This window comes from Patella vulgata, chromosome 8 (genome assembly GCF_932274485.2).
Source record: "Patella vulgata chromosome 8, xgPatVulg1.2, whole genome shotgun sequence".
Taxonomy (NCBI): domain Eukaryota; kingdom Metazoa; phylum Mollusca; class Gastropoda; family Patellidae; genus Patella; species Patella vulgata.
Window position 1 is genome coordinate 12100013 of NC_065886.2, and position 144179 is coordinate 12244191.

Consider the following 144179-nt stretch of genomic DNA (forward strand, 5'->3'; position numbering starts at 1 on the left):
AGTTTACCAGATTCAGGAATGCTCCGTTCAGATTTTCTGACACAATTATGGATTTGTTTTTAACGTTTTAATGATGTCGTAAAATATTTGAATTTTATTGAGGTATATTTAAATGTTGTTTATGAAAATATAAGATATTTAGCACGTGTTTTTATTAAAATCTCATTGTGAATTTTGGCGCACCATGGGACTTAGAGGAATGATGTTTATTCTTTCTAGAAATGAAATGGGGTTTAGCGTCGTACTTTATTGCACTGACTGAATTAATAAAGACGGGCATACGCCCAGTGTGTTATGAGGGTAATTTTTCCCGGACAGCGGCGTTACAGTCTACTCTTATTTTGAATCGCAACTGTTAAGGGATCTTTTACGTGAACGCCTGCGTGTACACGGGACCTCGTTTTTACGCCCCATGCCGCAAGAAAAGCGTAGTCGTTGGTGTCTGCAGTGAAGAACCACGGTGCTCAGTCGGGAGGACTTTTGCTCGCTAACCTGGTGGTCCCGTGTTCGATCCCAGCGTTGGCCGAGAAAGTTCATCTGAATTTTCCGGCTTGGTTCCTCCTTGTCAGTGATGCAAGAAGGAGGGTCTGGCAAGGGACAACGTATAGCCGTCCGAATGTTACGACAAACCTAGGTAACATGTACACGTTAAAGACCCCTTGGCAGCTGGAATTCGATATAAGAGTAGGTCGTAGCGCCGATGTCCGGGTAAAATTTCCCTCATGCCCGTCTTCATTAACCCAGTCGGAGCAGAGCAGTAGGACGTTAAACCCCATTTTTTTTCGTCTGCAGTGCCCCGTGCATAAATTGCAATTTGAATTCGCGACGAGAATAGTTGCAATATGACCCTCTCAGGTTAACAGTTCGTGATTCACTTTGTTGTGTTGATGGCGGGGTTGATGCAACTTATGTACCAAAAAACTTATGTTGATTCTACTAACTGCAACAGAACGTGATGGCGAAATCCACAACTCGTGTTGAAATAATTATATTGTTACAGACGCTTAACAAAATTACACAATCATCAACTTTTACTTTCCTTTCTTCTGAAAACAATTCTGATGTCTAAAACATCACCTATAACGCTTCTAAATATATCTATAGCGTATGAACGACAAGAGAAACGGCGTCGGGGTAATGACTTGCAGGGCTATACGTTTGTTTTCGGTGCACACCATAGAACTGTAAACCCCATTTCCGACTTTGTGAATAAAAGTACTACCCTGCGATTAGTTAGGTGGTGGTTGGAAGAGGGTGCGTTGGCTCAGTGAATAAGAGTTGGCTCTCTAGTCTGGAGGTCCCGTATTCGATCCCGGTGTTGGCCGTTGTGCAGGACGGAGGGTCTGGCAAGGAACAATGTATAATCGTTCGGATGGAACGGAAAACCGAGATCCCGTGTATACATGGGCACGCATGTAAAAGAACCCTTGACAGTGTCCGGGCAAAATTTCCCTCAGGGCACTTTGTATGACGTATGTCCGTCTTCATTAGCCCAGTCGTAGCAGAACAAGAGAGCGTTAAATCCCATTTCATTTCATTATTTGTGAAGTCACGGTGTCTAAGTAGGTAAGACGCGGGCTCGCTACCTGGAGGTCGCGTGTTCGATCCCTGCATTGGCCGAAAAAGTTCATCGGGATTTTCCGACGTGGTTTCCCCTTGTCAGTGGTGCAATAGGAGGGCCTGACAAAGACAGCTGTCTAGTCATTCGGATGAGACCTGTATACATTGGCGTGCACGTAAAAGATCCCTTAACAGTTGGAATTCGATATAAGAGTAGACCATAGTGCCGCTGCCCGAGAAAAATTTCACTCGGGGCACATTGCATGGCGTATGTACGTCTTCATTATCCCAGTTTAGGAGCAGAGCAGTAGGACGTTAAACCTCATTTCATTTCATTATTTGCGTTTATTTAGTCGTTGATCATAAGAGATGTGCGGCTGTTGAGGGCGATACAGAAGACCGATGAAAAGAATATGGTTACGTGTGGATATCCTTTCAATAATCGCTCTTTTTTTAACAACACAAACGATTTAACCAACATCTTTATTTTTCCCCGTCTTTTAAAGTTAAACCCACAGAGACGTCTGTGATATATCTATCATGCTCTGTTGTTATCTTTAAAAGCCTAAGTTACAATTACAAAACAAACTTCTCTCCTTAAATTCCTAAGTGATTTTCAAGCCCAACGTCATGAGTTCCATTGTGGTCTCTTAAATTTGCAGTAGAACTGAAGTAAAATGAAACAGAGTGTAATAGCGGATGTTTATGCCAAAAGAGAGATATATTAATGAATGAAATGGGGTTTAACGTTCTACTGTTCTGCTCCGACTGGGCTAAGGAAGACGGGCATACGTCATACAGTGTGCTATGATGAAAATGTTACCCGGACAGCAGTGCTACGTGATAAACTATTATATCGAATTCCAACGGCCAAGGGATCTTTTACGCACACGCCAATGTGTACGCCGGGCCTCAGTTTTTTGCACCATCCGAAGAACTATACGTTGTCCCTTGCCAGGCCCTCTGTAATGCACCACTGACAAAGGCAAACCACGCCGGAAAACCCCGATGATCGAACACGAGACCCACCGCGGCGCCCCGAAAAAGAGATAAGGGTTCAATGTCTATCCAACATAAAGACGGTTATTTCTGGACTAACATCCATGGCATGTTCAATAATTCACTTCCGCGCACGGTAGTGGAAGTCGACGGGAGTCGGCGGAATTCGTCGGAAATACACGACATTAGACAGATGACATATATCCACACCTCTTAATGTATCTAGGCATGTGGTCGAATCCAGGACACTTGCATAGATTACAGAGCAAACCCAATAAAACCTAGAAGAATTTTATTGCACAAGAAGATTTTTTAGTAGTTTGATTGGTGTACATTACAAATACTTAACGTTTAGAGAATGGGAGTGTGTTTTATATCGTCAATGTTTTGTTTTGATTAACAAGTGACTATCATAAAATTATTATTTTCAAGCCTGAATTGTTTATTCTATGTTACTATAAATAGTATTTATTGTTTTAAATTCGTCCCAAGACTGCCATTCAACGTCAAAATTAATGACGTAATCTCTCAAGATGGCACAAAGTCCTCTATAATATAAGACTTTGAGATGGCACTATAAGTGACGTAAATACGCAAATAATTTAAGTAAATACTTGTAGCTATTCACAATATTCTTAACATGTTTACAATATTTGAGTCCCATCACTCGGTGGTCCGAGGTACTATTTTTTGTGTCGAGTATACTATTGTCACCGTGTCACCAGATTAGCGACTTGTTATTGTTTACTGTATCTTTTAAATAATAATCTAAATAAACAACATTTTTGCAACCTTAAATACGGCTTTCTGTTTGTTTACAAGTTCTAATCCTTGACCTACAAGTCTACAAACTTTATTCTCAACGCTAAAACGAACACGAAGACGTGACTAAAGCCTTATTAAATAATGGCGGACGTTAGCCGCCATTTTTGTTGACAGGTCCGCAGAAACGCTATACACACAATAATAAGCAGCCAGTTTCACTTGAAACAGCGAAACTGAAGACTTATTAGCCCCAAATTAAATTTAAACATCTCGGAAATCTCTTCATTGGCGACAACGACAAGTGTCGAGAAGCAACCTTCGCATCTCCCAAAAAACAAAGAGAGCTTTGACAATATCTATTATTTACTCGCCAAACAACACGGCAATGCATACTCGGTTTACGGTGATATTTTGTTTGTGAGAACGAGTAACGAATTCTTCCCGCCAAATAAAGTTCAGACTGACTCGGTTAAACATATGTTTAGTTGAAAGGCATCTTAAAACTGTTTTTTCAGATCCATCGAAACTTGTCTTCGTTATTTAATAAACTTTTCTAGAAACAAAGAACGTCTTTAAAACCTTTCTTTGGACCAACATTTCTGAGTAGTTTTTGCACCTGGCAGAATTTCGACAGGTATGTCGTATTAATTGGTGACGTTGATTGGACTCGGTAAAGAACAAAGACTATAAGAAGATGCTATGTGTTTAAAGGTCGATATAAGGAGGTTCTGTTTCACTTTTTAACAGTTTGGTATATTGTTAGTTCGGATTATTGTTCACTTTGCCCATATATAGCATGTTTAAAAGTATTTTAACTGTTTTCATAAATTTACAAATTTACTGTTGAGTAAAATATACACATGAGTTATGTGGAAAGCAATTATTGTATTTAATCGGGACTACTTGCAGAAACGTAGCCCCGATTAAATACAGTAAGTACTATCCATAGAATTGTTGTGTTTATTTTGATTTACAAATACTTGACAATAAGATGTTTTCAATATTTCCATTGTCGCTGTTTTCTTTGGCGAACCATGTACAACGGAGGACAGTTGCTATTATTGTTTTATTCTTGAATATTTATAAACGCTTTACAAATGAGTTTTCATTTATTCATCTGTTGTAGCTGTTTTCAGTGATTCTCTACTTTACATCGAATCCACAACCAAGAGGTATTTTAAAAAGCACTATGCTTAACAATTGAACATGTTTATTTAGTCTGTGTGGGTATGAAAGATGTAAAACGGACTGGAACCACATTAATAATATATCATACTAATATTTGAATATGGCGGCCATTCGGGACAGAGGTCTATTCTCGAAGTGGATAGGTCTTGGTTTGTAAAATGACAGATCTATATATCGTGTCCAACTATCTACCTTGTTACAATAACTTCAGTACAGAAGCTAAATGGTTCTGGCATTCACACCTCGATATGTTTATCACAAAACCTTTTGAATTCCCAAATCTCTTATCTGTTTTTGTAAGCCATTCATTGAAATAAAGAAATATCATTTATTTGCTAGTCCTGAGATGATCTCTCTCTCTCTCTCTCTCTCTCTCTCTCTCCCCGTCTTCATTGGCCCAGTTCGGGGCAGAACAGCAGGACGTTCAACCCCATTTCATTTAATTTCTCTCTCTCTCCCCTATCTACCAATCTCTCTGTCTCCCTTTCCACCCTTCTCTCTCTCTCTCTCTCTCTCTCCCACAATGATTTCACCTAAATGAAATAAGTGAAATTTACTCCACACCGACCACACGCCATAAGTTGTAAATAAATACAATTACGAAACTCTTGTCATTTTCTCTCTTTCTATGAAGAGGATCACAAAAAACAAACTTGAAAGACAGTTGAAAGGCCATCGTCAATTTTTATCACGCGCGAGCTTTTAAATTGTTCAAATAGAACGTAACAAGATAGTCAACAAAAAAATCCTTGCACAGTGTGAAGAGGTGGAAGCCAATTTATTTCTCGTCAGTAAAAAAACGATCCATGAGCGAAACCCGATCTGAAGTTCATGCATCTGTTGTGCTTATCAAGTGCCGTGGTTGATTTAAGTCGTAAGGAAATACAAAAACAGAAATCCACATTAGTAAAATTATCTCTTTATGCCCTTTTCGCGTCGATTCAGTTGAAAGCATTATCGCCTGCCAAAATCTGACTCTGATTAACCTACGCTTTTAGCAACAAGTAATTAATAAAACCAACGTTTTTTATAACCGGGAAATGCTACAACGGGATGTACATGAGAATTAACCCAAGTTTTGGTGAGTTAAAAAGAACCCTTCTAGATTCTATGTTGGCCATTATAACGTTTTTGTGAATGGCACGAGTTTTGGTGAGTTAAAAAGAACCCTTCTAGATTCTATGTTGGCCGTTATAACGTTTTTGTGAATGGCACGTGTTTTGGTGAGTTAAAAAGAATCCTTCTAGATTCTATGTTGTCGGTTATAACGTTTTTGCGAATGGCACAAAAAGTGTTGATTTAATTGTTGCAAAAATTAACCTGTTCGTATTGGTCCGGGTGAAATATCCCTCATGGCACACTTGTTGCGGACATTAAATCCCATTTCATTTCATGGTTTTTCGGCCATATTGTTTATGTATAGAAAGCCAAGCCCCTTTGCATTTTAGCTCTTTTGATGCTGGGGCCGAATAGTTTGATCCAATCGCTTTGCATCTCAAGGTCTGTCATTAGGTCAATTATCGTGGTTCAAATCTCAAGGTTATACGTGGTAAAGAGTTGGTTCGCTTTCCAAACCGCGTGGGCTTTCCAGCGTCCCCGGTTTCATCGTACTGCTAAAGACCCCTATGCATATTGAATAATGATTGATTTATCATATACTAGCAGGATACCCGGCTTCGCTCAGGGTCATAACTCCGAAACCGGAAGTGGTAGACTAACGCCACCTGGCCTATGTTACTCCCCGGTCGGAGCTACCCCTCTACCCTAAATTTCAGACTCGGGGCAGACCTAGCGTAGCCGCCAACCCCGCTTCGCTCGGGGGTCATAACTCCGAAACCGGAAGTGGTAGACTTACGCCACCTGGCCTATGTTACTCCCCGGTCCGAGCTACCCCAAAACCCAAAATTTCAGACTCGGGGCAGACCTAGTGTAGCCGCCAACCCCGAACAGACAGACAGACAAACGACAGTCACAAATATTAGTATAGATTTGGCCCGAAATGACTTTTTTGGCAAGAATGCCCCCCCCCCCCCTCTTTCTCGCATGTTACTATAAGTGGAAGAGACTGACTATGGTCATGTTTACCATCAAGAGCTGGCGAAGTTGGTGCCACAGATTTCAAGATAATTTGATGAAATCATGCAATTTGGAACTGCAGATAAATAGAATGATTGCGGGCGTTTAAAGTCGGATTAAGTTAGTAAGACTAGCCGGGTAATTATTATCCCCTAATTAGCCTGTAATCACGTTTATTTTTATTTTTATAACCTCGTGTGGTTGTTTAAAAATAACTAGAGATAATATAAACAGATAAGACATGTTTTGGTGCTAGAAATCTACAACATTAATTTAAGGTTAATAATCCTCTCTTTAGAACATCGTCTATTTCAATCGAATGTAATCAGTGTTATTGTAATCAAAAGTTAATTAATTGTTTCAATTTCAAGAAAATATTTTTACTTGAATATTATTAGATACTTAACTCCTTAGATTCAGAAAATCGAATCAAAAGAAAGTTAATTAATTGTTTTAATTTCAAGAGAATATTTTTATACGAGTACATAAAAAACAAAAACAAGTGATTACACGGGACCTCGGTTTTTGGTCGTAGCCGAACGACTAGACATAACATGAGTAGTAACAGAGAGAAAGATTAAGCATATCCTTCCATGGGAATGACACTCGTCACGTGTTGCAGTTTAATGGGTAGAAAGATGGACCACAGAAAGTTTATAGTGGAATATAAAGTGGACAAAGAAAATTGTCCAAACTGACGAGGCAACACAGAATGTGTGGGCTTCTCTCCTTGGGCAACTCACATCTCGTGGGCTTGTCTTCTTGGATACAGACAGTGACAGATGTGAAGAAGTGCCAATGTATTATAAAATACAACGCATACTTATCCTCACGTCCGATACCCATCACCCCGATATATTTAGACTTCTCAATTCTCGGTCCATTTAATTGTAAGACGTGTGGTACACGCGATAGAACATGCTGTCCATTTTTTGGCAGATCTAATACCACTCCTATTTTAGATGCCATTTTTGTATACATGTATTTAGTTCGATAAATGTGCACACGGTAGAGCATGATGTCTCATTTTGGAAGATCTAATACCACTCCTATTTTAGATGCAAGCTGTGTATATTTAGTTCGATGAATGATGAAAGATTAAAGTTGATGATGAAAGTTTGAAGTTGCAAAAATATTCCTACAATGTTAATAATTTCCTTTTGAATCTAACAAAAAAACCCTTAAAATCCCCCCCATCTTATTAATGAGTCAACGTGCTATCAATAATGCATCGCTTACATCTAAGAACAAGGGCAATAAAAGTTAATTGCCCGCACAGCATGTCCAATTTTTTCTGTTGCAGTGAGCAAGAAACAGGAAATTGTAATTTATAAACTTATATCTAAATTGCAATCGTCTCATTTCGACAGATTCAAGCGCAGCATTCTTCTAGTTTTTCTCTCCAAATCTCCAAAATAAGATGATGTAAGATATAAAAGCCATCTTTGTTCCTGTTGCCAAACATTTTTTAAATGTCTATAAATTAAAGTTTGTAGTATGAATGAATTGAATATCAGGATATTGCCACCCACGCGCCTCCAGTTGGGATGATAACTGAAATGGTATGGATTGGGGTTTAACGTCCCGCTGTTCTGCTCCGACAGGGCTAATGAAGACGGGCGTACGCCATACAGTCTGCTATGGGGGAAATTTTGTCCTGACAGTGGCACTACGGTCTACTCTTACATCGAATTCCAACAGTCAAGGGATCTTTAACACGGGACCTCGGTCTTTCGTACCATCAGAACGACTATACGATGTCCCTTATCAGACCCTCTGTCCTGCACAACTGCCAAGGGGGAACCACGTCGGAAAATCCCAATGAACTTTCTCGGCCATTGCAGGGGGAATCGAACACGTGACCTCCAGGCTAGCGAGCCAAAGTCTTATCCACTCAGCGACCGTGGCTCCCAGTTAAGTTGAGAATAAAAGAACAAATGTAATCTATATTAACGTATATACACTTTCTTCATTCTAACCCCATAATTTGTCTCATGTTTCTACGTGTGTGACCATGTGGGGGTAGGTGTATTACCAACTTCATTATAGATAGATGAGGATCCAAACGTAGAAATTTCAAAACCGTAGTTGATTCAAATCGAAAGATTCGACCACTCTTAGTGCACTAAAACTCATAGACAGCCTCACAGGCATCTAAAATACTATCGACATTACGACCTAAAGAAGAGCGAAACTTCGGTTTCAACAAGAAAAAAATAATTTTATATAAGAGACTAGAATATTAAAAGCCTATAGAATCAGTCAAAAATCGAAAATCCAAGAACTAGCCAGCTTAGATTAACTCAAGGTTCGCCGATGTCCACTGAACTTAAAAAAAAACAATAGCGGCTATGATAACGTGTACGACTACAGAATCGGTGGATTAAAAAATAATGCAGTTCATCAGTGGATTTAAAGCCCAGTCTCACATCTTGCTTGTAATAACCACCGATATTATAACTCTATAGTTAAAGGACAATATTGGTGTCAGTCATTATCACATATGTGATAGAACTGATTAAACACGTTCCAAATATAATTTTAACATAATAGCACACTGTATGGCGTATGCCCGTCTTCATTAGCCCAGTATAGGGGCAGAACAGTAGGACGTTAAACCTCATTTCATTCATTCCATTCATTCCAAACTTATAAAGCCTCTTTATTTCCGACCTCGTGGGTTTTCCCCGGGTCCCCCGGTTTCCCCCCACTGTTATGAAAGCCACTGTCATGATATAGCCCAATAAAAAAAATAACCCGTTGGTACTAATGGGATAGATTTACAACACAACTGTGGTCAACACAAAATATCGGCTAATACCACTTTCAATACTTGACAGCGATTTGAAATATTGACTTCGTGATAGTTTCATATTGGGAATTAATTCACGTGGTTTACAAACCACAAACGACGAAATCGTCTGTCTGGAGTTATTACAGTCGTCTGCTATCAATTGTCGAAGAAGCAATTGGCGCAGCATGTTCGTAAATTAAATCACCGGTGCAGGGATTTTATCGCCATAAAAATAGCGAGCGTCCTGTAGCTAAAACATTCCTATCTCCATTGGATAAAATGAAAAGCATATTTCAGCCATCTAGACCGTGTGCCAGTTGTCGTAACCCGTCCACGTGGGTATGTAACAACAGCCGTAAATCGGACATCTAAAAGAGATGTGTTGATTTGATCTAGGATTCTATTAAAATATTTTCCAGACGAATATAGTCTGGTGTCTTAATCTATCTCTGGTTGAAGTTAAAAATCTTTGTGTGTTGAAAGGAAATTTTCGGATGAATATCGCACGGGTTGTTTCAGTTTCTTCACTTCATACATCAGAATGAAGGGAAGGAAAATGTTGCATATCTGAAGCCCGCGGTATCTATATTGATACTGATCGTTTGAAGTTAGATTTATAATTATAATTATCTATTTAACCGAAGAAGTGCTGCTGTATGGTTAGCGCGTGCGCGTTGCATCATGCGGCCTGTCATTGAGTCAACTGATGGGCAAATTATTGAAATAAAATGTTAGTTCCGAAATGACCTAGTTTGTGTCTGGTGGACGTTACTCTCTCTCTCTCTCTCTCTCTCTCTCTCTCTCTTAAACTAAATTTTTGATTGAGCGATAACGGTATAATAGTCTCCTGTTCGTAGCGGAAATAAAGTCGACAATCATAATCAACAAAGCATATTAAGATAGAACTAAAGATTAATGAAAGTATTGCCTAATATATATAAATATACAATATAGATAAAGTTTACTTTTATACATTTTATTACCTAGTAAATGTAGGATATATCTTAAAGGCATAACTTCATCTCTTTAATGTTGAAAACAATATATTTAAAAATATACACCCCCGAGAGAGGTTTTCTTAAATTTAAGCAATATTCTTATATTATTAGGCATGAATATATATAAACATCGAAACAATCTGATTAAAACACAGATCTATATTTCGTTTCGTTTTTTTTTATACTTGCGATGGCCTACATTGTAGTAAAGACAAGTAAAACGAAAGTTTGAACTATAAAAAAACGAAATGAAATGAAATGGAATGTGGTTTAACGTCCTACATTTCTGCTCCATCTGGGTTTATGAAGACTTGCTTACGTCATACAGTGTGTAATAAGGGAAATCTTGCCAAGACAGCGGCGCTACGACCTACTCTTATATTGAATTCCAACTGCCAAGGGTTCTTTTACGTACACGCCAATGTGTACACGGGACCTCGGAAAGACTATACATTGTCCCTTGCCAGGCCCACCGTCCTACACCACTTACAAAAGGGGAAGCAGGTCGGAAAATCCCAGAAAGAGAAATTAGATATATATCCTAAAAGCATGACGTGTCGACAATTATCGTCTTATCGTTATTGTGCATGATAACGATAAGAGGATACTTGTCGAAACGTCGTGCTTTTAGAATAAAACCAGTGATTGTTGCCCATAAAAATTGTGTTCTCTTAATGTGTTTCCCAATCGCTAAATGACACTTAAAAATTACATATATATCCACCAACACATGCATTGCGACTCACAGAAATTGAAACAAAATGTTAGTGAACAAAGAATTTTAATGAGTCTATATTTTATCTGTTAAATTCCAGATAAATAAAACCCTGACAATAAACTGAAAACAAAAATTCAATTTGGCACAAGCTGTTCTTTTTCTTTTATTTTATCAAGAAAACTCCATTTAAAATGATGAATGGGGGTGGGAAAAAAACCTTGCCGCCATTTCCTTCAGCGATATCTACAGCAGAAAATACGTACAGTATCTGATTAACTGTGCAAACAATTGTCAGGCGTGAGGTTTATTTGATAAATTCAGGTTTTAATTTGACACTTTTAAATAAGTTACGTCAGAAACTAAGCGGCAATTCACATTAAATAGGGGAGAGTGTTACTTAATTTGACACGAGACTGAAGGCAGCAGGTGCGTCTTGATAATCAAACAGGATGTATGTATTACCCTGTAATATTATCTCGAATAACCAGACTACCGTAACGAACTTCTCGCGTATGTCAACGCCGTTATTAATTAACGTTTCTTTGCTAAAACGCCCTCATATAAATCAGATTTAAGTCTTGGATTGTGTATTTTAATGTGGGGATTGTTTTAGCATCCCAGCTTCCTCAGAATGAACCACTGTTCATATACCGCAACAATTAAAGTAGCAAAATTGTTCTTAATTAAAATTAGAAATGAAATGAAGTGGAATGGGTTTAACATCCTACTGTTCTGCTCCGAACTGGGCTAATGAAGACGGGCATACGTCATACAGTGTGCTTTGAGGGAAATTTTGCCTGGGCAGCGACACTATGGCCTACTCTTATATCGAATTGCAACTACCAAGGGATGTATTACGTGCTCGCTAATGTATACACGAGACCTCGGGTTTTCGTCCCATCCAAACGACTAGACAGCTGTCCTTGTCAGGCCCTCCATCCTGCACCACTGATAAGGGGAAAACACGCCGGAAAATCTCGATGAATTTTCTCGCCCAATGCATGGGTCGAGCCAGCGTCTTCATTAAAAGTAGAGCGTCCGGCATGCATGGAGTCAATTGCCACTTTAAGCCAACACATTTTAAAAATAGATCATATTTATTCACTTTGCACGGATTTGTACTCTAAGCCTTGTTCGTTCTGTTTTATGTTTTTTTCTTTCTTTATTTAGATCTATCATTTTTCTTTTAGATCTAACAATAGGTTTGCTACATTTTCCAAAATTACAATTGTTTCTTTTAATAGACCAATGCACTCGGGACTGGTTAGATACCAGACAGAATTGCACGTAAGGTGCAACACTTTAAATAAATACGATGCCATGATGACCTCTACAGTAAAATATTTTCTCAGGCTGTTTGGTGAAACCCTGCCAGTAATTCTAGACCTGTAGAATCTACCGGTGTTGAGACAACTTAAAAGGCTAATAAACAATTTAAGACCAACCACAAAACTTAATTAAGTGACTTGTTCGATAAACCCCGGATAATTTTCGTTTCTGTTGTTTCATCTGTACTACTTAAACCCCGCGAAATGCCAGGTGCCATCAGACGGCTACCCGGACGCCATGTTGAAATAAATAAGACACTTTAACTCAAAATATTACAAATCCCTGCAAATAAATCTGGCACACATTGCCTACTTTTTTCTCTCGTTTTCTCGTTTATATTTATATTTTTATTCAGCAAATTAAGAAAATCTAACTGAAAGTTTATTTTATAATGATCAATTGTTTGTTTTAATGATTTCCAGGGCCATGTTTGTCGACATTTATTTGATTATGCTTGTTTTCGTCACTTGGGTTTGACAGAATCAATTTAACCGACTGAACTTGTCTGCGATATCACCATCGATAGAAGTGGAAGTTAAGGCTGTACGAACGAAGGAACGAACAGGATGAAGACGTTAGAAGTTGTAAGTATAAATGTTAGAGTCCGATCGTCAGTTAAATTTTACACCCAGTATTAAAACACAGATCCTATTTCGTTTCGTTTTTTATAGTTCAAAATTACTGGAAGAGTTGTTATATAACCCGCGTTCTGGATGATGTGAGGGATTAGCCAATGAAACGGATTGTTACGGCGGGTTTTTTGGGGTGAGGTGCACGTAATTTTCGGTAAACCCCTAGAAACGTCAACGTTGAGTGATTAATCAATGTCTGACGCCATAAGGTCAAAAGCCGCTTGTATGACACCTGACGCGACCTTCCACATCAAACTGTAAGTTTCCACCACGGTATTTTAAACGCTAAAAGACAAAGAGCAGGTCGTTCTTGATATTATAATTATAGTTTTAAGAAATGCTATGTTCCCACTGTCGTGCGATGCGTTACGATAGGATGGCCCCGATTGAATCCACGATTTCGAAACGGTCAACACGATTGCTGCGACTGACCTCAATATAGGATAAAACCTGAGAGGATCACCACGATTACTCCAGGATTAAAACCACGATTTCAATCATAGCACGAATCGTGGTAGTGGGAATCTAGCATAAGCGAAGTTAGGCTTGTTTCAAGTTTTGACAAGATCTAGCTATGATAGCCTCGATTGTCAAATTCCATTGCCTCCGTAATAAACAACGTCTCAATTATCCACATTAATGTTCTGATCAATCCAATATCTGGGCCATCCGTTGGTCTCGTGAGTTTATTATGGATTCTTCTTCTATTAGTGCGTTTAACGTCCGCTTCCTCGCGCCATGAATCGAAACCCAAACCGCAGGCCAGGGGTGACCGGCCAGCTAGACCACTAGGTCATCCCAACACCCCGTTTATAAAGGGTTTGGATTCAGCCAGGTTCTACCCAACACATAGACGATGGCTTGGTTATATCGTGTGCGGAGTATGCAGCATGTTGCCAAATTGTTAAATCACCAGAAAGGAATGAGAACTATCTTTGGGCTGATATTCCTTTTAGAGATTCAACTTTCACAATCAAGGGATTCACAATCTCCTCAAATCGCGATCGTTGAAGTCAAACAATTTACAAGTCTTGAAGATTTGAAGAAAGGGAACTGGGGCCTGTTCACGAAATTTAACTAAAGATAAAATCCAAATTTTAGTAGATACTTCAATTTTGATTGACTAAGCACTAAAATCAACCTAATATTATCCAATCAAATTACTAAAATTTGGATTTTATCTTAGCTAAAATTTGGTGAAACAGGCACCTTCTGTCAGTCGAGGCATTAAACAGAATATCTATACAGAAAGTACATTAGTGCCGTAGTCGCTTCTACTCAGACAACATGAGCACCGGTGGCAGTGGATGTTTGAAACAGATGAATGTACAAGGTGTTAATTGGTAACAAGAGCTATACAATCAGAGTTCTAACTAATAAATCTTTTATAATTAAAGTAGTTAGAATACAATTGACAGACATCAGATTGTTGGAGTTTATGTTACTGTCTGTTAATTTGATAAATTTACCATTTAAACACACGGAATCAACACTTAACATGCTGATAAATTATCGCCAAGAATTTTCACACTCGTGTAAGTCAATTAATTTGGATTCTTGTAATCCGGTAGATTCTTTGGCATTCGAATTCCAGATCATTTGTTTTTAATTGTTTATAAAACTATCAAATACCAAAGTGCAACAGCATTAATTTTCTTTTAACTGTGTGGAATCTCCAGAAAAATGGGGAATGGTATAAGGTGATCTGGATGTACCCATACTCCCGGCCAGCGGTGGGGTGGGCGTGCGGCCCCTCATAATGTTCCTTCGACCGAAAATGCGGCAAAGGTGGTCTCAGACATTCGGACAATGATTGCACTGAAAGAGTTAATATTCCAGTTCATGTAAAAAAAAAGAGGAGGAACGGAATAAATTTGCATATATTAGTTTGACCTGAGATGGTTTTATTCCCCCCCTCTCCACCAATTCAAAGGTAAATTAAGTCAGATTGTTCACAAAATATCTCACAAGTAAAATCGCTTGTCTGCGATATCACCTTAGGTGGAAGTGGACGTGAAACACTAGGTACGAACGAACGAATGGGTGGGCTTGAACAAAGAAGATAGAACTGTTATTACTGACGATGGGAAACACATGTTATAATTCCTCGATTTCAATGCTTCTTGGAACAGTAGGATATTATACCCCATTTCATTTATTGGAGAAATTTGTTTTATTTAAAATTAAAGAATATGTTTGAATGTACATGATTTTAAACCCTATAGAAGAAGCTTTATTGCATGAAAAACCTTACAAGGTTATGTGCATATACAAATAAAATGAATAGAGATATACATGAAACAAACAAAGGATACATACATGGACATAATTATACAAAGATACATAACTTTACAAAGACATAATTGTATACAAAAGCTCCTAAACATTTTAAAATTTCTACATTTTTATTCATTATCAGTGTTTTAAATTCTTGTAAGTCATTCACGAAATAAAATTAATCTGAACAGTTTTTTTTTCGTTATGTCTTTTGCAATTTGTGTTGAAATGAAATGAAAACGGGTCCCTATTATTTCTAATTCCATGGGTTCTTCTATGTGAACCCCGATGTGTACACGGGATTTCGGGTTTGCATCCCACCCTATATGTTCCATGCCAAGCCCCCCATTCTGGACCACTGACAAAGTGAAACCACGCCGCAAAATCCCGAGGAAATGCCTCAGCCAACGCCATGATCAAAGACCGGACCTTCAGGTTAGCGAAGCATCGTCTTACTGACTGAATATCCACCCCTGCATTGGCCGGGAAAGTTCAGCAGGATTTTCCGGCGTGGTTCCCCCTTTTCCGAGGCGTAGGACGCAGGACAGAGGGTCTGGCAAGGGACAACGTATAGTTGTATAGACCTTCGGATGGGCACGAAAAATCAAGGTCTCGTGTACACGCTGGTTTGTACGTAAAAGATTCCATGGCAGTTGGAATTCTATGTAAGAGTAGGCCATACTGCCGCTGCTCGGGCACAATTTCCACTGTATGGCGTATGCCCGTCTTCATTAGCCTAGTCGGAGCAGAACAGTAGGATGTTAAACCCCATTTCATTTCATTTCATTTTCACACGTATATTAATGTAAACTACCCAACATTTATACATACTAAATTCGTGTAGTTGCTGACAAAAGCCCAGGAACTGTGCATGCCTCGTTTATTGCCTGAAGGATTATCTAGATTATATTCTGAAATCAGTGAACAGGACCATTGACCATTTATCAACCACTGTTGGTCATCCAAACAATATCAATAAACTATACAATGATATCAGGAAGTCATTTCCACATGTCGCCATGTTAAAATAATATTAAACGCTTCACTGAACTCATCCGATTGTGATTAAAGGGAGACAATACAGAAATAAAATCGATTCTAACCAGAGGTAAAAAAATGTATATAAAAATCGACAAAATCGAGTAGTCGTAACGCTGACCTTCGACAGACCTGTAAAAATAAGACTTTCTAAACAAATGCCATTTGAATAAAATTCCTGACCCGCCACATTTTAACGTTTTTATTGGATGTTTGAAATATACAGTGGTTCGTTTAAAGCAGTTATCCTATAATCTATCTGCTACTTGATAGACCGTCTTCATTAGCCCAGTCGTAGCAGAACATTTAAGGGGAGAGAGAGAGAAATGAGGTTTAACGTCCACTCGACACAAACTAGGCCATTTCAGGGCTAACATATGGTTCAATTTTATTTCAATAATTCGCTTTAGCAGTGGGGCGAAACCGGGGATCCCGGAGAAAACCCACGAGATTGGAAGGCGACCCTACTCCTTGTCACGTACAAACGGGGAATCGAAACCACGTCAGTTGACTAAATGACAGACCTTATGATACAGCGCGCACATGCTAACCATTCGGCCATCCAACCCCCCCATCCACCAGAACATTAGAACGTTAAACCCCATTTCATTTCATTTCATTTCACTTCAATGCTACTTGATAGAACACTGGTCATTTTGAAAAAAAAACAACCCGAATCTGAATATAGATTTTAACTTCGTTTCCCGTCATCACACTTTCATTACCTCCAATTAAAAATGAACTAAATACGAAACGAAATTTAGGGGTTGTGTATTAAAGAGATTGTTCGAATACGATAACATTTGAGTTGTTATTGACGTATTCAAAATAATACAACATAACATATACATTGTAAATAAAATAAAGCTACAGAGCTCGATGAGAATGGTGCTGGATTATGATGTCCTGGTTCGAGCCCGGTGTTTTTCCGAAAAATGAAATGAAGTGGGGTTTAACGTCCTACTTTCTGTACCGATTAGGCGAATGGAGAGGTGAAATTTTGCTCGGACAGCGGTGCTACGTCCTATTTTTATTTCCAATTCCAACTGTCAAGGGTCCTTTTATGTGCATACCAATGTGTACACGTGACCCCAGTTTTTTTTTTCGTACAATCCGCACGGCTATACACTGTTCTTGTCAGGCACCACTGACAAGATTAAACCATGCAAAAAAATATCGAGGAACCTTCTCAGCCAACACCGGGAGCTAGCAAACCAAGGACGCCCAGTTTAGCGAGAGCTGAACCACCGCGGTCCGTTTTCCGAAAATGGGACGAAAAACAGAGGTCCACACGTGTACACCTAGGCGTGCACGTAAAAAACCACATGCAGCTGAAAATCGACGAAGAGTAGTATTCTGTCATGCGTTTGGTGAAGAAAGTAGGACGTTAAACCCCATTTCATTTCATTGCAAATAAATTATGTGTCGTGCGCCACACAGTATCTTTCTTGTCGTTGGTCGGCAGCTGTACAAATAAATCAGAAGCCGTTTTTCCTTTTTATTTGAAAAACAATCTTTTGAAGATACTGACGGAGAATATATATTATAAAACCGTACTTATTGATTGTACATGTATAGTTAACAGCTTGAAACATCATACAATAATAATATTTATAAGAGGCCTAGTCATATTGTCCTAGTCATATATCTAATTACATTGTCCTAGTAATTGTCCTAGTCACACTGTCCTAGTCATATACCTAATCATTAATCACCTTCTTGTTTCCCGCCAACTCGATTTCTTAATTATTCTGGGGGGTTGGATTCCCGCTCCTAGGTGACAAGGAATAGGGTCGCGTTTCCAACCTCGTGGGTTTTCCGCTGGTCCTCTGATTCCCTCTCACAGCTAAAGACCACTACACGCCAAAGAATTATTGAAATAAAATAGAACCATGTGTTAGTCCCGAAATGACCTAGTTTGTGTCGAGTGGACGTTAAACCCCATTTCTCTCTTGTCTTTTCAACCGCTGATGGCGGGTAGTGTCTAAAGGGGAACAACTCTTTGTAACAGTAGCAAAATGGATTTAGACCAGTAAGTATAACCTTCTTAAATTTATGATAATACACCGCCATGCTTCTCGGAAACGCCACTGTCAGGACAAACATCGTCTCCTTAGCATCATCAATTTTAATGACTAGACGATAAACCATAAACATCATTCTTTTATTTTTTCTTGGTAAAAGGGGAGAATACTCGTATAATCGAATTGGAGGCAGAGCACCATTAATTTTTCCATTGACTATATGGCCACAGATCACTAATTATTCCCCCATTGACTTTAATGTTAATTCTCGTCTCTTAGACCGGTTCTAACTTTTACCAAATTTTCGTTGGGTAGAACGCTTTCTGCCACAGATGGAGCAACATGTGGCAAACTCTTGCCCAAAAGCATGTATGAGGTTCACCATGAAAAACTTGAGATACACAAGCTGGAAGTAGAGACAAGTAAACATGCAATTTCCGGCCCTACATTTCAATGTAACCAACCTCACAACTCTTGTATCCTTCCGCCTCAAAATCATGAATATTCACCAAAACCTGGCAAAAAATGTATTTCCAAACCTTTTTTTTCGATTCTACACCAAAAAGTCAACCAAAATCGCCATGCAAAAGGGGAAAAAGGGAAAGGGAGAGAAAGACTAAAAATAACTTTGGCCCTTTCCAGGAATATTTGGTGATCAGTTAGAGGGCGGAAACCGGAATATTCCCTATTTTCACTGTTTAAGCCAGGGTCACAGTTACATTTGTTCCGCCAGGGGAACCATTGGACGTTAAACCTCATTTCTCTCTGCCTTTTCAATTGCTGATGGCGGGTATTGTATTAAGGGGAACAGCTCTTTGTAACAGTCAGTAAAAAGGAGGCAGACCACCATTAATTTCCCCATTGACTTCAATGTTAATTCTGGCCTCTTTGCCCACCTCCAACTTTTCCCCAAATTTTGGTTGGGCTGAATGCTTTTCACTACAGACAGAGGAACAAATGGTAATGTCTTTGCACTAAAACTTGTATGAGGTTGACCGCCAAAAGTGTGAGATACACAAACTTGAAGAAGCATACTACAAACATGAAACTAGTTGCCGTGCATATCACCGTAGCCAACCTGATAACCCCGTTATCTTTTCGCCTCAAAATCATGAATATTTACCAAAACCTGCCAGAAAATGTTAATTCAAACCCTCTTCGTCCATTCTAGACCAAAACATCAACAAAAATTGGCATGCAAAAGGGGAGAAAAGAGACAGAGAGAGAATTGCTATAAATAGACGAACTACAGTTTTAATGGTGGTCTGCCTCCTATATGGATTTCCATAGATAGCATACTGAGACTTTGTGGCCTTGGGCCTAGCCAATGGTTACAGTCTTCGATACAAGGACCATTGCTATTCCCCCCAACCCCAATTCGAAAAGGCTGGTTCGCTAATGCTATGAAATATTGGAGGTCAAATGAACCCAAAACTGTCGACTATGAACACACATTTGCCGTAAAACTTTGAAGTAAGAAGCATTATGACTTTTCTCCACTTAACAAAATGAAATCAATTCTACAATACAATTTTCGACCAAAATCATGATTGCGGCCAACTTTAACAAAGACAGCATTGACTATAAGGAAATACTATACTTCTATAATATTTACAAACCAGCAAGAGATGGAAATAGTTAAGAAAATTCCAATTCTTTGAAGTATGACTGCGACAATGAGCTGCGGTGGGTACTTGAATAAGACGTTGGCTCGCTAAAATGTGGATCCCTTGTTCTGTCTCGGTATTGGAGGAGAAAGTTCATCAGGATTTTTCTGGCAAGGGACAACGTATTGTCGTTCCGATGGGGCAAAAAACCGAAGTCACTTGTACTGCAAGTAAAAAAACCCATGGCAGTTGGAATTCGATGTAAGGATACTGTATGGCGTATGCCCGTCTTCATTAGCCCAGTCGGAGCAGGGGCCTGTTTCACGAAATTTTAACTAAGATAAAATCCAAATTTTAGTAATTTGATTGGATAATATTACATTGATTGTAGTGCTTGGCCAATCACAATTGAAGTATCTACTAAAATTTGGATTTTATCTTTAGTTAAAATTTCGTGAAACAGGGCCCAGAACAGCAGGACGTTAAACCCCATTTCATTTCATTTCATACAGATAAAATTGAGCCAGATAAAATTGAGCCATAATGATTAAATGATAAAGTCATACGAATATTATTACTACGGTCCTTTAGCCGCCGAATAAAGGTGAGAAGGGTTTTTATTCCAAACTGTCTGACCTTTTTGACAGCAGGACGTTAAACCCCATTTCATATCATTTTATTGAAACTTACAAAAGTCCACATTACCCAAATTCAACGTTTTTAAAAAAATCAAATTGGCAACCAAATTAACGATTCTGTACCGTAAGTGACGTTATTGAGAGATAAAGAGAAATAATTGGGTTTGCCGTCAACTCGACACAAACTAGTAGGTCATTTATGGACTAACATATGGTTCAATTTTATTTCAAAAATTCGCTTGCTCGTAAGGTCTTTAGAAGTGGGAGGAAGCCGGATAGCCCAGAGAAAACCGACGTGTTTGGACAGGCGACCTTAGTCACGTACAAGCGGCGAAACGAAACCACGCCAGTTGACTTAATGACAGTTCATATAAATAAGCAATAATTCAATTTGATCACATTTTGACTCGCTACACTGTACAAAAATAATTCTGTAAAAAAAAAAAACCAAAAAAAAAACCAGAAAAGGTTCTGGCAGAAGATTTACCAGATTTTTAAATATGCTGAAAAGTATGTAAAAATACTGATGTTTCTGTGCAAATACAGAAATGCAACTAAACTAACAGATTTTATGGTAAAAATACGAGTTATTTTTCTGAAATGAAATGAAAATGAAATGGGGTTTAACGTCCTACTGTTCTGCTCCTAACCTGGGCTAAAGACGGGCATACGCCATACAGTGTGCTATGAGGGAAATTTTGCCCGGGCAGCGGCACTATCGCCTACTCTTATATCGAATTCCAACTGCCAGGGGATCTTTTACGTGCATTCCAATATATACACGGGACCTCGGTTTTTCGACTCATCCGAAGGACTAAGTTATTTTTCTCAAATCACAGATATTTCTGCGATAATAGGAATAATTTTCTTCAAATAACAACAAGTCGAGATTTATAAAACAGACATTTTGTTTACAGTTTATGCTAACAACATCCTTTGTGCCAATACAATAAACCTCTTTCGATGAGCTAGTTCCCCATTTAGTATGGTAAAAGGCTTGTAAAATAATGACAACCATATATTGCAACTTATAATAAGTTCATCTCGACTTTAACAATAGTCCGAGTGGTACAAAGGTTATTTTTGGTGTTTTTAAATAATATATTTCTCCTGTAGTACTGACGTAAATAATCCATTAAACTGTCATGTGTCTATCAAGGCTACACCATATTTATATTTCTAATTTCCCAGTTGAAAACAAAATATGCGAAAGGAATTAGGGTAGGACACATAGGTTTAAATATGATGGTTATTTTCAACCCGGAAATGCCATAAAAATCAGAACTTTGTTTTAAGGATGGATAAGGGGTGTACATGTGGAATCTTTGCAATGTCAGCATGTTTTTGTTGCTTTATTTTCCTTAAAAACAATTCCACTCGTACGTGTAACTTCACACGTCTATAATTGGGAATTTGTAAAACAAACCGATAAAAAGCATCTTTAATGTTTTCCAAAACATTCATTGTTTGATAGTCTCGGACAAAAGTAGGACCTTTAAACCCCATTTCATTTTATTTTATTTCATACTGCCAACTTGTGAAGTGATAACAATGGGTGAAATGCTAAAAATAACATCCATTATAACGTCGTTCGGTAATAAACAAACAACTGTATTAGGTTGTGATATGATAAATAGTCATGGACACTTGACATGCTTTGAGAGTATGTTCACAGATGAAGAACGTATCGCCCCAACAGAACCACTGAGCGCCATACACGTGGGGAGGGGTTCATTGTCAAATTTGACACTTCAAGGAAAGGTTGATGAAAACTGCCGCTTGCTGGTTTATCCGATCCATGTTTGCTTTCCTATCGGTTCTTGCATAAGATTTACTGTTTGGCGTATCTTTGCTTTAGTGTGTTACGTTTAATTTGATCGGGAGACGTGTTCGTCGACGTCATCGTCAACCGACAAGACTGCAAGAATTGGCCGTGGCACTGCCTGGGGAGTGGGTCAGATTGCTCCAAATCGTGATTGGACGGTTGATTAGGAGCATGCCACTACGAATTGCTGAATGTCTGAGGATTGGTGGAGCCATTACTCATTATTAAGACAAAAATCAAAAACGTCCATTTTCACTTTTGACGGTGTATCTCTTTGCGAGTGAAATGGGGCCGTCAGATAAGACGCCCATATGAACTGTTTATGTTCATGTGTAGGCAATTGGCCTGTTATTAACATACACTGGTTACCTCTAATAAAAACAGCCGTGCATTTCCGCAGTTTTGTATTGTTTCTGAATATCCCCTACTTTTTTGGAAGAGTATATAAACACAGGATTATGTTGTTTTTACCCGGAGGTCCCGTGTTCGACCCCCGGTTTTGACAGAGAAATTTCATTGCGATTTACCAGCGTGGTTCCCCCTTGTCAGTGGTGTAGGACTGGGAACCGTGGTGGCTCTGTGAGTAAGACGTTGGTACACTAATCCCGGAAGTCCCGTGTTTGAGCCCGGTGTTAGGCGAGAAAGCTCCCCTTTGTCAGTGGTCTATGACAGCGGCCCTGGCAAGCGACAACGCGCAGTCGCTCAGATTGGACGGAGACATTTGTGTTTTCGTAAAAGATTCCTTGGCAGTTGGAATTCGATATAAGAGTATGTTGATGCTCCGCTGTCTGGACCAATATCCCTCATAGCACAAAGTATGGCGTTTGCCCGTTTTCATCAGCCCAGTCGGAGAAGAACTTTAGGATGTTTAACTCCGTTTCATATGAGTCGCGTTAAAGATACATTATGGGAGATTAGATAAAGAGCTGGCAGTTCTCACTATAATAGTGAAAAACTAGATAATGCAAAGAGTATTTGCTGAAAATTTCAGTCAAATTGATCCACACTGAACCGAGAATTTAGCGATTGAATTTTCGGCCTAGCCTCGATCTTCATTACTAAAGTCGGTACGATAAAAAAACAAACAAACATAATCTCGATTATCCATTTCATGATTTAATCATGAATGAAAGATGAGCAGCAAATAGGATCCTAATCCAGTAAATATCACAGGCTAGCGATAAGATAAATTAATTAATGTCTAATTAATAATTTAGATAACATTTCAGGCCTAAAGAAAGATCTGCAATAGACAGATTTAGCTCTTGCATAATGTATGTTTAATTCACTCATGCTGAACTATGTATACGCTGTGACCCAATTCACACCACATGGCATTTTGTGAAATAAAGAGAATAATCAAATCTCAAAGTCATGTTATTTTTCATACAAAAATATATTTACGTCTCTAAGTTAGTAACTGGGTCACCTTTGGAACACCACTTAGTCACGTGATATTTACATCCGTCTGATTCAACTAATCAGATTGTATGTTTTATTTAATGAATCAGTTCCCCATTCAGAACATCAATGATATGACGTCAGAGTAGTTAATAAAGTTGACAAGTAAACGGATACAACCTTCTATAAAAGATGTCTATAGTATATGAAATAATTCACAGTTAAAAGTAGAAGATAAGAAGTCAACATGCAGTCAGCTGTGCTGTGTATATGTTTAACTCTACTCATAGTAGTTGGTGTTTCAGATGGTTAGTACTATTCTATACTATTCTATAAATATCAAGACCGTCGGAAGGGTATGGGGTTGAGGAAGGGGGGAGGCTTCAACTGCTTAAAAATTTGCAAATATGAATTCATTGGCTTAAACATGGTTTCGGGGACAAGTCTCCGGAACCCCCTTTTTTACTTGAATTTATTTACGGAATGGTGGGAGGCGTGCTTATGAGTATATTTATAGAGCTTGTATTTTGTATTTTATAAAGAAGTTGATATTTGTTTTCTCTTGGACAATATTAAGTTTTAATCAAGGGGAATGAGAGACCTTAAGCTTGAACAAACTGATATAAAATATCCGATTGGTCACTACTAGGGATGACATCAGGACGAGTTAATTAGCAATCAATATTAACTATTTTTCTTCTTCAAATTAATTTCTGAAACATTTTTTAAATTATTAACAAAGCAAACAGTAAAGGCGCTTGTAGCATATCTGGACAAAAATTATTTCTTATGAAATAGTATTCCGTGAAGTAAAATGAGTCAGATGTACCAATTCTACCAGAACACCTGGTATTACTACGTCCGATGTAAACAACGCACGTGTTATCGACGCCATATGCTTTGACGTCACACGTAGAACTGTAGTGGACGTGTACTTAGTCATCTTGTACAAAGTTAAAAGAGGGCTCTCGCAATGTCTATGTGGAACAGAATGAACCTTGACGTAACTACATGTAGTTCAGTAATTATATTTTTTTTTCTCGTCGTACAGCCCTACGAATGATCCGTCCATTACCAACTTACTGTAGACGCCCCGTTTGTGACACTGTGTGCCTTAAAGGCCAGGAACGTGATTCACGAGGATGCCTGACTTGTAGATGTAAACGTAAGTTTTATATTTTAATATCTATCTATATATATATTTGTGACTGTCGTTTGTTTGTCGGTCTGTCTGTCTGTCTGTCTGTTCGGGGTTGGCGGCTACACTAGGTCTGCCCCGAGTCTGAAATTTGGGGTATAGGGGTAGCTCGAACCGGGGAGTAACATAGGCCAGGTGGCGTTAGTCTACCACTTCCGGTTTCGGAGTTATGACCCCCGAGCGAAGCCGGGTATCCTGCTAGTGATTAATAAAATACACAAAGACGCCATTCATGCTTGGACAAAACCCCATAAAAACCTTTCGTTTGACAGCATCAACTTTATGAAGTTCTATTTCTGAGCATTTTGGACTTTCTCCATTCTGATTTGTTTTCAAGTGTCGCGGAGGGATGGATGGCCGAATGGTTAGTGCGTGCGCACTGTGTCATAAGGTCTTTCAATGAGTCAGCTGGCGTGGTTTCGATTTCCCGGTTGCACTTGACAAGGAATAGGGTCGCCTGTCCAATGTCGTGGGTATTCACCGGGCCCTCCGGTTTCCCCCCACTACTAAAGACCCCTACGCGCAAGCGAATTATTGAAATAAATTGAACCATATGCTAGTCCCGAAATGACCTAGTTTGTTTTGAGTGGACGTTAAACCCTCTTTCTCTCTCCCTTCAAGTGTCGCTATAGAAACTGGTTGTTATATGCTACAAGTTGAGAGCAATATAAATGCGCGTCGAACAGATGGTTCAGAAAACGTGAAGGATGCGACATACATATCTTTAATATTATTATTATGGTTTTCTCTATATATATAGTTGATAAAAAAGTGTGTATTGATAATCTAGTGTGTTCATGTTTTACTATTATTTTCCACAGCCACCATAGATTTTCCTCCTACACCTTTATGTGGACCAGTTTGTCAAATCTACTGTCCATATGGTAATGTTAAGGACTCGAGAGGCTGTCCAACCTGTAGATGCAATAGTAAGTATTACTTAACAATGTTATTAGTACACCCCGTGTCAGGACACAGAGTCTGTCAAGGGAATACGTATAGTCGTTCGGATAGAACGAAAACCCGAGGTAAGGGGTACACATTGGCCTGGACATAATCCAATCCGTGGCAGTTAGAATTCGACCTAAGAATAGGCCGTAGTACCGCTTTACGAACACAGTTTCCCCTCAAGGCATAATATGCCCGTCTTCATTAATCCAGTCGGAGACGAACCATAGGACTTTAAACCTCGTTTCACTTTCATTTCAGATCATTTGATCATTTCCGAACGATTTAGATAACATAAATAAGCTGTCGTTCATATTGTTTAGGATTGTAATAAAAATGAGAAGCATTAGATAAAATCTATTGATGAACAGAATCTGAATTGTCCTTGTAGATCTTCACCGTCAATATTTCTTGTATTTCATTTCTTCTAGAATCACCAAAACCAGTCTGTGGACCAGTTTGTAAAATAGGATGTCCCTTCGGAAATGTTTTAAATTCCAATGGATGTCCTATCTGTAAATGTAAACGTAAGCATTTTAATTTATAAATCTCTATAGCATGTCAGGGAAGGGCTGGGGTTGGATGGCTGAATGATAAGCACCGCGTTGTATCATAAGGTCTGTCATTGAGTCAACTGCGTGGTTTCAATTCCCCGGTTGTACGTGACAATGAGTAAGATCGCCTGTCCAACCTCGTGTCTTTTCTCCGGGTCCTCCGGTTTCCTCCCACTGCTAGGACCCTTACGCGCAGGCGAATTATTTTCTCTCTCTCTCTCTCTCTCGCATGTCATATGAGGGTTGAATGGCTCAATTGTCTAATCTCTGCAGTGTAGATCATACGAACCTTTGCTTTCTGATTGTTTACATGATTTCATTTCATCTTCTAGCACGACCAAAGCCAATCTGTGGACCAGTTTGTATGATAGCATGTCCTTTCGGAAATGTTTTAGATTCTAGAGGATGTCCAACCTGTAAATGTAAACGTAAGTATTTCCGTTTTCTGTAATACTGAACAATTTGTATATGAACCAAAACGGTTCCAAATGCAGGCGACTTTACATCCCATCTCTCTCTCTCTCTCTCTCTCTCTCTCTCTCTCTCTCTCTCATGTTGAGTGACTCAATTGTCTAATCTCTGCAGTGTAGATCACATGAACCGCCATCCTAAACTTGTACGTTTAACCTTGTTTCCTTTCTGATTCTTCACATGATTTCATTTCGTCTTCTAGCACCACCAAAAAAGCCAGTCTGTGGACCAGTTTGTATGATAGCATGTCCTTTCGGAAATGTTTTAGATTCTAGAGGGTGTCCAACCTGTAAATGTAAACGTAAGTATTTCCGTATTTTGTAATACTGTCAATTTGTATATGAACCAAACTGTTCCAAATGCAGTCTACTTTAAAGACTAATTTTAATGTGAAAATTGTAAATTTTTAGCGACACAATGTCCACATATTAATACATGTAATTTCAATATATAGGAATTTTGTAAATTTCAGAGATACTATGTCCACAGATTAATACATTTAATTTCAATATATAGGAATTTTGTAAATTTCAGAGATACTATGTCCACAGATTAAGTGTTCTAGACGATGTTTGTTTGGAAGATATGTCAAGGATTCTAAAGGCTGCCAAACCTGTAGATGTAGAAGACCTTTTGTAAGTATTTTTGGATATTTAAATTCAGTTTAAAAATATATAGCAATTTCAGTTGATACAGCCCCCCCCCCCCCGCAAAAAGTTTCGCCCCCCCCCCCCCTGTAAAAAAATTTTCGACCATAAAAAAATAGATATACATTGTCCGTCAATATTACAGCACCCTGAGAACACTTCCCGCCCCACTCGTTGCTCTGAGCCAGTTACGGCCCTGCGGGAGAGTCTCACAAGGGAAAACAACAAATTGTACTGATGGGCCGCAAAACCCACCGGTGTACTCGTTCGCGTACACGTAACATAACCCCGAGGAGTAGATGGAATCAGCGCTCTCCGGGAAAATCGTTTCTTATAGGACACTGTATTGCGCATGTCCGATTTCATTTCTCGGGTGGGGCAGAAAGATAATGATTTGAAAAATGATTAAAATTTATATGGTCAAATTTTATGACTATCTAACATTCATATTATGCCTAAGTTTGTATAGCTTGTTTGATATGAGAGGAAGCATCCTATTGAATTTAAATGATTTCCAAATTTAAAGGATTAGTTATGCCCCATTACATCGATAATTTCACGGATCCTTCGTTTATCATACAGTCACAGTTTTTCTTCAATCAGGATGATCAACGTCATGTGAATTGAACAATAATAATATTATTTTATTTAAAGACTAGCTGCGTCAAGTGCATTTTGGCTTAATCCACGGGTAAAACCTGAGAATTAGCTGCAGATTTAGCTATTGCATAATGTATGTTTAGCACCAACGGTAGATAATCCTCCGGTGTGGATTTAGTCGGATATAAACTAGGCTCATTAGTTTTCTCCGCTACCAATAAATATAATGAAGTTGAAAATTCAAATTATCATAACTGTGTGAATACTGAACGGATTTTTGGACTGAAATTGCTATTAGAGATTAAATCTTTACAATAGTGTATTGTGGAAGGGATTTCCATAGCACTAACTGGCGCATCGAACCTTTAAGGTTTTACTTTCGATATTGAATTATTATATTCTTCTATTCTACTTTCAGTTTCAAAGAAGAATATAAAGAAAAGAAAATGAATAAATTAGAACTGGAGAAATAAACCAACTGGTACAATCGCTTTAAAACCCCAAAGTTTTTATATAATCAATATACTCTGTTGACTGAAACCACATTCGACATAAACCTACTGGTACCATCGCTTTAAGAACCCAAGGCCATTTTATAACCATGTTTTGAGGTTTACAAAGATTTGATTTGTTAGCTGTGTCAATTCATCTCATAAGAAGTGGTATCGGGTGGTATTTGACTAGAATTTTAGAATAAAATATCCATCCCTATTATCCCTGATGAAGCATAAGTGTGGGACGTTAAACCCCATTTCATTTCATATAGAATAAAATTAATTGAAATATCACATTCTGGTAAACGTTTTTGACATTACATATTAATTATCCCAGTCGTTGAAGATCAGTAGAACAGGCCCCCCCCCTCCTTCTCATTTCCTGATATATTAACAATAATAATGTCTTGTTTTCAATATATGTGTGTTGTGTAAATCACGTTTTGAAGATGTATTGTATGCTGTTGTTGAAGATATTTTATATCTATGTTTAAAGTCGATGTAATGTACCATGCAGATGTTTTATATTTATTTTTAAATTCAATTTATTGTATGCTGAAGATATTTTATGTTTAAAGTCGATGTATTGCACGCTGAAGATATCATATATATATGTTTTTAAAGTCAATTTATTGTATGTTGAAGATATTTTATGTTTAAAGTCAATTTATTGTACACTGAAGATATTTTATATTTATATTTAAAGTCAGTTTATTGTATGCAGATTTTGAAGATATTTTATATTTATGTTTAAATTCGATGTATTGTCTGTTGGTTTTGAAAATATTCTATCTTTATGTTTAAATTCAATTTACTGTATGCTGGCTTTGAAGATATTTTATATTTATATTTAAAGTCGACGTATTGTATAATTGTTTTATTAAAATTTTACAAAAGTTTAATTATTTGTTTTTTATTGTTGCCAAACTTTTTACTGGATTCCAACCTACTGATGTACCCTAACTGCATAATGAAGACGGGAATACGCCATTGATTGTGCTACGGTGGAGGGTTTGCTCAGGCAGCGGAGGTGCCACCTACTCATCATCAAATTCCACTGACATGAAATAAATGAAATGAAATGAAATGGGGTTTAACGTCTTGTTCCGACTGGGTTAATCAAGACGGGCATACGTCATACAGTGTGCTATGAAGGAAATTGGGCTCGGACAGCTGCGCTACGGTCTACTCGTATATCGAATTCCAACTGCCAAGGGATATTTTACATGCACGCCAAAGTGTACACGGGACCTCAGTTTTTGTTCCCATCCAAACGACTATACGTTGTCCCCTGCCAAGCCCTCTGTCCTGCACCAGAATTCCAACTGTCAAGGCTTCTGTTACGTGCATGTAGATTTGAACGACTAGAAGCCGTATTTCAACTCCGGACACTTTGAAGGTCGACGATCTCCTAACGGTTATTGCCCGTGTATTGGTTTTGGCGGTGAGAAGACAGAAACAAAAGTGACCAAAGAATTGCTTCTTGTAGTACAGTGATGTAAACCTTTCGGTCGCGAGAAACTTTCGCGGAATGAATCTCATGAATTTCATTATTTTCTGCGAATCATAAGACGAACATTTCGAAAAGATAACACCTACCACACGGAACAAACAGCACAAATACGCGACACAAACTAGGTTATTTCAGGACTAACACACGGTTCAATTTTATTTCAATATTTCGCTTGTGCATAGCAGTGGGAGGAAACCGGGGGACCATGAGAAAACCAACGAGGTTGGACAGGCGACCCTACTCCTTGTTACGTACAACCGGGGAATCGAAACCATGACCGTTGACTCAAAAAAAGACCTTATGCTACAGCGCGCACGTGCTAACCATTCGGCCATCCAATCCCTCTCTATTTAATAGACAATATATCGTACAAAATAAAATATTGACGATATAGATTATCGACACTATAAAATATTGACGATATAGAATATCGACACTACTATTAGATAGTGATGTTATACAATATAACAAATTGATATTATGAAATATTGGCATTAAAAAATATTGGCATTATAAAATAAAGATACTATAAAATAAAGATATTATAAAATATTAACATTGACACTATAAAATATATTAAGGTTATAAAATATTGACAGCTTAAAATATTGACACATTAAACTATATTAGGTCATAAAATATTGACAGCTTAAAATATATTAGGTTTTAAAATATTGACAGCTTAAAATATTGACATTATGATTATGAAATCCTGACAGACAGCATAAATAAGTAAAATATAGACGGGATACAATACTGACATTATTAAATACTGAATCATAAACTATATAAAATATTAATGCTATTTACAAATTTATTGGGTACTATAAGACAGCACATTTCTCCAATGAAACATTGACAAATTCGGGTTGACGCCTACATTAACGTTTCTGTACAATAAGTGGCGTTATTGAGAGACTAACAACTACCAGAAACCCATAGAAATATGTAAATAATCTATTCATATATTTTTATGCCGGAAACCGAGCTTGACGTCATTACGGCCATCTTGGAATCGTGACGTCATATCAAAAAGTCCATCAATTGATGCGCCATCCCTCACAGAAAAAGCATGTTAGTCTGGTGGCTGAAGGGTGGGGGGAATCGCCACCAGAGCTGTGAATTTATGAGACCAAGTTTTTCTAGACCAGTTTTTTTGCGTAGATTCCGAATCTGGGTGGTGGTGACCACGCGTTTGAGGGGCGTTTCGAGATACGGACGGCGTGTCTGTGTGTGTGGGTGTGAGGGTGTGTGTGTGTGCGTGTGTGTGTGTGTGGGGGGGGGGGTCCAATATCTACAATTGGGGGAAAATGTGATTATGTTGACATAAATGATGATCATGTTATATATTAATAAAACCTAAATTTCTAGGACTGTCCATTAAACTGTCACGTGTCTTTCAAGGACACAACATAAATATATTACTGAGTATATTGTTAAATTCCTTTCTCTTTCAGTTTTCAACTTGAAAACAAAAATTGTGAAAGGAATTTGGGCAGGACACATTGGTTTAAAGCCGCATTAGGTAAGATTAGATAAAGAACTGATGACAGTTCTCATTATAAGAGTTAAAAGAGATAGCTAATGGAAACAAGATGTTGAACATTTCAGTCACATTGCTTCACTCTGAATCGCGAGATTTGCGATTCAATTTGCTACCGTTTGTACGATAATAAACAAAGTCTCGATTATCCAGTACATCCATCATAAAACATTCAAATCCACTAAATATTACAGGCTAACAATATTATCGAGAGCTGATTATGGTCTTGGTAAGTTAATTAATATCAATGTAATAACTTAGATCATGTTTAAGGCCTAAAGAAAGACCTGCAATAGGCAGATTTAGCTCTTGCATAATGCATGTTTGTGAAGCATATTTACCACCGGGAAATGCCACGAAAGTCAAAACTGATTGATAGGATTCACTTCGAGATGTGGTTAGTCATCTCGACGTCAAAATTTTTTGTAGTGTGTGGTTTTTTTTTCTTAAAAGCATTTTCACTCGTACCAGTAAATTACCATAAAATAAAACAGCCTGAAACACGATCACGGTTGATAATGATTTGAGCTGTATCAAATGAACAATAACAATCCACAATTTTTTTCATTAAAGACCCTCAATCACAAACAAAAGGCGTGTAAAATGAACCATAAAAGTTCTCTAAATTCTAAACAGGAGCGAACCACTTTGTTTTTTTAAAAAATAAGAGGACTGTTATTGATACGGTTTAGGCTCCAAGGGGGATCACGTGGCTAAGTGTGTAGGGCGCTGGCTCGCTAGTCTGGAGGTCGGTTGTTCGATCCCTGCATTGGCCGAGAAAGTTCACCCCGATTTTCCGGCGTGGTTTCCCCTTGTCAGTGATGCAGGACGTAGGGCCTGACAAGGACAGCTGTCTAGTCGTTCGGATGGGACTTAAAACCGAGGTCCCGTGTACACATTGGCGTGCACGTAAAAGATCCCTTGGCAGTTGGAATTCGATATAAGAGTAGGCCGTAGCGCCGCTGCCCGGGCAAAATTTCCCTCATAGCACACTGTATGGCGTATGCCCGTCTTCATTAGCCCAGGTTAGGAGCAGAACAGTAGGACGTTAAACCCCATTTCATTTCATTTCATTTCTTAGGCTCCAATAATAAAATGGAAATGAAATGAAATAAAATTGGGGTTTTCTCCCTACTGGTATACGCCATACACTGTATATGAGGACAAATTTGTCTGGGCTGCCGAGCTATAATGGCCTCATCTTATAACGAATTTTTTTTAACGTGCACGCAAGTGTATACATGGGGCCTCGGTTTTTCGTACCATCCGAACGACTATACATTGTCCTTGGCTAGTTTATATGTCCTGCATCACTGACAAGGGGGGGGGGGGAACCACGCAGGAAAACCCTGGTGATTTTTCTCCGACAACACCGGGAGAGAACACATAATCCCCAGGCTATCGAGGCACCACGGCTTCCTTAATAAAATGAATACAAATCTGATAAAAACTTATGATAAAAAAGTCTCTATGTCGTACAGGTGATGTTTCCATATACAAATATCTAAGTTTTTAAGTTCAAGCTTTTTGACAGATGATACTGTCAGGAAAACATCCGCTTTTGAATACATTTAGTCACGTGATACATCGATCCAGTTATTTTAACCAATCAAACTCGGTGTTTTTTTTAAAGGAAACTCTATCTGTTAATTGTGTGACGTTATTGTGTAAAATAGTTGACAAGTAAACGGATACAACCTACTATAAAAGATGTCTACAGTATATGAAATAATTCACAGTTAAAAGAAGAAGATAAGAAGTCAACATGCAGTCAGCTGTACTGTGTATATGTTTAACTCTACTCATAGTAGTTATAAGTTCAGATGGTTAGTAATTTACTATTCTATCTATATTGATGGCAATATGTTTTGGGATATCAGAAAACTGGGATATATAAATGGTAGAAATGGTTAGTAATTTACTTAATGACCCAACAGAGGTAATCAAGGCAAGTATATGTCATGCGGTGTGCATGCTCGGACAGCAATTGAATTCTAACTGTCAAAGTTTTTTTATGCGGATATGAATGAGGATATTATTTACAGGAAGGTTACATGAAAAGAGTATGTTTATCTAGGAAATACAACGTATAGTCGTTCGCAAGGTACGAAAAACCGAGGTACGATGTAAACGTTGGCAGGCACACAAAGATCCATTGCAGTTATAATTCGATAGTACCGCTGACAGGGCAAAACTGCCCTCATAACAAATTGAATGGCGTATGAAATGAAATGAAATGGGGTTTAACGTCCTACTGTTCTGCTCCTATGCTGGGCTAATGAAGACGGGCATACGCCATACAGTGTGCTATGAGGGAAATCGCCTACTCTTATATCGAATTCCAACTGCCAAGGGATCTTTTACGCTCATTCCAATGTGTACACGGGACCTTGGTTTTTCGTCTCATCCGAAGGACTAGACATCTGTCCTTGTCAGGCCCTCCGTCCTGCATCTCTGACAAGGGGGAACCACGCCGGAAAATCTGGATGAACTTTCTCGGCCAATGCAGGGATCGAACACCCGACCTCCGGGCTAGCGAGCCAGCGTCTTACCTACCTAGCCACGTGATCCCCTGAATGGCGTATGTCCGTTTGCATTAGCTAGATCAGAATAGAACAGTAGGACGTTAAACCTCATTACATTTCATTTCATTTGTCGCTGAAATCGCTCTAAAAATTGCTGTTTTGAGGTGTAGACTTGTACATCAATAAGCATAATCCTCGTAGTGTTTCGTTTGATTATGCCTAATCCCACGTAACACTGCTATAAAGGAAGCAAATTTCTTTTCCAAATTATGACTGGCTAATAATCCGATTAACAACCAATAACTAACTGCGTAACAATGTCATTACGTTTTAAACAGAGCATAGCAGAATATTGCAAAAAAACTAATTGCGTGACAAACGAGGCTATCAAAACAAATGCAATGTAAACAATACAGTTTGGAGACAAACAATAATTTCACCGTTTTTAATACCTTAAATCACTGTCCAAAGTTATAGGCAAGACCCCAGATTAAACGAAGTGTGTACTTGGGATAGATTTGATTGAACGGGAAGAATTGGCACACCCTAGCGATGACCAGAGAGGAATTTCTCAGGCCATTGCTTCAGGAATATGATCAATAAGTAAAGTTACCTTTCTCTTTCTCTTACAGCCCTACGAATTAGGCCTACATCACCAACTTACTGTAGACGTCCGGTCTGTAAAACAGAGTGTCCTAAAGGTCGGGAACGTAATTCACGTGGATGCTTGACTTGTAGATGTAAACGTAAGTTTTAATAATCAATAAAGTAAACCTTGAAGATGCATTATGTAAGATTTCGATAAAGAGCTGTCAGTTCTCGCTATAATAATTACAAAAAAAAAACCACAAAAAAACAATGAAAAGTGAATATGTTGAAACTTTCAGTCAAATTACTTCATTCTAGGCGGAGTTATGCCGTTTGTGATCTTTCTAAACAATGTCTCGATTATCCATTTTTTAAACTAAATTATTAATTGGGAATATTGTTTAAATCCGTTGAAAATCAAAACCATCCAATGCTCAGAGAGTTGATTATAGGCTTGTCATGTGAATAAATAATAATTAATATAACATTTGAAGCCAAAATAAAAACACACAATAGGCATATTTAGCACTTACATATAGGAATACATCTATAAATGTGTTCCTTCTTTACAACGTTTAATTCCATGCTTTTATTTCCACAGCCACCATAATTCGACCTCCTAAACCAGTGTGCGGACCACTGTGTCGCATGTACTGCCCAAATGGTAATGTTAAGGACTCAAGAGGCTGCCCTATCTGTAAATGCAAGCGTAAGTTTAGATTACTTCACACTATATTGTCACCTAAATACAAGTCAGAATAATTTTCAAATTCAGCGTTTAAAACAACCGCCAATATTGGCATGAATATAACCTGAGAGGGTGGGGGGGGGGGGTGATCTCTAAGTGACATTCTAACAGTAGCATCGTAGTAGTAGCTTTTTGGACGAATATGTTTGGTATCACTTTGATTTTAGCTTTGTGGACGACCATTTGACCCTTTGATATCTTTGATATGGACTTTGCGCCAGTCCCGCAGTTCTCCGACGGTTGTGCTGTATAATGTCATGTGGCCGTTTAATGTCACAGAAGAACTTATTCATAACCGCTAAGTTTTTTCCGAATTACGATTACCTCTTCAATACTGTATTTATCCGTTAGGCGTACCTTGTAAATACTATGCATTACGATTACCGAATAAATACTATGCATAACGATTACCGAATAAATACTATGCATTACGTAAATACTATGCATTACGATTACTTCGTTGATAGTATATTTATGAATTACGATTACTTCGTAAATAGTATATTTATGAATTACGATAAGCTCTTTAATATTATATTTATGAATTACGATAAGCTCGTTAATACATGGATGAAACATGGATAAGGCATTGTAAACTGAGCTAACTCTTGTGCTGTTTACTATACAGACCTAACTCTAAGTAATAAACTGATGACATTCTATCTGTTCTCTCAGCAGCAGCTGTTAGCAGCACGCTCCATTCGGACTAATTTCAACACAAATTTTTTTATAAATTTCAGCGGAACGATGTCCACGGATTAAGTGTTCAAGACCATGCTTGTTTGGGAGGTATGTCAAGAATTCTAAAGGCTGCCGAACCTGTAGATGTAGAAGACGTTATGTAAGTATTTATAAACAATTTCATTTAGCATTCACAAATATAGAACGTCGGGTGATAACCCCCTCCCCTCTCAAGAAATCTGATCTAAAGTGGAGCCGAGATGGCTAGGAGGGTATGATGTCGGTGCACGAATAAGAGACAGTTCCTAGGGATTTTTTCGGTCTGGATACAGCTTCTCAAGGAAAATCAGCTAATGGTCTGATGGGACGTAAAACATGGCCCACCGGTATATTTGTTTGCATGCATGCCTCAGAAAACTATAGAGGAAAGGGGGACACGTCCCTGTCCGGAGAAGTGTTTTTATCTGATAGTACACTATATCCAACTTCAATATCCCCTTTGGTGCAGTACACTGGGAAATTTCTGGTTCAGCTGTCTAGTGATATGAGGGGACAAATTCCATTGATTTTAAACGATTAACAATAGGACCTATGGCCTTTGGCGTCGATAATTTTGTAGGTACCTTTGATGGGTAAGTTCACATTAATCATTTGTATAGCTTATCTGGTAATATAAGAAGACGGATTCCATTGATTTTAAACAATTTCAAAAATTATTAATATTTATATATAGTCAAGATTATGTTGTCTAAAGTTCACATTAATCATTTGTATAGCTCGTCTAGTGATTCGAGAAGATGAATTCCATTGATTTTAAACGATTTCCCAAGTTAATTGTAGGGGTTATGGGCCTTTTCATCGTTTAGTTTATAGATATTTTTGATGGATAAGCCGCCTCGTATCCACAATTCTCTGCTACAATTATCGACTGACCGTTAAAGTCGGGACGACCAAGTTGTTAGTGAGTTCAACGGTAGTCGGGGTTATATTTAAGGTCTTGATTTCTATATTAATTTATTTTATTATGCTTTCAGACTCCAAGACATTAAAGAACATACAGAATACAGTGTAACCAATTGGATTTAAAACAGGTCCATCAATTTGGTTCACGGTAGTAAAGATAATGGACGTTACATAGGGAGAGGAATATATCCGATGTGATTTTCAATTCGTCATATCTTTGTAAATACTGAATGCAATTAAAGCGTTTGTCGACATTTTATTATGTCCCTTTAAAGAGATACAGCTTTCACCATATTGTAGTTTGCCATGGTTTCTACAGCGCTAAAATCACGCATAAACATTTAAAGATGGGTTCTATAAGATGTAGATAAAGCGGTGACGGTTCTTGTTGTAATAGATCCAAAATAAATCCAAAATAAATCAAAAATAGAACATGAAAAATGAATATATTGAAAATTAATTCAGATTTCACTATACCGTAGTTTGCAAGGATTTATATAGTGCTAAAATCACGCATAACTCTTTAAGGATGCATTATGTAAGATGTATAGATAAAGAACTGGCCGTACTCGCTATAATAGATCCAAAATAGATCCTGAAAGATGAATATAGTCAAATATTGAAATTTAAATTTCATTCAAATTATGACAGTTTGAAGCTGTAGCGTTGATTGTTTATTATGTAGTTTCGATTTTATAGTTAAATTTTGTAATTTCGCGGGTGTCCAAATTCATTTAAATCTCAGCCATCCAATGTTCTAGAGAGTTGATTATAGGCTTGTCATGTAAATAAATATCTAAATAAGAGTTTATATAACATTTGAAGCCAAAATAAAGATCGACAATAGTCAGATTTAACTCTTGCATAATGCATCTTTAAGTTATTTTCACTAATGTTTTGTGTGTTGTTTACCATGATTTTGATATTTGTTATATTTATGATGGTTGCGTTGAAAGTTTTCTATACTTTGTTCGATTTTAATTTTCTATATTAATTTTGGATTAAAAAGCTTTTGAATTATTTTCAATTTTCGTTTTTACTTGTTTGGGGGTGGGGGGGGGGAGGGAATGAGTATTGTCGGGTGGACGAGGCCGATCACCGAGGCCTTGTGTATTCATTGGAACCCCCTTGCAGTTGGATATCAAATAAGAGTTGCCCGTAGAGCCGCTTTAAGACTAAAATTTGCTTCATGGCACACTGCATGGAAAATACCCGTTCTAATCACCGAGGCCTCGTGTACACCTTTTGATCGATGAGCACGTTAAAGGTCCCCTGACGACTGGATGTCAAATATGAGTAGGCCGTTAAGACTAAAATTTCCTTCACGGCATACTGCATGAAAAATCCCGGGGCGAATGGTTAACGCATGCGCGTTGGTTCAAAATGTTAAGTTAATGAGTCAAGTGGCATGGTTTCGATTGTATGTGTCCAATCCCGTGAGTTTTCTCCGGGAACTCCGGTTTACTCCATCTGCTAAACACTTCAACGCACTAGCGAATTATTGAAATAAAATTGAACCATATGCAAGTTCTGCTGAAATGACCTAGTTTGTGTCGAGTGGACGTTACCACCGCACCCCCCCCCCCCCCGCACCCCCGTCTCTCTCTCTCGCTCTCTCTCTCTCTCCCTCTCTCCATTGATAGCACGTTAAAGAACATCTTGCAGTTTGAAATGAAAATAAAAGTTAGCCGTAGAGCCACTGTAGGACTGGGGTTTTCTTTACGGAATAATGAACCGTAAATGACCGTTCTCAGTTCCTTTTAAACAGTAGGACGTTAAACACCATTTCATTTCATTTCCTTTTATATTTGACTCTCACAAACATGTCGCTTGATTCAAGTGTAAACCGGTTTCTCACGGAATCTCACCCAACACGCCTTTGCTGAACACAGGGACGACATTCAACCAGGAGACATGGCGACGACATTCAACAGGAGATATAGCGGCAATCCTACATTATATTTATAATAGATCCTTGTTTATTTACATATATATCATATTCAGTAGAATTTACGCACTGACCCCATTCATTTACCCACCATAATTTACCAGTGAAAGCAAAAGTAGGACGTTATACGCCATTTCCTTATTTATTATATACCACTACAGCCGATATTATTCCATGGCAAGACGAATGTACGAATTGACTTTGTTTAATATACATGTATGATACCACCTACAGTCGATATTATTTCATGGCCAGAAGAGTGTACGAATTATTCCACGACCTTATTTATTATATACCATTACTGTCAATTTATCCACTAACCAGATGAATGTACGAATTGACTTTGTTTGATACATACTACTACAACCTAGATTATTCCCTGACCATATTTGTTCGAATTGACCTTATTTATTATATACCGCTACAGCCGATATTATTCCTAGACCGGAAGAGTGTACCAAATGTACGAATTGACCTTATTTATTCTATTGCATTACAACCGATATTATTCCCTGGCCAGAAGAATGTACAAACTGACCTTATATCTATTATATATCGCTCCAGCAGAGATTATTAGGAGTGTTTGTCAACCGGTATGTGATCAAGCCAAGTCGTAATATGTACGGAAACGAAACTTTGATAGTTGCAATTCGTCGACTCGACACAAACTAGGTCATTTCGGTACCAAAATATGGTTCAATTTTATTTCAATAACTCGCTTGCGCATAGGGTCTTTAGTAGTAGGAGGAATCGAGATGACCCGGAGAAAACCCACGACGTTGTACAGGCGACCCTACGCTTTGTCACGTTCATGTGGGAATCTAAACCATGCCACTTGACTCAATAGCAAACCTTATGATTTCACATGCACGCCTTAAACCACTAGACCTCCCAACCACCCTCCCAATGAATAAATAAAAGGGTGTTTAATGGCATGTCAGTAGCACCAACCGGAGTATATTGCGCCACGATAGGGTTTAACGTTTCGTCAATATAAAACTTTGAAATCCCGAGGAACGTTCCCGGCCAAAACCAGGAGCGAACCCTAGACCACCTTGTTACTCGATGAATCACGGCGGCACTCGTTCTAAATATAACTTATAAGTTAACGCTATCGATGTAGCCTAGTGCACACGGACCTTTGTTCTAAATATATTGATATTATGACGTATATGTAGTTGAGAATACTTCATCAAAAATGTGACATGCAGTCTATTAATGACATTATATGTAGCATGTTCCTTTTAATATAAGGATATGAATTATTTTTTTTCCACATAAATCATGTTCTTCAAAAGTCTAGAAAAGAAAAAATTATATCAAGCTGTAACTCACAAAAGGTTTATGTCTGTGTGTGTGGGGGTGGGGGGGGGGGCACAAAAATTAATAGTTATACCGTAAGGTCGGGAGGTCTCTATCCCCGGTGTCGAGAAATTTTGTACCCCGTGAAATATGTTAGAGTCTATTTTAAGCAGATCTGGACTACTGTACGGTATATATCTTTGACGACACTATATGAGCAATTTGGTTATGGCAGTGAATTAATTTTACATTTGTCAGCGCAAGTATTTAAGGAGCTTCGTGAAAGGGGATGCAGTTAAGAGCTTGGAGTTTTTGCGCCCGCTTCACTTAGCCCCCTGATATAGAAAACGGCACAAGAGGAAATGTTGATCTTCCTTATAAAATAAAACCTGAATAGAAAAAAAACTGAATAGAACTTTTATATTTCAGCCAGACGAAATCAGATATGAACAGTATTGTTACAGGATTTTCCGGTGTGGTTCCCTTGTCAGTGATGTAGGACGGGAGGACAGGGCATAGTCGTTCGGATGATATGAAAAACCGAGGTCCCGTGTGCAAATTGGCGTGTACGTAAAAGAACTCTTGACAGGTGGAAATCAAAATATGAGTAGGCCATTCTCTAGACATAATTGTCTCCATAGTACACTGCATGGCGATGCCCGTCTTCATTAGCCCAGCAGGAGCAGAACAGTATTGTCAAATCACATCAGATCGAAGTTTATTAATTTTGAATCAAAAACTAGTTCCATACTCTCTTGATAATCGACTTGTTTTTCTTGGAGCGACACGCTTCAAAAACCCAACGGTTCGGCCGATTGGACAAGGGTCAACCTGACACTGCCCCTCCCCATCTCTCACTCCCCCTCCCTCTCTCTCTCTCTCTCTCTCTCTCTCTCTCTCTCTCAAAACATGTTTTTACCCAACAAAGAATGTGAAATGAAATGTGGTTTAACGTTCTACTGTTCTGCTCCGACCAGGCCAAACAAGAACCTAAATAAAACGTAGACTGTCTTTATGAAATGAAATGAAATGTGGTTTAACGTCCTACTCTTCTGCTCCTACTGGGCTAAAAAAGAATGTAAATAAAGAGTAGACCCTCTTTATAAATTTCATATTTCGAAACCCATCCATTAAATTTTTATTGAGAATGAAAAAAGAAACCAATGTGTGTTAAAGAAATAAAGAAGCTGATACAGTAATCAATCTATTCTTGACAAACATTTTCATAGGTTCTAGAAAACAATATAATTTGACAGCTATATATGATAGATTGTACAAAACTAGGTTAGATGTGTTATAGTGCTCACTGGCTGATTTACTAACACTAACCCTAACCTAAGACCTAGCCCTAAGCATTACCCTAACGCTAACCCACAATCCTCGACCAGAATCATGTGCCCTAACCCCGTTTATATCTCGTGACCGTAGGGATATCTGTGTGTGCACGTGAAACGATCTAGCCATAAAACTACGTTACTGATAGTAACTGGGTCATCTTTGGAATACATTTTGCTACATGATACGTCAATCCGGTTGTTTTAACCAATGAAACACTCTGTTTTTTTTAACAGCGAACTTGTCTGTCAAATGTGTGACGTCAGAGTACTTCATAATATTGACAGGTTAACGGATACAACCTACTATAAAAGATGTGTATAGTATATGAAATAATTCACAGTTAAAAGTAGAAGATAAGAAGTCAACATGCAGTCAGCAGTATTATGTATATGTTTAACTCTACTCATAGTAGTTGGTGTTTCAGATGGTTAGTAATTTACTATTCTATCAATATTGATGGCAATATACCCCGTACTGTCATTTGCTTGTCCGAAACATCTATTTTCTTCTTCGAATATATAAAATATTTTTTCTGAAATATTGTAAATTTGGAATATACTTTTGAACAATTTATGTTTCCTGAGATGTCATCAAGTTTGTTTTTTTTCTAAAATGTTCTCAAGTTGGGATGTTTCTAAGATGCCATTTTGCGCGGATTTTCTGAGATTTCACGAAGTTGTGTTTTTCTAGTGTGGATTTTCTGAGATGTCGCTAAGTTTGGATTTTTCTGAGACGTCATCTAATTTTGATTTTTCTGCGGTTCCATCTAGTTAGAATTTTTCTGCGGTACCATCTAGCTATAATTTGTCTGCGGTGCCATCTAGTTATAATTTTTCTACGGTGCCATCTAGTTAGAATAATTTTTATGAGGTGCTATCTAGTTAGATTTTTGTTTGAGGTGTCATCTAGTTAGAATTTTTTTTAGAATTTTTTCTGAGGTGCCATCTGGAGATAACTATAATCGATAAACATTCTGTTATTGTTTTATAATTGATGCACACGCAAGGCGTTTTGTCGACCATTACCCTGGAAACACTATATAGTACGCATTTCAATAACCAAAATAATTGTTCAATTTGATTTACAGCCTTGTCATGGAGGGCCCCAGCCCCCTCAAGAATATCACCATATATGTGTAGAACAAGGGGACCACCTTGTGACATCGACTGTCCTGAAGGCCGAGAACTTGATTCACGAGGATGCCCGACTTGTAGATGTAAACGTAAGTTATTTAATTATGAAAGCCGCCGATTCTTGATGTCCTTTTTGGATAATATCTATTTTTTTTTACTTTACTTAATCCACACTAAAATGTACTCAAATTGACATTTACACATAGATTATACAAGAGCTAAATCTCCCTATTGCAGGTCTTTCTTTAGACCTGGAATGTTTTCTAAATTATTAATTAGACATTAATTAACTGATCCAGGCCATATTCAACACTCGATGGCATCGGATTTCTCCGATATTAAATAGATTAGAACGATTCAGCCATATTTGGATTTAATCTAAAAATGAAGGAGGGAGACTTGGCTTCGAACAACCAGTACGGTGGTTGAAATTATTGCACACGGCTTTTCAAACCTTCAAAGGCTAATATCTTCGCTGGCAATAGAGTAATTCGAATGAAACTTTCAAATTATTCATTTTACATAATCTATTTTCGAACTATTATAGCAAGATTGGCTAGCTCTTTATCTAAATCTTACATAATGTATCTTTAATTAAATGAACTTGCAAAATCAAAATATGAAAATGGGACCCGACAATTATTGGTGTTGCCGAAGTGCTGTATTCTGGGGGTCTGGGGTGTGGTTTATTCCAACACTAACGACGATAACTCGGAATAAATAATTAAAATTGTACTTTTAATGAACGAGTGTTCAGAACTGGCTAACGGTCACAATAACGAGATAGGTTTCGCTAGGGCCATCGGGCACCAGACTAAAGGTACAGTAGAATATAAAACATATTCTATATGGGGGTCTTTAGTAGTGGTAGGAATCCGGGGGACAGGGAGATAACCCACAAGGTAGGACAGGCGACAATACTCCCTGTCACATAAAGCTGGGAATCGATTGTACGCCAGTTGATTGGATGACAGACCTTATGATCTAAAGCACACGCTACAGACCATTCCCACCACCCGTCCCCGCCCCTCACCCGGGCAGTTGGGTGTTTAAAGTATTCGACTGAAATATTCGAATCAAATATTGTGTTATCGAGGACGTCTGACTGCGAGTGCTACCAATATATTTGTAAGTTTGTATTATTAACATACATCTTCATTGAAATTTTTTAAATTTTCCACAGCCGCCATACATCCACCGTTTAAGCCCGTATGTGGACCAGTTTGCCTCATCTTCTGTGAATTTGGCAATGTTCCAGACGCCAAGGGATGTCCAACCTGCCAATGCAATCGTAAGTCAAGATCTGTATAGTCGTGAACGTGTCATATTTTGCCCCATCTCCCCCTCTCCATCACACACCTTATCTTATTAACGTCCCCGCGGATTAAATAGTGTTACAGTGCTACAAGAGCCCCCCACCCCTACACACACTTAATGTTATTACTCCGCCCCCCCCCCCCTTCGTCACCCCATATACCTAATCTTATTATCTCCCCCACCGATTGATTAATATGAAAATAACCAGCTATTAAAATCGTTGTAGATCGAACTGGTGATGTCAGCAACACCATTAAATATCTGTATAATTTACACGGCTTTATTGGTGGTCTATCCAACCTCGTGGGTTTTCTCCGGGTCCTTCGGTTTCCACCCACTGCTAAAGACCCTTATGCGCAAGCGAATTATTGAAATAAAATTGAACCATATGTTGTCCCGAAATGATCTAGTTGGTGTCGAGTGGATGTTAAACACAATTTCTCCCCCCCCTCTCTCTATACGGCTTTATATATGATCCCTCTCAGGATTCGCCATTTTCAATGTTTCGTTTATTTTGTTTCTTCTAGCACCACCAAAGCCAGTCTGTGGACCAGTTTGTAAAATAGGATGTCCTTTCGGAAATGTTTTAGATTCCAATGGATGTCCAATCTGTCGTTGTAAAAGTAGGCATTTCCTTTCTTCTTATTTTTAAATCGTAATACAATCGTAATGTCAATCAATATAGCATTTTATACGAGGGTTGGGCGGTGGAATGGTCTTACGGTAAGGTTGATCAAGAGACAAATGATATGTCTATATTGATACCTAATTGATTGATAACTGACTCAGCCAAGCACAATAGACTGTAACGCGTATGCACGGCGTGGAAATCAAAGCTTTATGACAAGAAAAATTTATCGCCACGGGTGAAAAAGAATCGCCATACAGCAAAAAGTTATCGCCAAAAATTTCGCCAAATTGAATTTTAGTATTATATCTACTGAAACAGCATTACAGCATGTTCAATAAGCGCGAAATATTCAATTAAGATTCCACTCGCGAGATATAAGAAAGCTTAAAAGCTTATGTAGTATTATCCACTATCTCCTTAAAACAAAAGTTTATTTTAATATATAAATATTGATATATTGATATATCTCTCTTTCAGCTAGCCCAGATGAATTCCCACGCTGTAACGGAATTGGTAAATGTCCAAGATTTTGTAGAAATGGATATGAGGTAACCAGCCAAGGTTGTACCACCTGTAGATGTAAAAGAATCATAACTCGTGAGTTGAAATTGAATTTTTAGATGAATTTAAAAAAATATGCCAATGACCCCATTTTGCTCTCTCACTACTCCTGTGTTGAAATCCAACTGTGCAAGCCAATGTGTACACGGGACCGCGTTTTGCCGTCCCGCAAGAACAACTATACTACATTTTCCTTTGCCAGGCCCTCCGTCAAGAGGGAACCACGCCGGAAGAAACAGATGAACTTTCTCAGTCAACACCGGGAACGAACACTTAACCTCCAAGCTAGTCAGCCAACGTCTTACTCACCGAGACACCATGACTCCATGCTAAAAATGTACACAAGATAATTTGATAACGACGTGATATAAGACATTCGAATTGGCTTTAATTCTAGTCCGCTCATCAGATAATTTGACATGCTTTAATAAAGCAAAGAAAATATAAACGTACTTAAAGATTTAGATAAAGAATATTTTATGTAAGATTCAGATAAAGAACTAACAGCTCGTGCTACCATAGTTCAAAGATAGATAATGAAAAATGAATATATTGACAATTTCGTTCACTTGACATGAGTGTTTGAAGGTGTGTCATAGATTGTTTATTATCGTAGTAACTTTACTTGACAATGGAGACTAATCTCCAGTATCCATTTTATCGTGAAATGCTTTTAAAAATCTCAAGGGTGCTTTAATCCATTTAAATCTCAGCCATTCGATGGTCTATCGAATTAAGTAAAGGCTTGTCATGTGAATAAATATTTAAATAAAAGTTTATATAACATTTGAAAATAAAATAAAGAACTGCGATAAGCAGTTTTAGTTCATACATAATACATCTTTAATGAAAATATGTAACTTTCAGCTAGACCATGTCGACAGGTTAATTGCTATAATCGATGTCCCCGAGGATTTGCCAAGGATTCAAATGGCTGTAAAACTTGTAGATGTATCAGAAATTACGTAAGTATCTTGCAAACAACAAAATATATTCTATCAATTAAATATTCAGTTTTATAATAATTATATTTCGCAATTTAAAAACACAACTAACAAAAAATGGCAGTATATAGTTTCAAACATGCTTGGATGAGATTACATACACTATCGTATAATGCAGCAACCCTGTGGGATACTTTGCCTCTTCATCTAAAAACCGAGCAAACCGTAACCTCATTCAAATCAAAGTTGAAAATGTTTAAATGTTTCTGTTTTAGAGATATTAGTATTATTATATTTTGTGTTTATGTGCTGAAACATTCCATCTGTGTTAGATGTGTAGTCGCCGTCTAGAGCATATCCCTATGTGACGTGGTGATAGGGCAATTTACATTTTTATATTATTATTATTATTATATATATATATATATATATATATATATATATATATATATATATATATATATATATATATACACACACACAGACACATGTCCCACCGCCCGTCGTTCCGACTTCCAAAATTCCTTGCAGGAGATCGATAGGTCAAAGTGTTCATCCGGTCGACTTGCTGTTTATTCATTCACATTATTGATGTACCTGGCATAAGATAGAGCGAACTGACTGAAATTTAACGTCTACTCGACACAATCTAGGTCTTTTCGGGACTGACATATGGTTCATTTATTTTAAATAATTCGCTTGGCGATGGTGTCTTTAGCAGTATGGTAGCTAAACGGGAGGACCTGCCACGTACAAGGGGAGAATCGAACCACGCCATTCGACTCAAAGATTAGACCACCCCAACTCCCAGTACCTGATACAAAGAAGCCCATTTATTGTCTATAATCTACCAAAATTATACCGTCAGATTTATCGCACTAGAAGCTAACCTGATTTACTTGAAATTTAAATGTGTTAGCACTAGTTTCTTTATTAGTCATCGTATATTACTACTTTCAGTTTCCTCTCAGACCACACAGAGAAATTGCTTAAATGGCTTTATTAAAACAGATCGAACAGACGAAATAATAATCCACAGATAGAAGCCACATATAGAGTACAACCCAGTTTATACATCTAGCATATTGAATTGATTCTGAAACCCGATGATTGATGATTGAACCCATTAACAGAAACAGATCTAACAGAAGAACTAAACCGCCAAGAAGTTTAACATTCTAAAATAATAAGATACTAGTCTAAACCCACAAATATAGTCCAACTAGTTTAACACTCTAGAATAATAAACCTACAAATATATAATAAGATAAGATAATAATCTAAACCTATAAACAGAGTACAATCAGTTAACAATTCAAGAATAGTTAATTCTTGATTCGTAAAATTGCTCTCCAGATAAATCATCGTCCAATAACTAACAGATTTTTACTTCATGTAAGTTTGTCGATCGCGAAATCCAACACTACTTACAGTAACGTCTACAATTACCATAGAGATGTTGAAATTCTTAAACACGTTAAACATGACTCTTATTAATTAAGCATTTATTTAAATTATAAACCGTTTTATATACGATTATATGTATATGTATGTAGTTGTATATATGTTATGAATGATATTTTGTTGAATGATCGAATGATTAGTTTTCAGTAAATGTATTTTTTTATATTAAAAGTTTACAAAGGCTTATATACTATAGAAATTACAGTCAGCGTAACTATACGCATGGTAAATGAAATGAAATGAAATGAAATGGGGTTTAACGTCCTACTGTTCTGCTCCTAACCTGGGCTAATGAAGACGGGCATACGCCATACAGTGTGCTATGAGGGAAATTTTGCCCGGGCAGCGGCACTACGGCCTACTCTTATATCGAATTCCAACTGCCAAGGGATCTTTTACGTGCACGCCAATGTGTACACGGGACCTCGGTTTTTCGTTCCATCCGCTATACGCATGGTAGTAAACGCCAAAGTGTACACAGCTCCATAATTTGCACTTCATTCAAAGTCCGCTCGGAGACAATCCCTGTCCAGAGAGAGAGAGGGCAAAATGGGGTTTAACGTCTATTCGACACAAAGTAGGTCATTTCGGGACTAACATATGCTTCAATTTTATTTCAATAATTCGCGTAGGGGTCTTTTGAAGTGAGAGAAAACCGAAGAGCCCAGAGAAAAGCCACGAGGTTGGACAGGCGACCATACTCCTTTTCACGTATTTAGTCAGTTTGAAAGTCTTGTAACAATTGTACGAAGGGTAGTATTAAGAAAAAATTTAACATTCCATGTACATTATTATTTCCATTGTATAAAAAATATACTATAATAATAACCATGATAATTCACTGCCCCACATTAGACCTGTCAATGACCCAAAGGTCGTGGGTTCACTCCTAGGCATGAATATTACAATCCCAGGCATGCGCGGGGACGTGGTTACTGTCTGCGTTTTAGACCATTGGCGTTGTTTCGATTCCCTACATGTACGTGACAAGGTGTAGGGTCGCATGTCCATCCTCGTGGGTTTTCACAATGATATCTTCAACCCATTCGACCACCCAATCCCTACATCCCAATGTCACACGTTGGTCAACATCATTTTGAGTTTTAAATATTGGCCAACATATTACCATAAATAAGATAAATCCATTAAAAGCGGGTTTAATAATCGACACTTATACACATCTAGTTAATATTAAATCAATTACAATAAAGCCAATTATATCGACATTTATAATTCCTCGAGATATGCATTGAAAGTTCAAAGACACTCCATTAAAATTAAACCAATTAGAATAAAGACGCGAAAATAGAAAGGAGAGAAAAAATCCACTGTTAAAGCAATTATAATTCCTCGAGATATTCATTGAAAGTTCAAAGACACTCCATTAAAATTAAACCAATTAGAATAATAAAGATGGGAAAGTAGCAAGGAGAGAAAACATCCACTGTTAAACAAATCAAATGTTGAATATTATTATTATTCTTTACTTGACACCTACTCAAGTCATCATCATATCCGGTACTTTCATATTTACATCTATGCATCTAAAAATAGAAAACGTCATGTCTTTTATCTATTTATATACTGTGATAAGACTAGTTTATACATGATCAAAGTCTGGCTTGTGACGATGAGATATTTGCTTATTGCATCAATACAGACTGGCTTGTGACGATGAATTTTCTTTGTCTTATTTAGTGCTAATCCTGTATTTTCTGTCACGAATTAATGAAGATACTGTAGTTTCTGTCACGAATTAATGAAGGCACGAGGGCTTGCTGAAGGGTTCTAGGCCTATCGGTGATGTACCTGTATAAAGTCAATGGTTTTTATTATTTTTCTACATTGTCATCTTCGGGGACTACACACTTTTGCCAACGATGTTGCAAGGCCTGTATACCGGTCAGGAAGAAATTGTCTCCAGCACCCTAAAGAAGTCGTTCTCCGAAAAAGTACTATAGTTAATACAATTTAATATACTACTTGTCTCCACCAACCGGGCTAATGAAGGTAAGTGTTATATGGGGGACATTTTGCCCGGATAGCGGCACTTCCGTCCAATTCCAGCTGTCAGTGGTTACATAGATTAATACATTCAAAGTTTCGTGGTACAAAGTAACTTGGGATACTAAGATATAACACATGTGATATAAACACTGCAAATAAACAGATAGTGAAGTGTTAAGCGGTGGACACACTAGCCTAATGATTCGGACGAATCGTTTGGCCGAATCAATCGGCGTCGAAATACGCCTAGTGTGTCCACTGTCAATCGGCCGAATGATTCGCCCGAATCAAACAGTTTTGATATATTCGGCCCAATTATATTCGCCTGGTGTGTCCGCTTCGCCGAAGCATTCAGCCGAATAGAGAATTCATTAGCCAATCACCACTCATATCGAGAAGTCACGTGATAGATTGAAGACGTAGACGCCGCCATGTTTAATCATGTGACGTTAAAGGTGATGCAATCGACAGTTTGAATCGGGTGAAGCATTCGGCTAGTGTGTCCACCCATTCGGCCGAATAAAATTCGGCGCCGATTGATTCGGCCGAACGATTCGCAATATGTGTCCACTGCTTTAGACAGTGAATTGATATAGACATTTATAGTTCGGTTCCTCGTGACACGCAGTGAAAGATCAAAGACACCCAATTGCTCTAACATTTTAAACTGCTGAAGAGGCAGGGGAGGGAAGCGGTGAGGTGGTAAACGTTTTAATGTATGTATAATGTATTAAATGTGTACCTACCCACGTAACTGTAAGTTAAACTGAAACCCATACACACGATATTATCACCGTTTTGTGAGATCGCTACAACAACATCCCCTGTCGCCGTGAACGGTGATGGAGCAGTCCCGCCACAATACCGGAAGCTGTAATAAAAGACATTACATACAAATACTCTACTTAATGAGTACAAACATTAGAGTACTTACATCTACTCTACGTAATAAGAGATATTACATACAAATAATCTACGTAATGAGTACAAACATAATAGTACTTACAGCTACAATACGTAATAAGAGATATTACATACAAATACAACAGATAGTACTTACATCTACTCTACGTAATAAGAGATATTACATATAACACCCTACGTAATAGGTACAAAAATGCATTAAACATTCAAAGGGAAACTAATTCGAATTTTACGTAAAGCATTAATAATCAAACCCGCACGCCATCGCTTCTATATGTTACTGTTAACGTAAGATTAAAACCGTCGTCTTCACCAGAATCAAGATCTATGAATTAAAACTAAAGTAGAACACTGATGCCCAAACCATGTCAAATTTTATTCTTAGAAATAAACTCAACATCGCAAAGCAGCGGAATCAAAACAATAGACAACCCACCTTTCGGATGTACTGCGATCCTCAAGAATTGCGGCATCTTGACATAAATCATCACCCTCGCCGAGACTTGAGTGTGGATCACACTGTGATTGACCTATTTTCTGTATTACAAAATCCTCATCAAATACAATGAGGATCTGTTTTCCAGGACATTTCGGAATGGTAGCCAAACCAGTGCCTGTGTTTGGGTAATTATTAGGGTAGTAAGGTGATGTTATAATATTGTCTATAACTGAAAGAAAAGAACAAAGAGATTACTATGTTTCGTTTCACACGATCCACTCAGTGACATCATATTCAGTGGAATGTTAAATTAACGAATTATTTGTACTGAAGTGTCAATGGAATGAAATGGGGATCAAGGTCCCACTTTTCTGTATTGACTGGGCGAATGGTACCGAAGGAATGTTACCGAAGCAATGGTTTGTATCAACATTGGTTGTACTATCATAAAATATTTATACAGAAGGGGTGGATGTAATAAATATTAACTCATGCGTGTGACTAGTTCGGTATTACATAAATTATAGTGTTGTATAAACTGATCTACTCACCTTCACCTTCACCTTCTATTCAAGCAGGAACATTTGAATCCCCCTTCGATACGAGAACAAGTTCCACAATTCTGACAGGGGTTCGGCTCACATTCATCATCTATAAATAAAAAATTAAGATTAAAATAGATAAAATACAAGCACTTCGATGTTTACGGTAGATGAATACATATAACAATTAAATTCTTGTTTTTTTTTCAAGTATTGGCGTGTTTGGCTGTACTCCCTATGTTTACTACTCCCAATCCCGCAAAGATATCTGGTGACTTTAGGCTCATGTATGGTCCGCCAAATCAAAGACGTCTCGTTATTTTAAATATAAGATTTCTACTTTCACTGTGAAACCAACCCGAGGTTTACTACCAGGCAACATGATTAATAAAATTACTGGAAATATGCTGCTGGTGTAAAATATGGCAGTAAACACATTTAGATTATATTATAGTAGTATTGGAAAAGTATCTTACTCTCGCAATTATCACCGGTATATCCATCCGCACATTTACAGGACACTTTACCTGCCTCTGGTACACAAGTTCCACCATTTTGGCAAGGTTCAGCAGCACACAGATCAACTGGAATTAATTTAAAATAATCGTGATCAAAATAATGTACAAAAAAAAAAAAAAAAAAATCCCCACTGTAAATTTTCAACAAATATTGCAGAAAATCTCGAAAGCCACGATATTTTAGGGACGCGACAATTTGAAAATCGCCGTTCCTCCCGTGCAGCCTAGTAGGAATTATTATTTAGGAATTAAAAGATATAAATCAGCATTTAAAATCGCATAATTCGCTTTAGATCGCAAGGTCTGTCATTAAGTCAAGTGACGTGGTTGAACGTGTCAATGAGTATTGTCGCCTGTCCAACTTCTACACTTGTCACGTAGCTTTCTCGAGAACCGGGAACCACGGTAGCTATGTGGGTAAAATAATGCTCATAAATAATGCACAACAAAATAATCTCGTCCTTACATTTTCAATAAAAATTCCAGAAATATCTTCCAGAAGATATCGAAAGCCAAGATTTTTGAGGACGCAACCATTTGATTATTGTCGTCCCCGTGTAGCCGAGTAGGAATTGTTATTTAGGTATTAAAAGATATAAATCAGCATTTAAAAACGCATAATACGCAAGCTCTGTCATTGAGTCAAGTGGCGCAGTTTCACTTCGTCGCTTGAAGGTGGCAAGCCGATTCCTACCACAGCTTGAGTCAACTGGCGTGGTTTCGAATCCCCGGTTGTACGTGGCATGGAGTAGGTCGCCTGTCCAGCCTCGTGGGTTTTCTCCGGGTCCTCCGGTTTCCTCCCACTGCTAAAGACCCCTACGCTCAAGCGAATTATTGAAATAAAATTAAACCATATGTTTGTCCCGAAATGACCTAGTTTGTGTCGAGTGAACGTTAAACCCCATTTCTCTCTCTCTCTCTCCCTACCACAGCTAAAGACCACAACGAGAATTATTGAAATAAAACTGAATCGTATGTTAGTCCCGAAGTGACCTTGATTTTGTCTCTCTACTACAGGGCAACATGTTGGATGAAATTATTGGAAATATATTACTGGCATAAAATATAGCATTAAAATAGGTTCAATTATATTATTATAGTATCATTGAAAATCATCTTACCCTCGCAATTATCACCGGTAAATCCATTTGCACATGAACAGGACACTCCACCAGCTTCTGGTACACAAGTTCCACTATTTTGGCAAGGTTCAGCAGCACACAGATCAACTGGAATTATATTTAAATAATCGTAATCAAAATAGTGTACAAAAAAAATCAAAAAAAAAAATCCCCACCTTAAATTTTTAACAAAAAATTAAGAAATAATTTGCAGAAAATCTCGAAAGCCACGATATGCAATTTGAAAATTGCCGTTCCCGTGTAGCCGTGTAGGAATTAAAAGATATAAATCAGCATTTAAAATCGCATAATTCGCTTTAGATCGCAAGGTCTATTATTGAGTATCATTCAAAATCATTTTACCCTCGCATTTGTCACCGGTATAACCATCCGCACATTTACAGGACACTTTACCTGCCTCAGGTACACAAGTTCCACCATTTTGGCAAGGTTCAGCAGCACACAGATCAACTGAAATTATATTAAAATAATCGTGATCAAAATAATGTACAACAAAAAAATGAAAAATAATCCCCACCGGGAACCACGGTAACTATGTGAGTAAGGCACTGGCTCGCTAGCCTGGAGGTCAGTGGTGCAGAACGGAGATCCTGAGATGAACAGCTGTCTAGTCTTTCGGATGGGACGAAAAACAAAGGGTCCGTGTATACATTGGCGTGCACGTAAAAGATCCCTTGGCAGAGTAGGCCATAGTGCCGCTGCCCGGGCAAAATTAAAATCTATATGTATACAAAAACCGAAGCCTTTCATAAACACCACATTAAAAAGACATTCAACATTACACAGGTGTATAAAATACATAGGTAAACATAGTCAGCTAGGTTGAAACGAGAAGACAGAGATCTCTTATTCGAATTAAAGCCACCAAGAGTTAAATACTAGGCCTACCTATAGTTTAACAGAAGCACAGATCCTCGTTTATCATTCGTTCGGATCTTACAGTTGCAAGGTTCTTCTCTGTATATTATATATTGTTTAAATAATATCGTCAATAAAAATGCAGTTACGAGCGCAATATAATATATGATGTAATTCTACCTAGACAATATGATCTACCTGATGAAAGTGTCAAGAATTCAGTAGCACGTATAATTATTACCTTCACAACATTTACATAAGTCGTCTCTTTGCATTTTCGAACAGCTTATAGTTGCAAGGTTGCAAAAGGGTCGTCTTCTCCGATGACTTCTTTTCTGTAGGTGTCCAGAGGAAACCGATAAGAAAACGGCAGCCACGGCAACGCTAATTATAAACATATGCATAATTATTAATTAACGACACGTCAAGCTATTGATAAGAACAAATAAACGATAATGTTGCCAATACTGGATCTACTTTCCTTTATATATGGTTTATCGGACGGCGTGGTGTGCATTGGGCTGATGACACGTATCAATTTACGGCCAAATTTCTAGCGTGGTCTTCTCTCTATACATTAATATAGGCGTGTATTAACATCACTGACAGATATGTTTATTGATATTCATAAAACTATAAAGGATTTTTAATGGGTTTTTTTAAAATATATTTTATTCACAGATCACTTTTCCTGTTTACAATACAAAGTATGTAATAATATATAGTATTATATACACAATATACTATATACAGAACCCCATAGATACCCACATACATCTTAAGCAGTAGTCTGTAATGATAATGAAAATAATAATAATAATTTAGAGTTCAGGTAATGATGATCAAAATCATCTGGAAAAGTATTGTAAATAGTTATGATAAAGGTAAAATTAATCCCAATCAATTAGCGAACGAGTATTAAGGTCAAGATCACCTCATGCAATTAGTAAATTATTTTTAATAATCAGTATGCAGGTAACTATGATCTCAAACCATTAATAAATTATTTTTAATAATTAGTATGCAGGTAACTATGATCTCAAATCATTAGTAAATTATTTTTAATAATTAGTATAACTATGATCTTAAACCATTTGTACAATATTATAGATAATTAGTGTGCAGGTAACTACGATCTCAAACCATTAGTACAATATTATAGATAATTAGTATGCAGGTAACTATGATCTCAAGCCATTAGTACAATATTATAGTTTATCAGTATGAAGACAACTATGATCTCAATCCATTAGTAAAATATTATAGATTATCAGTATGAAGACAACTATGATCTCAATCCATTAGTAAAATATTATAGATTATCAGTATGAAGACAACTATGATCTCAATCCATTAGTAAAATATTATAGATTATCAGTATGAAGACAACTGTGATCTCAACCTATTAGTAAAATATTATAGATTATTAGTATGAACGTAACTATGATCTCAAGCCATAATTATATTTAGTTTCAGGTAACTATTAGTAAATTGTTATACATACTTAGTTTCCGGTAGCTATGATAAGGACTATGATTTAAGAACTAAGAACACTGAATAAAGAGCTGATTGGTCTTACATAGATGGGTACCAATACGGTACCACATTTAAGTAATTTAACATTGGGATTTCTAGAGGAAAACTATCGCGTTCTCAATGTTTCTGGAAGTCCGAGGTACATCAAAATCATAGTGCGCGCTTTAGGGAGTCCACAAGCAAAACAGGCGATTTTTCGTACAATCAGGGGCAATAATCTAGGAAGTGTTTGTCTAATATGTGTCAAAATCGAACTCGCCCGCGATATTTGAGATATAAACTATATTTTAAGTATCGCCAAAATCTAATCGTTTTTTGTACGAATTCAAATTTTCATATTTACAGCGGTAATAAAAGGAAAGGAAATAAGGAAAGCCCAACAAGGAAATAAAGTTTATATTATCAGAAAATATCAACAACATGTATATCAAACAGTTATTAAATTAAAATTAAAATCTACATCTGGATGACGAATAAACAAGAAATGTCTGCACACATGTTACCGTTTGAAATTTACTGCTAGAATGTAAAAGGAGCTAAATCTCTATTCTTTGACACCTTGAAATTGACAATCTATATAATAATGTAATATGTATGTATATAAAGTGATTTACAATCAACCGTTTCCGTTTTTACTGTATGTTCTAACTAGTTATGTTCGGCGAAATACACAAAGCGTGCAAATTGAACGACGGTCTTTGATGTCTGGTTATTCCAGTCTACACGACAGTATTCTCCAGTGGGATATATTTAGCCTTGTTCATTGAGTCGATTCATTACAAATGGCGCTCGAAAGCATTCTGGCACGCGATTCTTGTTCATTTTGTCTTAAATATTGAATATCAGAAGCCTATCTTGTCATGGTAAGATAACAAGGCAGTGTAACCGTTAGCTCGATTGGTGAATATTGAAAAACGGGTTATTGGTTTTTCGATATTGGCGAATAACAAAAATACGAGCTTCTTGTTTTTCGATATTCAAACTTGAATCTCAAAATAGCAGAATTGATAGATGTACATCTACAGAATGTCTCCAAAACACATTTGATTAAAATAAGTTTTCTAAAACGAACTAAAGATATAATAAATGAGGCTGTCTGGGCAGTGAATTCACATGAAAACTGCATTTTATCCCTTACGATATTAAAAAAAAACCCAAGAAAAAAGTGCAGTTTTTATGTGAATTCACTCCCCAGACAGCCTCATGTATAATATCTTTAGTTCGTTTTAGAAAACTTCTCTAATCAAATTTGTAGCTGTTTTACCGAGAAACTAGCTACTTGTTTTTTGTTATTCGCCAATATCGAACAAAAAATCGATCTTACTCCACACTACCAGATAACACTAATGGTGATTTACATTGACAAATAAATCGTATTTGCAGTGGTGTAGGAGGAAGGGTCTGTCAGGAGACAACATATAGATTTTCGGAATGGAGGAAAAACCTAAGCCCCGTGTGCACAGTGTGGTGCACGTAAAAGGACCCTGGACAGTTCTAATTCGATATAAGAGTAAACCGTAGCGCCATTGGGGAAAAGTCGAGAAGCAAAGTAGGACGTTATACCACATTTGATTGTTTTTCACGTTAATGGATGCTGTAAATAGGAATATTGTGAAACCTCTACCCCTGGAGTTTCTTGCCAAGTTACAAAAGTTTATTTTTGTTTGTCATTTTGTTGTTTCAACGACAATCCCTGTGCGGATACAAGAGGTATCTCGTGCACTCAAGACCATTTGTGGGGGACTGTTTCATAGCGAAAACTTTATACATTGTCAGCTACTTAACGTCGGGTTTAATACTGTTATTAGAACAGAAGTGTGACAGTGGCAATATTCACCATTTGACAAGAAACTAAAAGTGTTACACTATCGGAAACAAGGGGTCTTCGTGCCCCCCCCCCCCTTTAAACATTTTTCTGGTTACAAGTACCGAATCTGTTCTGGTCTCGATGCAAGCCTTGTATTTGGAATCGTTGTTATTGATATTTGCAGATTTTGATTGTTTCAATTTCTAATAACACTGATTGGTTTGTGAGGTACCCTTATCCACTAAAATACCTAGCTATTTGTACCATCGCCTCCCTTTTCTAAATATGTCACGTGTTATAGATAAATATACTCTTAAAAAAAAAAAGAAACGCATAGACCATTTTTCAACATTTTTTTTATTTGAACGGGATCATTGCTTCCATAAATCTTACTCGTTTTTAATGTCATTATGTAAGGATAAAAGAAATTCATGATTGGTTTTAAATCTAGAGTTACTAATTGTGACTAGCCATACGTTTTGCCGAAATTTGTTTTCGCTTGATTGCACCAAACCACATGAGTTTAACAACTTTTCGCATGAAACTGAAAGCCAAATCGAAAGCCTTTAAAATCCCGGGATTCCCGGTTTCAAAATCAGATGCACATGTAAACACTCAAAGAGCCAGGTGATGCTACATCCGAACGAAGACCAACGCAACAACTGTTATCTTAAAACGGCTGGGGATTATGCGCCGTGCAGATTTATAAATTGAAGAATAGATTGTTGATTTGATGTTTATTCCGCCATTCTACAAAGTCAACCTCACATTCACAACGAGGCTCCAAATATTCGATTATCCAGAGAAAACATTATATAGCTGTGATTAACCAGACTTCAGTAGATATTTAAGGGTTATTAAATAGAAGATAGAACATGTGCAGAAATAGGCCATTCTGACATGTAGGTTAGCAACAATTAGTAATACACATTAAAAACGGAAATAATCCAAATGAGATGTATACTGACTACTGCTTGTAGTAAAGAAGAAGAATAAATTTATACAAAGCGAACAATACATGAATAATAAACATGGTCAAAATAGATATTAAGCTAGAAAATGTTCATTATACTTGTACATTACAACAGAAGGCAAAATTCTGCAGGAAAAATAAATATTTCAAAAATCCACATATAAATGAAAACACACAATTTTAAGGCAAATTTATGGAAGGAAAAACAATGTCAAAAATGAAAATATAAAAAACGTCACAATTTTTAGGCAAAATTATGGAACGAAAAAAATGTCAAAAATGCAAATATAAAAATTGCCGCCGACATCGGCACCGTGATGGGACATATTTAGTCATAGTCGACTTCGTGATTCTCATAAATCTCATGATTGACTGGAGCTAAATTCAGAACCTACTGCCAGGATTATGCACGGAACGTTTTGACTTTTAATATTTGCAGTGGGAGGAAACCGGAAGACCTGGAGAAAAGAGAACTTGACTCAATGACGAGCCTTGTGATCTAAAGCGAACAATTTAAAATATTAGACCCCACACTCCCACCCACGTGTTGTCGGGTAATGAAAAGAGCAAGTTTTTATATCGTCACTATTTGCCACTGTACATATCATAAGGTATATAGCAATCCAAATAATAGTTAATAGCCTTGTTTGTTAAAACTGTGTATGCGCAGGATACACAGTGTTATTTTCATTTATCAAATGCTTTATTTTTTTATTTCCCCCCATGGAACTATAATGAGGCAACACGACTGCAATCATTCTGTTTGATATTGTACGGTTTCATTTTACAATGATTGCGATCATATCTAAATATCTTAAAGGAACTAAATCTCTTGAAATGAAGAGTTGGACTTGGTTGACCTGATGTGTTATTAGAGAAATGTGTCCTTTTCCCTGCTGAAAAGAGCCAACGCTACTTCCCCAGAATCTAATCGTGACGAAATGGTGTCTGAAAAATCTAAGACGGTCAAACAGCACAGACTGAGCCTGGGGATTAACGAGGTACTATTTAATTCACTGGTCAGTCTACAATGACTACTAGTATACCCGAGCTTCAAAATTTGACCGAAACAAGGTACTAGTCTGAAAACTGAGTATCTATTTTTCTAGAAACTGGCTGAGAAGGAGGTTTTTCTCTCTGGCTCAAAATGGGTACAAACCTATGCCCCAATTTTAAGAACTAGATGTTTGATGTCACTGAACCTATTAGTTTCCAGGACACCTATTTCACACAGAATCTCATTTTCTGCAAAACACATTTAAATAAGGTCTACCACCTATAGCACTTTCTAGTCGAACGAACAATAAATTGTTTATTGGAATTTTCGATTGAAGAGAAGCTGTAAAATACTCGACCAAATTGTTAATTTAAATGATAATTTAAGGTCTACCCTGTAATACGGAAATTGGTAACACGTTTCAACACCATATCGTTCTTCCCGAAATAAATTGTTCAGGAAAGTGTTTTTTGGCGTTAGTCAAGGTTATTTACAAATATTATATGTTAATGTTTTCAAAACATTAGTTCTTTTGTTCTTTGGTGTTAGTTGTAAATGTTTGTCTGACGTAAGTTTAGAAACGTTACGGGATACGTGTTTATGTCGTTAGCCAATGCCAGTTAAAAACGTTACAGGGTGCGTTAACAGAACATTACTGTTAACGCTTTCAAAACATTAGTTATTTTGTTACCCGACGTTAATTGAAAATATTAGTCTGACGTAAGTCAGGAAAGTTTTCTTAGTCGTTAACCAACGTTATTTACAAACGTTACAGAATACGTCACTGTAAACGTTCGTAGCAGGAATTTAAGTAGTCTTCTGTCTGGTCAAAAAGCATACTGCACGCAGCGACCCATCTACGTCATACTTCCCAGAATGTGACACTGCACTGATTACCCGCCATTTAAAACGTTCACGTGATCATTTTGGGGCGGGACTTATCGACTATACACCGTTTGTTTAGACAACAGAGTAAAAATAACCCAAGCACGTGTGTTTTATGTAAACACGCCATGTCGCTGACACTCGCGTAAAGCGATATATAATATGTGCTATGGGTAATATTGCAATAAATTCTTTACCATTGTAAACTGTCTTTAGAGTTTTAATCTGTTTATCTTTCAAAACAAGGTTAGATACTCCTAAATTTGTTTTCGCAAACAAAACCGCCTCTGTGATATTATGTTTCATGGGCGCCGCCATATTGAATAATTAGAGGACTATTTTGTGATTCGGCTTTGATTAGTTTGACATCTTTCATACACACAGCGGCTAAATAAACATATTTAATTTCATTCAATATGACAATAGAAGAGAAATAAATACTTTTAAAAATTTCTAAAAGCATACTCAGTGTTTTCGACTAAAATCGTCGATGTAGGAATTAAAATGTCGGTTAATTAGCTTAGGGCCTATTCTCAGACGGAGGTAGCTGTAGATAGGCAGCCTAAGTTTGGGATGGTCAAAAAGGTTTCAGAAAATGTTCCTGAAACGTTCCCATGCCACAAAGGTTCACTTGACGTCATCAGGGAAAGTTTTTCTCAAACATTCTACATGAACGTTAAAAACAGATTTGCGGAACGGATTTTAAATGTTTTCATAAAAAGCTCCCAGGAAGTTCTCTAGCATGTGTTAAATTCTCTCTACCGTAATTATCAGAAATCATTGGAATTTGTGGGCTTTTATTTCTGCCATATACTAACGTTTAGTATACGAAACATTTAATATCAAGGGTCATAACTCTGAAGTAATTATCGGAAATGTTATCTGTCTCGTTGCCTGGTCCCAACCTTTTCATAATTTGTTGTTAGGCTGGAAGGGTTTTACCAGAATAGAGCAGCAGATGGCCATGCCTTTGTTCCAAATTATGAAATTTGAACTACACGAACTTGCAGTTTTCAAATTGTGTGGTTCCGATTTCCCCACTTGAAAGGACATCTAAAGACGCCTACGCTCAAGCAAATTATTTCAATACAATTGAACAATAGGCTAGTCCCGAAATAACCTTGTTTGTGTTGAGTGGACGTTAAACCCCATTTCTCTCTCAATCATAAATAACTTATTTATGAGATTCCAAACATCTTTAGTATCCACTATCGATAGGTATTTATTATGTATATAAATAAAATGGGGTTTAGCATCCTGTTTCTGCACCAACCGGGTTCGCGAAGACGGGTATAATGTTGATATTCCTTTTGGAAGACTAAGCGAAAGTAGGTCTGTTAACTAATATCAGTTTGATTTTTTTCCCTTAAACTGCTGAACACTCAACAACTGTGTAGTGACAGGACCGAACAAGGGCATACTGTCATTCCACAAAGCCTTATTATCATCCCACAACTAAGGACGGATTGTCATCCCACGAAGCCTGATAACCATCCCACCAAACGCGATTACCATCCCACAAACACAAAGTGAGATAAATGGGGTTTAACGTCCACTTGAATCAATGACAGACCTTATGATACAACGCGCAAGTGCTAACCATTCGGCCATCTAGCCCACCGCGAGTACCATTCCGCAAAGCCTGATTACCATCCCACAAACACAAATGATCATCACACAATACCTGATTGTCATCCCAGAAAAAGATATATTGCGATCCAACGAAGACAAATTTGTCAAGAAACAAAACAAATCAACACATCACATATACAATCATATTTTTATAGGCCCATAATTTAAAATCAGTTTCTGGGTAGACATGGAAGATAGACTGTAAACCCACAACGCTCGATTTTCATCCCACAAAGCCAGGGCAGCCCTCGGCTCGTGTAAGTTTTCAACCATGGTTCAACTAGGTCTCGACCATGCGCATCCGATCTTGAAATGGTTAGACTATGGCCGCGACTGTGGTTAACCCACCTTTGGAGGTCGGTGAAGGCTGGTCAAGTCAGATTAAAAATGGAGGCCCACGACAAAACATATTTTTTGTTGGAATTGTTATTTGAAGATAGAACGTATACAACCAATTTTGCCTCAGAACCTCAGAGTTATTTAAATTCAGATAACATATTTAAGTAGTTTCCATATTATATAGATATTTGGTTGGTTTGTTTATTTTATTGTCTGGGGATAACACGGTCACTAACTCAACTGTGGGTAGATTTCTTGAAATCGTCGTTATCATATTCTACCTTTAGTACAGTTTTTTCAGCATAGTCAGAAACTTTTGGCAAACGTTCTGGGGAATTTGTCTCCAAAGAATGTTTTTTTGGTGTCATATCAAAGTTTTTGGAAAGCAAACTTGCAGTTTTGTCAAGTAAAAGGTTTTGTACCAGTTCATTGAAGAGAGCAGTGTTCATTTTGACGACTTTGGTCGCACTAGCTTCTGTTCTGGCGTGAGGAACTATATTTTGTCGTACAGTCGTGACCATACAAAAGCACCCCAAGGCTGCCCAACTTGTCATCTCACAATGGCAGATACATGTAAGTCTTCCTTCCAAGGCAGAAAGGTCATCCTCAAGAACTAATCAAATCGACAATCATATGTTTTTTAGGTCAACAGTTTGAGTCAGTTTCTGTGCCATGTATATTGTTGTGACCAAAATAAAGGGCAATATCTTTAAAGTTTAAATAGATGTTGATCAGGATCTGGTTGTATATAACATGTTTCTAATACAGGTAGATTCTGGTTGGTAAGCCAACAGGTGTTAATACAGGTATACACTATCACAGTACCAAACTCAACACTTTCACCTGGAAATATAGATACAGGTATATCAAATTCTACACCTAGAAATATAAACACAGGTATATCAAACGCTACACCTAGAAATATAAACACAGGTATATCAAACTGTATTCACCTAGAAATATAAATACAGGTATATCAAACTCTATTCACCTAGAAATATAAACACAGGTATATCCAACTCTATTCACCTAGAAATATAAACACTGGTATATCAAACTCTATTCACCTAGAAATATAAACACAGGTATATCAAATTATATTCACCTGAAAATATAAATACTCCCAATGATTTATTGAAAATGACAAGTTTGCATTACTGTCCCGGTTGCATGTTCGTTGTTAATGTTATCAACACCATACATGTTTGATATGTGGTCACATGAAAAACTGTACTGGGTGTGACCTTAAAGGTCAGTCATCTTGTACAGTGCTTAAAGAAGACTTTTGGGTTAGGGTATGCATGACTGACAAGGGAACCAGTGTTTATATAAGATCCAATTTTTCATGATAAGGATTCAAGGACCTAGGCCAGGCCCAGAATAGACTCACCATGTATATTCTATAAGCCCAGAATAGACTCACCATGTATATTTTTAACATAATTCACAAGTGGTGGCATCAACTGTAGTTCAAAGACACATTTAGCTTGACAGTTTGTACAAGTTATCTCCCTTACACCAATATCTCTCGGTGGAGAAATAAACATGGGTTCATCATTCCAACAGTATCTGTAATAAAAATAATAATAATAATGTGATTTTTTGGCTAATTAAATGTTTAGAGACAAAACAAAATGCCTGAGTTTGTTTAAACAGATTGGGGGTGGGGGTGGGGTCTGAGTTTGTTTAATAGTGAGGTCTGTCTCATAAGGTCTGTCATTGAGTCGGGGGGTTGGATGGCTGAATGGTTAGCGTGCGCGCGCTGTATCATACAGTCTGTCATTGAGTCGACTGGCGTGGTTTCGAATCCCCGGTTGTACGTGGCAAGGAGTAGGGTCGCCTGTCCAACCTCGTGGGTTTTCTCCGGGTCCTCCGGTTTCCTCCCACTGTTAAAGACCCCTACGCGCAAGCGAATTATGTAAATAAAATTAAACCGTATGTTAGTCCCGAAATGACCTAGTTTGTGTCGAGTGGACGTTAAACCCCATTTCTCTCTCTCTCTCTCTGTCATTGAGTCAAGTGGCATGGTTTTGATTCAACAAGGAGTACTTCGCCTGCCCAACCTCATGGGTCTCTCTTTCTCTCTCTCTTAAACAGATTGTGTTGTATTCATGTACTGTTTGTTCTATGTTATTCCCATATCTTTAAATATATTATTCAAGTTCAGGCCATAAAAAAACAAATATTCCGATTCTCGATCACTCCTTTCAAACAATCCGATGATGGGGGAGATTTTTATTTTTGTGTTTTTATTTTGTTAAAGGATCACTACAGGACTAAAAGAATTTTCATAAACATCAAATTTCAATTCACTACATTTCTCTTATGTCGTTTATAGGAATGTATTATTATCTAGTGTCATTCATGATTGTCAGTAATATGTATCAGGATTGCGTATGCTTCAAATTGAGACAGTTTTATTTTTTTTAAACTAGGAACAGGTAATGCAGTCCTTTTTAAGCGACAACGGATTATCTGAAAACTTTGGCCTTACCTAATGCACTGACGAGGGCAAAGTTTTAAACGTTTTAAAAATTTGTGTGAGTATTTATCTCCCTTTATGGCTGTTTTCTCATATTCTTCCACTGCTCCTCCTCCACCAGTATTCTGCCCAGGGCATTTTGATGAACTGAAAATAAATGTTCAACTTTAATGCACTAACATAAAATGGTGAGAGGAATCATATGGGCTATGTCTGTTTCCCAATTCTAGAATTCAATAAATAATGTTTGTATAAAATCCCCCACCAAATTAAAGCTTTCAGTGTGATTTTCTCATGCAAATTTCCAGGGAATTTGCAGTGGATGGTTTTGAAAATAAGCTTCAAAATTTAATGTAAAGAAGACCACTATATTCTAATATTTTCAGGGAGCTAGAATAGTTCATATTTACATTTACAATGTACTAACGGGTTAAAGGACAATATTGGTCTCAGTCATTATAAAATATGTGATAGAAGTGGTTAAATACATTTCAAATATAATTTTAACACAGAGATGAATGCTACGGGAGATGTGTAACAAGTACGTGAAGAAACGGAAAGTGACGACAAACATGACAAACACGAGTTATCTTACTATATAACTGAATGAAGTAACGAGCGATAACAGAGACGCGATCGAATTTCATTTCACTGATAATTCAGTTGAAGATGAAAAGTTATTATATGAGACGGTGAGAGGATATCTGACAATTCAAAAAAAAGAATTGGCTGTCATTAGATAAAAGATAAAGAACAAATTAGAAAAAGTCCCTGCATTACCATGTTTTTATTAAGAACAGAATGAATAAAAACGAGGGAATGCCTAGGGTTTTTTCTATTTTTCTCGTTTTCCCTTATCTAGTGACAGCCAATTCTATTTTTGAATTGTTAGATACCCTCCCACCGTCCTATATAATAACTTTTCAACTTCAACTAAATTATCAGTGAAATGAAATTCGATCGTTTGTCTGTTATCGCTCGTTACTTCAATCAGATATATAGAAGGATAACTTGTGTTTGTCATGTTTGACGTCACTTCCCGTTTCTTCACGTGCTTGTTACACATCTCCCGTAGCAATAATCTCTGTGTTAAAATAATATTTAGAATGTATTTAACCAGTTCTATCACATATTTTATAATGACTGACACCAATATTGTCCTTTAAATATGATTCTTTGTCAATAATTAAATAGTAATTGCAGGGTGACTGCACCACACACAAACAATTACACAAGACAAACCTACGGACATAACATAATATACAGACACAACAAACACAGATCAAGTGAATATCCACATGGTTAGACAGTCAACCATATTCCTTGTCACATACAAGTTTAGAATTGAAACCATACTGGTTGATTCAAAGACAAACCCAATCAAAGAACTGCTATGTTACAGAATGTATAAAAGTATAAAAATCACTGATCCTGATCGTACACATTGTCTTTTTAGAGACTCACTCTCATTATATTGAAGTATGCAAGGCATTCAAAATTATTTACACACCTCCTTACAATATCTCCCATAATTACAACTATTGATGTTTTAAAGTCACTATTCCCTGTATCAACCTTCTGTAAACAAGCCTGGAAATAAGGCACCTGTCACAGACAATGTCAGGCACAGATTCAGGCTATGTCAGGCACAAAACCTCTGGTGCCTGTCATTTTGTCCGGCTCTGATATTATTAATACATGTCCGACACTAAGTTGAAAATGTCAGGTACCATTTCATTACTGCCTGACATTTTGTCAGGTACAATGTACATCTAAAACCGTTATTTCCAGGCCTGCCTGTAAAGTCATTATGCATTGATATTGAGGTAATATAACCCTCCAATAACCTCGCTTTGAATTTAACGTGCACAAGATAACTATAATCTTTATATAGTTTGTGTAACACATTAGTATTTTCATGGTTGTTATTTGAAATAAAACATGTGAGCTACACGTACATGTACACCCTTAGTATTTGTATTTTAAATAACAATCCGGAAAACGGTTACTATCTTTTACTTACATGAAATGAAATGAAATGGGGTTTAACGTCCTACTGTTCTGCTCCGACTGGGCTAATCAAGACGGGCATACAGCATACAATGTGCTATGAGGGAAATTTCGCCCGAGCAGTGACACTACGGCCTACTCTTATATCGAATTCCAACTGCCAAGGGATCTTTACATGCCTTCCAGTGTATACACGGGACTTCGGTTTCTCGTCATGACTAGACAGCTGTTCTTTGTCAGGCCCTCCATCCTGCACCACTGACAAGGGGAAACCACACCAGAAAATTCTTTTACTTAAAGCTGAACTCTGATTACAAAACTACAGAAATAATCAATATACTGGATGTGGGTGTGGCCTGTCTCATGTTTGTTCTACAAATTAAAAACAAGTATGGCAATTGTTTAGGGTGTTAATTTTTTTTTATTTAATTATTTCTGTAGTTTTGTAATCGGAGTTCAACTTTAAATGGTGATCAGCAGCTAGTAAACATCCAAATTATCAGGTTATTTTTACCTTTTGACAAGAGATTTTATATCTGTTCCCGTTTCTCGTTCATATTCCTTTAATAATTTACCAACTTCAACATTATCAGGCACGATGTCACTTTCATTCATCACACTTAAATAGTATGACTTAAATGGTGTTTCCGTCACTTCTTCACACGAAATATCTGGTTCCGGTTTACCTGACGATTTCACTGCTAACAGATCAACAACATGTCCAACAGACTCTTTGGAAATGACATCATCGGTCTCTTCTTGAACAATGTTCAATGTCTGATCATCGTTACTATGGCTACTGTTTGTATCAGAAATGTCATCTACATCAACTAAATTCATTTGTTCAAATTTTAATCCAGGAAACTTTTTCGCTTCTGGTTGTGAATTCGATTTATTAATGTTTCCAGTTACCATAGCAACTGCATCATCATCGCCATCTTCCCCCCAATCATCAGCATCATCACACCAGTCTTTAGTATCCAGGGTTACAGGGTCTGTTGTTATAGGGTCTCCCCAATCATCTTCATCCACTCCCCAGGTGTCTGTACTGGTCGACATATTATTTGTCGCTTGTTGTGTTGTCTGTGATTGATCTAATATTTGACAACGCTGAACTTTCCAACTGAAAAAAAAAAAAAGTTTTAATTCAATTGGATGAAAATGGATCACTTAACCAGCATAGTCTATATCACCTCTCTCCTAGAAAATGTTTAATGAGTTTAGTTGGTAAAAAATGACTTAATGCTTCTAGACTTAATACAGGTCCCTCTAATGGGAGCACTATTCCAATCCTTGTAATATAGATATACCAAGGGTAGCACAATTCCAGAGGTGGTAATATAGATATGATACCCAGGCTACCACAATTCAGGTGGTTTTAATAAAGATATATTACCAAGGGTATCACAATTCAGGTGATTCCAATAAAGGGTAGCCAGTAGTTCTAATATAGATATATTACCAAGGGTAGCCAGTACATGTAGTTCGATTATAGATACATTACCAAAAGTAGCACAATTCCCGTGGTTCCAATATAGATATATTGCCAAGACTAGCCAGTAGTTCTGTTATAGAAATATTACTAAGGGTAGCAAATTTCCATAAGATATATTACTAAAAGGGTAGCAAATTTCCAGTACTTTTAATATATATATATATATTACCTGTATGGTTTATTGTAACAATGTTTGTTATAACAAGATGAAATATATAAGGTTCTGTGATATGCTGACCCTTCTAGTGGACAGTAAAGTTGAACAACCAGCTTCATTCGACATCCGCAACCTTCACAGACAGGCAGACAACAATCTTCATACATCCAGTCCTAAAAAACAACAATCATTACATTTACTGTAAGAGAGAGTGAGAGAGAGAAATGGGGTTTAACGTCCACTCGACACAAACTAAGTCATTTCGGGACTAACATATGGTTTAATTTTATTTCAATAATTCGGTTGCGTGTAGAGGTCTTTAGCAGTGGGAGGAAACCGGACAGGCGACCCTACTCCTTGTCACGTACAACCGGGGAATTGAAACCATGCCAGTTGACTCAATGACAGACTTTATGATACAGCGTGCACATGCGAACCATTTAGCCATCCAACCCCCCATTTACCGTAAGCCTTGGAGCCAAAGTGGCTAAGTGAGTAAGACGTTGGCTCGCAAACCGGGAGGTTCCATTTTTTATTCATGTGTTGACTGAGAAAGTTCATCAGGAATTTTCGACATGGTTGCCCCTTGTCGGTAGTGCAGGGTGGGAAGAATGGCAAGAGATAATCTATAGTCATTCCGATGGGACAAAAAACCTGAGATACAGTGCGCACACTGATGTGCACATAAAATAACCAGACTGTTTGAATTCGAAGGAAAAAATAGTGCTGCTGTCCAGACAAAATGAGTTAACTGATGCGGGGAAGCTCCAGAGATTTACCCAAAATATCCTAAAACAACATGAATTTTGCTTAAAGGAGCTAAATCGCCAATATTTTGGACCTAGAAATTGACACAAATGGGTCGTAACGCATATAATAATGTAATAGGAATATACATAAACTGATTTACATTCAATCGTTTCCATTTTTACTCTAATTTCAAATCAGTTACGTTTGGCGAAATATGTCAGAAGTCTCAATCGAATGAAAATTTCTAGCGCCTGGTTATTCTAGTCTATATAGTATTTATTGCGCATACTATCCCGATATGAATATGCCGTCACCGTTTCACATGACTTGTTGAATGTCTAGCCTCGTTCTTCGAGTCCCTTGTTATAATGGGCTTGAAACGCATTATGGTACACAATTCGTGTACCAATGGTAAAATGTTTATTTTGTCTTAAATATTGGATATCAGAAGCCCATCTTTTCCCGGTAAGATCACAACATCAATGTTGATTTAAATTGACAAATAATTTGTGTTTTCAATATCGAAGATTTTGGATAATATTGAGTAAGAGACTTAGCTACTTTAAATTTGCATTTTATCATAAATGTTGGGCTTTTGTGGTTATAAAGATTAAAATCCTTGGAATGTTCATACAAATGTTAGAGGCTAAAAAATATCATGGATTTATCATAGTAGAAGTCAATGAGGAGAGAATTACTAGTCTGACTCCGTAACCACTACGAGTTGTCTTTCTTGATTTTATCTCCCATTATTTACGTTCTTTTGCCAGAAATATATGAAATATAAAGTGTAAAGTTTATGAAATATTAGTCAGCTATACATAGATAAAGAACGGCATAAAAATGTGTTGTTTCAAGCAATATTAGGTTGTTTTGTGTAATTAGGGTTTCACACTGCGTAGCTTGTGTGAAACACTATTGTTTTTGTTAAAATTATTATTAGGGTTTCACACTGCGAAGCTTGTGTGAAACACTATTGTTTTTGTTAAAATTATTATTCTTATTATTATTATTATTCTTCTTTTGTTTTGAGTAGATCTCAGCAACTACTTGTCGCATCGTTACGATTTCTTCGGTTTTACTGGGAAAGTGGGTGTGACTTAGAGGATAAAGCTATTTTGAACGTTCTGCGACAATGCGAAATGTCCGAAATCACCGAAGTTATCGTTTTTACAAATATTGCGGTAATTTTAACAATAATCATGGGATTTTAACTTTCGATACATTTTGGCATAGCTGGAGACAGGGCACATAGCTGCGCTACTTTCGATTTTTGATTTTCAGCAAAAATTCGAAGATATTAGGCGCCAAATTTCGGAAATTTAAAATTTTACAAAAAACTTTTTTATTGATGAATATTTTTTACTCGTGTTGTGCACAGAATTAAAGAGTCATCTGACTTGCGCAAAAATGTTAAAATTTTTTGTCTCAGTAATTTTCCTTGGCCTCCATTGGCTAATTCAGTTTTTCAGTCCTAGCTTAATTTTTTATTGTTCGATTTGTATAAAACAAAGTTCATATGCTTCGTTGTCTCAATTGTCATTTTTTTTATTACCAAAAGTGTTATCTGTCGGCACCGGAAGTGGCATAATTTTACCAAAAACTACAATTTTGACAGTTAGGTACCATTTTTTGAAAACAAATATTATTTTTTTGAAAAATTATATGACTCAAAGAGTGTGTCCTTTAAAGGCGCAAAAAATGTCGGAAGCAGTTTTTTTAATTTCTTTTTCATTTTCTAGCAAATTGGATTAAGAGGTGAAAAAAGGCGTAAAATTGACCTATTTACAACTCATTCAGGCTTTTCAGATTTTAAAATATTTTTACGTAACTTTTATAAACTTGTAGCTATAATCCATACGAAGAGAATGTATGTGAAAATTAGTTTGTAATATAAGCAGTTGCCGAGAAATAGGCAATTTTGCATGAGTCACTTTTCACGTAATTTTGGCTGTAAAAGAATCAATTATTATTCGATTTTCAATTTTCTTTCGCCATTGGATGCCTAATGCCATAGTGGACTATGTCAAACCATTTTACCCCTTGCGCTGCCACCGGAAATGACGTCATTTGCTCAAAACTTAAATTTTAGCCTTCAAAAAACAATATTTTATTCAAATGATTCGTATTTGTTATTTTTTTCAAATTATGATATTTGATTCTATTGATCAAATAGATTGAACCCATACGATCATACAGATACAACAAAATGGTTTCTAACTTGTACGGTTGCAGAGAAATGGGCGATTTTCCTTAAGTCACTTTTCAAGGTTTTTGGTCTATAAAAGTGTCAGTTATTATTCGATTTTCATAAAATTTTCACCATATGATATCTTGTGTCATTTATGATTTCATAGAACTAATTTAACATTTTCATTATCACCGGAAGTAACGTCATTTTGGCAAAAACTGTATTTTTAGCCTTCAAAACAGATATTTTTTTCAAATGAGTCTTATTTGTATTGTTTTTAAAATTATGATATTTGATTCCAATCAGCAAATAGATTGAACCCATACGATCATACAGATACCAGAAAATGGTTCCTAACTTGTACGGTTGCAGAGAAATAGGCGATTTTCTACAAGTCACTTTTCAAGGTTTTTGGTCTATAAAAGTGGCAATTGTTATTCGATTTACATACAATTTTCACCATGTGATGCCCTATGTCATTTCTGATTTCATAAAAGTAATTGAACATTTTCATTATCACCGGAAGTACAGTACACTTACATGTAACAAATGTATAAAATGAATTGATATTGCTGGATTTTGTTGATTCGGCGTCCATTTTATTTGATGTGTGCAATGCTTATGTGGAAACCTGTTTAATGGTTTCATTGGTACGGGAAGTAACATGTTTAGGGTAAAGTGGCACCGGTGAAACCCGTCATTACTGCATCGCAGTTCTAGTTCTTATTATTATTATTCTTCTTTTGTTTTGAGTAGATCTCAGCAACTGATTGTCGGATCGTTACGATTTCTTCGGTTTTATCGGAAAAGTGGGTGTGACTTAGAGGATAAAGCTATTTTGAACGTTCTGCGACAATGCGAAATGTCCGAAATCACCGAAGCTATCGTTTTTAGAAATATTGCAGTAATTTTAACAATAATCATTGGATTTTAACTTTCGATGCATTTTGGCATAGCCGGAGACGGGGCACATAGCTACGCTACTTTTGATTTTTGATTTTCGGCAAATCTTCGCAGATATTAGGCGCTAAATTTAGAAAATTTAAATTTTTACAAAAAACTTTTTTATTTATGAATATTTTTTAATCGTGTTTTACACAAATATAACGAGTCCTCTGACTTGGGCAAAAATGTGAAAATTTTTTGTCTCGGTAATTTTCCTTGGCCACCATTGGCTAATTCAGTTTTTCAGTCCTAGATTAATTATTTATTGTTCGATTTGTATAAAACAAAGTTCATATGCCCCGTTGTCTCAATTGTCATCTTTTTTGTTACCAATAGTGTTATCTGTCGGCACCGGAAGTGGCGTAAATTGACAAAAAACTACAATTTTGACAGTTAGGTACCATTTTTCGAAAGCAAATATTATTTTTTTCAAATCTGGTATAACTGAAATTGTGCGCCCTTTAAAGGCGCACAAAATGTTGGGACCATTTTTTTTAATTTCGATTCCGTTTTCGGGCTATTTCGATTAAAAGGTGAAAAAAGGTGTAAAATTAAGCTATTTACAACCCATCCAGCGTTTTCATATTTTAAAATATTACTTCGTAACTTTCATAAACTCGTAGCAATAATCTATACGGAGAGAATGTATGTGAAAATTAATTTGTAATATGCGCAGTTGCCGAGAAATGGGCAATTTTGCATGAGTCACTTTTTACGCTAGTTTGCCTGTAAAAGAGTCAATTATTATTCGATTTTCATAAAAGTGACACCATTTGATGTGTAATGTCAATTTTAACTAGGTCAAACCAATTTAACATTTTCAATATCACCGGAAATGAGGTAATTTGGGCAAAAATTGTATTTATAGCCTTCGAAACCAGTAATTTATTCAAATGAGTCATATTTGTTATTTGTTTAAAATTTTGATATTTGATTCAAATCAACTAATACAATGAACCCTTACGATCATATAGATATCACAAAATGGTTTCTAACTTGTTCAGTTGCGGAGAAATAGGCAATTTTCAACAGGTCACTTTTTAAGGTTTTTTTGTCAATAAAAGTGTCAATTATTATTCGATTTTCATGAAATTTTCACTGTGTGATACATAATGCCATTTACGATATCATACAAGTAATTTAAGATTTTCATTATCACCGGAAGTAACGTCATTTTGGCAAAAACTGTATTTTTAGCCTTCAAAACAGATATTTTATTCAAATGAATCAGATTTGTAATGTTTTTAAAATTATGATATTTGATTCCAATCAACAAATAGAATGAACTCATTCGATCATACAGATACCTCAAAATGGTTTCTAACTTGTACGGTTGCAGAGAAATAGGCGATTTTCTACAAGTCATTTTTCAAGGTTTTTGGTCTATAAAGGTGGCAATTATTATAGGATTTACATAAAATTTTCAACATGTGATGATGCTATTTCTGATTTCATAAACCAATTTAACATTTTCATTATCACCGGAAGTAATGTAATTTTGACAGGATCACTGACATGTAGCAAATGAATTGATTGCTGGATTTGGTTGTTTCTGCGTCCATTTTATTTCATGTGTGCAATGCTTATGTGGAAACCTGTTTAACGGTTTCATTGGTACCGGAAGTGACATAAGTTCAAGGGTAACGTGGCACCGGTGAAACCCGTCATTACTGCTTCGCAGTTCTAGTTAACGATGTTTTGGGTAAATCTACGAACCGACGGCGAGAGCTATTTCAATTTCACAAATAGTAATACACTTTTTCGATCTGACTTACTGGGTGTCCCCCAATTTTGTTCGTGTCCCACGAAAGTCTCTGCCCATCTCCAATACATTCGTCTGGTATACCAAGCAAAGAAGTCATTTTTAATAAAATGTTGACAGTTTCGGATGAAATCACTCTGGTACACGTGTTTGTGTTTACATCCGGTCATGTAGGGGAGATAACCGTACATTATGACATCTGGGATCAGACCACAGCTTTAAAAGTAGATGCTTTCTCATCTTTCTATTAAACAATTACACACTAGCTATACGCGTTCCTGAATATATTGCTAGATAATTATATGCCGTGTTTGCAATGGGGTATGAATGTCAGCAAACAAAATATGCAGAGCGTCATCGACGACATACACACCATGTCTAAAAATCATAATACAGTAATACATTATCACGACTGTAACCAATAACAATTGGGAAACCACAGGGACCCGCAGTGGCTCAGTGGGTTAGGGAAAGAGAGAGAAATAGGGTGTAACGTCCATTCGACACAAGCCAGTTCATTCCGGGACTAACACATGGTTCAATTTTATTCCAATAATTCGCTTGCGCGTAGGGGTCGTTAGCCGTGTGGGGAAACCGGGAGACCCGGATAAAACCCACGAGGTTAATAATAATAATAATAATAATGGATTTTTATAGCACCTTGTATTCAAAAGTTTGCTCACTGGCGCTAAGTTAGTCTGTCACATTTACGACAGTTTCCCATCATCTGTACTGAATAGGTGTGTTTTTAGCAAGGATTTGAATGTACACAATGATTTTGCTTATGTGATGGTAGCCTGTTCCACAGTTTAGGAGCAGCAACAGAAAAGCTTCTGCCTCCACATTTCACATAATTAAATGGATAGGCGACCCTACTCCTTGTCACGTACAACCGGGTAATCGAAGCCACGCCACTTGACTCATTGGCCGACCTTATGATACAACGCTCTCGCGAACCATTCGGCCAACCCCGAGTTCGATCAAGGTGTTAGCCTTGAAAGTTCCCCGGAGTTTCCAGGGTGGTGTCCCTTATCAGTGGTGCAGGTAAAGAGGTCATGGCAAGGGCAGGGTCTAGTCGTTCGAATGGGAAGAAAACCTAAATCCCCAGTACACTTGTACGTGCTCGTAAACATTGACAGTTCTAATTCGGTATAAGAGTAAGCCATAGTGCCACGGTCAGGGCAACATTTCCCTCATTAACCCAGTAGGTGCAGAAAAGTATGACGTTACACGCCATTTCATTCATTCATTATTTCATTCATTAATTGATTATTTCATTCATTCAATAACGCTGAGATACATACTTTGACCAGATTGCCATTGAACCTGGTTGAAATGAGAAAACCATGATTTTACACTGTATTGTAAAAGCATTACTGTGTGAACGTGCTTATGAATTCCCATTCAATAAATTATTCACCAACAAACCTTATATGACGAAGAGATAGAGCTGGGTATTAATTGCCTGGGAGTTTTTTTTTCAGTGATAACTGACGTTGATCACGGAATTGCGTACACCCGAATTGTGGTATTCACCCGAGATCATCACGCTGAAAGGACAATAGAAGAAAGGGTGAATAGGCAATAGAAGAATAAAGGAATTTATGTATGAAATATAGCAGAAATAAATTAAACTTAAAGTAGTGTAATTAGATATAAAATGTGCGAGTTACATTTAATAAAAGCTAGTAGGATATCCGGCTTCGCCCAGGACCCAAATTCGCACGGGTCCAAATTCGCTCTGGGCCCAAATCCTGGGGTCCAAATTCGGCAGTCGCCCAACTTCGCCAGTGGCCCTATTCACCAAGGGCCAAAATTCGCACAGGTCCAAATTCGCTCTAGGCCCAAATTCGTAGGGGGTCCAAATTCGGAAGTCGCCCAACTTCGCAAGTGGCCCTATTCACTAAGGGCCCAAATTCGCCGGGGGCCCAAATTTGCCCGGGACCAATTCACGGGAACATGCTGGTTAACGTGATACCACATGTCGGGGTGGAGCGCGGTGACGAAGCGTGATGGACGAACATACATACATACACACAGACATCTTTGATTTAATTTATATTATGCCAAACATTGTGTTTTGGTAAAAAAAAGTATTCCAAATGTCAAGGTTTCATTTACGTTAACGTCATGTGTACATTAGACCTCGGGTTTTTGTTTCATGGGAACCACTAGGAGAATTCTGGGGACCTTTAACAATGAACACCTGGATCGAACCTTGGTCCTCAATGAGCCACTGTAGCCCCAGATATAATAAAGGATTTATGTTTAGTATTTATAGAGCGCCAGGAGGTCTAGGTTTTAATCCCGGTGTCGGTTAAAATATTTCTTAGCTTGCAGCTTGTCCCGCTCCCCACTCTCGATGGTACCAGACTAGTCTTTCGGATAGGAAGGAAATCGATGCCCCGTGTATTATCATTGGAAGCACATTAGAGATTTGCATAGGAGTAGGTCGTAACGTCAGAGTATTGCTCGCTCTCCATGTACGCCGTGCAGCGTGCTCTAGGTGAAACTTTGCCCGGATATCAATTGAATTCCAATTGTCAGTGGTTCTTTAACGCACACGTTCTTGTACAATTCATCCCGGACCCTTTGTCCCGCGCCACTAGCAAAGGGAAACCACACAGGAAAATTGCTCGGCCAGCTGCGATATCGAACCTGATACCCCCAGATTAGACAGCCAACGCCAAATTCCCTGCGCCATTAGTTTAAATGTAAACACGACATTATTGTTTGTCATTAGAGATATAAACCGAATTGATGTTGGGGTATAATTTACTACAATTATTTAATTAACACCATGTTTGACTAGATTAGACTTTGATGTTATTCACCAGCTGATCCTTGTTAGTACCACGTGGCATATACATGAAGTTTCAATATACGCATATAGAAAGATAGCAAGACATGGTTTGTACATGAAGTTTAAATATATTCGGGAGCCGCGATAGCTCAGTGCGTAAGATGTTGGTTCGCTAGCCTAGAGTCCCTTGTTCGATGCTGGTGTTGGTCGGGAACGTTCATCGGGATTTTCCGGCCTGCCCCCCCCCCTTTGTCAGTGGTGCAGGACAGAAGGCATGACAAGAGACAACGTATAGTCGTTTGGACTAAAAAGGGCACCGTGTACACTTTGGTGTGCTGGTAAAAGAACCCTTGGCATTTGAAATCCGATATAAGAGTAGGCTGTGGTGCCGCTGTCCGGGACAAATTCCCCTCATTAGCCCAATGAACTTTCGCGACCAACGCAGGGATTGAACACCGTACCTCCAGGTTAGCGAGCCAACGTCTTACTTACTGAGCCACCGCGGTCCCCTCCACACAAGCATTGTCCAGCCAACGTCTTACTTACTGAGTCACCGCGGCCCCTTCCACGCCAACAACTGTTGGCAATTATAAATAAATAAATCAAGATAAAAAAACAAACGAGGTAAAGGTGAGAAATCATGAATCAATTTACTTCTCATCATTAAATTAACTACAGTAAGTTATTAGAGATAATTATTAATTGGCACCAGGCCTAAATATTGAACACATCAAATACAGATATAAAAGGTGCCAGGATAGAAATTGAAAAGGATTGAGGAACAACCATAGTCTACATGACCTCTCTCGTAACAGTTCATAAATAGATATAGAAAAAATGACTTTATTGAAAATTTCAGTCAAATTACTTTATTCTGAGCGAAGTTAAGCATGTTTGAAGTTTTGACAAGAAATAGCGTATAATAGTCTCGATTATCAACTATCATTGCTGGGATAATAAATTTCCATTTGATCATTTGTCGAAGATACGGCAGATATTGTTTTATCCACGAAGCCATCCAATAGCCAGAGAGTTGATTATGTGCTTGCCATGTAATTAAATGTCTAATTAATAATTTATATAACATCTGAAGCCAGAACAAATACCTGACAAGTCAGATTAAGTTCTACCATTATACATATTTAATCAAATCATTAGAGAGTATTGATTAACTTAAAGTTACAATTTCATATTTTTAAGTTATATTTTTAAAATGTATTAAAATAAAGTCCTAAAATAGATGGTATCTATAAACAGTCCTACCTTGTTAAAGAATAATCCTATTAATCCTATAATTCACTATTGCCAGTTGAGAAATTGGCAAAAATATCATTTTCAACTTCGAATTCAAACGTTTGAAGATAGCTATTCCAAGGCGGGGAATAGGAAAACAAGGGAGGTAATTGGGAGGTAATTGTGTTATTATTTCCGGTGTGAAGATTTTTAAGTGTGAGAAAGATAACCTATGATCGTATAATAGTGAGTTGACAACCTATTGAGCAAAAGACATAGAAATAATTATGTTTTAGTCCTCCGGTTTCCTCCCACTGCTAAAGACCCCTAAACGCAACCGAATTAATGAAATAAAATTGAACCACATGTTAGTCCTGAAATGAACTACTCTCCCTCTCTCTCTCTTCTCTCTTTCTCTCACTCTCTCACACACACTAGTGGACTCAATAGAGACAACCCTATCGTAACGAATCGCAGGACTCCTACGCGCCATCGAATAATTGAAAAAAATTGAACCATGTGTTAGTCCTGAAATGACCTACTCTCCCCCTCTCTCTCTTCTCTCTTTCTCTCACTCTCTCACACACACACACACAATAGTGGACTCAATAGAGACAACCCTATCGTAACGAATCGCAGGACTCCTACGCGCCATCGAATAATTGAAAAAAATTGAACCATGTGTTAGTCCCGAAATGACCTACTCTCCCCCTCTCTCTCTTCTCTCTTTCTCTCACTCTCTCACTCTCTCACACACACTAGTGGACTCAATAGAGACAACCCTATCGTAACGAATCGCAGGACTCCTACGAGCCATCGAATAATTGAAAAAAATTGAACCATGTGTTAGTCCCGAAATGACCTGGTTTGTGTTGAGTGGACGTTACACCCCATCTCTCTCTCTCTCCCTCTCTCTCTCTCTCTCTCTCTCTCTCTCTCTCTCTCTCCGGTTACATAGTTGGCATGACTATAAAATGCGTTTCTTTGACAGATTATGGATAGAAAATGTTTATTATTGTATTTTTCAAATAAGTAAACGCCTTACGTATTTTGTTGGCAAATATTAATCATCTTATAGGTTCGACACTGTGACGAAAGCTTACAATGAAATTTGATGTCTTTGTCGACAGAAATTGTAAACTGTTTTCAAATATCATAGTTATTGTTTTTACGTTTAAAAAAAACAATTTAAAAAATGGAACAATATTAATTGTTGTTGAAGCCTGTCAGAAAATAAATCATAATATTACAGTTACAAAAATAGCCATTTTAACTATTAAAGTCAACTGACGAGTTTTTACGAAGGTAATTGTTAAGTCACCCGCCCTGATAAATTGGGCAGAGAGTGGAATATTATCTTTACACGTAATACAAGACTGGTTGTAAAATACATGTAAACAAAACAAGCTTAAAGATGCGTTATCTAAGAGCTGACAGTTCTCGCTATAATAGTTACAAAATGGATAACGAAAAGGGAATATGCTGCAAATGTCAGCCAAATTACTCAATCATTCGAACAGTTCTCCCTATATTGAATAGGGAATATGTTGAAACTGTCAGTCAATTTACTTCATTCTGAGCAAAGTTATTGACGTTAGAAGAACAGTGTACTCTCGAATGTCATTATTTCCGTTGTTACGATAAAACCAAAGTTTAGATTATCAATTTTGTGATTAGACAATCAACTAACAATTGTGTTTAAATCCATTGAAAATCCAAATTATTCGATGCGTTTGAGCGTTGATTATGGGCTTAGCATGTAAATAAATGTCTAATTAATCATTTATATAACATTTGAGGTCAAACGAAAGATCTGCATTAGGCAGATTTATCTCTTATATAATGCATCTTTAAAGTGGTAGCAGTAGGGAGAGAGAGAGAGAGAAATAGGGTTTAAAGTCCACTATACATAAACTTGGTCATTTCGGGACTAACATATGGTTCAATTGTATTTCAATAATTCGCGTGCGCGTAAGGTTCTTTATCAGTGGGAGGAAACCGGAGGACCCGGAGAAACCCCCACGAGGTTGGACAGGCGACCCTACCCCTGTCACGGGTAACCGGGGAATCGAAACCACACCATGCAGTTGACCGAATAACAGACCTTATGATGCAACGCGCATGTGCTAACCATTCGCCCCCTCCCCTCCCACTCACAGGGAATATACAATACATTCTAATATAAAATACATTGTGCCGTGTGTATAGAGAAAATATAACACCCTGCTAATATAAAATGCATTCTACTGGGTGTCGCATCCTACCCTGTGTATAAGGGATATATTACATATTCCTACAAAATACAGGGAATATATACAATACATCCTAATATAAAATACATCGTACCGTGTGTATAGACAAAAATATAATGCCACACAGGGAATAAGATCCACCGGATTGTGTGTATATGGATTATTATAACACCGTCTGGCGTCTAATACAAAATACATCGTACCGTGTGTACAGGGCATATATAATAATACAGAACTAGAAACAGACGAGGTAATTAGAAAGGAACTTTGCTATAACATCCGCTTCTGTTTAACTATTAATGACGACTTTCTGTTGAAACACGTGAAACCTGTTTAATGTTTTAATTCTGTTATAACACTAGTCAATAAACAGGTGTGTGCGGGTATGTGTGTGTGTGTGCAACTAAGTTGATTAAGTTTACAATCCACAGCTTTCAAGAGAAACCCACGAGATTAGGCAGGCAGCTCTACGTCTTGTTTGACAATATATAGTTAGGTCATTTCAAGACGTTTTCAAAAGAAACCTACGAGGTTAGACAGACGTCTTGTTACACAACATAAAGCTACGTCATTTTAAGACTTTTTTTTCAAGAGAAACCCACTATGTTAAGCTCGCAACACAATTTCTTGTTACACAACATAAAGCTACGTCATTTCAAGACTTTTTCAAGAGAAACCCACGAGGTTAGGCCGGCAGCACAACTTCTTGTTACACATCAGAAATTTGTTTGGAATCAGGTGCAAACGCAAGGGGTTAAATAGGAGACACTACTATGTATTGTATACAATCACGGGATCGAGCTCATGACTTTCATAGATGGTAGATTTGAAGATCCTTAGCCTAGAAACCGCCGCCTCGTCAACCGTATTATTTTCATGTCGCATTTAAAATAGAACCCGTTCAGTAATGCCACTCCGAAATAATTGTTTACGATGCAAAAGATCGATCGCATAGATTCCTACTTTAAAGACGCATTATGTAAGAGCCAAATCTGCTTATAGGGGAATTTTTGTCTAGTTCAAATGTTATATACATTATTATTTACACAAGAACATAATTAACTTTCTAGGCCATCGGATGGCTTAGATATTAAATAGATTAGACCAACCGTGGCCATATAATTGGTTGACGTTAAAATGGATAATCGAGACGTTGCTTTTTATCGTAACAATGGTACTTGACAATCGAGATCAATTCAGGCTATATCTTGTCAAAAATTCAAACGCTCATAACTTCGCCTAGAATAAGGTAGTTTCAATATATTCACGCTATTAATTATTTTACAACTATAACAGCAAGAACGATCAATTCTTTACATACATCTTACATAATGCATCTTTAACTCAAAACAACTGTATCGACTCCTTTCTGAAATTCCGTGATCTTGAAGAAATTGAATACCTGCGAGCTCATTACGCAAGCCTATTAGAGGCAATGGGTACATGTCAATCTATACAGAACGATCAATAGATCTAAAATGATTCATCAATCGATATTTTATTTTATTTGTATAAAATGCAGAATTATTTAATTGAACAAAACGAGCAGTTATGGAATATTGATTATTGATTAATGAGAATCGACATACTGTCAGCAACAAAGTTGTGACTCTATATTATGAAACACTGGTCATAGTTCCATGGAATACAACTACTGCTTATTATTGAGAGACCCTTTGACTAGAATCTATGTCTTCATCAAGCAATATCGGGTTATTTTTACTGAGCGGCGTTTCCACTAGGCTTATAAGACAGGGGCAAAGTTCTGTGGAATAAATTTACTGTTTGTTTCTGAGAGACTCTTCGACTAGAATCTGTTAGTCTTCATCAAACAATTATACCGGGTTCTTGTTACTGAGCGGCGTTTCCACTAGGATTCTCTATACATAATACATGGGTCACAGCTCTGTGGACTACATTTCCTTTTTATTACTGAGGGACAATCCGACTAGAATTATTTAATCTATATTAACTGTGTATTACTGGTCGACGTTTCGGCAACACTTCTCTGGACTCTATCAGTTAGACGGGACCTAATTCTATGGAATACAATAGCTGTCTATAACTGAGCGACGTTTCTGTTAGGATTCTTTAGTCTTAAAGGACAATATTGGTGCCAGTCATTATCACATATGTGATAGAACTGGTTAAACACGTTCCAAATATTTTATTTTCACAGAGATCATTGCTACGGTAGATGAGTAATCAATGTTTCAACAATAGGAAGTGACGAACGCAAAAGGAAAACACGAGTTATCCCTCTATATAACTGGCTGAAGTGACGGGTGATAACAGATACATGGGCGAATTTCTGCTCACTAAAAATTCCTTCGAAGACCAAAAGTTGTTATATGAGACTGTAAGAGTATATCTGACAATTCAAAAAATTAATTGCATGTCATTAGATAAGAGAACACGAGAAAAATAGAAACAGTCCGTACATTCACGGGTGTTTATTCATTCTGTACTTATAAAAACATGGTAATGCACGGACTTTTCTATTTTTCTTTCATGTTCTCTTATCTAGTGAGAGTCAATTTTGTTTATGAATTGTCAGATATCCGTTCACAGTCCCATACAACAACTTTTGGTCTTCGAAGGAATTATTAGTGAGCAGAAATTCGGCCGTGTATCTGTTATCACCCGTCAATTCATTCAGTTATATAAAGGGATAACTCGTGTTTTCCTTTTGCGTTCGTCACTTCCTATTGTTGAAACATTGATTAATCATCTATCGTAGCAATGATCTCTGTGATAAAATAATATTTGGAACGTGTTTATCCGGTTCTATAACATATGTGATAATGACTGGCACCAATATTTTCCTTTAATAATAAACCTCCACTGGCTTCAGATACACAAGACACGGTACTATAGGAATACAATAACTGAAAACTGGACGACGTTTCAACTAATCCACTCATCCATGTATAAGACCCGGGATAAAGACGGGAGAAGTCTGCAGTATGTCAAGTAACAAGCTATTTAACCTAGATGTCTATACACGTAAGTCAGGAACATTTAGAAATGCAAATGAAATGAAATGGAGTGTAACGTCCTACTGTTATGCTCCGACTGGGCTAATGAAGACGGACATCCGCCATACAGTGTGCTATGAGGGACATTTTGCCCGGGCAGCGGCACTACGGTCTACTCTTATATCGAATTCCAACTGCCAAGTGATCTTTTACATGCACGCCAATGAATACACAGATCGTCGGTTTTTCGTCCCATCCGAATGACTAGACAGTTGTCTTTGTCATGCCCTCCGTCCTGCGCCACTGACAAGGGGAAACGACGCCGGAAAATCATGATAAACTTTCTCGACCAATGCAGGGTTCGAACACGCGACCCCTAGGATAGCGAGCTAGCGTCTAACCCAAGAAACATTTAGATAAAATTTATACATTGAAAAATGAAAATGTATTTAAAGTGGTAAGTAATTTATATGAACGAATTGAATGGTGATATTTTATTTATATAGCGACGTCAAAGTTGCTTTTTGTTGTCATTATGCTTTATTCAGTTAGAGATGATATGAAATGATGTTTAACGCAGAATATTTTTCTCAGACAGCGGTCCTATGGCCTGCTTGTATTTCGAATTCCAACTGTCATAGATTATTTTACGTGCATGCCGATATTTTAAGATGTTGGTGTCATTTATTTTCGTTAGGGTTTCAGGGGCGGATCCAGGAATTTTTGCAGGAGGGGGTTTGCCAGGTTCTTGAGAAAACGTACCCCCCCTCCCCACGGCTTGAAATATTTTGAGAAATACATGGTCTCTATCGTCATTTTGGCGTATATACATACACATTGATCTTTTTAAACAGAGGAATCCAACATCCTGTTTGACGTCAATTTTTTATTATAAATTAATGCGATGACATTGTGAATCAATTTTATTGATGCAAAGCATTAATTGGGATATCACATATGTCTATATCATTATCTTGCGCTTCGAGTGCCCATCCTGTCGCACCATCTGGGGATAATTGATAAAGCACAATTATGACACTTTTCTCATAAAAAAGGTTGTTTTACAAAATATTTTATGTAGCTGAGCAGGGGGGGGGGGGCAAACCCCTCTCTGGATCCGCGCCTGGGTTTGTTTAAAATAAACTCGTATTCATTAGCCCAGTAGGACGTTAAACCCGATTTCAAGCCATGTTTTAAAATGAACTCGACATCGAGATCCTATTGATAGAATACGACCTCTATATGCAGTTATTGGTCACAGGTTGTGAGCCCTTTCTACGGTCTGATTCCGGTTTTTTATGATCTGAATTTACATTATAAATTAAGTGTATATTCGATTATTTACAGCGTAATTAATAGGAAATCTAACAATTTACAGCGCACCTGTAAGACCTCCCGATCCACCCCTTCCACACTACCCCATTTGTCTTTTCCCTATTCTTTGGAATTTGGATGGTGAATAAGAATCAAAGACGCCTTATAATAGCTCGTCTATCGGTCATGGAAAACGACCAATCGTTATAAGACTACCTTTACTGATAAATACACGCCATACATTATGTGTTTATTAAACACATGTAGACAACTGGAGTAGAGGCGAATTGTTAATAATATTCTATATAGCCTTTAGGCATGTTGTGATCGACTTAGTTCTAAAGACGGATATTTTTTTTTATGAAGTGCTAACTTACTGCGTGAATATTAAACACAGCAACACCTATCAAGTAAGTAGAGATATTAACATAATTATTGAATTTAAATGAAATAGCTTTGAACATTCTGTTTGTCATCACCGGACACGGGAACACGTCGTGTAGAGCGTTATGGGGTACATTTTGCCTGGACAGCACTAACGATTATACGGATGAACCTCGACTTTTTGTACAATCCGAAGGGCTTGGCGCTTTTCCGTGTCATGTCTTGAAAATCCTGAGAATCTTGTTATATCAAAGCGAGATCTTTAAGTCCTGGTAGTATACCTCCATACTTTCATATTTTTTGTAATATTTCCATAACCAGGATACGATAGATTAGAAGGCATCGGCCATTAATGATTTAATTTAAAAATGTAGAAGCCAGGCTAAATCTCGAATACCAATTATCGCTGTTACGATAATAAATAACCAATGCACACATCTTGTCAAAACTTCAAACAGTGATAGAGTAATATATTCATTTTGCATTATCTATTTTTGAACTATTATAGCAAGAACGGCTAGCTCTTCTAAATGTTACCTAATGCATCTTTAATTGCTTAATAATCCCGGTCGAGACGTGGTTCATTAATGAACAGTGGTATCATCGTATTTGATTTGATTTTGTTTATTTTTTTGCAATGTCTATATTCTGTCTTGTCCGCAGGTTTATCTTGTAGAGTTTGTTATGCGTGTAGTGTGGTCCTCCTGCACTTGTGTAATTGTAAAGAGTGAATCAGAGACCATAAACTATTATTATTATTATTATTGTTATTATAATTTAAGGAGCTAAATCGCTAATATTTGGGACCTAGAAATATGGATACAAATGGGTCGCAACGCATACAATAATGTAATATGAATGTATATAAACTAATTTACATTCAATCGTTTCTGTTTTTACTCTAATTTCTAATCAGTTATGTTCGGCGCAATACGCGAAGAGTGCAAATTGTATGACAGTCTTGGGTGTCTATGGGTATTCCAATCTACACCCGTAGTATTCACCTGTGGGATATGTTTAGTCACGTCCATCGAGTTACTTCATTGCAAATGGCGCTCGAAAACATTCTGGCACGCAATTCGTGTGCCAATTTTAAAATTTTCATTGCGTCTTAAGTATTGGATATCCGAAGCCCATCTTTTCGACAAAATAATATAAACTATGACAACGAATAGGATATCACAGTTGGACATTGAACTTTCTTTGTTAAGCTCAGCGATTGAGCTCGGTTGTTTTGGAATTGTGTAATCAATAATCCGCTTTTATATATAATATGGATTAATATGTCGTTTGTTCTTCAAGATTACACGGAATTATTTTTGCAATACGGTTTTATAGAAAGTGAGGTTTTACCTCGAATTTTGTTGTATTTGTTACATGAAATTTGTATTTACCAGTAATTCAAAATGTTTAGGTCCTACTGTCCGTAACTGTAGCTGGGTAGTTGTGGTTTTATTTGTGAAGTAAAAGAGTCGATGGAAACATATGATTATGTTAGGTGAAATGAATTTTATACACAAGTCGGATGGGCCTGAAATATTATATAAACTGTCCTACTGTCCGTAACTGTAGCTGGGTAGTTGTAGTTTTATTTGTGAAGTAAAAGAGTCGATGGAAACATATGATTATCTTAGGTGAAATGAATTTTATACACAAGTCGGATGGGCCTGAAATATTATAAAAACTATTAATTAGACATTTATTATGAAAAGACCATAATCAACTCTCGATCACATCTTATCTGTTCGATTTTCAGTGGATTTGAATCTAATCTGCTGTTTAACGTTCGTTGATGATTAAACGCAAAATTGGATAACGAAGACTTGACTGAACTTTTCAGCATCTAGTTTTTAACTATTATAGTCCGCTCTTTATCTAATCTCCCATAATGTATCATTAATTCAAATTGCTCACTGTCCGTTACTGTAGCTGGACAGTTGTAGTTTTATTTGTGGAAACTGTGTCAATCAATGTTAGGTGAAATGAATTTTATATACAAGTCTGACGTATCAGTAATTCAAATTGTGAACCGATCATCATTGTAGCTGGACAAATGTGCTGTGGTTTTGTGAAGGAAAAGAGTTGATGGAAACTAGACTATGTATGTCAATCAATATCAGATTAAATGAAAAGTCTGACGTATCAGTAATTTAAAATATTTACTGGTGGTTACTGTCGCTGGGCAGTTCTCTTTGTGAAGTATATGAAGCTATAAATGGGATTTATATGTGAATCAATATACAATTATTGATGCTATACGTGTATATGGATTATGGTTATTAACCTATTGGTGTATACCTGACAGCCACAGAACAGCTATTTTACCGCGAGGCTTAATTAATTGTTTTTTTCTATGTCGCTGTGATGTATTCCTCTGTCAATTTGGTTTGTTGGACAGGAGTAGTTGTCCGATGGTACTTAATCTACTGTTTTAATTGTATATAATATGTCGTGTCGTTGTAATGGGCTTCATCACTGACTGTAACATTCTGGTTTGTCGTTCTATGTTGACGGACAGGAGTAATGATTGTAGTAATGATGGTGGTTTAACGTCTGCTGTCGAAAAAGTGATATCGCAGAAAGTGTAGGACAGTTATCTACGTCACTGTTAATTTAACGTAAGAGATTTTCTGTGTATTCTAATGTTTCGGATGTAGTTTTATAATGATATGTATCCTTCAGACGAGACTGATATCAATATACTCTCTCTCTCTCTCTCTCTCTATGTATATACAGGTACTGACAACAACAAGTAATATCCATATATTCAATCAATAATTGCGGGCAATGTCCATTAAGTTTGTTTATTTATAGGTACTGATGAATGAATGAATAAATGAATGAATGAATGAAAAGGGTTTAACGCCATACTACTCCTCACCACGCAGGCTTATGAAGGCGGGAAAGTTCGGGTTACAGACGGCGGTTTCGGTCACCTTCGAGAGGCGAAGGAGCTGAACTTACCATGTGCCCCCCCCCCCCGCCTCCCCTCCCCTCCCCATAAAGAGAAGCAAATGTGTTTTCCGGGATAGTGGTAACCAGGATAGTGGTAACCTAGCATAAAGACAGTTATATTAACATCTTCTATTTCTGTGGTAACACCTCATTGGTTTGCACGAATAGAATGAATAGTCCGATCTTTTATACTCCTTATTAACGCCGTCACGTGTGTAAAAATAAAATAGATATTTGATTAACTTCCTTGTTAAACAAGTGTGCTAATAATAATATAAAGAAGACAGTTTGTAAAGTTTTATAACATCAACGATAAATATATGGTAGGTGTAATTCTTTATTAAAACATTTGGACCATGGCGTGACTTTTTTATGATGCAGGACGGAGGCCCTGCCAAGGACAGCTGTCTAGTCGTTCGGGTGGGACGAAAAACCGAGGTCCCGTGTACATATTGACGTGCACGTAAAAGATTCCTTGACAGTTGGAATTCGATATAAGAGTAGGCCGTAGTGCCGCTGTCTGACCACATTTCCCTCATAGCACACTGTATGGCGTATGCCCGTCTTCATTAGCCCAGTTCGGAGAAGAACAATAGGACGTTAAAACCCTATTTTATGTCATTTCATTTCATTTTAATTTTTTTTTAATAACCAGAAGCCTTTGGTGAAGAGTGTTTCAGTCGTCTGTGAGAGGCGAAGGAGCGGAGCGTACCGTGTAGCGCCCCCCCCCCCCCCCAACCAAGACAATTTGGACAATTTGACGCCCGTAAACGCGTTTTTCTGCTATTCCAAACCGTGAATACAGCGTTTTCATGAGCTTCAAAGTGGTATATTATAGCCACGTTTATAGAAGATGTAATATTAGAAATATACACGTTTTAACTTCTATTTTACATGTTCGTACCGTCGTTTTTAATGGTTTTCAAAATATTTTACTAAAGGTAGGTTAGAGCTTAATAAATAAATTAAGAGTAATTGCTCTTTAAGGGTATTATGTGTCATAGTGCGAAGTGTTTGTAAAATCAATACACACCTTCTCCATCCTTTCACACTCTTGTTTTCTTTCAAAATCCCTTGATACAATTCTTCTGCATCTTTTTCACACTTTCGCACCCCTAACATATTTTCATCTTATCAGAGCAAAACAATGGTTGTTTTGTTTAATGAACAAATGAATACACTCTCCACTTTCTCACGCTCTTTAGAGGAGATCACTCTCTTTAAAGGAGAGAGAGAAAGAGAGAGAGAGGGAGAGAGAGAGGGGGGAGTGTCCACTCGACACAAACTAGATCATATCGGGTCTTTAGCAGTGGGAGGAAACCGGAGGACCCGGAGAAAACCTTACTCATTGTCACGTACAATTGACTCAATGGCAGACCCTATGATACAACACGCACGTGTAAACCATTCGGCCGCCCCCCCCCATCTTTTTAAAGGGGTTTGTTTCTGAATCCCCTTATACAATTCTTCATCTATTTCGAATTCATAATCTTTTCATAACAAAAAGAGTCAACATCTATTCCACTTACCCTCCATTAAACATACATTATGCAAGAGCTATATCTGCCTACTGCAGATCTTCATTAGGCCTGAAATGTTATATAAACTATTAATTAGACATTAATTCACTTATTCAGACCATAATCAACTCTCGATGGCATCGCTAGCCTGCGATTTTTATTGGATTACGTTCTGATTTTCTGTTCGATTTCCATTCATAATTAAATCAAGAAATGGATAATCGAGACTATGTTGTTTATCCTACCGACTTTAGTAATGATGATCGAGGTTATTCCAATATTCAATCGCTAAAATCTCGGTTCATAGTAGATCAATTTGACTGAAATTTTCAGCAAATTGCCTTTACATTATCTAGTTTGTAACTATTATAGTGAGAATTGCCAGCTCTGTAACTAATCTGTAACTAAACTAAAAGAATAACGTCTATGGCCATTTACCAATTTATTAAAATGTTTTGGCATTAAGCAACACGCCCATCATATCCATTATCACCACAAGGATCACAGACGGAGAATAATTATATAAAAGTGAAATGACAGATATACAACAGAATACCACTGGTGTGTATCAAATTAACTAGGGGGTTTTAGTCCGACAATTTTATTAAGTTTTTGTCTTGCAAGAACGGATATTGTGAATTTCGAAAAGCGTCACTAAAAGGAAATAGGGCTAAACGATAGGGGTTCAATCGACCATGTCCGTTCTTTAATCCCAAATAGGGTGGACTGGTTAACTTAGCCTTGGAAATTCGTGAATATAAATGAATTATGGTTCAGAGATGGACCGAAAAGATGGCGGCTTGAGGGAAAGTATTAAGGTTTATAGAATGCCCTAGGTGTCTAAAGTGCCACGTTTCTAGCTCTCGCTGGCTGGTATACGTTTGACTTGCGGTAGTGGGTTTGACCCCTATATGAGTGAACATGTATGTGGCTTGGCGAAGGTAGATGGTGGAATTGGTTAATTGTTGGACCACTGTTCTTTTGGTACGACTATTTCATATTGTGTATGACCTCTTTTGTCTTTTAGTCTGCATTATTGTGCCTTTAATTCTAGTGTTCTATTGAAAACGCGTAAGCGCCATATTAGTTCGGTACTTGACGAAAGACAACGATGTGGTATTCATATTGCTATGTACGCTGTACTCGATCCTACAATTTTTGTGTACTAAACCTTCAGGCGTACCCTGCCGCGAGTTCTGTAATTGCAAATGTTATTACGTTTCCGACCGTTTGTCGGTGCGAAGCTATGTGACGGATTCTGTTATTACAAGGCACAACATAATTAATAGCAGCCGTGGACAAGATAATCTGTTCTAAATGACGTCATCTTTGTTCCCAAGCCACGTACATATTCCGACTTCAATGCAGAGGCACGCCAGACATGAGGTGACGCCGGAGAAGACCATTCTTTCTGACTCGACATGCGACCAGAGGAGCCTGCATGCAAAGTGGAAAGATTTTCCATATTAGAAGCGCCCGTTCTTGCGAAGATAGATAGGTTAGCTTGAAACTATAGACCAAAATAGTGTTACGGGTTTTAAAAAAGAATATCAAATCATTTGTGACTGAAAAGTCACACCACAGTCACCTCCTCAGTCATTAGGTCATCAATGCAGAGGCAGGCCAGACATGAGGTGACGTCGGAGAAGACTATTCTTTCTGACTCGACTTGCGACCACATGTTAGAAGCGTCTGTTCTTGCGAAGACAGACATTTTAAAGCAGCCATTTTGCTGTCCGTATATAGATAGGTTAGCTTGAAAGTATAGGCCAAAAAAATGTTACGGGTTTTAAAAAAGAATGTCAAATCATTTGTGACTGAAAAGTTACACCACAGTCACCTCCTCAGTCATTATGTCATCGGCCAAGAAATCGAATTTCCTAATTCTTCTTAGCCTATTTCTGACCATTTTGTCGGAATTGTTCCTTCGGTACAATTGCCGAATTGTATATCCTTCAATTAATTGCGTCCTTCATAAATCCTTTTCCGAGAGACTTTTTCAGATGGCGTAATCCATAAGATTCAGGTCCGGGAACTTCAACGGTCACTGATCATTTTTTTATAAAGTAAGATAAGAGGTTGGGTGGCCGAACATAAAATTCTACACTTTAAAGACTCTATGCGTTATTTTAGCGTAATACTATTGTGAAGGTGGAATCTCTAATTATAGGGATATGAATCCAAAAAATGGTTCAAATCCGTTCAGTATTTAAACGGATATGACGAATTAATAATTTAAATAGAGTATGCTGGCCCCTATGTAACAAGCCCGTCGCCATTTTAAATGGGTCTTTTTTTAAATCCGATTATATCCCCGTCTTCATTAGCCCAGCATAGGAGCAGAACAGTAGGACGTTAAACCCCATTTCATTTCATTTCATTTCATTTCATTTCCGATTATATCCAATCCGTGATATTGTTTAGCCTTGATATTTTGATTTTCTTTTCTTATTTAAATGTTATATTATTGGGGATTAAAGGCGCATTATGGGAGATTAGATAAAGAGTTGACAGTTCTCGCTATAATAGTTTAAAATAGATAACGTATATAGAATAAGCTGAAAATTTCAGTTTAATTTCTCCACTTAGACCCGAGATATTAGCTATTATTGTTGATTAAAGGCGCATTATGGGAGATTAGATAAAGAGTTGACATTTCTCGCTATAATAGTTAAAAATAGATAACGTATATAGAATATGCTGAAAATTAATTTCAGTTTATTTTCTCCACTTAGACCCGAGATATTAGCTTTTGAATTATAGGCTAGCCTTGATATCATTACTGAGGTCAGTAATTGAAAACAATGTCTACATTATCCATTTTTACGTTTAATTATTTTTCAAAAAATGTATTCCAATCCGCTACATATCGCAGCGATGCCATTTAGGGTTGATTATGGTCTGGATAAGTTAATTAATGTCTAATTAATAATTTACATAACATTTTAGGCTCAAAGAAAGACCTGCGATGGGCAGATTTAGCTCTTGCATAATGTATGTTTAAGCTGTGAAAATTTGATTTTTTCGAAAAATGCACATACTTGAATAGCATACAGCGTCAACAATAATATCGGGTCATGACAGTAACTCGCGGAGTATTGACAAATCATACTCACTGTCAACAAAGAGTTCGAAATGTCATTGGGTTGAACATATCATTATAGGCCTACAGATATAGTCTGACACTTCTTCTTCCGATGGGTATTATCGGCCAGGGACTATAACAGTGTACATAAAGTTTATATAGGACTATTGTCATGCAAATGCAATGGAGCGGCAATAAGCTGGGGCATTAAGTTGTATAAATAACGACGGCCAAGCTCTGTTATCAAGGTCGCCTGTCTGTCATACAGTTAGGACATTCGGTGTCGTTACAGGTTAGTATAGTAAATATTGTGGTAAAATATAACATAATTTTATTCAGTAAAATGCTCACGGACCTTACGGTACATGATTTGAAATAAATTTATATCTTAATGTGGACTTGATGATATTATTATACGTTAAAGGCTCAATACCACTCTTGTTGTAACTGAATAATATGTCCCAATCTTTATTCTGGTCAACAAATTGTACTATTTTACAATATTCCAATTAATTGATGATACAAATTTCATCTTAACACACATAATTAAAAAAATTGGAAAAATTCAACTAAATGATTTGAAAAGCCTGACGTAAAGCTTTTCAAATATTTTTGAACCCTTTGGACAAGAAAATAGGATTTAATGGATAATTTACACAACAGGTAGGACACTAACACATCTAGTACTTAGAATAAGGCTATTTTTTATTTTCTGGAGCTGTCAAGCCAGCAAGAGTGTTATTGTCCCTTTAAAGAAGTGTTCTTATAACCAAGTTAGCCGTAAACTGTGTACCTGTACAGGACACCATATTCTTTAAGGCCATTCCAAGGGATTATCCAGTCTGCCGCCCGCCCCCGATTCAGTGGAAGAGGGGTGTCTGACAAGGAAAACGACTGGTTGTTTGGACGATTTGGAAAACTTGGGTCAACCCGTGTACCTATTCACTTGAACCTAAAATAACCATTTTCAGTTTGATTTCTATGGAGCGTAGATGAAATCGCTTCTGTACAGGCCTGCTCGGCATCATAGCACATTTGTGCAGTAGGACGTTAAACCCAATGTTATTTGATTTTAAATCGTGAATTGAAAGTAGATTGATCAGTTGTATTATGGGGTAAACCCTCCATTATCAAATACTTGTTTCAAAATATTTAGCTGAAGTAAGTTTGGTTATGAAGTAATATTTTGATATTTCAAAATTAGCTTAGCGCCAGGAATCTTTTGGTCAAATTGATATAAATTTTCATTTCGACAGATAGACCAATGAAACTAACATAGTGTTATGGTAATTTGCGTTTGCTATGAGGGGGTACTGATGCAATGCGAGTGAGAGAGGAATGTCAGACAGCGGGTCTGGTATTGTGTCCCTTCTAAAAAACTGTATACACTTTCGACCCTTTAAGCGTTTTCATTACCGAAACAGACTCCCAATATGACGCCATTTCCAGATATTGTAAATCTGTTTTTTATTACCTATATTTGGAAATTAAGACCCGTGGGATTCAACATCTATGAAGTCATTAGACTAAACACGACATTTTAACCATGCAGCTTTATCTAAACTCATTTAAACTAGAGAACAAAGCGTTTTAGCAGATGAAAGACATTATATATAGTGGACTAATGTGGTGCAAGTTGTTATTAAAAACATAGATCAAATACATTATATAGGTTCAATATGGTCGGTAGAGGGAGTTGGCTTATACCGGGTGTTTACTCTTTATAATAAAATGCAAATCATTTTAATGGAACTCCAACTTCAGAAGTATGGCGGCTTAAAGGGGCGCACACAAATAGGTCGTAAACTTTGTCCGCGATATGGTTTTATAATGAAAGCGGACGTTAAATAAAATCATTGTACACATTATAGTTTCATATTAAATTGTACTCCCCCGTCTTCTATAACGAACTTTGAAGATTGGTGCCTTTTTAAATATTCTGTGATTGAATGGGATTTGACGTATTTTTGAGACACTACATCGGTCATTTGCAATGGTCAAGTGTTCAAATCGTCGAATACCTAACGCCATGGGCCTGCAAAGGAATATTGTCTAGTCTCGTTCGGATGGTTACGAAAATCCGAGTTCCCGAGTACACTTTGACAGTAGGGGATCACGGTGGCTAAGTGGGTAAGACGCTGGAAATCTAGCCTGGAGGTCGGGAGTTCGATCCCTGCATTGACCGAGAAAGTTCTGACGTGGTTTCCCCTTGTCAGGGATGCAGAACAGAGGGACGAAAAACGGAGGTTCCGTGTAGACATTGACAGTCGGAATTCGATATAAGAGTAGACCGTAGTGCCGCTGTCCGGGAAAAATTTCCCTCATAGCACACTGTATGGCGTATGCCCGTTTTCATTAGCCCAGTTAGGAGCAGAACAGTAGGACGTTAAACCCCTTTTCATATCATTTCACCGACCATTGTGTAGATTTGCGGGATTGGAACAACAATTTTATTTAGAGCTTACCGTTTAATATCCCCTAAATATACCAGGGAGAGCCCCTTTAAAGCGCTGATAGACGATTAGTCGTGCACTCATGTACTGTTGGCCAAACACCTCAAAGTAAATATATAGGTCATAAGACATTGGGTTTGAATCGGACAAATATGGGCGATAACATTTCACGTTTAACTCGCTGAATCATGTTTACTTAATCTGAAAATATATTAAGCAATACGATTAATAAGTACAAGGCATTAGCTTAACATGTTTACTTCGGTAATATCGTTGACCGGATTATGTACGTTTGTGATATGGATCAACATGTGAGACATCGAGAGAGAGAGAGAGAGAGAGGGGTTGACGTCAACTCGACACAAACTAGGTCATTTCGGGAGTAACATATGGTGTAATTGTATTTCAATAATTCGCTTGCGCGTTGGGGTCATTAGCAGTGGGAAGAAACCAGAGGACACGGAGAAAACCCACGAGGTTCGACAGGTGACCCTACTCCTTGTCACGTACAACCGGGGATTCAAAACTAAGCCAGTTGACTCAATGACCGGCCTTATGATACAGCGCGCATGTGCTAACCATTCGGCCATCCAACCCCCTGTGAGACAACAAACAAAACGAATCAACACACCGAAATAATATGGTTCACTCCCATTTCGACGACGTCCCATTTCGACTACATCCCTACGTCCCATTTCGACTATTCCTCATTTTGACTACACCTCATTTCGACTACAAATTTTATTACCCTCAAAATCCTGACCCCAACTATTCATTATAAACTGTTCCCCTGATTAAAAGATGTAATTAAAAGAGGTAATGATTCTTGCTAAAATAGCTTATTCATTATATATTATAGCTTGTTTTCTTTTACATCAAAGCACAAATATCAATTCGGAGTAAATTTTTGTTGAGTTTAATACTTGCTTATCTATATATATTTGTTATCTTATTAGAATTTCTTTATAATAAACATTGTAGGCTAATTGGGATGTTCTATAGAAGAATCTATTTTAGCTATACAGATGATATATAAGTAGGGATAATAGAGACTTTTGGCAAGCGGAATTTTCCCATCCGTATCACGTATCCGTATCTTATACGTGATACGTTGCGTCAATGTAGTTTTAGAGTTTTGGCAGATTTTCGCGTCGTGTACGTATGCGTCGATCAGCTGAGCTTAGTTCTATTACAGCATGATGGCAGATTATCTACCAAGATCACCATCAGTACTAGTCAAGTGCCTATTATAGCCGACAATTCCCAGAGGGAATGAAGTCGCTCGACAGTCGCTGAGCTAAAAAAAAAATTAATGTCGAATCTTATTTAAAATCTTCGACTTCGACTCGACTGCAATTTTTGGTTTCACTAATGTATCATTTCAGAAAGTTTATACCCGTTTACCACAGAATAAAATCATTTACAGATTTGCAGCGTCTAAAAGTAGCAAAAAAGACGGTAAAAAGACACAACAATGTTATACGGACCTTTTCCGGATGAAAGCTGTACGATACGTGCTGCCGTATCCGTGTGCCGTATCACGTATTAGAAATACACACACATTGATTACGTCACACGCAAAATCCATACGGATACGCGAAGCGGACCAGAAATTTACGCTTGCCAAAAGTCTCTAACAAAACCACCTGACCGAAAAATCTGTTATTATAAAGCTATAGTCGAAATGGGGCGTAGTTGAAATAGGAAGCTACCATTTCAATGAGTTTATTTGGAGGACTTGCTAGTTATCCAAAAATATAAAAGTTTGTACATGTATCGATACGTAGTACTGATTTTAGTGTTATTCTCATTAATCCTTTTTATTTTTCAGATTAAGGATGGGTCGTTTGATTTAATGTTATACTGATTAATCATGTCTCTTTTTCAGATTAAAGATGGGTCGTTTGAAGATCTTGATAGCTTTTCTTCAAGCGTTTTTGACATTTGTTCGTGTTCAAGCGCAACCAGCGATACTTACAACGCATGGGCGTGTGGAGGGATTCCGACAGACTGTGATGGACATTGACGTGGATACATATTATGGAATACCGTTCGCTCTGCCGCCTGTCGGAGATCTACGATTTCAACCTCCTGTCGATGTCAGACCCTGGAACGATACACGCAATGCCACAACGAGGCATAACTCCTGTCACGCCGTCATAGACACGGCATTCGGACGTCGAAAGGGTGTGGAAATGTGGAACCCTAATACACCCATGAGCGAGGACTGTCTGTATCTCAACGTGTGGATGCCTCGCGGGGTTTCCTTATCGACCAATAAACCAATGGCAACCATGGTTTGGATTTTTGGCGGCGGTTTCTGGGCCGGCACTCCGACACTGGATGTCTACGATGCGAAATATCTAGCCGCCTTTAACGATGTGATCGTAGTCTCGATCAATTATAGAACTGGACCTTTGGGATTTTTATATCTAGGCACGCAAGATATACCTGGAAACATGGGGCTACTCGATCAACAACTAGCACTGCGTTGGGTTTTCCAAAATGTAGAAAATTTCGGAGGAGATAAAAGTATGATAACATTATTTGGTGAGAGCGCGGGAGCTGCAAGTATAGGCCTTCATTTATTTAGTCCTGGGTCTAAAGATTATTTCAGTCGTATTATTTTACAAAGTGGATCTCCTTTGGCGGATTGGGTTTTGATGCCAAACAACGAAGCCGAGGAAAGGGCCCGGATGTTTTCTAGTAGCGTCGGTTGCGATGTCACTGACAAAGTAGCAGCGTTTAACTGTTTACTGACAAAAGACGCATCAGTTTTGACTGAAGGACAGTGGAATGTTGTGGAAGGTGGTTTACTAGATGTTCCGTTTCCCCCCGTGGTGGATCGAGAGTTTCTCATGGACGAACCTCGCAAGCTACTTGCTACTGGTGACTACAAGCAGACAGACGTATTGATGGGGGTGGTGAAAGATGAAGGTTCATATTGGCTTTTGTACGGATTACAACAATATTTTGGTTTGGAAAACAACACAACTTTAACTCGTTCTGATTTTATGACGTGTTTGAATACGTTGCTCTTCGGAATGGGCGAGAAAGTGAAAGAGGGTGTTGCTTCTTTTTATGTGGATGGTGTACCACCAGTGCTTAGAGACTCATATCGCGATATCTTAGACGATATATCGGGGGATAACGTATTTAAATGTCCCGTCATAGAATTTGGAAATATCATTTCTAACCGTAGTAATGTTTATCTGTTTACGTTTAATGAAAGGGTGGATTCATTGCCGTGGCCGGAATGGATGGGAGTACCTCACGGATATGAAATAGAAGTAGTCTTCGGTCATCCACTAAACCCTGCGTTGCAGTATACTCCTTCGGAAATTGAACTGAGTAAAAAAACGATGAAATATTGGACAAATTTTGCAAAAACGGGGTAAGTTCACATGTAGTTCTAATTTTAAGGGATAACTACACAATAGTTAAAGGGCCGAACAAACACTGCTTGAATACTATAGATATTGGTCCAGAAGGACGATCATTCCAACAGAAATCATCTGGAGGTGTTAGAATAGGGTATTCGTGAGATAGTATAAACGATGTTTGAATACAATTAGATATCCGATTAATATAATATGGGAAGCCATGCACTGTAAAGAAAAGGAACAAGTTGGCTTCCAATCTATCTGATGAAAATACAGATCTATATTTCCTTTCGTTTTTTAACACTTTCGATAGCTTCATTGCATTAAGATCTGAACTGTTGTAATGGGTGGTCGAGTCAGGGGTCATAAAAGCGACTTTTGACCATATGGTGTCAGTCATTTTATGATCAATCAGCGTCTGTGTTCCACTTGTCTACCCACAATTCAACAGACCATTTGATTGGCTACTCTTTCACATCACCAACGCTTCCTGATCCTGGTGTAGACTTATCTGCGATATCACCCAAGGTGGTTGCGGACGTTAAGTCTGACATCAAGTCAAATGAAATCTTGAGGTAGCTAAGACAAGTGAAACAAAATTTTGAATATAAAAAAAAGAAACGAAATAGAGTCTGTTTTAATACAAAATGTCTCGAATTGTCCGTTTTGTAGAAACCATAAAATGACACCGTTTGATTCGAGATATATAAATATTGTTGTTGTTTCAGAGATCCAAACGGGTTAAACCTGGCTGTATGGCCGAGATATAATGTCACATCCCAGGATTACGTTATTCTCGACTCCAGCACGACTAACTACATACAGCACGGTCTGCGCACTTCACGGTGTTCCTTTTGGTCTTCCATAGTTCCATTAATACAGAATACAGGTTTGTAACCATGGTATTTTGGGTGGCGGTGCTAACACTAATTAAAAACAAACAGTCCAGGTAAACACAGCCAGTTATTGTTCAAATCTTGCATGCTGCTTCTCAACAATGCTTCGCATGATGGTGTTTAAGATTTAAACCGAAATACAATTTAAGCCTACATATTGTTAGTGCACGTTGAATACCCCCTTACAGCTGTAACACAAATACAAACACGAAATGACACTGTACTCTCCCTGTTCCTGCAGTTATTGATTGTCCCTTGGTTTTATCCCCCCCCCCCCATCCCCTGCTGATATCTGTTGCCCTCGTGCTTTCTTTCACCTAGCCCAGCCGATCGACCCAATTAGCTGTCGTATCACGGTGGATGTTGTGTGTAAGGCAGAGTAATCTATACTTTTGTTTACAAATATCTGGCATTGTGTACTGTAATCAGATGTAAGGGATACATATTACTATTATTATAATATTATTATTATTACACCAAGACCATAAACCGCGTTATAAATTTCACCTAAATTCAGAATATACTGGTTCTATTTTTGAATATAAAAAAGCCTATTTATTTATTTCAGTTGATATATGCTTGATAACGACTTTTGAAATCTAGTAATAATAATAAATTAAGTGTTATCCATAAATATAAGAAAGCATATATCGGATTTTTGTAGGAGTTTTATCCCGCTCAAATAAATTATAAAAGAACGATTTGCTTCAATTAATCTAATAGGCTTTGTCATCGAATAACAACCCACATAAGTGTCAAATATCGCCTATAATCGAGTCTCCACAGGGGAAATTATGTGTACACTTGAAACAAAAAGGTTTAATAGAACGCTAATAATTTGTAATTTTCACTATATATTTCAGATGACAAAACGACGAAACCACCGGAAGTCTGTACCAATGGAACGTCTGCTTATTATAGTATTGCATGTATATCTTTAATTACCATTTTTACATTGTACATAGGATTTTAACATTTAATTATCAGTTAAATTTTGGTTTAGAAAATAAACAGGGTTCGTCCGGGAAAGTCAAAAATTTAATTGCATAATTCCATGTTAATTACACCACCGTCCCAAATAAATGTGAAATAATATCAAGCGTTTTAGAAGTGATATCAGATCAGGCGTTTTCAATGAGGTATCATGTGTTCTATAAGTAATATTAGGTAATATATAAGCGGTATAATATGATATACAGCGTTTTAGAAGTGGTATCAGATGTTTTCGAAGTGGTATCAGATGTTCTCGAAGTAATATTAACTAATATAGTAGTGGCATCAGTGATGTTAGGTAATATATAAGCCGTATAATATGTTATCGAACTGGTATCAAGTGTCCGTGAGTGATATCAAGGGTTCTATAGGTGGTATCATGTGTTCTATAGGTGTTTTCATGTGTTCTATGGGTGGTATCGGGTGTTCTAGAAGAGGTATCATGTGTTCTATAAGTGGTATCAGATATTCTATATGTGGTATTATGTGTTTTAGATATGGTAAGCACACACAGTCTCTTGCCTCACAAGCTATAATATTTATGATTAAAAAATGGAATGAAGCATGCAATATTTTTTATGACAGAATCAACATATATATATTATTATAATTTAGCATGTATAATTTGAATTTCGTGGGTTTAATTTTAAAGCGGCGATTGTTCGTACTTGGTTTTTTTTATTTATTCCATAAATAAAGATTTAATTTTATTCTATTTTAAAATAAATATACATGATTATAGATGGTTGTAGTTCAAAATAACATAAATATACATAAAAATGGTTGTATTTTATCATCAATAGAGATTGAAGCTGATATGGTTCTATAGATATAGATTTAAATTTACATGGTTCTATTTTATCATAAAAATATATTTAAATTTTCGATATGGTTCTATTTTCTCATAAATATGGATTTAAATTATTTTTCGACGTGTTTCTATTTTGTCATAAATGTAGATTTAAATTTACGATATTTTAAAATTACGACAGGGTTCTATTTTATCATAGAAATATATTTAAATTTTCGATTTGGTTCTATTTTATCATAAATATAAATTTACAATCACGGTGTGGTTATATTTTAACATTACGATAGGGTTCTATTTTATCATCAGTATAGATTTAAATGCACGACATGATTCCATTTAATCATCAGTATAGATTTAAATTCAAGACACGTCTCTATTTTATCATAAATATTAATTTATATTTACACTATAGTTCTATTTTGACATAAATATAGATTTAGATTCACGACATGGTTCATAAAGATTCACGACATGGTTCTATTTTTTCACAAATAAACATTTAAATTTACGATATGGTTGTATGCTATCATCCACATAGATTTAAATTTACGATATGGTTATATTTTATCATACACATAGATTTAAATTTACGATATGGTTATATTTTATCATACATGTACATAGGTATAAATTTACGATATGGTTGTATTTTGTCATAAATATGGATTTAAATTTACAATATGGTTGTATTTTGTCATAAATATGGATTTAAATTTAGGATATGATTGTATTTATACATTACGAGGAAGGGGGGGGGGGTCTATTTTATCCTAAATATAGATTTAAATTAATGACGTGGTTATATTTTATCATAAATTTACGATATGGTTCTATGTTATCCTAAATATAGATTTAGATTTAAATTTCCGATATTGATATATTTTATCATAAATATAGATTTAAATTTAAGATAATTATGCTTATAATTCATTATAAATATTATAGATTTAAATTTACGATATGGTTCAGTTTTAACATTGAAATAATTAAATTAATGGATGACTTTTAAGGCATTTTTCATGTATATTTTTTAAAATAATAAGACAGAATATATATTGTAGCAATGAATTCAGTTTAACCTCTATCATACTTCAAATTTAATTACGGAGTTCTGAAACTCACAGATGGAATCAGTAATATAAGTTTGAAAATTTATTCATGCATTCACCAATTTCGTTTCACTGGAAAGAAATATAAATATATGTCTATAGTCTTAATACTATTTTTATTTTATTACGAGAAATGTGAATTATTACATTTTCAAATGTAATGTGATATCTAGTGTAGGTAGAATAAGCATGCATAACTAGTATACACGACAAATCTCAGATTTAAATATCTGGACATTTTATTGTAATTTTGAAATGTTGCCAGAATGGGAGTACATGTACTTTCATTTTGAAGGATTGAAAGTTTCTATTTGGATTTTTTTTAAACGGTTGATTTGAAATAATTAAGTTGTTATTTGAAAAAAATTCAATTGTTGATTTGAAAAAAAAATCAATTGTTGATTTGAAAAAAAAATCAATTGTTGATTTGAAAAAAAAATCAATTGTTGATTTGAACAAAATTAAATTGTTGATTTGAAAACAATTCAATTGTTGATTTGAGATAATATATTTTTGATTTGAATAATCCAATTGTTGATTTGAAAAAAGAAATCAATTGTGAATTTAATATAATTCAACTGTTGATTTGCGAGTCGATATGAAATAATGTGATGGGGTTTTACGATATGGATGTCTTTCTGTATATAAATCTTAGATGCATGCACTATTGAGATATATCTGATTGTGATTTTAGTTAATTAATGCATTTGAATTTAGAGTTTCAGCGTCCATAAATGTCACTTTGTGTATCCGTCTGTAAATCCCTGATACGTCATATTAAGCAATACGAATCACTAATGATGAATCTCGAATAATGGTTCAGTTGTGTTCAGTAATTCCGAAGATATGTGGAATAGAAATGTCATCGATCTATGCTGCTCGCTATACAATAAGCCCGTCGCCATTTTGTTCCAGACGGGTAATTTAATGATAGCTCCGTTTTAAATCCGATGACGTCCTATAACGGATATTATATAGCGTTGGTATATGGATTTTGTTTTCTTAATTGAATATTAAATAATCAATCTGAGTACATATCAGCTTGGATTAAGCCGTGAGAAAATTGAAATTTTAGCGGCAAATACCATTGGCGCATCGTTACTTGAATACAAAGTCTACACGTGGTTGACCAGGCGTTTTAACGAGTAATGTCCTGAACCGGATCTAGTATAATCCCTACACCCGATATCACAGACAATGGTCTTACTTCGTTTTAGTATATTCTGTGCACGCGCATGTAGGGTCTTGCCAATCTGTTTCACAGAGAATTGCGAATCTAGTAATATCTCTGTCAAAGATGACTGCCTTATACACGTGTCGTCACAGCACGCGGCGTCAATCATTGGCTGAATGGCGCGTGCATTGTTTACATAAGACGTTACTGCTTCGGGCAGAATGCTGCCTTTTAGTCATTTTAATACCCATTTACACTAAATAGGAAATAATTTTTACCTACAAATACGTCAAACGCCTTTATTTATTTTTCCAATACATAAAAAAAAAAATGTTTTGGGAATTTAATTTGTCGCAGGAAAAAAGTTAATATTTCTGGCTCATTAAGTCGCATCGATGCCATCCTTGTCAGTGATTGTAGCGGCCTAGCGAAAATTCACCGCTGATCAGTGTGGGGTCTTGCCTGTGGGAAACCGGAGTATTCGGAGTAACCGACGAGGTTGAGAAGCCGCCCCACCAAGTCACATACGCTCACTCCACGGAATGAAACCACGGCCGTGCCTCAAGAGGTGACAACCCAGTTAGAGCGGGATACTCTAGACCACTGGGCCATCTCAACCCACTAGGTCACAAAAATATATATGTAGATAAATTGGTGCTAAATTAAATGTGCCTTAATGTCTCAGATTTTTACCATTTTGTTAGCTTTTGTGTGTTTGTTTTTTTTTAAAATAAAATAATAAATATGACATTTTAATCCATGAACATCTGGTTAATTTTAATTTCTGTTGTTTTAGTGGAGCGACTAACGTGTTATTTCTACGGGAATCGTTCACTTTGTGATAAAAGTATCAAACTTTATCCGGAGTAGTGTTATACATATGAAGGATCATAAACAATATACCCCCAAACAACGACGTGGCCTATTGGCCGTCATCTTAAATTTCAAAATGCTCACCAAAATAACCTATTGTTGTTCAATTCTCCAATGGTTTCCTACTTTAGGTGTTTTAACTAACTACACATTCATATCGGGGGAGAGAGAAATGGGGTTTAACGCCCACTCGACACAAACTAGGTCATTTCGGGACTAACACATGGTTCAATTTTATTTCAATAATTAGCTTGCGCGTAGGGGTCTTTAGCAGTGGGAGGAAACCGGAGGACCCGGAGAAAACCCACGAGGTTGGACAGGCGACCCTACTACTTGTCACGTACAACCGGGGAATCGAAACCCCGCCAGTTGAATGAGTGAAATGGAGTTTTATGGCACGTCAGCTCCAACCGGGCTATATGGTGCCAAACATATGGTGAGATGTCCAATGGTATGCGGATCTTTAATGTGCCGCCGAAGAACCTCATCCTATCTGGCTCACCATACAATACTGCACTCCTTGTTGGTAAGCCTGCAGTCCCCATTAAAACATCGACAACACTTTGCCTTGTAAGAACGATATCGAGGTAATTCAGCCGGAGATTTAAATTAAAGATACATTATGGGAGATTCGGTAATGAGTTGGCAGTTCTCACTATAAAAGTTAAAAACTAGATAATGTAAAGGCAATTTGGTGAAAATTTCATTCAAATTGATCCACTATGAACCGAGAACTAAGCGACTGAAATTCCCATAAGCCTCGGTCATCATTACTAAAGTCAGTACGATAAACAGCATAGTCTCGATTATCCATTTAATCGTTTAATCGAGAAGGAAAGTTATGCAGTAAATCGGCTTACAATCCACTAAAGATCGCAGGCTAGCGCTGCCATCTAGAGTTGATTATGGCCTGGATAAGTTAATTAATGTCTAATTAATAATTTAGATAACATTTCAGGCCCAAAGACAGACCTGAAATAGGCAGATTTAGCTCTTGCATAATGTATGTTTAATTTCTGATACAAAACTTTGCCTTGCGAGTACCATCTTGAGATAACGGAGATTTTAAATTATTCTGGATACAAAATTTAGCCTTGTGAGCACGATATAGAGATCGTCACACGTTTAAACTGATATTGAGATAATTTTGACGTAGGTTTCTATTTACTTCTGATACAAAATAAAAGCCATGAATTATAAAACTCATATAACAAACACAGTTGACGTATAAATTACTATAAGTTTACATTTCGTGTAAAGTCAAAGGTCACATCTGAAGCGGGTTTTTGATAAATGGGTGATATATATAGTTTAAAATGGTCAATTAAGTGTAATTTTATAATTAGAATAATAAACGTTTGTTGTATTAAGGGATGATACGGAAGGAACAAAGGTCATGAATTATAACAAGGTGACGTGCTTTATAGTGCAGTAGCGGACGCTGGATATTTGGTGGGGGTTCGGGGGTTCAGGAGAGTGGTGCTATTCCTCCGATAAAATTTTGAAAATGAAAAATACACGTGTCAGGGGTGATTTGTGGCGCAAATCTAGCCCCAAATTACATTCAAATTCACCAGCAAGGAACTAAATATACTGCAGCCAATTAAAAGCTCAAATTAACACTTTTCATAGGAACAGAATAATGATTTTGATATATTAATATTTTTAGTATCAGGCAGAGATTGTAAGTTGTTATATAACATACAGCCAATTCATTAACCCGGGTGTTAACTCGTTATCATGTGTTGGTGGGATGAGTATCTGAATGGTCTATATGTTCCGCTGTGGAACATAGGGTCTGTTCGAATCTCGGAAGTGGCCGAGAAGAACCATGGGATTTTTCACGCCTGATGCCCACTTGTCATGGACGTTAAACCCAATTCTAATTCTCTGGTGTGACGGACACACTTTAAGCCTAGATCACAAACCGCACGAGTCGTAGGGTTTGGTAGCACGCAAGCCAGCTGGCTGCAAGAGACCGGATGCAAACTTTGTATTAGCCGGGTCAAAAGTCTCTACGGCCAATCTGCGATCGTTTATGGTGGCGAACACACCCCAAGTGACGCGTAAGTTTCACGCAAGGGTTTACTAAAATAAATTCCCCGTAGACTGCCCGTAGTGGCACGCACGGCGGGCTATGGCTAGGCTTTACACAGCACACATTCATTCGTGATCAATTATATTGTTATATATTACATGCAATATCTATTGTGTGCCTTGTCCGCCGATTTGTCTCATATATTCGTATCTTGTATTGGCCAATGTCGGGTTTAAAATATTGAGATTGGAATCCTAACTATATAATATCGTATATATGTGCAGCTGCCAATTCTGTCAGTGCGTATATTCAGAGCAACCTTTCTACACGTGCAGTCTTCACGTGCCTGCAGGTGTTAAACAAAACATTCCGGTGAATGCCAAACGTAGAATTACCAAACGTTATGCATATGCCCCAGCTGCACACTGGTACAAATTGCCGCCAAATTAACATATATCGAGACAGGTGAATAGCAGATTGACCAACTGGATGTTCAGACAAACATGGCCATCTGTTTGTAAGAGAATGTCGTTTGTGTAATCAGTTCTTCTGACACTAAATATTATCAGATGGGTTCCAGTACAGAGATGAAGTAATGGACCTTTCTTGCAATATCTAACAACAAAGATAACACCTGTTTATTTGTTTGTGTACAGTACGTCATATCATACCACATTAGTTGAGTTCTTGATAAATACCAGAGAGAGAGAGAGAGAGAGAGAGGAGAGAGAGAGAGAGGGGGAGAGAGAGAGGGGAGAGAGGGGGAGAGAGAGAGAGAGGAGGGGGGGAGCAGGCAACCGCCACACCTCCCATCTTTAACAACATACATTCAATATAAAGAACTCAAATAGCCGGCCCCAAATGACTGACATGGTATTTACCGTTCTGCACACAGCGAACTATCTACTCTACGGGAATCGATCTCTGCCCTAAATGGCCGTCATATCCAACACTTAGTATACTGTTTTGCAATGCAGTCCTACACCGGTTATACACAACAAGACTAATTAAACCTTTTCAATTATATATTATACTTCTCAACATTCTCGAAATATAATTAGCGTTTTCGACTAAAATTGTCCATTTAGGACATATAATGTCGGTCAACTAGTTTAGTAAATGTCGGTTAACTAGCTTAATGTCTGTTCTCAAGCGGTAGCCGTGTAAGTTTAGTATGGGTATTCCCGATATAAATTATGGTCACGTCCTGAAATGAAATGAAATGAGGTTTTAACATTACACTGTTCTGCACCAAGAGGGCTATCGGAGACGGGCATACGACACAGAGTGTGCTATGAGGGACATTTTCAAATATCAACAGGTAAGTGATCGTTTACTAGTCCCATCCAAAGGACTAGACACTGTTCAATTTTTGTTCAATATGAATAATTTCCAAGGGGTCGGATTTAGAAGTAATTAACCACGAGCAATATTACAATGGTTGCAAGTGGCTCGGAGAGAGAGAGAGAAATGGGGTTTAACGTCCACTCGACACAAACTAGGTCATTTCGGGACTAACATATGGTTTAATTTTATTTCTATAATTCGCTTGCGCATAGGGGTCTTTAGCAGTGGGAGGAAACCGGAGGACCCGGAGAAAACCCACGAGGTTGGACAGGCGACCCTACTCCTTGTCACGTACAACCGGGGATTCGAAACCACGCCAGTCGACTCAATGACAGACTTTATGATACAGCGCGCGCACGCTAACCATTCAGCCATCCAACCCCCAGCAAGTGGCTCGGAATCGGATGGCCATGTCTATACATTGATCTAATACAAACAGGGGATGTAGAGAAGTGTGTAACACTGTTTTAATCTCCAGGCATTAAGTGAGGTGTAATATATCAACATTTTATTCTGGTGAAAGGAGCTACAACGCTATTCTATGGAAATTAAACTGGACCAAAATGGTTCAAAGGCTCACACATGTCATATAATGCATGTAACCTATTTTCTTTTTAAAAAAGAAAACACTTTTATTGTAATTTCTAATCAGTTTTGTTCGTCGAAACGTGTTAACAGTCCAAATTGAATGGCAGTTACCCGCCCATGCTTCGTCCAGTCTACATAGGAAGTGCGTTTTTTATTGCACGTCAAAGATGAGTAAACAGAAACGCAATATTCTCCTTCCTTGCAGCGTGTGGCCACAGTGCATGTAAATAATAATATCTTTTTAAAATATTATAATTATTCCCTTAGCTTTTTAGGGGGGGGGGGGGGGTGTAGCCAAACGAATTCATATCATTGTTGGAATGCATGTAAATAGTGCAAAACCCATTGTCGCCTTCAAAACTGTCAACCAATGAAATTTCAGGGTTTGGAAACAATACATTCAGTAAATAATTGATCTGAAGACAAGAAGTGCTTTATACAAGCACAGCACTATGGTTATCCATTATAACACTGTACAAATAAAACCGACAAATAATATAATTTTAATTTAATAGGGCATTTCAAAAAACAAAATACAGATATTATTATAACATACAAGTTGTAACATCCTTACTATCTCTGGTAACAAGTCATAGATTGAACATTAACCATTTTCACACAATTCACAGAAAATATTCCACTATACAGTATTCTATGTTGGGTTACGCCCTACTCTGATTTATAATAACAACTGTCAATGCAAGAAAGGAATTTAGAACATTAAAGTCAATGGGAGAATGTTTGGTGGACTATCTCTACAAGAGTTATTTCCCTTTAAAGCTGTACACACCTTATTGCACATAACTGATGTTTCTGTAAATACACCTATTACATGTTAGTATTCAGTAGAAACGGGTGTCATAAATTAGGCACTTTCCAGATACCTGATACTATGTTGAAATAGTAACGCCTGTTAATTTGAAGCCCACATATTAAGCTATTATAATAAGTTGGGTTTTTTTAATTCAAGGGCATCAACTTGTTTTTTGAAGATCAAACCACTATCCAATAATACACCTAATTGTTTTACCACTGATTTTGGCGGAAATCTCATATCTGCCATGTCGAATTTAAGTTTGAGAGGTCCAATAATCGAGTTTTGGCGCCGCAAAGGATAACTTCAGTTTTATCTGCATTTAAAACTGCATTTAAAGGTAGTGTTACTTTCGAGGCAGAATACAAGATAAACGATCTCCACATCCGGCCTGACCTTCCCAACCACAAGGCGCCCCATAGCTCACTGACCTCACTATTTAACACGCACGTGTTGGGCCACTCAACCCAGCCAAAGTACCCTCTTCCCTACACCACAGAAGATTTCATGCTCACTGACATGAATAATATGCTTACATTTTAAACAAATTATGAAACCATGGATCGATAAATTGTCAAAATAGTTTAAAGGCAGGAATGAACGAAAGAAGACACTTCAAATTCGCTTTTTTCTACAATGGCTAATGCACAGTTGCAATTGAAGTTTATTCCCACAGCTAAAGGCGGCAGATACCTATGTGTTGTTGGTTTTAAGTATAGATTGAATAAGAGAAAGAATAACGACTTCGTCACATGTGGGATTTAGATCTACAGCATCTACCATTAATGATATATTTAACAGAACAGACAACAACCACACCCACCCACCGGTCCATTCCGATATACAGGTAAGTTAATGTGTTATAAGGAATATCTTTAAAATTTCACTTCAATTCTCAATTTCAGTTTCAGTATTCTAATTTTATATTATATATTATTATTAAATAAATAAATATTTATTTTATTGATTACGTAAATGATGCAGAATTCAATGTTCAACTATATCAAGAGGAAATCAACTAGGCTTCTCTATACATAAGACACGAGTCACAGCTCTGTGGAATACATTTACTGTGTATCAACTGTCTGTTACTGGTCGACTATTTAACCTATACACGTAAGTCAGGAACATTTAAATAGCAATCATTCATTCAAAAAAATGTAAATTAATGATAATTTATTGGAAGCAGTAATTATATGAAAGAATTAAATGCTGGTATGTTATTCATAAAGCGACCTCAAAGTTGTATTTTGTTGCCATTATGCTTTACTCATTTAAAGATGATATAGAAATAATGGGTTAACGTCCGGCTGATGAAGTGTGCAATGCAGGATATTTTGCCCAGACAGCGGGACTACGGCTTGCTGTTATGTCGACTTCCAACTGTCATAGATTATTTTACGTGCACACCGATATTTTAAGATGCTGGTGAAGTTTATTTTCTTTAGAGTTTGTTTAAAATAAACCAGTATTCATTAGCCCAGTAGGACGTTAAACCCGATTTCAAGTTATGTTTAAAATTGAAAGAATACGACGACTATATGCAGTTATTGATCACAGGTTGTGAGTCCTTTCTACTGTCTGATTCCGTTTTATGATCTGGATTTACATTATAAATATACGAATATAAGCGTATATTCGATTATTGCACAGCGTAATTGATAGGAGACCTAACAATCTACAGCGCATGTGTAAAACCCCCGGCCCGCCCTTTTTCAAATATATACAATGGTTAAAAGATAAAGATAACACAATAATGATTATGTAATGGACGGTATATCGGGAAAACTATTATTATGTTCAGAACAAGGATGAACCTCCATCGTCAAAATATCCTGAATCCACAATATAGGATGATCCCACTAAGTGGCCATTTAGATGTTTGCGGTGGGAGAGTTTAAAGTTTTCCCGTTATATAAATTAAATAGCAATAACAACGATTTACTAGAGGCCAAAGAATCATATTTTATGAAAAATATCGGCCAGAGTTAAATGCAAAATTGTTAAGTGTTATATTGTATTATCATTGTAGTCTAAGTTATAATTTCAGTTATGCTCCTTCTGAACACTACTCTGTAAATATGACGCTATGACGTCATAATCATTATTGTGTTATCTGTATCTTTTAACCATTATATATATATATTTGTTTGAAGATCATTAGCGAAAGTACTTACAATTATATACAAATGTAGTTCTTTAATCCATATTTTATTTATTTTTATGTGTATTCATTACCTAAGAGCAGTCAACTTTAACCTATTTTTGTATGTGTGTGTGTGTGTGGGGGGGGGGGTCACGTGGCTAAGTGGGAAAGACGCTGGCTCGCTAGCCTGGAGGTCGGGTGTTCGATCCCTGCATTGGCCGAGAAAGTTCATCCAGATTTTCCGGCGTGGTTTCCCCTTGTCAGTGATGCAGAACGGATGGCCCGACAAGGACAGCTGTCTAGTCGTTCAGATGGGACGAAAAACCGAGGTCCCGTGTAAACATTGGCGTGCACGTAAAAGATCCCTTGGCAGTTGGAATTCGATATAAGAGTAGGCCGTAGCGCCGCTGCCCGGGCAAAATTTCCCTCATAGCACACTGTATGGCGTATGCCCGTCTTCATTAGCCCCGGTTAGGAGCAGAACAGTAGGACGTTAAACCCCATTTCATTTCATTTCATTGTATGTGTGTGTAATACTGTAATTTAGAATTGTAAGTTGTATAGTAAACATTGGTTATGAACACATAAATAATGGCAACTATTGTATTTTCAGGGCCAAGCATAAAATATGTTCATAGCAATGAGTAATGCCAGCATAATTTGTGTTTAATGGTTGTTATGGTATATGAAACAGATTATAGTATAGATTAAACAGCATAGATTATTACATCGTACGATATAATATAAAACTGTATTATGTGTTATTTGTTGATGATATGAACTGATTTTAAAGCCCTTTCTCTTATTTTCAATAAATAAATCTATTGCTCCGAACTACGCAGGTATTACCTATCAGCTTTAACACACCATTGCAGGTGATGGCAAGGGTAGATCTGCAATAGTAAAGTGTTAATATTTATCATAAAGGAAGACAAATATAATAGGATGAAATATATTTAGTAAATATAACCGTAGAACTAGAATACTAATAGTATTCTAGTTCTATTAGTAAATGCAGGAGGATCACACTGCACGCAAAACAAAAATCTACAAGATAAACTGCGGACAAGACAAAATATAGCCAAATATCAAATCAAGTGAATGGATCCGGGGGCCAATCGTAAGCTTCCACTGCGCTGTACTGTGTCGGGCCTATAATGGTACATGCTTCACTCAAAATGAAAAAAAAAGAAGATAATTTACACGCCTGTGCAGGGGGCGAACACGCCCTCAATCTCCTGCTCTACTACGCCGCTGCTTGGAAATGTAAGCGTTTTCACCCCCATTGTCGATGTTATTACCCCTTTCGTCCTTTCCCTATTCTTCGAAATTTGGATGGCGAATGAGAATCTAGGACAACTAATTTGTCTATCGGTCATGGAAAACAACCAATCGTTATGGGGCTACCCTTACTGATAAATACACGCCAATCAGTATGTGTTTATTAATTAAACCGTGTAGACAACTGGAGTAGAGGCGAATTGTTAATAATATTCTATACAGGCATCTCGTTATCGACTCGGTTCTAAAGACGGATTATTTTTATTAGGAAGTGTTAACTAACTGTCAGAAGATTAAACACAGCAACACCTATCAAGTGAGTAGAGATATTTTATTAGGAGGTGTCAGGATATTAAATACTGTAACACCTATAAAGTGGGTAACGATATTAATTTATTATTGAATAAAATTAAAATAGGTACAGAGACATTCAAATGTTTATGGCGATTGTACATGCACGCCAACGATTACACGGATAAACCCCAACTTTTCCTCAAATCCGAATGCATGTTATATACATGTTGGACGTATTTGTAATTCAAATTGTCTACTGGCCGGGGGAGCCACGGTGGCTAGGTGGTTAAGACGCTGGCTCGCTAGCCTGGGGGTCGGGTGTTCGATCCCTGCATTGGCCGAGAAAGTTCACCCATTTTCCGACGTGGTTTCCCCTTGTCAGTGGTGCAGAACGGAGGGCCTGACAAAGACAGCTGTCTAGTCCTTCGGATGAAACGAGGTCCCGTGTATACATTAGAATGCACGTAAAAGATCCCTTGGCAGTTGGAATTCGATATAAGAGTAGGCGATAGTGCCGCTGCCCGGGCAAAATTTCCCCCATAGCACACTGTATGGCATATGCCCGTATTCATTAGCCCAGTATAGGAGCAGAACAGTAAGACGTTAAACCCCATTTCATTTCCATTTCCATTTGTCTACTGGCCGTTATTGTAGCTGGAAAGAAATATTTGATTTCCCTAATTCTAGACATAAAGGGAGATTATTCTGTATAGAGAGATCTAACACAAACTAGAACATTTCGGGATTAACATCGTTATTCACTCGACTCTTTGCAGTTTGAAAGGGAATATCTCGACATTGGTAATATTTCAACGTTGGTAATATCTCGATAATAGCTTTAATTTTAGATGTTTACACCGAGAGCGAATTGACAAATCAACACACAAAATTCCACGAGATCGTCAATTTATTTTGCGAACCAAAATAAAATGTGTCTACCATTTTAATGAATATATTTGGATGACTTGTTAGTGATCCAAAATTATTAAATGTTTATGCATGTATTCATTCGTTGTAAGCCTACTGATTTTATTATTATTGAAATAATTCCTTTTTATTTTTCAGATTAAAGATGGGTCGTTTGATTTTAGTGTTATTCTGATTAATCATGTCTCTTTTTCAGATTAAAGATGAGTCGCTTGAAGATCTTGATAGTTTTTCTTCAAGTGCTTTTGAGTTTTTGTGTTCAAGCACAACCCGTGATACTTACAACGCATGGGCGTGTGGAGGGATTCCGACAGACTGTATTGGACATTGACGTGGATACATATTATGGAATACCGTTCGCTCTGCCGCCTGTCGGTGATCTACGATTTCAACCTCCTGTCGATGCCAGACCCTGGAACGATACACGCAATGCCACAACGAGTCATAACTCCTGTCACACCGTAATAGACATGGCATTTGGATGTCGAAAGGGTGTGGAAATGTGGAACCCTAATACACCCATGAGCGAGGACTGTCTGTATCTCAACGTGTGGATGCCTCGCGGGGTTTCCTTATCGACCAATAAACCAATGGCAACCATGATTTGGATTTTTGGCGGGGGGTTCTCAAGCGGCACTCCCACACTAGATGGGTACGATGCCAAATATCTAGCCGCCTTTAACGATGTGGTCGTAGTCTCGATCAATTATAGAACTGGACCTTTGGGATTTTTATATCTAGGCACGCAAGATATACCTGGAAACATGGGGCTCCTCGATCAACAACTAGCACTGCGTTGGGTTTTCCAAAATGTAGAAAATTTCGGAGGAGATAAAAGTATGATAACACTGTTTGGCGAGAGCGCGGGAGCTGCAAGTACAGGTCTGCATTTATTCAGTCCTGGATCTAAAGATTATTTCAGTCGTATTATTTTAGAAAGCGGATCTCCGTTGGCGGATTGGGTTCTGATGTCAAACAACGAAGCCGAGGAAAGGGCTCGGAGGTTTTCCAGTAGCGTCGGTTGTGACGTCACTGACAAAATAGCAGCGTTTAACTGTTTACTGACAAAAGACGCATCAGTTTTGACTGAAGGACAGTGGAATGTTGTGGAAGGTGGTTTACTAGATGTTCCGTTTCCCCCCGTGGTGGATCGGGAGTTTCTCATGGACGAACCTCGCAAGCTACTTGCTACTGGTGACTACAAGCAGACAGACGTATTGATGGGGGTGGTGAAAGATGAAGGTTCATATTGGCTTTTGTACGGTCTACAGCAATATTTTGGTTTAGAAAACAACACAATTTTAACTCGTTCTGATTTTATGACGTGTTTGAATACGTTGCTCTTCGGAATGGGCGAGAAAGGGAAAGAGGCTGTTGCTTCCTTTTATGTGGATGGTGTACCACCAGTGCTTAGAGACTCATATGGCGATATCCTAGACGATATATCGGGGGATAATATATTTAAATGTCCCGTCATAGAATTTGGAAATATCATTTCTAACCGTAGTAATGTATATTTGTTTACATTTAATGAAAGGGTTGAATCATTGCCGTGGCCGGAATGGATGGGAGTACCTCACGGATATGAAATAGAAGTAGTCTTCGGTCATCCATTAAACCCAGCGTTGCAGTATACTCCTTCGGAAATTGAACTGAGTAAAAGAATGATGAAATATTGGACAAACTTTGCAAAAACAGGGTAAGTTTTTTTTCAAACAAAAATAAAATGCACTTCTCAACATATGGTTCTAATTGTTGTTTGCACAATAGACCGTAAGGGTAAACTGTACAATATTTGACGGACAGAACAAACAATGCACGAACAGAACGGGCAATAGATATTCGTCCAGAACGACGAGCAACCCAAAGGGAAATATTTGGAGGTTGTAAGATAGGGTATTCATTTAGAGCGACATCAAATGAAAGCAAGCGTTGACGATGTGTATTCGTAAGAGCTAACTGCGCAATAACATGAATTATTGGAAACTATGTCAAGAAAAAGAAGGTGTTGGTTTCGAATCCATCTGATTAAAATACAGATCTACCATTCGTTTCGGTTGATATACTTACAATGGTCTCCAACGCGTTAAGATATGACTGGCTGTAGGTTAGTTCTAAATGTTAAGGCCACCATCAGATGTCGTCAAGGTCACGAGATGTAAACCACAATACTCGACAACAATCACCCCCAACTCTATTTATATCTCGTGACTTTGACGAAATATTCAGGTGTCCTTAATATTTAGACCTGACCCCCTAGTGCAATGGGCGACACGCTTCTATGTCGTCAGCTATTTGATTAACAAATCAGCTTTGGTGTTCCAAGTGTTTACACAGAAATAAGGGGGGTTGGATGGCTTAGTGGTTAGCACGTGCGCGCTGTATCATTAAGTCTGTCATTGAGTCAACTGGCGTGGTTTCGAACCCCCGGTTGTATGTGACAAGGAGTAGGGTCGCCTGTCCAACCTCGTGGGTTTTCTCCGGGTCCTCCAGTTTCCTCCCACTGCTAAAGACCCCTACGCTCAAGCGAATTATAGAAATAAAATTGAACCATATGTTAGTCCCTAAATGACCTAGTTTGTGTCGAGTGGACGTTAAACCCCATTTCTCTCTCTCTCTCTCTACACAGAAATAAAACTTGTGCTTTGTTTTCTATGCTTTATATGTCCACTCACAGTTCTGCGAATCACGATAAGAACTTGACCCAACAGACTAGGCTAATCCCTCGCATCACCAAGAATGCGGGTTATTTAACAACTCTTTCAGATAATGTTGGAGTGAAGGCAAGGAAAACGAATTTTTGAATTATATGAAACGAACGAAACAAAATAGAATCTGTGTTTTAATCAAATTGGTTTCGACTTATCCGTTTTGTAGTGCCAACGTTTGATACGAGATCTATATAAAAAAAAATTGTTGTTTCAGAGATCCAAACGGTTTAAACCTGGCTGCATGGCCGAAATATAATGTTACATCGCAGGATTACGTTATTCTCGACTCCAGCACGACTAACTATATACAACACGGTCTGCGCACTTCACAGTGTTCCTTTTGGTCTTCCATAGTTCCATTAATACAGAATACAGGTTTGTAACCATGGTAGCCAGTTATTGTTCAAATCTTGCATGCTGCTTCTCAACAATGCTTCGCATGATGTCGTTCTCTGCAAACTGTACGATTGTCAGAACACTCGTACAGAAATCAGGACTTTATCCAAATGAACTAGACAATTACAGACCCATGTCAAATATTTCGTTCCTTGGCAAACTTATAGAAAAGGTTGTTTTTAACTATCTATCCTATATCTCCACGTACTGCAAGTTCCAGTCGACATTAGCGAATTCCATTCCACTGAGACTGCGCTGGTAAAAGTTTTTAATGCGTTTTAATCTCATTGGACAATCATCGGTGGAAGCGGACGTAAAATACAACTAACACTAACTAACTCATCACGAAGTCGTTCTGGTAATGCTTGACCTTTCGGTAGTATTGGATACCTTCCAATAGACGCTGCGGATTCAGTGGTAAAGCCCTCTCTTGTTTTGAAACCTGTTTAGTCGACAGAAAACAATCTGTAAAAGTAAGCTATGTATCATCAAGACATTATTATTAAGGTATGGCTTTCCGCAAGGCAGTGTGTTAGGTCCGGGTTTTGTTCAGTCTGTACTGCACACCACTTGAGGACATTATAAAGAAGCATGGCCTTGATTTCATGGTTTACGATTATGACACCCAAATCTATTCTTCATTCAAATCTGGAAAATTGTGTAATAATTCACGAGAACAATGTGTAGATAAAATCAGGGCATGGATGGCAGCAAACAGACATGTTTTTAACGACGGCAAGAAAGAGGTATTCGGAGTAAACCGATGAGGTTGAGAAGGCGCCCCTCCAAGCCACATACGCTCACACCAAGGATTGAAACCACGATCGTGCGTCAAGAGGTGACAACCCAGGTAGAGCGGGATACTCTAGACCACTAGGCCATCTCAACCCACTAGGTCACAAAAATATATATGTAGATAAATTGGTGCTAAATTAAATGTGCCTTAATGTCTCAGATCTTTACCATTTTGTTAGCTTTTGTGTGTGTTTTTTTTTTGTTTTAATAAAATAATAAATATGACAATTTAATCCATGAATATCTGGTTAATTTCAATTTCTGTTGTTTTAGTGGAGCGACTAAAGTGTTATTTCTACGGGAATCGTTCACTTTATGATAAAAGGATAAAAAGGAGCAGTATGATAAAAGTTTACACAGGAGTAATATGATATACTTAAAGGATCATAAACAATGTACGCCCAAATAAATAACAATGCCTGTTGCCCGTCATCTTAAATTTCAAAATGCTCACTAAAATAACCTATTGTTGTTCAATTCTCCAATTTGGTAAACAAAATGGTGTTCTACATTAGGTGATTTAACTAACTACACATTCATATCGGACATGGATACATCATTTACATGTACATATAGTGTGTTAATGAAGGAAAATGAGGTTTTATGTCTTATTTTTCTGCATCAACCGGGATAATCACATCTTCAATAGAAGGCCTGATCTCATTTGACTCCGTACATCTTATCAAGCCCTTCACGTAATACACTGCATATGTCGGCACTAATTTCGATTAGCTGCTGACCCAGCTTGGGGCTTATCAGATTCCTCGATCATCACGAATGCCAAGCCTCTCACTTTCCAGTTAAAATGTCTACCTCTTATACCCGAGTTGCAAAGTTCAAGGTTCGCTCAATGTCAAGAATGATGTGTAGGTTGCCATGTTTGATTTTAGTGTGTTTGTGTCACAACCTCTGATTGGACGCTATTGTTCACGGGTTTGCGTTAAAGGGAGATGACGTAGCTATACGTCCGGGAATTGCAGACAAGCCTAGCAACGTCTAGATGTTGTATAACTCACGGCTGGTGCTTCAGTAACATTGGATGATTAGTACAATGTGCTATGGTAGATATTCTGGTAGGACACCGTGTCCAATGGTATGAGGATCCTTAATGTACCGCCAATCGCATGCGAAGAATCTCATCCTGTCAGACTCACCATCCAACACTGCACTCCTTGTTGGTAATTAAGCCCGCGGTTCCCCATTAAAATACCGACACAACTTGGCCTTGTAAGAAAGATATTGAGATAATTCTGACGGAGATTTTAAATTATTCTTGATACAAAATTCTGCATCGTGAGCACGATATAGAGCTCTCTTCACACGTTTAAAATCCGATGGTGCCGTTTAAACTGATACTGAGATAACTTTCTATTTATTTCGGATACAAAATAAAACCCATGAATTATAAAACTCATTATTTACCCCTAACAAACAAACAAACAATCGAATATAAATTAGTTTATACATTCATATTCACTATTATATGCGTTGCAACCCATTTGTATCCATTTCTAGGTGCCAAAAATTAGCCATGTAGCTCATTTAACTAAGATAATAGGGCCATATCTAACTCAATCTGGAGCCACGGTGGCTAGGTGGTTAAGACGCTTGCTCGCTAGCCTGGAGGTCGGGTGTTCGATCCCTGCATTGGCCGAGAAAGTTCATCCAGATTTTCCGACGTGGTTTCCCCTTGTCAGTGGTGCAGAACGGAGGGCCTGACAAGGACAGCTGTCTAGTCCTTCGGATGAGACGAAAAACCGAGGTCCCGTGTATATATTGGAATAAAGGTAAAAGATCCCCTGGCAGTTGGAATTCGATATAAGAGTAGGCGATAGTGCCGCTGCCCGGGCAAGATTTCCCTCATAGCATACTGTATGGCGTATGCCCGTCTTCATTAGCCCAGTATAGGAGCAGAACAGTAGGACGTTAAACCCCATTTCACTTCATTTCATTTCATTTCTAACCCAATCTGATTAAAACACAGACCCTATACCGTTTCGTTTTTATAGTTCATAATTTCGTTTTACTTGTCTGGTTGATAGCCAATAAACGGTCTGTTACAGCGAGTTTTTCGCATGCGGTGTACAGAACTGTGGGTATCCTAGTACAAACATCAACGACCCCTGACGCGACCTTCCACTACAACTGGTCAGATCTTCGTGTAGTGGAGGGGTATCATAGTACAAACATCAACGATGATTAGTAAATAAACAGTCTGACGTTGTAAGTTCAACGTCCGCGTGTATGGCCCCTGACGCGACCTCCCACTACAACTGGTCAGATCTTCGTGTAGTGGAGGCCATCAAAAGTATAAAAGATAGGTTGCCAGGCAACGAAAAATACGCCGACAGCAGCTAAATCGTCCGGGCAGTCAACAAGAGTTGTCAAATATTTTTAATTTTCGGTAATGAAACATTTATAATACACTAAAATCTGATAAAATTTAAAGTCAATCGGATATGAACTTTGACCTCTAGGCCGTCCACAAGATTTTTCAAAGTGATTAAGGGCCATTACTCTGGCAGTAATTATCGGATATTGCTGAAAATCAATAGGCTTCTTCGTCTTATGACCTTAAACACTGTGTATAAATTTAAAGTCAATCGGATATTAACTGTGACCTTAAGAGCGTCCACTAGATTTTTCAAAGTGATCAAGGGCCATAACTCTGGCAGTAATTATCGGAAATCGCTGAAAATCAATAGGCTTCTTCGTCACATGACCTTAAACACTATGTATAAATTTAATGTCAATCGGATATTAACTTTAGCCTCTAGAGCGTCCACAAGCAATTGTGGACGACGGACCGACAGACCGAGGGACGGACGGACGGGGGCGACGACAATATACAACTACATTTCTCCGGGTACTCCGGTCTCCCACTGCTAAATGACCCCTACACGCAAGCGAATTATTGAAATAAAATTGAACCGCGTGTTAGTCCCAAATTGACCTAGTTTTGTCGAGTGGACGTGCATTTTTTATGAATATTGCAAGGTGTTAATTTATATTGTTATATATGTGGAGTAATTTGTTTCTCGATTCAAAAGCAATTGATAGATACTTGCCTAGAATTGTCAATTCCTTAACGGGGCATTTGGTATGATAAGATAAAGAGCTGACAGTTTTCGCTATAGCAGAATATGCTAAAAATTTAAGTCAAATTACTTCACTCTGAGCCGATTCAACTTTAGGCTGGCGCCGATCGTCATTACTAACGTTGGTGCGATAATAAACAAAGTGTCGATTATCCATTTTTACGTTAAATCATCTATCACAAAATGTATTGAAATATACTAAATGTCGCAGGCTAACGTTTATGGTATAATTAATGTCTATTTAATAGTTTATATAACATTTCAGGCCTAAAGAAAGACGTACAATTAGGCAGATTTATCTCTTGCATAATATATAAATATTTAATATTACGTACAGAAACATTCCGATGTAATCTATTCTTATTAATCTCTTAATTACTCTAATTGGGTCAATAAGACCATATCTAACTCAATTAATAGTTTTAACATTCAATTATCGATATCTCGTTAACTCAATTATCACCCACAGTCTTTTTTTCTTTTTTTAAACAATATTTTATTCAGAAATTGAGGAACAGACATAGCATATATGACCTCTCTCCTAAATACAAGAATTAATATGGATATGTAAAAGAAATAAGTGGGTAAACAACAAAACAATACAAGGAATACTTAATAATACTTAATCAACATTTTGTATATACATATTCACACATCAGCTACGCAGTTGTTCATGTTCGCATTTTGATCGATATAGATGTTACACTGATCTTAAAACCTGCTGCTGTCAAAAAAACAAGTGGACCTTTTCAAAGATGGCTAACGAAATATGACTGCTGCTTACACCATATAACAAATTATGTGTATTCTTAAAATTAGGTGGTAAACGATTTATAGATATTTTGCGAGTATCAGAATGTAAGGAGCAATGTTAAAGAAAATGATCGGTATCTTCGAAGGAATGACCGCAATAATGTCGGAAAGACTGCATATGAAGAACATTTTCTAAGATTCTAATCAACAAAGTTGCTAACTCAATATCATCCACAGTCTTCGACATTGAAAACACGACTTATTGGCCAATTTAAATAAACATTGATGTTATCTTACCGTGAAAAGTTCGGCGTCTGATATCCAATATTTAAGACCAAATGAAATGTTTTTAAAATTGGCACACGAATCATGTGCCAGAATGCTTTCGAGCGCCAGTTGCATGAAGCGACTTCATGAACGAGGCTAAACATATCCCAGGTAGGAGTACACTACCGGTATAGATTGGAATAACCAGACGCCAAAGACTGCCATTCAATTCAGACTCTTGGCGTATTTTGCCTAACATGACTAATTAGAAATTGCAGTAAAAACATAAACGATTGGATGTAAATCAGTCTACATACATTTATATTACATTATTATATGCGTTGCAACCCATTTGTATCCATACTAGTCCATTTCTAAGTGCCGAAGAATAGCGATTTAGCTCTTTTAATCTAAAATAAAATGACACAGGGCTAAACGTACATGTACTCGGTTATTAACAGAGAATCAATTATAACGGCCAAGGGTCTCTATATTACAAGTTCGAGAGAGTTGTGCTAATTTTGAAAAAGTCGGGCGTCAGTGGTGATTCGTGGCGTATATGTGGTGTTCCCCAAGGATCCTTTTTGGACCCGATAATCTTCACAATGTATACAAAGACGTTAGGTAAAGTTATTCATGACCATAATCTGCTGTATAATTTTTATGTTGATGATTTTCAGCTCATGATTGACAGCTTCAAGCCACTTCCGATCGATCAAAATGTCGTCATCAAGAATCTGGAAGGGTTTCTCGATAATGTCACAAAATGAATATGATGCAATATGCTTAAACTCAACGATGAAAAAACTAAGTTTCTTCTCGTTGGTCCTACTAACAGACGTAAGAAATGTGACATTCGATCGATCCGTATTGAAAACACGGAAATACCTGTCTAGTACTGTAAGAAACCTTGGAATTCTTGTCGATTCTCGTCTCTGTTTTGAAAACCATATGTGAACAACATCTGTAAAATTGGTGTAAAATACCGCCAACTCATTAACCTCTATATCATCCCGTTATCATGTGTGCGTGTGGAATATAAGGCCTATTACCCATGCAAGTCATGGGTCTCGGAAATAGATCGGTAAGAGCACTGCGAACTGGACTCAGGGGCGTACATATCCATTTTGTTTGGGAGGTATTTAGCAAAAATGAGACCGACTGGTCCACAGGCCCCTAATACAATTGACGCAGCCGCAGCCACGAGCCGAACACCGCAGGTGCGAGCTTTCTAGAGGGGCGGGGCATGCTCCCTCTGAGACATTTTTTGAATCTAGAGACCCTGAAATGCCATTCCCGTGACTTTGGGAGTAGATTTTACCTATAACATGAGTAAAATTGAGTACTACGCATGGGAATTTATGTTATTTATTAAAACTTTTGCAAGTAAGTGCAACGTACACGTGCTGTGAATCTGTGACGAATTTTGAAAGTAATAATTACATAATTTACATGGAACTACATCTTCATTAGCAAATATATGACTATGTACTCATATTTTCATTAAGCGTCCGCGCATAGTCAAGATTGACCACTAATCGACAAATTGGTCAAGGTCGTTTGTGTCCGGCAGGTCATGCTCACACGCAAGGGTCATTGACGTGTTCCTGTTTCATTACTGTCCGCGTAACAGTTTTTACGCATATTGAGCGAAAGAGAGAGCGCAGGCATCCGCCCCACATTCAATATAAAGAACAGACTATAAATGGAAACGTCATGAAATGAAACTTTTCTGCACCGACAAGGCTATTGAAAACACGCATACGCCATACGGTGTGCTAAAAGGAACATTTTCAAATTCCAGCAGGCAGGAGTTCCTTTACGTACATGCCGATGTGTACACATGACCTCAGTTTTTAGGTCCATCCAAATGACTAGACAGTGTTCTTGTTCTTTATTTATTTACATGCAATTCTTTATATTGTTTTTCTTTTTCGCTCGTTATCTGGTTTACAATCTAAAAATGTGTTAAATTTCTATCAAATATGAATAATTTTCAATTTTCAAGGAGGCAGCGGATTTAGAAGTAATAAACAACGAGCAACATTACAATGGTTGCAAGTGACTCAAAATCTGATGGCCATATCTAATACAAACAGGGGTTGTAGAGAAATGTGTAACAATGTTTTAATCTCCACGAATTAAGTGAGCCGTGCCAAACAATCTGGCAAGTTAATTAGGTGTAATATATCAACATTTTATTCTGTTATAAGAGCTACATCGTTATTCTATGGAAACTAAAGGGCAAAAAAAACCCATATTAATGTAATTTCTAATCAGTTTTGTTCGTGGAAACACGTGAGCAATCTTAATTGAAAGACAGTTGCTCGCCCACGGAAGTAGCTTAAAATCCTTGACAAAAGAGGAGTAAATAGAAACGCCATATCCCCGCCCCCCCCCCCAAACATGTGACAACAAGTGGCCACACTACTTGTAAATAATATCGTTTTAAAAATATTATGATTATTCTTTTCGCTTTTTTGGGAGTGCAGAGACTAACTCATGTTATTGTTGGAATGCATAAACATAGTGCAAAACGCATTTCCACATTTCCACGTCCTCTGTCACCTTTAAAACTGTCAACCAATGAAATTTGAGCGATTTACACGAGCACAACACCATGACATAATAAACAATGTAACCATATATAAACCCCAGCTATCCAATAGGTCCGGGCAAAACTTCCCTCATAGCACACTGTATGGTGTATGGCCGTCTTCATTACCCCAGTTCGGAGCAGAACAGTAGGACGTTAAACCAGAGCCTAAAATAAGGTTAAATTCTCAGAGCACGGATTTAGAGGCCGGTGAAGCCGACCGCCCGCGAGCGCGCCGGCTGGGGGTCTGGCCTCCCCCAGAAAATTTTGAAAATTGGGAGCTTGAAACCGGCATCTGTGGACTATTCTGGTGCAGTTTACATAGGAATTTATTTTGTCGCGAGCAGCGTTTTTCGCATGAAAACTCAGCACTAGGACGACAACACACACAGGAGATTTTAAGAAAGGTTGTACTTGCCCCGGGGTCGAACTGATCTGATCTAATCTGTGCAACTGACCACACCACAAGAACACACCCAATTAGGGGTCAGGAGGCATCGCTGACTACACTTTTTTCGAGCACTACACCATTTTTCAGAGCACAATTTTCTTATTTTCGAAGCACGGATTTTTCATTTCGAGGCACGTTCGTGCTCCAAGGCACGTTATTTTAGGCCCTGCGTTAAACCCCATTTCATTTCATTTCATTTGCTATCCAATAGAACAATGTAGAAATAAATAAAACCGAAAAATAATATAATTCTATTTTTTTAATAGCGTAATTCCAAATACAGATATTATTATGATATACAAGTTGTAAAATCAGTAATATTATGGGGTCTGTTTCACGAAATTTGAACTAAGATAAAATCCAAATTTTAGTAATTTGATTGGATAATATTAGATTGATTTTAGTGCTTAGCCAATCAAATTTGAAGTATCTACTAAAATTTGGATTTTATCTTTAGTTAAGATTTCGAGAAACAGGGCCCAGGTTATTAAACACAACCTATTGATAATTATAGAAAATTAACAAAAAATAAATTATCGCTGGTAACAAGCCATAGATTTAACAACCATTATAACACAATTCACAGACAATATTCCACTATACAGTGTTATATAAGTGTTATTTCTGTACAGTGTTATATGAGTGAAACTTTGCCCACAAAGTGGGGCTACGGCCTACTCTGATTTCGAATAACAACTGCCAACGATGATAAAACTTTACTTTATTAAACCGAACATTAAGGGGGGCTTATGTCGACCTTGCAACTGAAAGCAACTGAAAAAAGTCGACCTGAGCGTCTCTTACAACTCAAAGCAACTAGTTGCAGTCAGATGCACATGTTCAACTTTCTGCAACTAGCGGCAACTAGTTGCAGTCGACTTGAGCGTTCTTGCAACTGGAGTTAACTCGTTTCCATGGAAATAACATCACGTGATAAGAGACATGTGTCATGTGACTTTATAAATAAGCAAATGGAAGCGAACGAAGACACCCACTTTTCAAGTTTTGATGATGTCAACAATAATATACTAATAGAATTGTAGAAAGACTGACCATGCCTTTGGGTTGCTTCTTCTAAGTGATTCGCCATTTTGTTGATCACACGATAAATAAAATAACAGTCACGTGTTCAGTGTAATCGCTATCAGTTCCCAGTCGACATAAGCGCTCCGAATTTAGTTGCTTCCAGTTGTCCTCAGTTGCTGATATGATTGACATAAGCACTCTTGCAACTGACAGCAACTAGTTGCTTTGGATTGTAAAGTCGACATAAGCCCCGCTTTAGAAGTCGATAATGTTTTGACAATTAGTCCATATTCTAAGATGGCACTGCTCACTAGTCAGTATAAGTTGTCTCTAAATCTCGAACATGGGTTCGTTTATGTTTCATGCGACTACTGTAATGTTTAAACGTTTTACTGCAAATGTCACAGGCGTAGGGGCGTTCTCCTGTGTGCGTGCGCAGATGTTCCACTAAGGTGCTACGAAATCGGAACGTACTCGAGCACAGAGAACAACCGTGGGGCTTTTCACTACTGTGCGTTTTCATATGTTTGCGCAACGAACTCTTCTCGGTGAACGATTTTCCACAAATATGACACGTGTGGGGTTTTTCCCCTGTGTGAATCCGAGTGTGATTCAACAGATTCCATGATCCGGTCAACATTTTGCCACATATATCACATTGACTGAGTTTTTTACCGCTGTGGAGCTCAATATGTTTTTCCATATAATTCTTACTGGTGAATGCCTTAGAACAGATGGTGCACGAGAACGGTTTGTCCCCACTGTGGGTCTTAACGTGTTTCTTCAACGCATACACATTGAAAAAAGCTCGGTCACACGCGTCACATTTATGAGGTCGTATCCCACCATGGCTCAACATGTGATGTTCATGATGGATACGGGTTTTTAGAATTTTGTCGCAGATTTTGCACTGAAAGTTTTTATCAACCACATGCTGTTTCTTGTGCATCCTATATTCAACAGCATCGCTAATTATGACATCACAAATATCACAAGTAAATTGTTGATCTTTATCATGATGCTGTTTTTCGTGTATGAGGTACTTCGAATGATTTTTAAATGATTTTGCACAGATTGAACACGGGTAAGTTTCGCCACCATTTTCGACGATGGCGTCACCTGTAAAATTTGAAAATATGTTTCTATTTGTTTTTCTCTTTGATGTCTTCGTTTTGAAGTTGGTTCCTGAATTGATTTTTCCTCTTGACTTAATGTCAGTAATATCCCCTTCAGAAAGTCCAGAATTAAGATTTTCCTCTCTTTGCAATGCTTCATTTTGTACATGCACATCCATGCGCTTACTGACAACGTTTTCACTAGCGGTGTCCGAATCGCAAATATCTGCATAACTATCCACATTGTCGACAAACCCCGTTTGAGCGGGTTTAAACAACGTACCGTTATTAACCTTCACTTCACGTATCAATGATACTTTATCCCAAGTGGTTTTCTTGGAAATAAGTTCACTGATATCTTTAGAATGAATCTCGATGGCTATTTCAATAACTAATTCAGCACTTGAAGTTCCCACAGGAAACACCTTTAGGAAATTTCTTACATCATCGTCAATTTTATTCATTTTAATGTTTAAAAACCGACAAGTGAAATTAATTTGGCTAATTGTGGTATCTAGGCGTGGGGCGGGCGGGGGCTGGGGGTTGCTTACCCTTTCATGAACACATTAACAAATGATTTTAATCTAAAACTATCTAAAACACACATTGAATGGCATTGTCATTCCTGGGTAACTCCATACAACAAAGTGGTCTCGTTCGATTAAATGGCATCAAGCAAGGACTAATCTAGGACTGTCGATTGCTCCTAGTAGGTTGGAAAATCTTGATTAATGACATAGAAAGCTCCGACACCTCTCCATAATTCTATAAATAATACAGAAATAATTTACCATATGCCATTTATGGTGCGATTTTGCTTCATCGTCCACAAATTTTGTGCAGAAACCACTATTCGATTGGTGATTAATATTTGACGGAAGGACAGTTTGTTATATATTTACGCCATGTCACACTTTACAGCATAAATACACCAATACATCTCCATTTGATATCTTTTCGTTACCTTTGTTTACATTTTTGGTCCAAACGACGCCATGTTGTTTACAATATTTTACGGATTGACTACGAGACAGCGGATAGCAAATCTATATACGGGAGATAACTACATTTTACAACAAAAATATAGGACACAGCTCACCAAATATTTCTACGCGAAAGTTATTTTTAGTCTTCCTCTCCCTTTCCCTTTTCCCCCTTTTGCATGGCGATTTTTGTTGCCTTTTTGGTGTAGAATCGAAAAAAGGGGTTTGAAAATACATTTTCTGCCAGGTTTTGGTGAATATTCATGATTTTGAGGCGGAAGGATACAAGAGTTGAGAGGTTGGTTAGGTTGAAATGTAGGGTCCAAAATTGCATGTTTTATTGTCTCTACTTCCAGCTTGTGTATCTCAAGCTTTCCATTGGGAACCTCATACGTGCTTTTGGGCATGAGGATGCCACATGTTGCTCCATCTGTGGTAGAAAGCGTTCTACCCAACGAAAATTTGGGAAAAAGTTAGAGCCGGTCTAAGAGACGAGAAATAACATTAAAGTCAATGGGCAAATCTTTAGTGATCTGTGGCCAAAAACTTGATGACGACTACACACATCCATCTCTCAACGCAGCCTTCAAATCTTATTAACATAATTTTTTGTTCTTTTGTTTTATTTTTTGCATTTTATAATTATCGAACTAATAATTTTCGGCTACATTTATTATGTGTTACGAATGTGCCATATTCTCAGTTGTATAGTATAAACAGTCACTGATCTATTTATAGAAAGAGGCTGTCCTGGAGGTCGTGGATGTTGGCCGAGATAGTTCATCGGGATTTTTCGGCGTGGTTTCCCCTTGGAAGTGGTGTAGAACGAAGGGTCTGACAAGGACAGCTGTCTAGTTGTTCGGATGTGCACGTAAAAGACCCCTTCGCAGTTGGAATACGATATAAGAGTATGCCGTAGCGCCGCTGTACGGGCAAAATATCCCTCATAGCACAATGTATGGCGTATGTCCGTTCTCATTAGCCCAGTCTGAGCAGAGCAGTAGGACGTTAAACCCCATACATTATTATGAAGGCGGCCAGTTCATCCATTCTGGATATATGTTAGATCTTCTGTAGTATAGAAAATCAGGATCATAAAAAAAGAAATAAAGATATGATTTTAATTAACTTACTGAGGTTTATTTCCAATCTCCCCCACCCCCAATGACATTTTCAATTTTACATCATTTTCAAAGAAAATTGGGTTTGGCCAAAATTCCACTTCAGCTCACAGACTTTGTTACTGTGTTGTCTAATTCCCGCCCTGATCTGCCAATTTTAAACGCACATACAATCGGCTGTCCTCGATAAATTCCGGTGATTTCAGACTTGTTTGAAATTTATCCTGGGACATGCATCAAGTGGAGGCTGATCATCAATAAATTTCACCATCTTATAGTCTAGAACAAAAGGCCCATGAATCTGAACTACAACCCTTTTTTAAAAAACAGCACATAACTTTAAAGGGTCATCATTATTTCAGTTATTATTCTATTTTGATTTCGTATTATAAACATGTTGCTAGAATAAAGTGAAGATACGAATAAAAGGGAAACTACGAATAAAGAATATAGGAGACAGACCGCCATTAAATTTATTTCACCATTGTACTTCTTCTATTTATAGCAATTCCCCCTCTCCCTCTCTTTCTCCCCCCCCCCCCGTTTTTATTGACTTTTTGGTCTAGAATGGAAAATAGGGCTTTGATTAACATTTTCTGTCAGGTTTTGGTAAATATATATGATTAAGGCGGAAGGATAACATAGTTTTCTTATAATAACTGAAATCTTGCAATTCTCTCCTCGAGAAAGACAAATCTATGCGTTTGAAGCGATATTTCTCTGCCTTCATTCCATAAAGACCAGCTCATCCATCCCATCCCTTTTGTTAAACATGCATTATGCAAGAGCTACATCTGCCTATTGCAGGTCTTTCTTTAGCCCTGAAATGTTTTCTAAAGTATTAATTAGACATTAATTAACTGATCCAGGCCTTAATCAACTCTCGATGACATCAGATTTCTCCGAATTAAATAGATTAGAATGGTTCAGCGATACTTTGATTTAATCAAATATGGAGGACCGAGACTTAGCTTCGATCAACCAGTACGGTGGTTGAAATTATTGCACACGCCTGTCAAACCTTCAAAGGCTAATATCTTCGCTTGCAATAGAGTAATTTGAATGAAATTTTCAAATTATTCATTTTACATCATCTACTTTCGAACTATTATAGCAAGAATGGCTAGTTCTTTATCTAAATCTTACATAATGTATCTTTAACAAGATATTTGGAGATTTAATTGAACCTATATTGACCCCATATTCTTAAATCAATGGTCCAAGAAATCCCCCTCTGGCCATTGCTAGATTGGCTTCTGATACTTGAGTATTGAGGGAGTGTGTCTATTCTTCCCATTTCATCAAATCTATCCCAAGTACAGCAACATGACAGCCCGTCGTTTAATCTGGGGTCTTCCCTAAAACTGTGGACAGTGATTTAAGGTATTAAAAACGGTGAAAGTATTGATCTTCTCCAAACAGTATTGTTTACATCGTACTCGTTTTGATAGACTCGTTTGTCACGCAATTAGTTTTTCTGCAATTTTCTGCACTGGCTAATTGGGCATTAAAAATCGTGAGTCATGACGTAACGTTATGTAAACATATTTGGTCCAATTTGGAGCTCTGTTTGATATTATTACGCAGTTAGCTATTGGTTGTTAATCGGACTAGTGACCAGTCATAATTTGGAACAGAAATTTGCTTTATTTAAAGCAGTGTTAAAGGGACTATCCCGATTTCAAGAGAGTCTCAAAAATAAAAGTCGGAGTACGTATGAAATCTAAGCGCCAAAATATAGAGGAATGGTGTATTTACCTTCTCGCAAAATTCCAGCTCAAAATATTGAGTCGTTTGGACGTGAACGTCAAAACTGCTTATCCGGACACGTAACCCTTTTAAGATTTCGGGTCAGCTTTTTCGTTGGGTGACCCGATAATCGATTCCCGTTCCTTGAGAGGTCTATATAGTGAATGGCCCATGTGCTCTACTTGATAACGAAAGGTAAATTTCACCTACACATCATTTTTATAAAATAAAAGTCTGGTTTTATCCAGACACCGCATAATACCGCTTGAGACACCGCACTGCATTTCCGGATGAAGACTGGCGGTTTTAAGTTGTTTGAAAACTTATCACAAATATTGAGTTAGATGCTCGGCCCTTAGTTAGAGGATTTTAAGGGATTTTAACACAAAATTAAGCAGTTTTATTCTCCAAAAAATATCGGGATTAGCCCTTTAAGTGTAATTATGTATAATCAAACGAAACACTGCGAGGAGTATGTATTGACCCTAGGTTAGCAGTAAGTATAACTGGGAATTGTATAGTGCACCACGAAATAGTTACTTTTCAGATTTTAAAGATTTCTGAGACAGTTTTGGTTATGGCCATACATAGAATCCTATGATATTTTTTCCCAAATGAATCAACACCTCAAAATGGATATGTGTTTTTGCAGCTTGGTATTCTACATTTTGGATGTAAGTCTATTATTTGTGGTTATTTTTTAATATGTGACACTTACCGAGCAATAAAACATTAAAGATACATTTTATAAGATTTAGATAAAGAGCCGGTCGTTCGTGCTATAATAGTTCAAATATAAATAATGAAAATTTACGACTGTTTTAAGATGTAGCGTAGATCGTTTATTATCGTAGCAACAGTACTTGACAACCAAGACTGCCCCGATTATCCACTTGACAAGAAGTAGGGTCGGCTGTCCAACCTCGTGGGTTTTCTATGGGCCCTCTGGTTTCCTCCCAATGCTAAAGACCCATACGCGCAAGCAAATTATTGAAATAAACTCTCTCTCTCGCTCTCTCTCCCATTAGAAACAAAACGACGAACATGTATTTGCAATATTGACACACATGATTCTAGCTCTAGGCGTTAATAGAGCCTGGCATTTATAGTGTGTCACGGTATAACCCTCCGTTAATTCAGACTTCCATCATACATTGTAAGCTATGAATGAACACAACCCATGTTTCTGGTTTTTAAATGTGATTTAAAGACAGCTTTGAGAAACAACAAACAATTATGTCAGAAGAAACCAACAGTTCTAAATTGTGTAAATCAACACATCTCCTCGTGAATCATTACGTTCAGCTTTGATTCAGTTTACGACATTACAATTTGGCTATGGGTTTCTTTGGAACCGGTGGTTTAACTGCGATTGATGGTTTAGTTTGTGGGCACGGTTTGGGTGGTTTTATTGGTTTCGAAGGTTGGGTGGGCCTTGTTGGTTTAGAAGGTTTATCCGTCGCTTTAGGTTTTTTATTTACTACTGCATAAACGTCATTAGGATTTGAACTTTGACCCACGGAAAATTTGTGGACTGTAGACTGGTGGTTGGGTTTGTCACGTTGATCATTTGACTTTTCACTCTTTGGAAGTGAATCAACACTAACATACATAGGATTCTCGAGGATGATCATATCATCCGGTATCCGGGTTCCTTTCTGCCCAGTACCGTTACTGTTAGTTGTGGTGGACGTGTTGGGAACTGAATCAATACTAATATGTAGATCGTTCTCAAGAATGATCATATCGTCCGGTTTCTTATCTGTATCGTTATTACTGGCGTTAATTTGTGTATGTTTTGCATCCTCCCTATCCGTGATAGATTCGTCGGGATGACAGTTCTCATAACTAGAGTCTCCAGTTCGTCTAGCAGATGGTTTGTTATGCTGTTTATTCTTTCTTCTTTTCAGTAAACTAAAACAAAGATACGGGTTTAATAGATTCGTTACACGAAATCTAAAGCTATACAAGACATTTAACAGTTTGCCTTAAATGTTATCTAAATTATTAATTAGACATTAATTAACTATCAGGACCATAATCAACTCTCGATGTCATCGCAAGCCTACGATATTTACTGGATTTGAATCCGATTTTCTGTTCAACACTCCATCCAAAAATGGATAATCGAGACTATGTTTTTATTATACCGACTTTAGTAATGATGATCGAGACTAGGCCTAAAATTCAATCGCTAAAATCTCGGTTCAGAGTGGATCAATTTGACTGACATTTTAGCAAATTCCCTTTACAATATGTAGTTCCTTATAATTATTATAGTGAGAATTGCGAGCTCTTTATCTAATCTCCCATAATGCTCCTTTAAAAAATACCCCTCAAATGAATGGCCAATTCCTTAACGATAGTAAAATCATAAATCACAGATTTATTTAAAATAAATTGGTTATTTAACGGTCTACTGTTCGACTCCGACTGGGCTAATGACAACGGACACAGATTTATAATTACGAAGGATGTCGAAACTTACCAAACAACTACTACAATGATCACAATAACTAACAGACAAACCCCACCGGCAGCTCCACCAATTAAAGCAGCATCTACAAATAGACCATTTGTTAAAATAAACAATCTATAACATGCTAAATAGCTAATCGTTAAATTGAAACTAGGATAAAATCGACCAAATCCTCTTTCTACTATTGTATCATGTGTTACACTTTAACAAAAGTTGACGAAATTAAGCTACTCTGTATGGTTAATACTTGGAAACTTTCCACTGAATTGTCGCTTACGTTTAGCATTCCAATATTTAAACTACACCACGTACATCGTTGTCAAGTGATATTATTTCTTTATAATTAACTGCTAATACCAATGTGCAAGGGCGGATAGAGAAATTTTGAAAAGGGGTAGGGGTGCAAACAAGTTTGTTGCCAAGAGAAACGAGGCAAAATCATTTTGTGCCTTCTCTTACCATTTACAAGAAAAACAACAGTGAGTCAATTTGTTTCATTTATAAACAGTTTTTGGACATTATTTCCCACATTATGAACATATCTTTTCCAATTCGCAACACTGAATTCAGTACTGGGAGCAGTTAACTTATTAACTGGTTAACGTATACATTAGATTAGAGCGTTAACACTCTGTGACGTCATATAGGCATATTCAGCTGGTAAATAGTTATACAGACTAGTGACAGGGCCTTTATTCATGCCATATATCATTCAGAGACCACATTGCCACTGTCGCTTTAGTTACGTCTGCCGGATTGCACATCTCCGGTCGAAATAACTTGGTCCCCAGTCTCCCATTAGGATTCCAGGTTTAAGGTTTAAAAACATTTACCCGTCCAAATACCCCCTAAACCCTAGACGCGGAGTCCAGAATGAAAAAATAATGATTAAGAATATTTGTTTTTACTCTCTGAAATGGATTGAATACGAAAATGGCCATGTTTTAGGAGCTTTAATAATTAACTCATATTAACTCGTTAACATAAAATTTTTAACGCGTTAACCAGTTAAAGGAAATTTTATCTCGCTCTCAGCCCTGACTGAATTACAGTAATGGGTGGAATGGGTAGGCGTAGGCGTATTAAACATGGTCGTTGCATTTATGTTAAAACAGATCAGTCATAATTTGTACATATTTGCTAATTTACAGCTCTATTCTCAGTTATCTTGCATTCGTTACTATATAAATTAATGTATGTGTTTCTCACCTATGTTTGATTTAAATAGACATGGACCATTCATTGCTGAAATAAAAATATTTTTGTTCATTTAATGTGGTTTTTGAACTGCACCGACGTGAGTTTATCAAAGAATTCGCTTTTAAAAACCCGAAACATATGGTGATTACTACAAACCATTTAGACTGATAAATAAAAATAAACCGTTATTGTTGCTGTAATATCCAAGTACCCTGGTAGCAAAAGGCGAGACAGTCTAAGGACACAGAATATGTTTAACATAATTAAATTGTTCATGATATCTGGGACCGAGCTACTGTTTCCTACAATATGGAACTTTCAACAATAATACGTCCCAATAACATATTATAATGCTCAGCAACACAATACATTACGGTTTGCTCTTTTACAAGTCAACATTTTCTTTTACGGGCATTAGGAAGTAAGGGCGAGTCCAGTAGATTGGACGTATCGGGGAATTATGACATCCTGAACAAATATGGACGAACAGCAGATGGATATTGTTTTCTCCTCTCGAGCGGTAAGCTAATTAAATCCCACACCCACAAAAGAACCGCATACCATAGAACTTTAATATGTTATTAAGTTCCTTTCCTGTGTGTTTCCGATAGATTCTTTTAGTAATTATTGGCGATTTTTAAAAGTTACATGTTGGACGAAATGAAAATATAAACTTACCTTCTGTTAAGGGCAGAAATTCGATTATAAATATTAACAAAATAGGCGCCATGGCGTTTAATGTAAATTAGTTGTAATTAAATTCTGAACAACTTTCACAGCGAACTTATATGCAATCTTTTAAAGCACATATCAACTATAAAGCATAGTAAAGCATATATTCCATCGTGTTTTGACCACTGTCTTATATAATTGGATCTGTTTTTATTATATACACGTACGTCTTCGGGGATATGAAATTTGCGCAATGGCCACCTGTATAGTTATAAGTTAACATAAAATAATTACACCGAATCTCTCACATGAATACGTCATATATACACGTACGTCTTCGGAAATATGAATTCTGCGCATTTGGCACTTGTATAGTTATAAGTTAACATAAAATAATCACACCAAAGCTCTCTCATCTATACGTCATCATACAGGTCGTATCAAACTCTTCATAAAATTCACCCTCTATATAATCTAATACTCAATAAATGTCCGAAATCATCATTTATGTTATCTTTCATATAAAAGCTATCGAATAACGTTTACACCACAGCAAATGCCAGTTTAAAGGCGTAATATTCATACCTATCTTGTATATTTTACAAGTCCTATATACAGTATCATTCACATAACAGACACATTGTCAAACTCTGTATAATCTTATACTCAATAACTGTTCGAAGTCTTTGTTCTTTCACATTACAAGAATTATTCAATAACGTTCAACCGCGGCCAAATTTTAGTTTAACAAAATAACAACACGCATATTACCGACTTTATCTGAATTCAAGATAATCAACACTGACCTATATATAAAGGAATACATGATCAGAATAGACCCCATTATAAACTAAACTGTATATTCATTCAATTCAAAAGCTTGTATTTGAATGCAGTTGAACATAATGGGTATTATTATATACCGAAGTGTTTTGTTAAAATTGTGTATAAAAGGTATATAGATATAGAACAAGAAGTATTTTGCTGTGACTCGGCCAGGTTTTATGATTTCGTTTACGTCTCCGATAGGACCTACAGTTACAATTTAGAACAATAGTTTTAACGGGCAAGATAGTCCTATTATGGTCAAGACAGACTCTATTAATTCAAAAATTTTATTACCTAAAATAAATATGTTGTAACAAATACAAACAATAATAATTTATCCGTTCCATTATTTCAAATAATATCTAAATTTGCAAAACACACTGAAGACGTGACTTCGGATAAACGAATATCTTTGTTTGTATTCGCAAAATAGGGATATCTAATTCCTTTTATCTGTACTTTAAATATTTTGGTATTGATTGATTCCCAGTGGAGCATGGCAAACTTTTAGTTTCACCAGTATTTGTCTCGCGTCTTATGAATTTTACGATTTGGAAAAGATGAGATGTTCTTCGTGATGCGACTATGTCAAGCGTTAAAATTTTTAGTTTTTTGCTGTGAGTGAACATTGACTGCGTTTCAAAAATAGAGGCCACTATGAACATTGATTACATTTTGTATATAGAGTTTACTGTACCATATGGCTATATATTTGTTTTTGCAAAGTGGAGCCTAGAATCAGTCAGGTGATCCTTGCGTTTTTAGTTAGAGCTGATTGAACAGTTAGGACCAGTCAGTTGCTGATGTCACTTTTGCGAAGCATCGACCCTCCTGTTCCACCCCTCGACCTCCAGGATTCCTATGTGGTGAGCTTTGTTCTCTCGTCGGTTGTTTGCATTTGTTACCACCTGCACCAGTGTGGGGGTGCGAATGGTCGACGCGTGTACGTAAAATTACAAGGTATGTCGTTGAGTCAAGTGGCGTGGTTTCGATTCCGAGCTTGTACGTGACAAGTATAGGATCGTCTGTCTCTGGATTTTGTTTTCGCCTGTGGTGGGGGTAGGGGGCGGGGCTAATGGTTACTGCGTGGACGTGAAATTACAATAAGGCCTATCATTGAGTCAAGTGGCGTGGTTTGGATTTTCCGCTTGTTCGTGACAAGGAGTAGGATCGCCTGGCTCTCCGGTTCCTTCCCACTGCTAAAGACCCCTACGTGCGAGTGATCCATAGAAATAGAATTTAACCATATGTCAGTTTCTATCTCTCACCTCCCCCCCCCCCACACACACACACGCGCACCAATCCGTATAAATAATCGATATAAGATTTCCACACGATTTATTATAATACAGATCATTTAAACAAAAGACTTTTTTTTATTACATTGGGTAGCCTATTTAAAAGCACAACCCATTTGGCAATATATATACGTTATGCACAATGACAAGACTTGTAAAATCAAATATTATATATTCTTAATAGTAGCCTTATGAGTTGAAATAAAACGTAAACAACACGACTATTTTATTATAATATAACGGGTTATTATACGAGATGTATTATTATACAAGCCATTTAAACCATAAGTTGTTTATTTAAAAGCATATTGTCAGCACTGATAATAATACAATATATCTCACGTATAAAGCGTTTATTACCATGCATCGCATTTTGGATCAACAGGGTGTACATGTTCGTAGACGAGGGTGACTAATCGACCAAAGATATTTTGCTAGAGGTCCTAATTGATCTGGCATTTTGATTCCTACAGACAAGTCACATACGCTCACACCCTGCAGGGACCGAACCCGGAACTACAATCCCGAGATAGCTGCCCAGCTATAGCTTAACACGCGACAATCCCTCCCACATCCCAAGAATCAACAACTATAAAATACGATAGAAAGGTATTATAATAATACAAACTCTTGTCTTTTTATATACACCCGTTGGTCATATGCAGCACAGTGAGTCCTAAACGATTTTAAAGTCGCCATCGTAATAAAACGTTAACATGATGTGGTAAAGTTCGGACATATAGCTCATAATCTAAATCTTAGAACTATTTATTCCTAATTAGGATAATGTATTTTGTTACTCCCGATAGAAAGACAATTCCATTTGACGAATGGCACAGGACGATTTACAGAAGGTAATCATGACCTGCTAGAAAGGTCCACTTCATGTGTCATGTGGGAAAGCATCAGGGGAATAACTCTTCACAAAAATAACCTGATATTATCAATAGTCATAACTATATCTGAATATGCTATATAATAATATCTTTGTTTGTTACATTCAAGTTTTAGGTTTTGATGCCATAGGCGTTTCAACAGCATTTGCTGGTTTAGAAAGTTTGGTTGGTTTAGAAGGTTAATCCATAACTTTAGGCTTTTTGTTTACCACGGCGTTAACGTAATTAGGGTTAGGACATGGAGCCACGGAATATGTTTAAGCTGGATATACACTATTTTGGTTTTAGGTTCCACCAAGTGAAGCGCCAGTCTGTCTGGGGTTTTTTATTTTTGTTTACCACAGCATACACAGTATTAACAATCTGATCCTTGTCCTAGATAAACCCTGTCGTCGCGTTACTGGTGGATTGTTCTCGAGATTTATTCTGTTTTTGCCCAGGAAAGTCATCGATATCAGTATAGTCTGGACTGCCAGGAGAACGTTTGGTTGGACTAGAATTGGCGGCGACTGAGTCGGTACTAATATACAATCATTCTCGAGGTATATCATATCTTTCGGTGGTTTGGTAGCTTTCTGGGGGCCATTATTGGGATTATTCTGGGGATATTGGGGATCTCCATCGGTGCTAACATGCATATGGTTTCCATTCTAGTATGTTCGTCACGATGTGTGTTCACGTAGTTAGTATCTTCATTGTCTCTAAAAGATGGGTTGTTTGTATTCTCTCGTCTTTTCACTAAGCTGGAAAAAAATAACTTAAAGTCAATACGTACAAAATGAACAAGTGGTTGCCAAGCAAGATACGCCCACATTTTCCCAGAGATGGACAGAGAACGAGCTTAAAAAATAATGGGATTTTTTGTACAATCAGGGGCCATTTTGTTGAACAATTTCATTTCATTTTTCCCGAAATTCGAATTCATTCTTAATTATGGTGGAATGGTGATATATTTAAACGGTTTTTAAAATCGGAACAAAATTATGACCTCTAGAGAATCCGCAAGCTAAAAATGCGATTTTTCGAACAATCAGGGGCCATAATCCAGGAAGTTACGTTCGGATATGCGTCATTATCAAACGGAACCTTGTTAAATCGGATAAAAATTGTGACGGCCAATTTTGTACAATCAAGGGTCATAATTCAGGAATTGACGATCCGATATGCGCAAATATCGAAAGGAACCAAGATCTGTGGGTTATAAACATATATTTCAAGTTCCATCAAAATCGGATTAAAATTGTGACCTCTAGGGGTTTGTTTTAAACTATAATAGAAATAGAAAAAGTAATTAGTTAAGTTTACCTCCCAAAGAAATTATAAATCATATAAACAATTGTACATACGATCATTAAGAATATCTTCTTCTGTACTTACCACACAATAACGACAATAACTAGAATTACTAACAGACATGCACCACCAGCAGCTCCACCAATTATAACATCTTCCACAAAAACTAGTGTTATTGAACATCAAATAAATATTAGGGGACTATCAAGGACAGTGAAACGAAATGCAAATATTTAGCGGATCGGAGCACATAGGGGAGAGGGTGTAAGTTGATCCTCGGGGTAACGTGAGCCACACCCTTCCGAACCTGCATGAGTAAAAATCCACAAATGGTGGTGCCATCTATTAAATAAATAATAGTTATTGTTGTTAAGGAAATCCTTTCACCAAGAACAAAAGAGCTACCTACAAAAATCAAAATATTTACCCTCAAAGCGATTTTATTGAAAACATGTGTCTTGTTTCCAATTTCATTAACCGGTAGACTTCCCCGTGAAACAAATTGACAAAATATGATAACTACAGGTTGTAATTCTAGCATGTTGGCTTGGTTTGGTCTTGAGGTGTGAAGATGCTGAGGTCTACTTTATTATTTGTTTTATCATGTACTAGCAGGATACCCGGCTTCGCTCGGGGGTCATAACTCCGAAACCGGATATGGTAGACTAACGCCACCTGGCTTATGTTACTCCCCGTTCCGAACTACCCCTACACCCCATATTTCAGACTCGGGGCATATGTAGCCGCCAACCCCGAACAGACAGACTCAGAAACCGGAAGTGGTAGACTAAGGCCACCTGGCCTATGTTACTCCCCAGTCCGAGATACCCCTATACCCCAAATTTCAGACTCGGGGCAGACCTAGTGTAGCCGCCAACCCCGAACAGACCGGCTTTGCTCAGGTGTCATAACTCCGAAACTGGAAGTGGTAGACTAACGCCACCTGGCCTACGTTACCGGTCCGAGCTACCCCTATACCCCAAATTTCAGACTCGGGGCAGACCTAGTGTAGCCGCCAACCCCGAACAGACAGACAGACAGACAAACGACAGTCACAAATATATATATAGAAGATGATACATCAGCTGTAACATAGGTGTTTGAGGGGTCATCACATTTGGCTTCATCTACCCCGATCGGTTACTTCGAGGATATGACTCTCCGTTTCAAGGTCTCACGCTTTATTTATCACTGACAGACTTTAAATTAGGTTTGATGCAGTTGCATTCATTTGTGTGGAATAATACTAAGTTCTGTCCCCACATGCTCAATGCCCCACTATTGATGATCCGGAGCTGGGCAAGTTGAACCATAACATATCTTACCCAGTTGATTAATCTGATGTTTGTATGTGGTATTCAAATCCATTATTAGGCCTTTAACCATGCGTTCGTTTTCAATATTTTGAATAAACTGATTAACGATAATTCAGTGGTGCTGAATTTAAAGAATATTCAACCATTTTGTGCAGGTGTTCTTAATACATGATGGAATAATTTCAATCCGTTTGGTGTGAAACTGATGTAATAACCATTTAAAGATGGCAGTAAGTAATGTCAGTGTGATCACATAGACGTTACATCAATTTCACAATAAACCGATTAAAATTATTCGATATTTTGTTTTTGTTTCGATTACAGCTATAATCGACACCATTCTAATGTGATAATGTTTTGTAGAATCCTAAATTGGGAAAATGTCAAAATAACAATTCTGAATAATGAAGACATATCTTATGTCCAATAAGCACACCAAAACTGTTCTGCTGTAAGAATAAAGGATCGGTATCGAGGTTTGTCATTGAGTAAACTGGCGTTATTGGTTTCGATCCCCGGTTGTATGTGACAAGGAGTAGGGTCGCCTGTCCAACCTCGTGAGCCTTTTCCAGGTCGTCCGGTTTCCTCCCACTGCTAAAGTCCCTACGCGCAAACAATCCGTTTAATTCTTGGTTCACTTCCCTATGAGGTTCTGCGCAAAGGCAGGAAATAATCAGTACGAAGCCAAGAAACTTCTTAATTTCACCATGTTCATTTCTGTCCTTTACGCTGTTAACTCATATCAAAGCAAGCCGCAAAAAATAAATAAGGCAAAGCAGAGAAGTGACTAATTAGTTTTTGCCTTTGCGCTGAACCTCAGAGCGAAGCTGTGAGATTAGGACCATTTGTCACGGCTTCCTGGCTTTACGCTTAGTCAACTGGAAGGCAAGATGGGATGCACTATAAACCCCAGAATGCCACGTTTGGCATACCTCGTTTCAAAAACATGGCAATCTAAAATTGAAATTGATTTGAAAGCAAAAACAAAATGGATAGTAATATGTTATCAGACTAATAATCATTTCTTTTTAGCCACAAGATTGACGGTGGAATAGATGTGAATGCAAATTCCGACGAGGATCTGCTACTAGTCAAAGACTGAAGAAAATTTCGATCAAAAGGCAGTCTTTTCCGATAATTTTGACAGTGAACCGTGAAGGTTTTCGGTATGTTCTGAGACATGTTGACAGACTGTGTTAAGTGGACTGTACCCAAAAATATTTTACAAAGGAATTCTTGGGCTATAAATACTTCCAAGTCGTAGAGTGTGTGGAGAAACAATCGAAATGTGGACGAAAAGAAAGATATCTTTGACATGGATATGCCGATAAGTACGCCGTCTATTTCGGTCCTGAATGCTACAAACGGTCAATACAAATTTTACTTGTCAAAAGAATACTAATTTATTTCTGAGTTCTTTGTATTATATCCATCATCAACGTTATCGGCGGTTGATATGAACCGAATATATCAACATGACATGACGACATGACAGGTTGATATTTCAGGACGTCATCAGAGGTAGATATGAACCGAATATATCAACCTATGATGACGTTATGACAGGTTGATATGAGATATAACTGCTATGCACATCAAAGAAAAATACCACCGCCAGTTGTATGTTACAGATTTATTACCCTGTTAGTGGGGGGGGGGGTCTCAATGAATATAGTGACAAGACAGGGGCCCACGACAGCGCAAGTCAGTGCCAAATATAAGCCAGATAGATATCAGAACATAACCAATAATATATAATGTATACACCATCTTTATTATATCCCCAAATCAATACTCCACATGATGATCCCGGACTGCTGTCTATTGAAACAGCAGGCAATTTAAAACGATGGTCGGATTCCTTTTCTAGCGCGTGGGAGAGGGGCACTGCCCCCACCCCACCAACCCACTTCTCCCAGCTGGCTACAGGTGTGCATTCAACTATGAGTCATACAAGTTTTTACACCATTTGGACAAATTAAATCAACATTGATGTTGTTATCTTACCGTAAAAAGGCGGGCTTCTGATATCAAATAATTAAACACAATGAAAATTATTTGTAAAGGCACTGCCCCCACGCCACCCACCCACTTCTCCCAGCTGGCTACGGGTGTGCATTCAACTATGAGTCATACACGTTTTTACACCATTTGGACAAATTAAATCAACATTGATGTTGTTATCTTACCGTAAAAAGGCGGGCTTCTGATATCAAATACCTAAACACAGGAGTATACTAACGATGTAGACTGGAAAAAAAACAGAGGTCAAAGACTGCAATTCAATTTGGACTCTTCGCGTAGTACGCAGTATGTGAAGGAAGCGATTGGATTTAAATCAGTTTATATACATTCATATTGCATTATTATATACGTTGCGACCCATTTGTGTCCATTTCCAGGTGCCAAGGAATAAAAATTGAGCTCCTTTAAGAAGAAAATCATATTATTATTGATTATGGTCCGTAAGTATAACTAGATATCTTCTCAAATTAATTTTAATAATATTATCAAATATCAACACAGCTTAATGTATTTCGCTGTGACCTTTTCACAATTTATTATTAATTTTGGATCGAAATTATACCACGATATCGTCTCAAATTATTTTTACTTTATTAATTTTGCTAATATTTTGCTGGGAACTTTCCACGACTCAACTTATTAAATAACAAAATCATATTACTTCACGTATCGGCTTTACCTAGAAAAGTTAACAATTTATATGGCCTTGAACCAATGTGAGACCACGTGACATTTATACTATATTACATTGAATTTATACATAGTTAGAGTTTAAACTAAGTTTGTCTGGCAGTCGAATGTTTCTGAATAATTAGATATTAATTACACATAAATAGGCTTCATTCATCTGAAAGCCAAACTTGGTACCGCAGGTGAGTATACGATATTTGTTAACTATATAAACAAGTAAACATCAACAGGTAATTGGAATATTTATTGTCTATTTGAACTCCCCTTTCTAGCATAATGTTTGATCAATTATTCAAAAGTCGTCCCCCGGGGTGTAGGAGGTGATAAAAATATACACTTCGTTAGACCTGCGTGTCTTGAAAAGGCGACTAAATGGATCCCTGTAATGGTGCAACGTGT

At 37.4% G+C, this 144179-nt stretch overlaps 4 protein-coding genes, 4 long non-coding RNA genes and 1 other non-coding gene across 10 annotated transcripts; 5 read left to right on the forward strand and 4 right to left on the reverse strand.

The window, feature by feature from the left end:
- The first annotated feature begins 24049 nt into the window (after positions 1-24049).
- Positions 24050-28346, forward strand: LOC126830564 (antistasin). Its single transcript, XM_050560965.1, has 8 exons — positions 24050-24177; positions 24921-25034; positions 25889-25996; positions 26447-26542; positions 26902-26997; positions 27243-27341; positions 27575-27661; positions 28342-28346. The coding sequence occupies exons 1-8, from the start codon at positions 24117-24119 to the stop codon at positions 28344-28346; spliced, it is 666 nt and encodes a 221-aa protein (XP_050416922.1). The 5' UTR covers positions 24050-24116.
- A 5179-nt stretch (positions 28347-33525) lies between these two features.
- On the forward strand, positions 33526-38364 carry LOC130014130 (uncharacterized). Its single transcript, XR_008789122.1, has 5 exons — positions 33526-33663; positions 34995-35108; positions 35552-35659; positions 36439-36539; positions 37414-38364. It is a non-coding gene; the product is annotated as an uncharacterized LOC130014130 (long non-coding RNA).
- A 3912-nt stretch (positions 38365-42276) lies between these two features.
- On the forward strand, positions 42277-48105 carry LOC126830563 (uncharacterized). The gene is made up of 7 exons (XR_008789123.1): positions 42277-42357; positions 43018-43152; positions 44247-44354; positions 44908-45003; positions 45489-45608; positions 46440-46537; positions 47477-48105. It is a non-coding gene; the product is annotated as an uncharacterized LOC126830563 (transcript).
- A 1016-nt stretch (positions 48106-49121) lies between these two features.
- Positions 49122-51576, reverse strand: LOC126829978 (uncharacterized). Its single transcript, XR_007683626.2, has 3 exons — positions 51348-51576; positions 50734-50858; positions 49122-49524 (listed from the first exon to the last, which is right to left on the reverse strand). It is a non-coding gene; the product is annotated as an uncharacterized LOC126829978 (long non-coding RNA).
- Positions 51577-51911: 335 nt separating this feature from the next.
- Positions 51912-54924, reverse strand: LOC126829976 (uncharacterized). Its single transcript, XR_007683625.2, has 5 exons — positions 54652-54924; positions 53895-54002; positions 53532-53639; positions 52369-52476; positions 51912-52001 (listed from the first exon to the last, which is right to left on the reverse strand). It is a non-coding gene; the product is annotated as an uncharacterized LOC126829976 (long non-coding RNA).
- Positions 54925-62296: 7372 nt separating this feature from the next.
- Positions 62297-74532, reverse strand: LOC126830196 (programmed cell death protein 2-like). The gene is made up of 6 exons (XM_050560531.2): positions 74385-74532; positions 68736-68896; positions 67586-68194; positions 65074-65208; positions 64003-64148; positions 62297-63422 (listed from the first exon to the last, which is right to left on the reverse strand). Exons 1-6 carry the CDS (start codon positions 74469-74471, stop codon positions 63289-63291), a joined length of 1272 nt encoding a protein of 423 aa, XP_050416488.1. The 5' UTR covers positions 74472-74532; the 3' UTR covers positions 62297-63288.
- A 10700-nt stretch (positions 74533-85232) lies between these two features.
- On the forward strand, positions 85233-101456 carry LOC126830852 (cholinesterase 1). Of its 2 annotated transcripts, none has more exons than XM_050561301.2 (4): positions 85233-85361; positions 97237-98742; positions 99460-99620; positions 100491-101456. In XM_050561301.2, exons 2-4 carry the CDS (start codon positions 97244-97246, stop codon positions 100598-100600), a joined length of 1770 nt encoding a protein of 589 aa, XP_050417258.1. In that variant the 5' UTR covers positions 85233-85361; positions 97237-97243; the 3' UTR covers positions 100601-101456. The 2 variants fall into 2 exon arrangements, with proteins under 2 accessions (XP_050417258.1, XP_055958983.1); XM_056103008.1 differs by having other exon boundaries at positions 99460-99680; positions 100491-100611.
- Positions 101457-112979: 11523 nt separating this feature from the next.
- On the forward strand, positions 112980-118165 carry LOC130010337 (acetylcholinesterase-like). The gene is made up of 3 exons (XM_050561305.2): positions 112980-113117; positions 114219-115721; positions 116948-118165. The coding sequence occupies exons 2-3, from the start codon at positions 114226-114228 to the stop codon at positions 117114-117116; spliced, it is 1665 nt and encodes a 554-aa protein (XP_050417262.1). The 5' UTR covers positions 112980-113117; positions 114219-114225; the 3' UTR covers positions 117117-118165.
- A 13326-nt stretch (positions 118166-131491) lies between these two features.
- LOC126830860 (uncharacterized) lies at positions 131492-136183 on the reverse strand. The gene is made up of 4 exons (XR_007684002.2): positions 135441-136183; positions 134772-134807; positions 133572-133644; positions 131492-132997 (listed from the first exon to the last, which is right to left on the reverse strand). It is a non-coding gene; the product is annotated as an uncharacterized LOC126830860 (long non-coding RNA).
- Positions 136184-144179: the final 7996 nt, after the last annotated feature.

Coding starts and splice junctions, on each gene's coding strand:
- LOC126830564 (XM_050560965.1), top strand. CDS start 24,117: ATGCAGTCAGCTGTGCTGTGTATATGTTTAACTCTACTCATAGTAGTT. Junction 25,997..26,446: donor TCCAACCTGTAGATGCAATA/GTAAGTATTACT, acceptor CATTTCTTCTAG/AATCACCAAAACCAGTCTGT. Junction 26,543..26,901: donor TCCTATCTGTAAATGTAAAC/GTAAGCATTTTA, acceptor TTCATCTTCTAG/CACGACCAAAGCCAATCTGT.
- LOC126830196 (XM_050560531.2), bottom strand. CDS start 74,471: ATGACTTCTTTGCTTGGTATACCAGACGAATGTATTGGAGATGGGCAG. Junction 65,209..67,585: donor ATAAAATCTCTTGTCAAAAG/GTAAAAATAACC, acceptor ATTTATTTTCAG/TTCATCAAAATGCCCTGGGC. Junction 63,423..64,002: donor TTATGTTAAAAATATACATG/GTGAGTCTATTC, acceptor CTATATTTCCAG/GTGAAAGTGTTGAGTTTGGT.
- LOC126830852 (XM_050561301.2), top strand. CDS start 97,244: ATGGGTCGTTTGAAGATCTTGATAGCTTTTCTTCAAGCGTTTTTGACA. Junction 98,743..99,459: donor ACAAATTTTGCAAAAACGGG/GTAAGTTCACAT, acceptor TTGTTGTTTCAG/AGATCCAAACGGGTTAAACC. Junction 99,621..100,490: donor TCCATTAATACAGAATACAG/GTTTGTAACCAT, acceptor TATATATTTCAG/ATGACAAAACGACGAAACCA.
- LOC130010337 (XM_050561305.2), top strand. CDS start 114,226: ATGAGTCGCTTGAAGATCTTGATAGTTTTTCTTCAAGTGCTTTTGAGT. Junction 115,722..116,947: donor ACAAACTTTGCAAAAACAGG/GTAAGTTTTTTT, acceptor TTGTTGTTTCAG/AGATCCAAACGGTTTAAACC.